General features: G+C 43.9%; 4 protein-coding genes, 1 long non-coding RNA gene, 1 other non-coding gene and 1 pseudogene across 8 annotated transcripts in view; 3 read left to right on the plus strand and 4 right to left on the minus strand.

Annotated features, from left to right (window-relative positions):
- The first annotated feature begins 6,697 nt into the window (after positions 1 to 6,697).
- On the plus strand, positions 6,698 to 64,610 carry Gsn (gelsolin). 3 transcript variants are annotated; one of them, XM_042678616.1, is made up of 19 exons: positions 6,698 to 6,780; positions 19,998 to 20,086; positions 39,020 to 39,089; positions 40,407 to 40,611; positions 41,156 to 41,310; positions 48,015 to 48,176; positions 50,308 to 50,457; positions 51,251 to 51,340; positions 51,925 to 52,057; positions 53,204 to 53,292; positions 53,433 to 53,648; positions 54,466 to 54,599; positions 57,193 to 57,283; positions 59,537 to 59,707; positions 60,215 to 60,389; positions 61,340 to 61,464; positions 61,639 to 61,716; positions 63,085 to 63,145; positions 64,208 to 64,610. In XM_042678616.1, exons 3-19 carry the CDS (start codon positions 39,066 to 39,068, stop codon positions 64,375 to 64,377), a joined length of 2,229 nt encoding a protein of 742 aa, XP_042534550.1. In that variant the 5' UTR covers positions 6,698 to 6,780; positions 19,998 to 20,086; positions 39,020 to 39,065; the 3' UTR covers positions 64,378 to 64,610. The 3 variants fall into 3 exon arrangements, with proteins under 3 accessions (XP_042534550.1, XP_042534552.1, XP_042534549.1); XM_042678618.1 differs by lacking the exon at positions 39,020 to 39,089; XM_042678615.1 differs by lacking the exons at positions 6,698 to 6,780; positions 19,998 to 20,086; positions 39,020 to 39,089 and adding an exon at positions 38,773 to 38,951.
- Positions 37,868 to 37,975, minus strand: LOC122107147. The gene has a single exon (XR_006147293.1). It is a non-coding gene; the product is annotated as a U6 spliceosomal RNA (small nuclear RNA).
- LOC122107153 lies at positions 48,863 to 48,974 on the plus strand (annotated as a pseudogene).
- A 5,127-nt stretch (positions 64,611 to 69,737) lies between the features above and the next one.
- Stom (stomatin) lies at positions 69,738 to 95,493 on the minus strand. Its single transcript, XM_042678671.1, has 7 exons — positions 95,335 to 95,493; positions 83,860 to 83,963; positions 82,797 to 82,869; positions 80,646 to 80,728; positions 77,066 to 77,269; positions 75,455 to 75,589; positions 69,738 to 71,799 (listed from the first exon to the last, which is right to left on the minus strand). The coding sequence occupies exons 1-7, from the start codon at positions 95,393 to 95,395 to the stop codon at positions 71,605 to 71,607; spliced, it is 855 nt and encodes a 284-aa protein (XP_042534605.1). The 5' UTR covers positions 95,396 to 95,493; the 3' UTR covers positions 69,738 to 71,604.
- A 2,214-nt stretch (positions 95,494 to 97,707) lies between these two features.
- Positions 97,708 to 101,914, plus strand: LOC122107045. Its single transcript, XR_006147288.1, has 3 exons — positions 97,708 to 97,805; positions 98,199 to 98,202; positions 101,901 to 101,914. It is a non-coding gene; the product is annotated as an uncharacterized LOC122107045 (long non-coding RNA).
- Positions 101,915 to 111,337: 9,423 nt separating this feature from the next.
- Positions 111,338 to 119,782, minus strand: LOC122107065 (N-acetyllactosaminide alpha-1,3-galactosyltransferase-like 1). The gene is made up of 5 exons (XM_042678652.1): positions 119,709 to 119,782; positions 118,456 to 118,491; positions 114,969 to 115,016; positions 112,381 to 112,518; positions 111,338 to 112,004 (listed from the first exon to the last, which is right to left on the minus strand). Exons 1-5 carry the CDS (start codon positions 119,780 to 119,782, stop codon positions 111,338 to 111,340), a joined length of 963 nt encoding a protein of 320 aa, XP_042534586.1.
- An 8,215-nt stretch (positions 119,783 to 127,997) lies between these two features.
- The window catches only part of LOC122107066 (N-acetyllactosaminide alpha-1,3-galactosyltransferase-like), a 16,925-nt gene continuing 2,165 nt past the window's right edge, over positions 127,998 to 142,757 (minus strand). The window contains exons 3-4 of the mRNA XM_042678653.1: positions 135,018 to 135,155; positions 127,998 to 128,691 (exon numbers count right to left, since the gene is read on the minus strand). Of these exons, the coding sequence (XP_042534587.1) occupies positions 127,998 to 128,691; positions 135,018 to 135,155 (832 nt within the window). The remainder of the gene's footprint in view (positions 128,692 to 135,017; positions 135,156 to 142,757) is intronic.

The following is a 142,757-nucleotide window of genomic DNA, read 5'->3' on the forward strand; positions in this document are numbered from 1 at the left end:
GCCAACGGGCCCTGGGAGAATGGGTGTGTGAGGAATCTAGCACAGGTGTGGGCTTAGCAGGGCAGGAGCTAAACCTTGCAGTCACTACCCCACCCTCCACCTGCTCAGCGATCTGCTGCAAAGCACCAGGCCGAAAGTAACAGTTCCGTTTGCCTGCTCGGCGGTGGCCGGCTCACCCCCTCGGTGCTGGAACTGCTTTAGCCTCAGAGTTTAGGTAAACACATGGAGAGGTGAGGCTCCCTCAGCTAAGTAGGACATGTCTTGTTAACTGGGTTTCTCCACTCAGTCCGTGGTTTTTCAGTTGAGAAGAAAATGAAGTGTGACTGCCTGCGTTGGAAGTTTTTGAAGACATGCTTACAAATTATACATGTAAAACAGGATAACCTAGATTGATGGACCCAAAGGGCTAAGGAGAGGAAGGACAATTTATTGGATCCTATGAGATAAACACCCTTTGGCCAGACTTGGGATTGGGCCAGTGCCGGGCCAGTACAGGCAATCAGGGGCTCAGGTACTCCTGGTCCTAGGAGTTAGGTCTGAGTTCTCTCCAGGCTAGTTACTTCTATTGTCCCTATTTGAAGATGAGAGCAGGGAGGCTTAGGAGAGGGAAGGACTTACCCAGGGTCATTTGCAAGTTAGAAGCTAGATGGTGGAGCTTGGCGAGATTGCTTGGATTTCAACAAAATGCTGCTTTGTGCTGAAGATAGGTGTGGCTAGGAGGAAAAAAAGGGAGGAAGGGGGGGGGGCAAATAGGAGAAAGAAATAGAGAAGCATGAAAGAAGAAAGGAGGAAGAAGTAATGGGGGAGCGAGGAAAGAAGAGGGAGAGAGGAAACGGACCAAACCCTCAATTATATCACTTCTCTTCCCTCTTTTGTTTTTCTTCCTCCTTCTTCTCTTTCTCCAGCTCCTCTTTCCTCTTCTTCTTCCTCTTCTCCAAATCCCGAGTGGGGTAAAGCATTGCTGTGGGGTTGTGGGTATTTCATTTCGAAGACACAGCATTGCCTTTGAAAAGCCCTTTGTTCCTGGTGCTGATAATATAACTCTGTAAATGGTGCAGTCCAGGGCACAAAGCTCCACTCCTCCCCCACCCACTGGTGACCTGTGGGGACAGCTGAATGCCTTCTGGTATGCTGTATCCAGAAGAGTAGGGCTGGTCTTTCAGAAACAGCTGGCCGGATTCATCTAGAACAAAAGCCAGCTCTTCCTGCTAAATCCCCAGCAGGCATGGGCTGTGAGGCCAGCGGGCCTCTGTGCCCCATCTGTGGGTGATGTCTCTCTCTCTCTCTCTCTCTCTCCATCTCCCTCTCCCTCTTTCTTCTTCCTTCTCTCTCTCTCTCTCGATCTCTTTCTCCCTTCTTTTCTCTCTCCCTCCCTCTCTCTCTTCCTCCCATTCTGAAATACTAGGAATCAAACCCAAGGCTTCATGAGGAAATCATGATCTGGGTCCATTGGTATCACTTTCCTGCTACCCACTTCCTGTTCCCTCAGACTGACATGCCCCTGGAGCCTCACAGAAGACAATGTCATAGAGGGATATTGGGTTCTAGTCCCAGCTCTGTCAGAGAAATGAGCGACTTTACCTCCTACAGCCTCAGTTGCTCCATCCATAAAGTGGGAGTGGGAGTAGCCGCAGTCTGAGACATTTGTGATTAGATGTGGAGGAGTTAAAGCCCAGAGCAGCACCCATAATAATGTTATCCTATTTTTCTTTTCTTTTCTTTTCTTTTTTATTTTTGGTCAGTCGTGGGGCCTGAACTCTGGGCCTGGGCGCTGTCCCTCAGCTCTTCAGCTCAAAGCTAGCACTCTACCACTTGAGCCACAGTGCCACTTCTGGCTTTTTCTGCTTATGTTGTTCTGAGGAATCAAACCCAGGGCCTCATGCATGCAAGGCAAGCACTCTACCACTGAGCCACCTTCCCAGCCCATGTTATTCTATTTCTTGTAAGCCCAACACAGCTCTCTGACTAAGTCCATAACTGAGTTCAAGTACCCTGCATGACACATACACTGGCACAAGTTCACTTGCCTTAAACACTTCCAGCCCTTTACCCAGAGCTTCCCATAATGATGCCAGCTGCTCTTTATAGACTCCTTCTATGCAGTAGGCCTTGGCATGGACAATTTCATTTCAGTTCCCTAAAAGTCTTGAAGTGAACACTATTATCAGATGAAGGAATCCAGGATGAGTGACTAGGCCAGTACAAAAATAGCACAGCCTCCAAGGTTTTGTGTGTGTGTGTGTGTGTGTGTGTGTATGTGTGTGTGTGTGTGTGTGTATGTGTGTGTGTGTGGGGGGGGGATCTTATGAACTACTAAAGCATGGTCTATAACCTCTCTTAAAAGGGCTTTACATTTTCTAAAATGATTCCAAATGCTTTCCATCTGAATAAACAGAATAGAGGTAAGATGAAGCTTAAGTTGCAAGAGTACAATGCTTAGCATACCTGACTTCCTGGGTATTCTCAATGGCCAGCACCACAAAAACTAACAAACAAAATTCAGGCCTGGCTCAGCAGTAGAGTACCAGCCTTGCAAGCATAAGGTCCTGAGTTCAAATACCACTACCTCCCCCAAAATTAAAAAACAAACAAACACAAAACAGGGAACAAGAACAGTATCTGAAGTGGCTATGGAGAGGGCCTAAAACTCTAGCTTTGATAAAACAAATTGTGTGTGTGTGTGTGTGTGTGTGTGTGTGTGTGTGTGTGTGTACTAGAGCTTGAACCCAGGGCCTCATGCTTTTGCACTCAAGACTAGTGTTCTACCACTTGAGCCACACCTCCCCTTCCAGTTTTTGCTAGTTAATTAGATATGTGTCTTTTGGATTTGTCTGCCTAGGCCTAGGCTGCCTTTGAATTGGGATCCTCAGATCTCAGCCTCAGCTAAGACTACAGGCATGAGCCACCAGAGCCCAGCAAGAATTGGGATCCTCAGATCTCAGCCTCAGCTAAGACTACAGGCATGAGCCACCAGAGCCCAGCAAAACAAGTAATTCTTGATCCTGTTTAGAAGGTGTAGGAGACCTCCTCTGGCTGGTAGCCTTCTTTCTCTTTGGCTATAGAAAGAATTTGTACTTTGGATAAAGACCTGGATTCAAATCCCATACTATAGGTCACCCAGCTGTGGAAGCTTAAACAGGTGACTTTTCTTTTTGGTCATTCTTTTTTTAATATATGTTTTTTATTGTAAAAATACTGTACAGAGGGTTATAGTTACATGAGTAAGGTAATGAGTACATTTCCTATAGAGCATTGTTACTCCCTCCTTTTTCCCCTACCATCCCTTCCCTCCCCATCTCCCCAACTCCCCCCCCCCCCACACCCACTAAATTGTAAAGTTCATTTTCAACATAGTACCTTGTACATCTCATTGTTCCAATCGGTCAACCTGTATCCTTATTTTGTGACTTATCTTTTCTGAACCTGCTTACTCCTTTAGCCCTTTCTGCTTTAGTTCCCCCCCTCCCCTGTCCAGATACCATCTTGCTTTTCTTGGCCAGACAAACCCTTTTTGTCACATCTAGCCTTTGTCATTGTTGAGATGGGTTCTTGCTAACTAGGGAAGCATACTTGACTTAGTTTTTCACCATATAAATAAATACCTAAAACAACCTAACAGCATAAATAAGTGGGGCAAACTGGTTCACGCCTGTAATCCCAAGGCAAGATCATGATTGGGATGCTAGCTCAGGCTTCATAGTTCCAGGTCAGACTGGGAAGCATCGAATAATGCTGCCTCAAAAAAAAAAAAAAAAAAAGGATGCTAGGAAAGTATAGTAAAATAATTAGAAAGTAATCTTTTGGGAATATATTGCCATGATAAGGTCATGGTAAATTTGTACAAGTTGCTCTTGGAGGCTGTTTTTAATAGCCAGCTATAAAACATTCCTAGAAATTTAATAACTAGCTCTTGGGAACGAATGTGAGCTGGGTCTGGCACCTCAGGGAAAGGGGCTGAGAGCACAGCAGAGGGCTGACTCCTTCCCTCCTACCAGCCTCTTTCTCCAGCCTCCACACCTGGGCTGGTTCGAGCTGCAGCAGACACGCCCACTTCCTCACCTTTCTCCTCCACCCCAGGCTTTCCACTTGGTGAAGCTGTTTTCTAGGCTCAGCATCCCTAACCACCTTGGGAGAAGTCGAGTTGGGGCAGTGTGACCCTTCTACTCTAGTTGGAATTTTTGAATAAAAGATAGGCATCTGCCCCACATTAGGGTAAAATTTCATAATTTTAAAATTATAATTAACTAGCCCATTTGTTAGTAAACTCTGCTTTGTGGAAAGCAGAGATGCTCTGTGAGAAGAGAGAGGAATGAAGCGTTGGGCAGAGAGGAGTCCAAGTAAATGTACCTTCTTGTCCTGCTTGCGACCCTGAGCCCCAGATGAACCCCTGCCTAGAAATTCCCATTGCAGGACTGGGAAGGTGGCTTAGTGATAGAGTGCTTGTCAAGCATACATGAAGCACTGGGTTTGATTCCTCAGCATCACATAAACAGAAAAAAAAACTGGAAGTGGTGCTGTGGTTCAGATAGTAGAATGCTAGCCTTGAGCTGAAGAGCTAAGGGACAGCACCCAGGCTCAGAGTTCAAGACTGGCTCAGAGTTGGTTTACTTTTTTTTAAAAGTAAACCAATTCAGCAGTGATACTCACTAGACACTATGTTGGAAATGAACTTGGGGGAGGGAAGATGTGAGGAGAAAAACGGAGAGAATGAGGGAGTGGGTGAGACTGTTCAAAAGGAAACATACTCATTTCCTGACTTATCTAACTGTAACCCCTCTGTACATCACCTTTACAAAAATGTTTAAAGATTAGTAAGATAAAATAGAATTGAAGGAGGAGACAGTCCAGATGTTGTCTAATAGTGTTTAATATTCCCTCTATCCTAATACAATAGTCTCCTATGGAGACCCAGGTTTAGAGATTTGCCTCCCCTTTGCGGGAGAAGTTGCTGAGAGGAGTTAGAAATGATATGTTGGGTAATTTCAAGGCATGTGAGTGTTGGGGTGTGTAATGAAAGAGCACTAAAGCCAACAACCTATGTTTTTGTTCTTCCCCCCCCCCCCCCACCATTGGGACACAAATAGACTCTGGAAAAATCAGAGCAACAGAGAGAGGCGATGAGCCTTCCCTCCCTCCTCCTCCAGGGAGGGTGTTGGGCACCCTGCTTCAGTTCTCAGATCAAATGGAACCTGGCAGCTTCCCAAACCAGGAAGGATGATGGAATGTGACACAGGACAGTAAGCAAAGGAGCAGGGAATGAGGACTCATAGAAGACCAGAGAGTTGTTGAACCCTTTCAAAAGTAGCTTGATCTCTAGTTCTAAAAAAATGCACATAATAACTAATGCCTACCACGGAAGCCCAGCGCATGTCAGGAGCCATTGAGAAATGGTTCCTATGGTCACTGGTGTGGCACCAAGAGAGGTGGGTGGGAGGAAGAGCCAGAATGGGATTCCCCAGGCCATGTGGCTTCCCCGGCTGTTTCTCAATGGAAAAAGCAGGAAGCAAGTTCTGTGTTCTTGCTTTTCTCTGCTACTGAAACATCGCTAGCCTTTCCTCCTCTGATCCTTAGCACCCAGCAATTTTATCTTGTCTTCCAGGGAGCTTCACTCTGGAAGAACACGGGGCTACTGCCAGCACCTAGCCTGAGAATGAGAGTCTCCGTCATCTGATCCAGTGCCCTCTCCAGGAGGGAGTTTCTTCCAGACTTGATTTGTAGAGTAACTGCTTGAGGCCAGGGGAGCCCTATTTCTACCATGACTGTTGGGAGACTGTCTTGTGCTCTGAGACACCATAAATGGTAACTTCTCTCACACATGTGTGAGGTACAGTTGAGATCACTAAAATCGTACAATTGTTTAAGAGCGATCTTGCAGTCACCTTTCTGATCAGTGTGGATTTTCTCTCTCCCCTGTGATAATACCTGTCCTTGGACTAATAACCACATGATACTATAACAAACTAATAATGTGGAGAAGCCACTGTCCTTGCCACTGATTTGTGAGGTTCCCTCCCGTCAGAGCTCCCCTACCATCCTGTGGAGAGGTGACTAATTGTGTCCATCTCACAAATTAGTCAACTGAGACTCAAATGCCCTGACTCAGTTACCCAGAATTTGCTGGACTGGCAGATGTGAAGAATTCCAACACAGGTCTTCGGACTCCAAGGCTGGGCTCACCTGTCTCGTGTCTCATGTCAGGGATGCTCTGCTTTCTTCATTCTGGCTGAGGTTGGGAATGAGTCTCCTTTGTTCTGTTTCCTCTCCTCTTTGAGCCCGTTTCACTATCGGAGGGCTTTGTCTTTTTAAGTTTGCCCTGGGCTGGACTCTGCTCTCCATTGCCCTGGCTGGGCACCGCAAGCTGCCCAGCTGCCTAGACCCACGGAGCTCGCCAGCCTGGCTACTACAGAGCCACCCCTGAGTGACCTTCCCCCATCCTAGGCCTCTTCAGACTCCCCCCTCCCCACTCAGGGCCTCAGTTTACTTCTGCGTCAGGCAGGGAGCTATCTGGCTGTCTTCTTGGGGGTGGGGAGGGGGACGCAGGGGTGAGGAATTTCCTAAAATGACTTAGGCTGCTCTGATGTTAGCTCAGAGCGGCCCCGCCCTGCCCAGGCCCCGCCCCACCGGGCAGGCCCCGCCCCCAGCCTCGCCCGCGCCCCGCCCACCAGCCCGCCGCTGGCTCTCGGTGCCCCGGCTGCGCGTCCCCGCCCCCGCCGCCCGGAACCAGCTGAGCACAGCTGGACCCAGCAGCCGCCGTCGCCAGCGCCAGCGCCGCAGCCGCAGGTAGGGCGGGGGGGAGGCCGGGGCATCTGCGGCTCCCGGGCCCGACTCCTCAGTCCCCTTTGCTTTCTCCTTCCCGGTCCCAGCCCTTCCTCTGGGCAGCTCCGCAGAAGGACTTCCAGGGTCTTCCAGGGGACGGAGGAGGGTGGGCCGGGGCTGGGGCAGGAGGGGGGAGAGGTCCCGGCCTCCGACTCACATCCTCCCCCGCCACGGCAAAGACCCGAGCTAACCCCGACCCGGGGGCTGGGTCCGGGTCTCCCGGGCACCTGGGGTGTCCGGGCGGGCATGCAGGTGGCCGTCCCGCCCCGGGCAGGGCGGTGGCTCTGCGGGGCGGCCGCGCCCCTGGGTGACAGCTTTGCCTGCCCTCCTCGGGCGGTGGGAGCCTGCTCCACCTCCTTCCTCTTTCTAGGCCCAGGACAGTTAGAAAGTTCTTCCCTGTATTGATTGGCCCGACACCTGCCTGCGTCTGTGACCTGGGTGTTACCGACTCCTCTCGCTCAACCAGCTATCTATCAGAGTTGAGACCACAACTTCTTCCAGCGTCGAGGCGGTGATCGGAACCCTCTTTTCCCGGGCTTCCATCACCTCTCGGGTCCACTCGCCCCCACCCCACCCCCCAATCCCAAACCTGAGTACAGCAGTTTCCCTGGATCTAGCAGTGGGGTGGGAGGTGGGGGGGGCAGGGAGAGCCCCAGTCTTGGGAAGTTGGGGGGCTGGGAGGTGGGGGTTAGGCAGGCAGGCAGAAGTTGGTTTTCTTTGGAGTTCCTCCCCTGCCCGCCCAGACATCCACCCTCCCCCCCCCTGCCCATTCTGTGGTCATACCCTGGCCAAAGCCAGAGAGGGATCTTGAACCTACCCAGGGCTCCTGCGTGGCTGTCCCAGGAAGAGAGCGGTTTATGTGGAAGGCTGGCCTATGGGGTGGTGCCTCTGGTTTTTGTTTGGCCTCAGGGAGTTTTCAAAGATTTCTTCCTGCTTGTCCTGTTCTCCTGGAGCCACATTTCTGACCAGGGCACCAGGACCACTCCCTGCTGGGCACTTTATAGTGAGCTGAATTCTCAACTCATCCTCCCCCCCCCCCCCCCACCCACCCAGGGTTGAGAGGTTTTGTGACCTGCTCTTAGCTACACAATGGGGTGGATGCAGTTCTAGTGTGCTTTATGCTGATTATGTACTTGGCCTGTAGTACTTTTTTTTTCTTCTTTCCAGTACTGGGGTTTGAACTCAGAACCTTGCACTTGTTAGCCAGGCACTTTACCTTGAGCCACAAGTCACTAGAGGACTCCCCCATACACTTGGGGGGGGGGTGCTGTTTAATATTTTAAGGAGTCATTAGAGGCAGAAGGTGGAGGGAGGGGAGGGGAAACAGTGGGCCTCTAACTCCTTTGAAACTTCCTTTTCCTTTCTTGGGTATCCTATTTATAAGTGCCCGAGAAATTGGAAACAGCCGGGGGAGCTTGGTTTGGCATTTGGATGAATTACACAGCAGCAAAGGTTTCTGTGTGAACCCCACAGAGAAGGGAACTTTACTTCAGAATTTTCCATAGTCTTTTTTTATTATTATGAATTAACATGAGCCTCAGGAAGCAGATCTGACTGGCATTTCCTTCCCTCCCTCCTTCCTTGATACAGCCCTCTTCTGCTTTGTGGCCTGAATTATGAGGGGCCCAGTAGCCCCAAAGATCCAAGGAGAGTAAAGCCCTCAGCTCTCAAAGTGCTTCTCATGGGAACAATGTGCACAACCACACCATATTGATAGTTACTCTCTAGGAGAGGGGTGGCTAATTCTGTCTAGGTGAGCAAAGTCTCAGAAATGAGTAATAATTTGTCAGGAGAGAAGAAATCAGTGAAAAAGCTATTCTGAGAAGCAGGGCCAGCTTGTGCAAAGGCACTGAGGTTTTTTGAGCAATCCATTTTAGCTCGAATAGAAGGTGGAGTCAGAGTAGGGTGATAGAGTTGGGTTTGTAGCTGGAACTGGACGGTAAACTTAGGGCTTGGACTTCATTCTGAAGAGAAGGAGCTGAGAAAGACTCATGACCAAAACTAATTCTCATTCATGGGGTGGTTGATGTAGAGGATGCATTAGGAGGGTTGAACTGGAGATGAAGAGGCCATGATGAGGCCATTGTGTGGTCAGAAGGCAAGTCCAACTAGAGCAGGGCTTACGGGGCTGGGATCAGAGTGAAGGTCTCTGAACCTGCCATAATTTTATATCAAAGCAGGCCTTGAATACAGATGCCGAGTTATGTTCAGTATTATTATTTCTTCTTTCTTGTTAGTTTTGAATTAGAGAAGAGTGTATAGGTATCTCTACCCCTCTAAATATTCTTTCGCCAGTGTGGCCACTCAGTTCTATGAGTCACTTCTAACTCCTTGGGGGCAGTATGACCTTGGGTGACATGTTGTCTGGTCACTGAGATGATTTCCATTTGGTCTGTAATACATTTTGTCCCTCTATGTTTGAACTCAGGGCCTTGGACTTGCTAGGTAGGCACTTTTCTACTTGAACCATAGCCTTAGCCCTTCCACTACCCCCTTTTTTCTTTTATCTTTTCTTTCTTGTTTCTTTTCTCTCTCTTTCTTTCTTTCTTGAGTCACAGCTCCACTTCCAACTTTTTGGTGGTTAGTTGAAGATAACAGTTTCATGGACTTTCCTGCTGGGTCTGGCTTGGAACCTTAATGCTCAGATTTCAGCTTCCTGAGTAGCTAGGAATTGTCAGTGAATCACCAGCACCTGGGCTTTGTTTTCATTAAAAAAAAAGATATATATCTTGTATTATGCCAGCCAAGATCTTGATCCCTTCTACTTGCACTTCCTGCTTTCCAATATTGCTAGGATGACAGGTAGGTTCCACTGAACCCAGTTTTTTTTTTTTAATTGGTTGAGATGGAATCTCATAAACTTTCTGTCCAGGCTTGCCTTGAGACTTATCTTCTCCATCTCTGCTTTCCAATTAACTAGGATTATAGGTATATGCTACAAAGGCTAGGTGGTCTGTAGTACTTGCAGATGTCCAGGTCTCAGCTTCTACCTATAGCCTCGATTTGCTTGCTAGCTAGAGACTAGAGACATGAGAGCAGTTAGAAGACCAGCCTAAGAGTGGAACTACAATCTCAGTTCTTGAAAAAAGTCCTTTCTCACTGAGTCTCCATTTCCTTTTTTTGTCAGAGGGAAGAACTTTGGTGCATGCAAATCACCAAAAAAGTCTACCTTTCAATATGGAAAGCACTGGAAGATGAATTATTTCATTGACTCCTTGTAACTGGTCCTGTGGAGCAGATAGGATTTTTTTTTTCTTACAGATGAGGAAATGGAGGCTCAGACAGGCTTTTGATTGAGTGCCTATAAATAATAGTGGGTCCCGGTGATCTGACCATCGAGCCATATCGCTTAATCACTGCACTCAATAGTCTCTCCAGACCTAACAGCAGAGGGACAGATGGGGGTGTGCCATGGCTGTCAGGAGGGCAGAGAGTTGTGTGCAAGCTCGGCTGCTTCAGTGAGGCCAGAAGGGGCCGCCCACAGTTATTTATAAATCATGCTTTTCTTTACCATCATTGGGCCCCAGTGTGGAGGGGGAGGGGCTGGGTAGGTTGGCCTCCCATCCTTTTCAGGAAATCAAGACTCCTGGATACAGGGTTTATGGGCAGAAATCATAGGCAGATGGGAACCTAGCCAGGGCTGGCTCCCCCTTTTCTACCATTTGAGTTTCTCCTCTGCAAATGTATCTGGAGAAGCCAGGAAAAGTACCCCCCACCACCACCACCACCCCTTCCTTGTTTATTCCCTGAGAAAATGCTGGCTGTTGTAGAGCAAAGCAGGTTCCAGGAGTTCTGCATTTTGGAGGGGAGGGAAAGAAAGAACCCAATGTTTAAGCAGCTGAGGGTTGTTAAGTAAAAATAGGGCCTCCCTTCAGTTGCATGCGAGTGTGTCATATTTCAGTCTGATGTGGTTTGTTAAGTTGGGGACCACAAGCAGACAGTTCCTCCTGCTCGCCAGCTTCCAGAGCTTCCCTTCCCCCAAACGCTGTATTGCCTGGACCACATCTGCAATTGAAGGGTAGAGCAGAGAAAAGTGGTGGGTGTGGGAGCAGGGCTGCCCAGCCGAAGGCCTGGCCTTGTCAGTGTTGCCACTGACAGAGAGCTGGCTGGCTTAAACCAATGCCTGCCTTTTTCTCTGGGCTCCAATGTTTGTGCTGCACCATAGGTAGATAGCATGATGCCAGGCTTTGCCAACGCTGCTGGCATCGGGGTCCGAAGGCTCTGTGCCCTGCGCCGGAGCCGGCTCCTGTGTGCCAGAGAGTGTAACGGGAACCCACAGCTGGCTGACACCGAGGTACAGCTGCCATTCTTGGATTTGGATGGAACTGATTGCTCTGTTGTGTAACCTAATAGTGATGATAATGGTGACCACTGTGTGTTTGCACTGATTTGTTTTATCTTTTAATGGTTCCAGGAAGAAAGAGGTGTTGACATGATTTTAGAGGCCTGGAGCATGGGCTGTCTTGTTCATTGGTCAGTAGGAGCCACCGGGCCAACCAGGTTCCTCCCAGATCCTCCTGCATCCTCCCTCTCCTCCCTGGTTCGCTCTTTCCCACAGGGTAGACATTGCATCTCCTGAATTCAAGGCATAAGGAATGAGATCTTTAACTATGTAATATTCCTGAAGTCCTTCTCCCGCCCCCACCCCCACCCCAAGGACCTAGAAAGGATTTGAGCCGTGAAATTGTGCTGAAGGTTAGTCACCTTATGGGAGTGGATTCCTTTCCTCTGCTGAGTTGGTTAGGCAAATAGTCTTGTTACTCTCCAACTTCAACAAACGTATCATCAGGGCCAGGCTTATTTGCCAAACAAGGGGTTTGTATTCCACATATGTGAGCTTTCAGGGCAGGGCTTGGACTGTGGCAGGGCTGGGCCCTTGGTGGGCACTCAGTAAATACTTGTTAAATTTGGGGGAGGGACCTGACAGAAGGGGTGGCATATATGCTTTTGTCTGCTCTCCTTTTACCCATTATAATATGTGCTTGTGATGGAGAATTTGGAAAATAAAACAAATCTAAGAGTATCTGTAATTCTGCTAACCTCAAACTATCATTGCCAACATTGGGGATGGGAATATTTTCCTTCTGGAAGTTTCAGTACATATGTGTAGGCCACATATTTGTGGTCACACTGTAGTTACAAATTTTTTTTTTTAGTAAAATATTAACATTTAAGTCCAGTGCCAGTGGCTCATGTCTGCAATCCTAACTACTCAGGAGCTGAGATCTAAAGATCGTGGTTCAAGGCCAGCCCAGGCAGGCGAGTCTGTCCTATTCTTAGCACCAATAAATTACCAAAACAGCCAGTAGAACTGTGGCTCAAGTGGTAGATTGTTAGCTTCGAGTGAAAGAAGCTCAGGGAAAGTGCTCAGGCCCTGAGTTCAAGCCCCAGGACCAGCAAAAAATAACTATTAATTTTATTTGTTTATTATTTTTAAGTAGTTGCACAGAAGGGTTTCAATTCAACATGCCAGTTTATAAGTGCAATGCATCATGGCCAATGTCACTCCATTCATCGTGTCCCCCATCTGCAGTTATTATTTTTTTATTCCAACTTTTTGATTCTTTTTAATATTATAGCCTGAATAGTTTCTCATTTCATTAAAAACCCCTTTTAGTTTTTGCAATTTTCATTTGTTTTTGTGCCAATACTGGAGCATGAACTTGGGGCATCCCATCCTTTCTTGCTTTTTTGTTTTTTGTTTTTTTTCCTGTTCAAAGCTGGTGCTCTACCACTTCTGGCTTTTTGGTGGTTAATTCAATAAGAATTTCATGCACTTTCTTGTCTGGGCTGGCTTCAAACAGTAATCCTCAAATCTGAGCCTCCTGAATAGCTACAATTAAAGTCATGAACCCAGCATACTTTATACCTTTAATAAGAAAGACCATGAACATCTCACCCCTCTGTCCATCAGTTTCCTCATCTGTAACATCAGCACTAACAAGATGCTTTACAAGTGACAGTCACTTCTCTTGTGTCATCTGCTTCAAAACTCCCCTGGGAAGTGAGTAGGCAGGGACAGATCGTTCCCTGTGTGTAGACTTAAGAGAAGGACTGGCTGGGAGTTCTTGGCATCCTGATTTAGGGTGAGGAATTGGTGGTACCCTTGAACAGTATCTCTGAGGAGGTTGGCTTTTGTGACTAGCCCAGGGCCCAGCCCCTGTGCACCTCTCTTCCCCGGGGTTTCTCTTGAACTCAGGGCCTCTAACTTGTTAGTTTCTAGTCCTTGTAATTTTTGCTTTTTCTTTTTTGGTATCTGGGCTTGAAACCCAGGGCCTTATGCTTGCTTATTGGCTATATATTCAGCTTGGTTACTCATGGCTGGATTGCTTAAGAAAAGTCATAGTTTGTTTTTCAAATACTTTCTCAGTTTTACCTGGAGGGTCTAGGATTGCAGTCCTCCCAGTAGCTGGAATTGCAGGTTTGTATTACCTTGTCCATTCTGAGAATCGCTCTTTCCCTCCCTCCCTCTTTCCTTCCTTTCCTTCCTGCCTCCCTCCCTTCTTCCTTTCCTTCCTTTCTCCCTCCCTCCCTTCCTCTCTTCCTTCCTCTCTCATGTGTGTGCCAGTATTGGCACTTGAACTCAGGGCACGGGCATTGTCTCTTAGCTTTTTCACTAAAGGCTTATTATGTTCTATCACTTGAGCCACAGCTCCACTTCTGGCTTTTTGGTGGTTAATTGGAGATAAGAGTCACATAGGTTTTCCTGGGAGGGTTGGCTTTGAACTATACTACTCAGATCTCAGCTTCCTGAGCAGCTAGGATTCCAGGTATAAGCCACCAGAGCTGGCTTATATTTCTTTCTCACACTTGTTTATTATAACATTCTAAGAAGGTGCCAGCTGCCTACCTAGTTTCTTTAGAAATCTTTTAAAAAAGAAAGCCCAGAATTTTATAGTTGCATAATACAACTCAGTTTTCATAAATTTAAATGCACAAGGGCTTCATCTAGGCACAGTTCTGGAATGTGAACTCTCAGGCTCTGCCCTTAGGGTTGCCATAGTTAGCAAATAAGAAAACAGGATACTGGTTAAATTAGAATTTCAGATTAAACAACAAGAGTAATTGTTTAGTATTACTATTGTCCTTGTAATAGTTAGGGCATACTTGTGCCCATGAAGTTTCATTGTGTCTGAAATTCAGATATCAATGGCAATCAGTATTTTAACTGGCAGCCCCACTTACCTGGGCCTACTAAATTGTGTGCTGCATTTTCATGGGATCCCCATGGGATTCTTATACGAATCCAGGCTGGAGGGACACTGCACTGGGGACCTTGCTCTCTCAGTCCAGGATAAATGCCTTCCCAAACGAATCCATGCATAAGAGAGAACGCATTGTGAGGAGACGGATCATTTTCATATTGATCATTTGCACATGTGCATATTCTTATGTCCACAAGCGCTGAGGTATGATCAGCTCCAGGGAGAAAGTCTTCATTTTGGTAAGGAGTCTCGGCCTGGCTTGCAGCCTCAGTTTTCTCACCTGTAAAATAGGCACACATTCTTTCAGTCCTCATGCCAAGACACCCTCTTCTTCCATTCTTGACTGGACTTGATGTGTCCAAGCCCCCAGAGACATGGGTCAGTCGGCTCTCCTGACTGCCCCTGAAATTTGCCTAGCCCTGCCTGCCTCCTCACTTCTCATACCCTGAGGGAGCTAATGCCTTTTCAGAAGCCATTGCCTGGCCTTCCCAAAGCTGTTCTACTGCTGTGAGAGTGCAAAAGATCTGATCTTTAAACCTGTTATTTCAGTTGTTACTAAACCTGTGGTTTGAGAAGAATGAGGAACTTGGCCTTGGGTCCACTCTTACTCCTGCCCTGGTGGTCATGGGTAGGTCATTTTTTTTTTTTTCAACTCTAAGTTGGTTCTTTGACCTGGTCTTCCCCACTCTGTGAACTAGGAATGCCACCTTCTGTTTACCCCCATTCTTTTTTCCCCTCGTCTAAGGTCAGATTTCAACACCTAGAGTGGAATGATTATGATGTCATTGGTGCAAGTATATGGGTGGTCAGATACTTAACCCTATGACATCATGAGAGAGATTGCTTCAGACATCTTCTCTCCTCTGGGGTTTTGTTAACAATGTAGCACTTGCAGGTAAAAGGAATGCCAGGAGCTGGGTGCAGGTGGTTCATACCTGTAAAGCTAAGATCTGAGGATCAAGGTTCAAATCCAGCCTGGGCAGGAAAGTCTGTAAGTGGAATTGGAATGGTGGCTCAAGTGATAGAGTGCTAGCCTTGAGCTAAAAATAGCCCAGGGGAAGCACCCAGGCCCCAAGTTCTAGCCCTAGAACCAGCACCAAACAAACAAAAAAGATATACTTGGGTATCTCCTCAAACTTACCATACACACAGGTCACCTGGCATTTGGCTAAAATGCAGGTGCTGGTCCCCTAGGGCTGGGGTAGTGCCTGTGATTCACATTTCTAATGAACTCCCAATGAGTGCTTGGAATCCTACTTGGAATTGCAAGATTCAAAACCAATTATCAACTTAAATCCAATTGTTAGCCAGGAGCTGGTAGTTGATGCCTATAATCCTAGCCAATCAGGAGGCTGAGATCCAGAGGACAACAGTTTGAAGCCAGCCTGGCTGAAAAATCCATGTGATTCCATCTCAAAAAGTTGGGCTGGAGAGGTGGTTCAAGTGGTACAGTGAGAGAACCACATAAATGTAAGGTCCTAAGGTCCTAAGTTCAAACCCTGGTACCAGCCGAATAAAACAAAACAAACCCCCTAGCACCAATACTTAAGAGGTAAGGAACTTAAGAGTTAGGTCCTTTATTCAAGGATAAAGAGCTCAGTTTTAATTTCTCTTTTCTTTGTGCTGTTCGAGATGTAGCCCAAGAATTTGAGCTAAGCTCACTTAGCTACACCCTCAGATATGAGTGACATCCCTAGAGCCCAGATCTCTTAATGGCTTACTCTTGTGTTTCTTTCTAAGAATCATATTTGGCCTCTGTCTATTTAGCCTACAATTATAAGTTTGTAGAATGTGAGAAATCCTTGGAATCATGTGCTGCCTGTTTGCTGAGTGATGTAGAGCCCTTGTCAGGAGAAAGCGATTGAGTAGGAAGCCATCTGAAGAAGGAGACAAGGGCTAAGGGGCCTTTTTTGTTGTTGTTGTTGGTTGTGGGGCTTGAACTCTGGACCTGGGAGCTGTCCCTCAGCTCTTCAACTCAAGGCGAGCACTCTACCACTTGAGCCACAGCGCCACTTCCAGTTTTCTGAGTGGTTTATTGGAGATAAGAGTCTCACATACTTTCCTGCCCAGGCTGGCTTTGAACCACATTCCTCAGATCTCAGCCTCCTGAGTAGCTAGGATTACAGGCTTGAGCCTCTGGAGTCTGGCTAAGAGGCCTGTTTTTGTGGTTTAGATAAACCTAAACCTTTCCATGAGGAGGTTTTACATTTAAGACCAAAAGCATTATCTATGGATGCAAACTACAAACTACAGTTTCTGTGGGGACCCAGGTTATTTGTGTGTGTGTGTGTGTGTGTGTGTGTGTGTGTGTGTGTGTGTGGTGTGTGCTGATCCTCCAGTTTTAATTCAGAGCCTGAGTGCTGTCCCTAAGCTTGTTGCTCAAGACTAGTGCTCTACCACTTGAACCACAGCTCCACTTTGAGCTTTTTGGTGATTCATTGGAGCTAAGACTTTCCTGCCTGGGGTGGCTTTGAACCGTGATCCTTAGCTTTCAGCCTCCTGAGTAGCTAGGATTACAGCATGAGCCACTGGCTCCCAGCCCTAATCTATTTTTTGTATTCTCTGAGCTAAGAATGTTTTTTTATTATTATTAAAGGGTTAACGAAGCAAAACAAAAAACAAACAAGGAAGACCAGAGAGAGGGCAGGCGGCACATGAAGCTTCAAACACATGATGCCCTTAACAGAACTTTGCTCATTTCTGAGTTAAAGCAGCCACAATGTCCTGAATTGTCTCTAGTGAGCAAGAAACTGCCCCTTCTGGCTTAGAATTTAGGGAGAGCAAGACTGAGTATGGGGTGGGGGTTGCCTGGCTGGGTAGAAACTGCCCTGATGTCTTAGCTGTGTGACCCTCCCCTGCTTCCTTTACCTCTCTGAGCCTCTTTCCTTGCTTGGTAAAATGAGAACAATGATGTTGGTCTGGCAGAGTTATTATGGACAGTAGACCAGATGCTTGCATAGAGTCTGCTACTTGGTCAACTGGTGGTGGTTGGGACATTTGAATAGTTATGACATCTACCAGACTCTTGGAAATGGTCTCATAAGGATGGAAAAAATAAAAAAAAAGACCCTGCTGCAACCTTTCCATCACCTGAAAGATAGAAGCTTCCCTTTGTCACCTAGATGGATGGGGTCCCAAGGGAGCCTACACACTTCCACTAGCAGCAAAGGGCTACCCAAAGGCTAGCCTTCTGAGGGTGGCCACCCCTGGCTCTTGGAAGGTACAAACAGGGATGGATGGTGATGGCTGAAACAAGACCCCTCCCTTCCTGGCTCCCTTGGGAGCATGTAGGTGGATTTAAGGCCCTGGTGTGCTGCTCTTGATTTTAAGTGGCCTTTTTACTGTGGCCTTGAAGTCCAAACTGGAAAGCCAACTTAACTTGGTTTTAGCCGGGGCTCATTGTAAACCAAGCCAATTTGGGATCCTGATGTCCCAGCCTTGCAAAGAGCACAATGCTTTTCTTGCCCATAGATGGCAGCATCTGTACTGTTAGTAGTCTCTGTGTGAATGTGTATGTGTGTGCACGTGCATGCGCATGTACATGGGTTATACATATGTGCAGGTCTGTGATTGACTCAGTTTTTCCCTTTAGTGAACTTGAACTCATGGCAGATCTGGCCCCAAGCCAGACTCCATCTAACGGGAGAAGCTGATGTGGAAATAGACCATGGCAGTGACCAAAAGACTGTAGGGATGCAGAGGGACACGGAATACAGTGACTATACACAAGACTCCAGGGTCCCAGTGTGGAGTACCTGGCTGGGGCTTGTGGGGTGTAGGTGGCAGAGGAACTGGTGGAAGCTGAAGTGGAGGGAGTTGGTGAAAAACGGTGGACATTGCACGTTGTCTGGGATCTATGGGGAGCCCGGACAGAGTCTGATCCTCAGTGATGTGGTCCAGACCTGCTCTGAGGAGTTGTATTGTGGAGGAGCTAGAAGGGGAGGGAGAGGGTCAAAGGTTGAAGTGGCAGGTTGGATATGAGAGCAAAACAGGTATAGGTATGTATGTATGTGTGTGTGGGGGGATTGAGGAAGTTGCATCTGGTACAGGTATAGGTATGTATGTATGTGTGTGGGGGGCATTGAGGAAGTTGCATCTGGTACAGGTATAGGTATGTATGTATGTGTGTGTGGGGGGGATTGAGGAAGTGGCACCTGGTACAGGTATAGGTATGTATGTATGAGTGTGGGGGGGGAATTGAGGACGTGGCACCTGGTGTCCGGCTTGATTCCTTGTGTGGATAGTAGGTGGTGTGGATAGTAGGAGGTTTGTTGCAAGCCCCTCAAGTGAGCAGAGAGTATGTGATTGAGCACCTGTGACTCACACCTGTAACCCTAGCTACTCAGGACGCTGAGATCTGGAGGATCGAGGGTCAAAGCCATCCAGGATAGGAATACCTGTGACACTCCACCTCCAATTCACCAGGAAAAAGCCGCCAGTAAAATTTTGGAGGGAGTGGCTCAAGTGGTAGAGCACCAGCTGTGAGCAAACAAGCCATCACAAGGCAGGCTGGATGTGAAATGTTCATCCTCATACAGAGTTATCAGAGGGTAAAAGGTCACTCATCAGTCACCGGGATGACAAAAATCAGCTCTGCTTTGATCTACTCCTGGGATCTGGGAAGGTTTTGAGAAAGTTTTGCAGAGTTGCCATTTAACACCAGAGCATGTGTAGAGCCCCGCCCCCACCCTCCCCAGCACCTAACCTTTGACCTCTCTGATTTTGCCCACTGCTTTCTACCTGTGTCACCCACAGTGCAGAAATTACCACCAACATCTGGGCCATCTACTGCCAGCCTGAGAACAGGGCTCATCTGTGTCTTAATGCCAGCAGCAGCTGGCAGGGCCTCTTTGCATTTGGGATGGTGGCCTCTCCCCTTGGCTTGGAGAAGCTGGTTTGGGCAAAGGAATCTTCCTCTATGGATAGGTGACTGGAACTCCAGGTGTTGACATGGGTGAAACTCTAGGTTGCGCTTGACAGGTGAGGGCTGAAAAGGGTGAGCTGTTCCATCCATGAGGGGGCCTTCTGTCTCCAATCTGTCAGGTACCCACTGGTCCTATGGCTTTCCAGGTCCTGTGTTACATCATAGGCTCAAAAGGGAAAGGAGCTAGAATCCTTGTTGGCAAAGAGCATGCCTCCTGGCAGAGGGAGAGCCCTACTTGCCTTGTGTGGCTGCCACTTGGCTCACTGACGGAGCAGCTGGATAATACAAGAACCGTGCTTAGGTATAGAAGTGGAATACACCACGACAATGCCCTGGGTACCCAAACTGCATTATACAAGATGACAACAAGTTTATAGGAAAAAAAGGACAAGTCATTAATAATCACAATCCACGTGCACTGTGCAAAACTCTCAACATTAAAAAAAAAAATCTCTATGACTCTTTGCAATGGCCTAGATTCTAGTGCAGTCTAAGATTATCTTCCTTGCACAGAGAAGGCCACCAAGTGAAGTAATTTGCTCAGGTTATCCAGGTAGGGCATTAAAGGCTACTGTGTAAAGCCCAAGTCCTGAACTCTGAGGCTGGCTGAATGCAGGCCTGCCCCAGGGCTGCTTCAATGTGCCCAGGAGATTCTAGGCTGGATGAACTGAGGCCTGGTAGCTTGAAGGAAGGTGAGAGTCCTGCTTGCCCTGCCCTGGAACTTGCCTGAATGGCCAATCCAGGGCCTTCTACTGATGGTAGAGACAGGGTTCATCCAGTGCATGCGAGAAGAGGGTGAGAGAAAATGGCACCTTTGGGTTAGGAAGAGCTGGAAGAAAGAGGGTGCACAGTTGTGAACACTTACAGCGTTCAAGGTCATGATCACTGCCTTCCAGGCTCTGAGGAGTCGTTAGGAAACAGGTGTGCGGACCCGCTCTAGGTCATCCCCACAGGGCTGGCAGCTGGTATGTAAGTAGAGACTGAAATACCAAATGGGGATTTGGCTAGCTGACCTTTAACCCTGACATGGAGATTCTTGGGTTCTTTTCTAGGTACTACTGATTTCTGTTGTGAAGTACTTCCATCACAGCTACAGCCCCTCCTCCACAGAGCACCTCTTCTCTTTGTCCAGCCCTGGGAGGTAGGTAGAACAAGGTAGACATCTGTTATCGTCATCTTATGCCCAGGTGAAGTCCACTGAGGACCACTGGAGTCCACTAGAAGGCCTTCAGGGTGGAAGCAGCTGCTGGTGGTCTCAGGGGACTCAAGAGGAGCTCCAACCTCCCCCCCCAACACAATTATGGCCTACCCTGTACCTGACCACATTTCCTCCTTACCACCCTCAAGAGGAATCCAGGCCAGGGTGGGCGGGCCATCCAGGCAGAGACAAGGACTGGGTTGGGTGGCCAGATGCCTGGCCCCACCCTGGCTGTGCTGCTTGCTTGCTTCCTGACTTCAGGAAAGTCACTTTCCCTCTCTAGGCTACTCTGTAAATACTTGGAGGGGGGGTGTGAGGGGGAGGGAAGGAAGGGCAGGAATGCTCAATGTAGGTTGTGGAAAGGTGAGAAAAGCTGGGAGTGGCCACCAGGTCCTTGGCTTGGGCTTGTTGACTGAAAAGTATGAGTCAGGGACTCTGGATGAGTCACCTCCACCTGGCTGGTGGCAGGGTGGGGTCAACCTGATTTCTTTTTTTTTTTGGGTCCGGTTGTGGGGCCTGAACTCTGGGCCTGGGCGCTGTCCCTCAGCTCTTCAGCTCAAGGCTAGCGCTTTACCACAGTGCCACTTCCAGCTTTTTTATTTTTGCTTATGTGGTGCTGAGGAATTGAACCCAGGGCCTCAGGCATGCAAGGCAAGCCCTCTACCACTGAGCCACCTTCCCAGCCTGGTCAACCTGATTTCCAAGTGAGAGCTGAAGTTGGCTGGGAAGTGGGGACCATTGCAGAATCTTGGGCTGAAAGCCAAGCAATTCTTTTTTCTCAGTCCAGCTGGCCCTCAGTTTCTCCACCTGAAAGATGGGTGCATTATTTTCCCCTTTTGGTCAAAGTTGAATTTCTAAGCATGGAGAGAGCCTGGAGAGCACCTATCACCAACTCTGTGGCTGGCTACCAACAAGGGAAGAGAATGACTTTATATAGAGCTTCCTGGTGGAGCACAAGCCAACCATGGCCCAGGCTGTTCCTCTTTCCCAAAGCTGACATGATAATCCATCTGAAGGTCTCTAGGGAACTTTGTCCTCAGAGCCAGGGATCCCTAGAAGGCCCAAGGAATTTTAGACACTGTTGGAGATGGTGCCTCTGTTCCAGGAGTCTTGAGTCCTTTTCTTTTCTCCACCACATAAAGAATTATGAGGCAGGAAAAGTGGGAACAGAGGCAAAGTGTACGTGAAAGTGAGAGAAGGTGCAGAGAGCCTCTTCACTGTCGGTCGGTTGGTTTGAGTCCAAACAGATTCTCGGCTGGGAGGGCCACGCATGCGGTGTAAGTCCTCTCCACCTGCTTCCCAGTCAAGGAGGGCGGGGGGAGGAAGAGAGTACAAACTAGATAGTCTGTTTGTTTCCTGGTGGTTAGGGGCATTGCTTCCCTTAGGGTTTATCTCAGCTTTCCAGGGTCCCCCAGGAAGAGGAAAGGATGTTCTTTTTTGGGGGGGGCATGGGGATCACCGTCTCTCCCTATCTGCCTAATCTTTCCCCTTTTTGCCTCGTTCCTGCCCTGCCTGTCAATGAGGAGTGCCTGGCAGCTCTGCTCCACGCTGCCAGTGCTTTTGCTGATGGTGGCACCTGGGACCGCATCTCTTGCCTGTCCCAGCTCTGCAGATCCTGAAGGGTTGTAGGCCAGCCTTAGGCCCCATTACCTGAGAGTTCTGTGTGTTTGGTCCTCTTCCCCCTTCCGTATCCCCATCTCACACCGACCTTCATGGGCTTGGGTTCAACCAAGCAGCCCCAGGACCAAACCCTCAGGTTTTCTTGGCCTCCATCTTAGGTGCATGGGAATCTAGACGCTCTTCATCTGCTTTGGAGAAGCTAGCATTGATTACCTTTTCTTCTACCTTTCTTTTTTTTTTTTTTAATATTATTTTTAAGTAGTTGCACAGAGGAATTACCTTTCAACAAAGCAGTTCATGAGTACAGTGTATCTTGATCATTGTCACCCCTTTCAACTTTCTCTCCCATCCCTCTCAACCCACCTCTTCCCTTCCTTTTCTTAATTTTGTAGGATATGCTTTGAACTTGATGATTGCATTCTCGTGCCTTCTCTTCATTTGTCCACTCCTCTCTCTTGATTCCACTCCACTCCTCTTTGAATACCCATTTCCTGATGTTTATTTTGTTGCAGTATGAGCCTTTATAAAGAATTACACCATTTGAATTCTCCCCTGAATCTACTTTTTTTTTTTTTTGCTAGTCCTGGGCTTGAACTCAGGACGTGGGTGTGTCCTTGAGCCTCTCTGTACTCAAGGCTAGCACTCTATCACTTGAGCCACAGCCTCACTTCCAGCTTTTTCTCAGTAGTTCACTGGAGATGAGCCTCACAGGCTTTCCTGCCTAGGCTGGCTTCAAACCACGATCCTCTGATTTCAGCCTCTTGAGTAGCTAGAATTATAGGCATGAACTGCCAGTGTCCAGCTGAATATGCCATATTTTAATTAATATATTTATGTATACTTGAATACCACCCCAAAGTATTTATTTATATATTTATAAATTAATTTCTAGCTTCCACGTATGAGAAAAAAATTATTCTTTGTCTCTCTGAGCCTGAGTTTACATGGCTCTTTCCAAGTGCTTCCATTTATTTTTTTGCAAACAATGTAATATCATTCTTTCTAATGCCACAATAAAATTCCACTGTGTATATACCACACTTTTTGATCCATTCTCCATTGAGGGCCATCTGAGCTGATTCCATACTTTGGTTATGGTGAATATTACTTCAGTGAGCATGGTTGTGCTGGTGGCTTTATTGTATTCTAGTTTGTAATTTTTTAGATACATATCCAAGAATGGGATTGCTGGGTCATTAGGTAGTTCTATGTTTAGTTTTTTTTTTTTGGGGGGGGGGGGGGGTCCGGTCGTGAGGCCTGCTCTGGGCCTGGGCGTTGTCCCTCAGCTCTTCAGCTCAAGGCTAGCGCTCTACCACTTGAGCCACAGCGCCACTTCTGGCTTTTTTCTTTTTGCTTATGTGGTGAGGAATTGAACCCAGGGCCTCAGGCATGCAAGGCAAGCGCTATACCACTGAGCCACCTTCCCAGCCCCTGTGTTTAGTTTTTGAGGACCCTTTTGAGGGCTGCTTTCTATAGTGGCTGAACATTTACATTCCTAAACAGTATATTAGAGTTCCCTTTTGGCTGTATCCCTGCCATAATCTGTTATTGTCTGTAGCCTTGATAATGGCTCTTCTACCTGGGGTAAAGTGAAATCTCAGTGTTGTTTTGATTTGTCTTTCCTTTATGGCCAGAGATATTGATCATCTTCTACCTTTCTGACCTTAGAGTCCTGTTTTTCTGCCTCAAATGTTCTCAGTATTCTGATCATTTTTTGTGTTGAGTTATAGAAATAGATTCATTCATTCACTCTTCTATTCATTCATGAATTAATTTGATAGGTATTTAGGCTAAATCTGGGTACTGGAGAATCAGCAAAGGATGGAACTTTTCTGTCTTACCTGAGTGGTACAGTAGAATTACTGGCATCATAGATTCATTCTGACTTAGGCTGTGAAGGAAATGATGGGCTATGGAAGCAGTTTGGGGTGGGTGTGTTGAAGGGGGGGTTGTCTTGTCTGGACAGACAGAGAAACCTCTCTCAAGACAGAGCCTTGAAGAGGGAGCAAGGGATGGCAGAATGAGCAGGGAAGGGAGGCTTGCTGCAGCACAGAGAACACAGGACTGGCCAGATCATGCTGCTCTTGAATTTACATTTTAGGCTGGCCACTGGGAACCATGGAGAGACTTAATTAGTAGAACCCTTAAAAGAGACAGGACCAGGGACCAGCCTGATGAACGCTGAGGATGTCATGTTGGGTTTTTCCAAACCCAGGTGTCCTGACACTGCCTGGTATGAGGCCTGGTGATGTTAGTCCTGGGAAATGTGAATCCCAGGATTCTTTCAGTTCTGGTGTGTGTGCGTGTGTGTGTGTGTGTGTGTGTGTGTGTGTGTGTGTGTGCTGGTCCTGGGGCTTGAACTCAGGACCGAGGCACTGTCCTTGAAGCTTCTTTTGCTCAAGGCTAGTGCTTTATCACCTGAGCCACAGCTCTACTTCTACCTTTTATGTATTTATCTTTTTTTTTAGTAGTTTATTAGAGATAAGAATTGACTGACTTTGAACCACAATTCTCAAATCTCAGCTTTCTGAGTAACTGGGATTACAGGTGTACACCATCTGTGCCGGCTGGGTTCTACACTTACCAGCCAAACCCTCTCTGACTTCTGCTCTGGAGAGGGAGGTAAACTGAGGCCCAGAGTACACAGTGATAAGTGCCAACGGGCCTAGAGAGCCATTGAGAGCTCTTCATCCTGGAGTGATACATACTGGCCTGAGGATGGGGACACAGGCACTTTGGGTTAGAGGGGAATATGCAAAGGCCTGGCTGCTCAGAGAAGCCCTCTGTACTTGGGAATTAGTGAATGAAGTGTGCATGGAGAAGTGACAGAGATAATGACAGGGAGAAAGAGGTTGGGAAAGGCCTTGAAAATCAGGCCTTCATCTTCTGGATGCCTTGGAGCCATGGTTGGGTCTTTTATTTTTGTTGGTTGTGGGGCTTGAACTCTGGGCCTGGGCACTGTCCCTCAGCAATTCAGCTCAAGACTAGTGCTCTACCACTTGAGCCACAGTGCCACTTCTGGTTTTCTGGTAGTTAACTGGAGATAAGAGTCTCATGGACTTTCCTACCCCGGCTGTCTTTGAACCACAATCCTCAGATCTCAGCCTCCTGAGTAGCTAGGATTACAGGTGTGAGCCACCAGTGCCTGGCATGAATGAGTCTTGAGCTGAGGAATGACTTGAATGATGGGATTTCAATCTGAAAGTGTGGAGCAGAAGTGCTCTGTGCTGGAAGCTGGCTGGAGACAATGAATGTCACAGGTAAAGCCTTTTCACTCTCGCTGACCCCACCAACCAACCCTCATTAACACTCACAGAGCAAAATCCTCATGTCTGGCCCTTGTTCCTTATCCTTGCTCCATTCTGCCCCTGCTGGCCAAAGGCCTGCATTGTCCACACTACAGCCTGGGTGTGGTTAGGACAGTAGGTCTGAGCCTGTAGCCAGCTCTGACCTGGATTCCTGTGTGCCGCTTAACAAGGTCTTCAATCCATCTCTGCCTCTGTTCCTTGCCATGAAGTGGGGGTGAGGGAGAAGACAGGGAAGTGAAGTCTGTCGCCTGTGCACAGTCACGGGACAGCCAGTTCATTTTGATATCTTTGTTGGCTGTTTACAGCTCAGTCTGTCATCAGCTGCTCCTCGGGGAGCTCTTCTTTTGGACCATAAATATGTGGACATCTTGAGCAGCCCTCACGAAGGCCTCTAGGGGACATGGATGGGGTGGAAATGTCTTTAGCATTGATATCTGGCTCAGGCCAAGCACAGGGGTCTGGACTGGCCTATTTGTACCTCTCTTGCCAGCACTAGCACAAGATGAGTGTATCATGCCAGCTTGCAGGTTTCTCAAAAACACTAAATGAGAAAGTGAATTTAAAGAATGAACATAGACCTGTGAGCATCATCCCACCAAACATCTTCATCTTATGGCGGAATCTAGGTCCCCTGTAGGGTCAGTGATTCACAAAACTGTGGACTCATTCATTTTTCTTTAGCCCATTGCAGTTCCAGTTTAAAAAACATGACCATGCTGGGTACCAGCGGCTCACGCCTGTAATCTTAGCTACTTAAGAGGCTGAGATTTGAGGATCATGGTTCAAAGCCAGCCTGGGCAGGAAAGTCTGTGAGACTCTTATCTCCAATAAACCACTCAGAAAAGTGGAAGTGGTGCTGTGGCTCAAGTGGTAAAGCGCTAGCCTTGAGCTAAGGAGCTGAGGAGCTGAGAGACAGTGCCCAGGCCCAAAATTCAAGCCCTATGACTGACCAAAGAAAAAAAAAAGACCAATTTTCATTGTCCAGAGTGGTCAGGTAACACCTGTAATCCCTGCATGTGGGAGACTGAAGAGGAGGATTGTGAGTTCAAAGCCAGCCTGGACTATTTAGTTGATTTTTGTCTCAAAAAGTCAAGGGCCAGGGATATATAGCTCAGAGGGAGAGTGCTTACACTCCATGCACAAGGATCTAGGTTTGATCACTAGTGTTATAAGATAGATTCATTAGTGAAATGAATTCTCAAGTTGAATAGGGAGAGAGGAACAGTAAAATGGTCCTCAAGTGGCAGAGGCTACCTTCAGACAACACTAGGGAACATTCTGCCTGAGGATATACATCTGACTTTTTAGTTCACATTTGAGGAAACTGAGGTCCAGAGAGAGAGAGAGAGGGAATGGCTGGCCCATGGTCCACAGAGGGTGAGGAGCAGAAAAGAGACCCAGGCCCAGCTTTGGTATCAGCAGTAGGCAGGTGGGACTTTTCCCCCTCAAACCCACCTCACCCTTCAGAAAATATAGTGGAGCATGACACTGGGTTCCTGAGGAAGTTTTGGTGTTTCATTGTGTTGGGGAGGAGGATCATTTCCAGAACTGTGTGTGCCCCTGGTGCCTGTGGTGTTGGACTTGGCACAGCTATTTTGGACAAAGCCACAGGCTCGTATTTATAGGCTGATGGAATTAGGTTGGCCTGTGTTAGGAGGTCACCGCCTTTCTTCCACTCAGCCCAGCCGTGGCAGAGGAAGAAGCCCTTGGGACCCACAGGTGAGCAAAAAGAGAATTGGGGTACCCCCTGAAGACTGCTAGGAAGAGGGACATGGAGGCATATAGAAGGAAAGCCCCACTCCTAACTTCCCAGTTCAGTCACCAGGCAGATCTAAAGAGATGAGTCCTGGTCCGGCCTTGTTCTCTTCCTGCATGTCCCCACTCCTCACAGTCTAGGACCGCAGCAATGGTAGCAGGGCCTCCTTCCCACCTGCCTGCCCTCTCATCCGGCCACACCTCTCCCTTGCACAGACCACACCTCCCAGCCACCCTCTACCTGCTTACCACTTCCTGTGCCTGCAAAGACAAAGCTGGGTTCATCCTTCAAGGCTCTGCTCTAATGCTCACCTTTTGTGGACTTCCCACTGCCCACAGCAGCTTGAGCCATGATGGTGTTCCTTGTGTGTGCGCCTCACTGGGCCAGGACATACCATGGTAGGGCTAGGAGGGAAGGGAGGGAGGGAGGGAAGCAGTAGCACCTGCCCTCGCTACTCACCTTGCATATCTAATATCCATCTGCACAACCCTCTGGGCTTTAGCTGCTTTTTTAAAGATGCCAGGGCTGGGTACCTGTCGCTCACACCTATAATCTTAACGACTCTGGAGGCCAAGATCTAAGAATACTGCTTTGAAGCCAGCCAGGACAAATTCAAAGACTCCTATCTCCAATTAACCAGTATGAAAAACAAAAAAACAAAAACTGGAGATAATGATTCAAGAGACTTAGCACCATCCTTGAGTGAGAAAAAACTAAGTCAGATCATGAAGCCTCGAGTTCAAACCTCCTACTACCACCACATACACACAAAAACAAAGATGCGAGAGGAGAATAATAGTCCTGAATGCAAACCTTGTTCTGCACTTCCTAACTATTTAGCCTCCTATTAAACAGCTCCAAACCTCAGTTTTCCTATTAATTAAATGGGATAATGCCAGTCATAGGTCTTGGGGAGAATTCAACCAGACAGTGCCTGTTATGGTGTCTGGTTCATCAGCAGGAGGAATTAGAGAAGTGCTAAATGGAAAAGCTTCTAATATAGGGCCTTGCACAAGTCGGTGGCCAAGAGGAGAGATGAGATCTGGAAAATCCTGGCATCCCGCTCCACCCTGTACCTCCCCCCCACCCCCAACCAGTCCCCTGGGCCTATCCTGTTCCCCAGATCAGGGGAGCTTTGTGTGGGGATTGTTTTTCTTAAGAAGTTTCCACTGGTGCCAGGCGATGACTCAGAGTCTGAGTCATGAAGATTGAGGGCCAGGGAGTTGTGGGAAGAAAGGAGGAGGAGGGAGAAGAGAAAAGGGAGAGGAAGGAAGCCCTAGTTCCAGTCTTGGCTCTCCCACTGTTTGATCCACCAGACTTGATAAGCTTCCGCTCTTTCCTGTTTGGCCTCAGTTTCCCTACGTATGAAAGGAAGGTGGTGGGCTTTGTTGAGTGGGTCTTACTGGTGGCTGAGCCTTAGAATCAAGCCTCATTCAGATGTTCAGATGCACAAGTTGGGTGCAGGGGGTGTGGCCTGGGAAACTGTCCTTTGCCTGAGCATGCTAGGGGAGTTTCTGCACACCTGAGCTCCAGAGGTGTTCCCCAGCTGCCTTCTGGGGTTAGTGGCTCCAAGCTGGGGCGGCTTGACAAGGGAAGGCTCTTGTGGAATGTTTTGGAGAGTGGTGTGTGGGAAGGGTGGGGCTTTTATTTAAAAACAACAATAATAAATTTTAAAACATCAACAGCATGAGCAAAAACAGACCAAGAAAAAAAAGGAGAATAATGCCAATGGATTTTTATTTGTTTGGGGAAAATTTTTTTATCTCATTACTTGTTACTATTAAAGTCGTTTAAACCCAAAACAAAACAAAACCCCAACAACAGCAGCCAGTAACTCCCATCTATAATTCTAGCTACTCAAAAGGCTGTCATCTGAGGATCCCTGTTCAAAGCCAGCCCAGGCAGGAAAGTTTGTGAGACTTGTATCTCCAGTTAACCACCAAAAAGCTCTAAGTGGAGCTGTGGCTCAAGTGGTAGAGTACACACCCTCAGCACACAAAGCTCAGGTACAGCCCCCAGGCCAGAAGTTCAAGCTCAGAAGTTCAAGCTCTCGTACCAACACACATAAAAAAGGAAAAATACAAGAAGGATAAGTTTACAAAATAGTAAAAAGTAAAGAAACCATATTCCAAAAATATAGTTTGCATAGTTCTTTGAAATAAAATCACATATATTTATGTAACATCTATTTTACTCATTTTCATTAATCCAATGATTGTGTGTGTGTGTGTGTGTGTGTGTGTGTGTGTGTGTGTGTGTGTGTGTGTGTATGTGTGTGTGTGTGTGTGTGTGCTGGTCTTGGGCTTGAGCTCAGAGCCTGGGCATTGTCCCTGAGCCTTATTAACTCAAGCCTAGTTCTCTATGTTCTTCACCACTTGAGCCATGCTCCACTTCTGGCTTTTTTTTTTTTATCTGTTGCAGGGCTTGAACTCAGGTCGCTGTCCCTGAGTTTTTTCACTCAAGGCTAGCACTCTGCCACTTTGAGCCACAGAGATATTTCTGATTTTCTGGTGGAGACAAGAGTCTCAGACTTGTCTGCCTGGGCTGGCTTTGAACTGTGATCAGCCTCCTGAATAGCTAGGATTACAGGTTTGAGCCACTAGCACCCAGCTGAATGTGGTGATTTTTAATAAACGTAATTATACAACTACCCGCTTTTGGTTTGTTTGTGTGTTATTGAGATAGGGTCTCACACAGTAGCCCAGGCTGGCGGTGGCCTCAATCTTCTTGCCTCAGATTCCTGAGTGCTGAGATTCCAGGCGTATATCACCATGTCTTGCTTATACACTCATCTTCAGAACCAATCTTGAGAACATTTTTATTACTTCATAAGGATCCCTTGTGCCTGCTTGCAGCCAGTGTCCTGTCCACCTCATGGCTAACCACTCATCTATTTTGCCTCTGAATGCCCAGATCCCTGTTCTTTTCCCAGCCTCATGCTCTGGCTTACAATCCTACTCAAAGTATTTCTGTATTCTGACCTTTGGATTTCTCCTCAGTACAAGAGGGAAGATTACTCCCCCTGCCCTTGCAGGGTGTTGTTTGAGTTTTCCCGATGTGTACAAAGTGTTCTATACACAAGAGGAGCTGGGGATGTGGGAGGGAGCCCGGCACATAGAACATTTCAACAGCCCTAGTTAACATTATTATTATTTATGATGATGATTATTTTATTACTATTATTTTATGTGTGTGTGTGTTTGTGTGTTTGCATATGTGCCAGTACTAGGGTTTAAACTAAGGGCCTCTGACTCTTTTTTTTTTTTTTTTTGGGTCCAGTCATGGGACCTGAACTCTGGGCCTGGGCACTGTCCCTCAACTCTTCAGCTCAAGGCTAGCGCTGTACCACTTGAGTCACAGCGCCACTTCCGGGTTTTTTTTCTCTTTTTGCTTACGTGGTGCTGAGGAATCGAACCCAGGGCCTCAGGCATGCAAGGCAAGCGCTCTACCACTGAGCCAACTTCCCAGCCCTATGGGCCTCTGAATCTTTGCTTGGCTTTTTCACTCAAGGTTGGTTCTTGACCACTTGAGCCACATCTCTACTTCTCTTGCTTTCTGATAATTAATTGGAAATAAGAGTCTTATGGACTTTCTTGCCCAGCTGGCTTTAATCCTCAATCCTAGATCTCAGCCTCTAGAGTAGCTAGGATTACAGACACAAGCCACCGGTACCTGGCCTTAGCATTGTAAAGCATTCATTCTACACTAGGCCCAGGGCTGAGCATCTCACCTGCATGATGGACTTTTGTAATCCAGGATGTCCCTGATGGGTTAATACCATTTCATTTTTGAGCTGAAGAATATCCCAGAGCCCATTCTTTTCAGCCATTGTATCAAACTACCTTGTACCCCCCTTGGGCTATGAATCCTGGAGCCAGAGACATAGTTGATGGACGGAAATGCAGGTTTAGGACACTTACTGCTAAGGGCTAGGACCAGGAATGTGCTGTGGACATTCATGAGACATGATCCAAGAGAAAAGTGACATGAGATGCAGCTATCAGGTAGATCCCCCCCCAGAGCAGGGCATGAGGAATCCAGGGGCCAGATGTGTGTGTCCTGGTGTCAAGAGCATGGTACAATGTATATACTTAGACACATGGTCCCAGCAGTGTGGGACCTGAGCTACGGTAGTGGGTGGGCTCCAAGGCTACACTGGGACTCTCTCTATGGTGGCAGTGCCTAGGGCTCCAGGAAGCAGCAGCAGGAGCCTTTTTTCTCCTCTTCACAAAGGGTTGCCTGTTTTTCCCTTCCTCCTGCCTGTCTCTGGATGCCAAAGAGTGGGAGTGTCCCAGAGGGGCAGTGGGATCTGGAGCATGCCCCAATACCCCATTAGCTTGGACAGGGGTCAAGTCCTAGGGCCAAGTGCGTGGCTCAAGAAGGGCCTGCCACACCCTTCAGATCCTCTTGCTTAGACCCAGCCCACCAGCGTGGACTGGGACCAACAGAGCCCAGTAGTTTTCCTCCACGTGGTACTTACTCCCTGCTCTCCCCTCCCTGGCTTTCACTGTGGACTGTGGACATGTTGGTGTTTCTGGGCCTTGGGGGACAGCGAGCCTGATTGTGGCTGGGGCTGTGGAAGCAGAGGTAGAAGTTGCTGAGAGCTGTTGAGGAGGCAGGTGGACGCTCAGGAGAGGCTGTGGACCGGAGGTGAAATTTCTTGAGCCCTCCTGGCACCCAGAACTCATGGTTTTGTTTTGTCTCATCCTACAAATGCTTGGCTTTTTCTGCTCAATACTGATGCTCTACCACTTGAGCCACATCTTCACTTCTGACTTTTTGCTGGCTAATTGGAGCTAAGAGTCTCAGATTTGTCTGTCTTGGCTCCTTTCAAACCTGGATCTTCAGATCTCAGCTTCTACCAGTTGAGTTACCGCTCTACTTCTGGCTTTTTCTGAGTAGTTTATTGGAGATAAAGTCTCACAGACTTTCCTGTCCAGGCTGCCTTTGAATTGTGATCATCAGATCTCAGCCTCGTGAGTAGCTAGGATTTCAGACGTGAGCCACTGGCGCCTGGATCTCTCGTTTGAGACAGTCTTGCTATGTACTTCAGGCTAGCCCAGAGCTCACTACATAGCCCAAGCTGGCTTCAAACTGGAAATCCTGGCTTTGCTTCCCTAGCCCTGGAATTATAAGCCTACATCACCACACCTGGCATCATACCTGCCTAAGAGCAACTTTACTAACACTTAATCTACATTAAACTCTGTGTTAAAACCCAAGTGTGTTTTACCTGGTTCAATTCTTAAAGCAACCATAGGAAGAAGGTTCTGTAATCCCCAATTTACAGATGAGGAAATGGTGACACAGAGATCCAAGATGACTTGCTTAACTCTACTAGCTAGTTCAGGGGTAGATTGCCCCCAGACTTTTCTGTGGGAGCTCTTCTCCAAAACACACCCATGGGTCCCTCCCTTTGTTTTTCTCCCTCTTGGAAAGTCCTCCCTCTGTGGAGCTCCCCCGTGGCTTCTCCTGCTCCATCTGGTCCTGGCTGGGGCATCACAAACCCTACCTTCCTTTGCCAGCAGACCTACCTACAGACGGTGTCCTCCGAGTCTTCTGTGGGTTCGAGTCACTGTGTCTGCAGCTGGTCCTCTGTCATGCTGTACATTTGTATTTTGCCTAGGTTCCCTTGGCAGGGTCCAGGATCCTGAGTGGGGAGGGAGGGCAGGGACAGGATAGAGAGGCTAGGACCCAATTCTTTGTATCCCCAAGTCTCCCAGGGTAAGCTCCTCCCCTAAGGCAGGGGAGAGCCTGCTGCTGCTATGGATCCTGGCACAAAGGGCCCCTGGGGCTCACACTATGGATGGCCAAACCTTGCAGCTTCCAGGGCATGGGGTCAGGAAATGGTGGGGCGGGGCCCCTCTGGATGTCCTGCCCTGGCTTGCTGCATAAGGTGGGGTTGGTTCTGGAAGATTGGAGAGGGCCAGTGGCTTCAGTCCTTGGGATGATTGGCCTCTTATAGGTGGCATCAGCCAAGACTCACTGGCTATCTGCCCAATTGCTGTCCACACCCAGGATGAACTTGGCCAAGGCAGAGGCCCAGCTGGCCTGTCAGGGAGCCCTGATCCATAGAAACCTAGACTTTGGCTCTGGCCTGGTTGTCCAGAGACCTGAGTTCTAGGTTTGTCATGCCAGGCACTGGCTTTGTGGTGGTGAGGCATCATCCTCTTTTTCTTGGTGTTGTCATAACAACAAGGAGAAACTGATGCTCATTATTGCTACCCAGCCCTGCTCTGGGTAATGTACTCAGCCCTCCTCACCCCACCCCCACCCCACATTCTGCAACTGGACATCACTGTCCGTATTTGTAGATGCATTACCTGAGACTCAGAGAGGGAAAGACCTTGCTCTAGGTCACACAGCTCAGTCTTGAACACAAGTTCCACTGCAAGATCCATAGACTTCCTCACCCCCCTCGTTCCATGCTGCTCTTCCTTGGTGGATGTGTCTTGCCTCTGTGCCAGCCAAGCAGACTGTTCAGGAAGACAGTGCTCACTTTTGGGGAGGTTCTCCTGAGTGTCAGGCCTTGGACCCCCTCATGGCTTCCTGGGCTCAGTCTCATCCTCCCCCATTTTATAGATGAGGAAACTGAGGCCTTCATCGCAGGCCACTCGATTCTAAAGCTGAGTTCTTTCCAGTCCACAGGGCTCGCCAGGAGCTGTCTAGGCCCTGTCCAGTTTCACTGGGTTTCATAACTGGCTTCTCTGTTTACTGACCATTGTCCCTGCTGGCAGAGCCCTAGGCCAGAGGGGCGGTGCTCCCAGGAGGACTAGAGAGAGAAACAGTGTTAGCAAAAGCAAACAAGCTGTATGAGAATGGCTGGCTGCCTGGGAAATCCAGAACAACAGTGTTTGAGATGAAGGAAAAGAACAGGGTGGTGTCTTCAGGCCCAGCCAAGGTCTTTTGTATATCATGGCTGGGGGGTGGAGGGGGTGGGGGGTGCGGATGAGGCTACGCCTAGTGGATGTTAACCATACTGAGAGACCCAGAGAAATACAGAGACTGGCCTGAGGTCAGTCACAGAGAGAATGAGGGTCTAGGGCCAGTTGTAGGTGGGGGGGGGGAGGGGGGGGCAGCTTGGGGCCAGCCACAGTCCCCCAGGGTCTGCAGAGGAGTGTGGGCTGTACCACTTCATCCTGTAGTGGACACTGGATAGCTGCTAAGTGTGTGGCACTGAGCAGGATGAAGATCAAGATGGAGGTGCAGCAGATAGACTGATGGAGGAAGTTGGTGGGGAGTCTGGCTGTCCCACGTCAAAGAACCCGTGCTGGATCTGAGTGCCATGTGTTGCAAGGAAAAGACTACAGTCTGTCCTCCACTTAGTGGCCAAACCTTTGTCCTGGACACTCATGGCTTTCTTGGTGCCTCCTCCTATTAGAGACTCCTGACTACCAGCTTGGCATGGGCTTGGGTGGTTTAGCAACCACAACTTGGAGACTCTGTAGGGTGGCCCTACTCCTGCCAGGCGGTGCCAGGGCTCCTGCCTGGTCCCACTGGCTTTGGAGTGGGTTGGATGTATGTTCAAATCTCAATAATGCCTCCTTCCAGCAGACTGACCCTGAGTAAGTGACTGCCCCTCTCCAAGCCTCAGTTTCCCTGGCTTGGCATCCTGCTCTTCCTGGCTTAAATCAGGGGTCCTGGGCTATCTGATTCAAAAGGACCCATAGGGGTGACCTGGTTCTCTCCTCTGACCTGCAGCTTAGGGACATGTGCATTCTGGGTATGATTGTACAGCCAGCATTGGGAGTGCTGTCCTGGAAATGAGGCTTAGAGTCAGACCGCAGCGGGGCCTCCCCTGTTTTTTGTACATGGGGACGCTGAGGCCAGCAGATGGACAATGAACTGCCCAAAGCTATCCAGGAAGTCGTTGATAAAGCCAGCCCTGGCATGGGGGAGGGGAGGTGCTTCAAGAGAACCTGAGTTCTCTTGAACCTACACATCATCTTCTAGGCAAGGAACCGAGTCAGCAAGTATTGATGTCCTCTTTGAGGGTTCCCCACCCTGGGGGTCCCAGAAAGCTAGGACCAGGAACCAAGTTCCAAACCTACAAGGCAGGCAAAGCTGCAGGACCTCTGTGATCATTAACCTGAAGCCAGGGACCCTGGACTGGTGGTCACTGACCTTGGGGTCTAAGCTGAGCCACCGTGGCCTGTTAATCACCAACTGGGCAAGTCCCAGCCACACTGTTCTGTAAGGGGGGCTGCTCAGCCAGGCAGGCGGGCTGTGGCCTCAGGTTCCCTTTGTGGGGCTGAGAGGATAAGGACGTTTCCTCTTGATGTTCACTTGCATTTTCTGAATTGTCTAAGAAGCAAGTATCCCTTTAAGTCTAAAAAGCATTGTTTCTATACTGGGTATCAGTGGGCCATACCTATAATCCTAGCTAATCAAGAAGATGACATCTGAGGATTGTAGTTCAAAGACAGGTAGGGCAGGAAAGGAAGGGAGACTCTTTATCTCTTAACTAACCAGCAAAAAAGCCAGAAATGGAGCTGTGGCTCCAGTGGTAGAGTACCAGCCTTGAGTTGTAATTGCTGAGGGACAGAGCCCAAGCCCCGAGTCCAAGCTGTAGTACTGGCATACACACACACACACACACACACACACACACACACACACACACAAGATTAGTGTCCTATAGGAAAAGAAATTTATATTGGATGTATGCTTTTAAAGTTTTAATACCTACAGCAATACTTTTTGAAAGTTTTTCAATGATCATCTTTAAGTAGTCGGATAAATGAGACTCAATTCAGCATGTCAACTTGAGTATAATGCATCTGAAAACTTTTTCCCCCGCAAGTGTCATGAGGTATACTTTGTATGTTATACATAATTCGTTCACTGTAAGTGTACAGTTCCATGATTTTACTAGATTCTATCGTTTGTGTCATTCTCACTGGAATCCATCACCCTGGAAAGAGTGCTGATAATTGCAGTGATCTGGGTATTTCCTTCAGCATCAGGCAAGCCTCTCCATGTCCTAGAGTGAAATCTTCTCTTTCATCCTTTCAAGCGGGCTGCCTGAACAGTTTAGTGTTTATTGACTTCTTGTGGGAGGTCTGTGAAAAGAGGAATAGGAGAGAAATTATTGTTCTACAGTTTGCTTTTTTTTTTGTGCACCTGGATGTTTCTCTGAGCTTATTGAGTGCCTACTGTGTGCCTGGCACCATCGAATCAAACTCATTCTCTCCCCCCCCCCCCCAGCTGCATAGTGGTTCATTGTATGGCAGCTCTATAATTTATTTAAGCCAGTATACTTGGATCTTTTCCAGTTTCCTCCAAACAATGCTTCAGTGAACATCCTTGCACGTATATGTTGGTGTTCATCTGTAAGTAATTCTGTAGGAAATGTATGTTTTGAATTTAAAAACCAACTTGCTCTCCAGAGAGGTGAAACTGGCTTATGCAGCCATCAAGAAGGCATGAGCAGTGGGCTTAAATCTTCCTGCGAGGAGGGGAGAGCACTCTGAGTCTAGCCCAGGTGGCTCCTCTGCAGGCTTCATGGGCCTGAGGGTGGGCATACCCAGGCCATGGAACACTTGAGAACTCAGCATCTCTCTAAGGCTCTCCACAGACGCCCAATGAAGTCGACTCTTCAGTGTGATTCATAGGTCTCTGGGGCACCTGCCTCCCTGGCCAGCCTCATCTCCTCGTATCCCCTACACATCAGCTGACCCTCATTATTCCCTGGACATGGCCTGTGTTTGCCTGCCCTTTGCCCAGTCTGTTCCCTCCACTTCAAGGCCCAGATTACAAGTTCCCTCCTCCACGAAGCTTCTTCCTGTGGTGGCAGTTGCCTTCTCTCCACTCTATTCTCTTAGCCTTTGATCTGAGCCCCACTTCCCTCTTAAGGAGGAGGAAGTTGTGGATGGGGAAGAGCAAATTTCAGCCACATTAGATAAGAAGCTTTCTAACCCGGGTTCCAGGAGGAGTTGGGATGGTTGACTGTTTGCCCAACTGCAGGCCAGGCTGTTTTTATAGGAATAATCTAACCCTAAGCAAGGGCAATGGCCTGCAGTAGATAGGGAACCAGAAGTATGGAAAAAAAGCAAGTAATGTGCAGAAATCCAGCCCAGGTCTTCAACTTCTTACTTCCCATAATGCGTGGGAGAAGATTGAGACTCTCCCTTGCCCAGGAGAGTGGGTACAGAGAAAACAGGCCACCAGCTCAAGAAGCATGGGCTTCTTATCTGCAAGACATGAATCTAAAGTGTTCCCCATGGGAAGATATAAAGAGTATCAAAAAAGAACAACTTTGTACATGGAAGTAACTTCAGGTTTTGTTAAAAATAAACCTTTTTAAAACAGATGCAACTACTCAGGAGGCTGAGATCTGAGGATCACAGTTTGAAGCCAGCCTGGGCAGGAAAAGCCCAAGAGACTCACCTCCAAGTTACCACAGAAAGCCAGAAGTGGAGCTGTGTGCTCAAGTGGTAGAGTGTTAGCACCTTAAGCAGAAAAAACTCAGGGACAATACCCAGGTACTGAGTTCAAGCCCAAGTACTGGCACCAAAAACACGAAACAAAACAACAACAAAAAGCAAAACAAATAAATGTCATTTAAAGGCTGGGCACTAGTATTTCATGGCTATAATTCTAGCGACTCAGGAAACTTGTAGTTCGAAGCTAGCCTGGGAAAGGAAAGGCCATGAAATTCTTTTTTTAAAAATTGTTATTGTAAAGGTGATGTACAGAGGGGTTACAGTTCCATAAATCAAGTAATAAGTACTTTTCAACAATGTCACCTCTTCCTTCCTTTTCTGTTTTTCCCTCCCAAACCCTCCCCCACTAGTTGTATAGTTCATTTCCAACATAGGGTCTAGAGAGTATCACTGCTACGTTTGTTCACCCCTTGTCCCTCCATTTCTGTGCCCCCCTTTTTCTCCCCCAAACAGATAAACTTACATAGACTCACAAGACAAAAGGTACAGAAGTCAAAAACGACAAAGGAGAAAAAAGAAGTAAACTAACAACAACAACAACAAAAAACCACTCTTGTTTCCATTTCTTGGAGTTCATTTTGATAAATATCATTTTATAAAAATATAGCATGCTTGAAATTTGCAAGTCATCCTTATGCAAGAGCCAGACTAATCATCTCTGTATTGTTCCAATTTTAGCAAGTATGTGTGCTGAAGGGAACACCATGAGATTTCTATCTCTTTAATTAACCATTAAAAAAATGCTGTGGTTCAAATAGTAGAATACCAGCGGAAAAAGCTAAGGGACAGTGCTCAGGTTCTGAGTTCAAGCCCCAGTATTGGCACAAAAAGAGAAAAGCCAAAGTCTGTTAGGGGCTGGAAAGCAGCCTTGGGCTGGTTTGGAACTCATCCCCAGATCTCAGCCTGCTAAGTAGCTAGGATTACAGACTTGAGCCATGTTGCAGGTCTCTGACCCACCCTGCCCCTCTCTGAGGTTTGCCTTCCCTTCCTGTAGTTGGTGGCTATGCCAGCTGCCTTGGGTGGGAGTTCTGCCAGAGCTACTGTGGATTCAAGCCATTTGAGTAACACCCGGCTCTTCCTAAGTACTCACTCTGAAAACTATGTTCTGACACACCATTATGCAGAGAGCTTCAGGAACATGCTAGGTACAGAACGCAGGGGAGGCTTGCGGGAGGTCACACGGAAGGAGACCGGAGATGGGCTCCCCATCCTTCTTTCTTGGATCCACTTAGCTAGCCCTGACCTAGCACCTGCTGTATGTCAGGCTCTGGGCTGGGTCTCTGCCCGGGGAGGTTCGAGACCGCGCCCAGGTCGGGTCGGTCCCAGTGGCAATCCAGCTGTCTCCAAGATCCAGGACTGATCCCCGCCTCCCCCCACCCCCTCCCCACTTCCCCCGCGGGGATCAGGGCACAGCGCCCTGCCCTGCGCCCTCCCTGCGGGGCGGTCCCGAGTTTGGGCGGACTGGGCGGGCAGCTACTTAAGGTCTGGGGACGGGAGGATGTGAGGCTGCGGACCGGCTCTGACATTGCACTGTGGCTGCCATGGCGCTGCACGGCTCCTCCGCGCGGCTGGGCGCGCTGGTCCTGGTTCTGTGCGCGCTGTCACCCGCCCTGGCGGCCACCACGTCTCGGGGTTCAGCCCCGGCGCCAGCACCCCAGGGGAGGGGGACCCAGACCCGGGTGAGTGCCCAGAGGGGGTTCCCTCTCCCCCCCACACGGGGGCTCCCGGAGTAACTCTCTATTGTAAGTTCTTGCAGATACAGCGCTAGGAAAAGGGAGTAATTCAGGTCTAGAATGGAAAAACTGTTTTGTTGCTTTGTAAGTATCTCTTGCTGCTTCTGGGCTCTGGCCAGGGGAGGGGAGCGGGGACCTCAGGGGACCAGGGCTGCTTCCCTCCCTTCAAGCTAACCTTACTCTAGAGGGACTTCTCCCTCACCCACTCATCCCTGCAGCCCTGTTTCTCCTTTCCTTGTCTGACTTCTGATGACCTCCACTGCTCTCCTCCCACCTTCTGATCTCTTCTCCCATGGATTCCCTCTCACTTACTACTTTCTCTCCTTTTCTCTCTCGCCTAGTCCCTCCCCTCTTTCCTATATCTCATCCCTGTCTGCTTAATTGTCATCCTATTATTTATTCTCCTCTCTGCTCTTTCACTCTGGTGATAACTACTCTTGGTCTTTCTGCCTTCCTGCCTATCCCATCTTTCTGATTTCTCCCATCTGATTTTTGCTCCCCTCAGATCTCCCTTCCAGCCTGTGTGACCTGAGCCTGCTGGTTTCTCCCCTCTGGTTCTAGCTTAACCATCCTGCCCGTCTACATGCACGTCTAACAAACAACAACCTTTCTCATCCTTGACCGCCCCTCCAACAGGCTCCTGCAGATGCAAGGCTGCGTCCTCTCCACCTTTCCCAAGAAATGGGACTGCGGGGTGGTGGGTGGGTGGAGGACTGGGTGGGGGGCAGGAGGGAGGAGGCAGACAGTGCAGGAGGCCACTTGGGCTTAACAGGCCAGTCCAGTCCCTTCTTGGCAAGTGATAGCACGAGTCATGTTCCTATCCTCAGAAGGCTGGGCCCTCACCTTTCTTTGGTCTTCGATTTCCCACAATGGGGCTGGATGATGAACTCTCTGAGGGCCCTTTAGCTCTAACAGCCATAAAGGCACTGAGAGGCATAAGATGAGTCCCGGGGGCTCCCTAGATTTGCCACTCTTGGGGGACAGGGGAGTGGGGAGGTTTACCTATAGTCCAGAAGTGCATGCTCCCTTTGGACAGTTTCCTCCCTGGCAGAGTTGGTCTACCTCTCTGTGTCTCAGTTGTTAGGATCAATTGATAATAAAAAGGGAAGGGAGGAGAGAGGCAGAGCCCCTGCCTACCTCTTCCCTATCGTCTACCCTCTGACCCAAAAAACCAGGTGAGGGAGTCTTGCATGAGGGACCCATGCTAGTCAAGGCTGAGGATTTAGAGGATAATCTCTCAGCTTTCTAACTCTCAGAAAAGGGTCCACTTGCCTTGGCCACGGGGACAGCTGGAGGCCCAAGTGAGAGGCTCTTGGTGCTGGAACTCAGCCTCCCTCATGCCCAGGGTCTCTCCCCGCAAGACTTCTGTGTCTGCTGAGCCTCTGCCCCCTCTCTCCCTAGCCTGGCAGCATGGTGGTGGAACACCCTGAGTTTCTCAAGGCGGGGAAGGAGCCCGGCCTGCAGATCTGGCGTGTGGAGAAGTTTGACCTGGTACCTGTGCCCCCCAACCTCTACGGAGACTTCTTCACAGGCGATGCCTATGTCATCCTGAAGACGGTGCAGCTGAGAAATGGAAATCTGCAGTACGACCTCCACTACTGGCTGGGTGAGGCTGACCCACCCAGCCCCTGCCCCAGTCCCAGGCTTCCCACCCCCATACAGCAAGAACCATTGAGGTACGGTCCCCCAGGGCATGGCAGCAATCCAAGTGATGACTGGGCCCTAACTATAGGCCAGGCCCTTGCTAGTAGTTGCTGCACCACAGACTCTAGAGCCTACTTGGCTCTAGAGTTCAGACCCCAGCTCTGCCCCTGACCTCTGCTCTGCCTTTGGCTAAGTTCACCATATCTCTGTGGATGAGACTCATCCATAGAGAAGAAAGGTGAAGGTGAACACCAGTTTTGAGGACCCTGGATCCCCTCCATAACTTCTATGGTCCAGCTCCAGTGATGCCCCTTCCCCCGCAGGTTTGGAACCTGTATAACACAGCTCTGTTCTGCAGTGCTAATTGTCCTGTGTTCCCTCACTAAGTTCACAGGAGGCAGCGGCTTGCTCAGCTTCCATGCCTGGACCCAGGCAGTGCTCCTCTTTTCCCTGGGACTTGAGATCATCTTCCAGAAGCCTGGCTCATGCTTTTCTAATGTCTCTAGGTGAAAAGTGTAGCCAGGATGAGAGTGGGGCAGCCGCCATCTTTACCGTGCAGTTGGATGACTATCTGAATGGTCGGGCCGTGCAGCATCGTGAGGTCCAGGGCTTTGAGTCGGCCACTTTCCTTGGCTACTTCAAGTCTGGTCTGAAGTACAAGGTGAGTTGGTCTCCATCTTCTTTGAGTGTCTAGGACATATATATTATATATGCCCCAGTGGCAGGATTCACCCAGGTCCATGTTCTTCTGGTCTCGTGGAATGATGGATGGACAGGCCAGAGGTTGAACTCTTCCTAACAGTGTGATCTTGGATAAATCAGCCTCCGTCTCTAAGCTTCTGGGGAAAAGAAAATTTCCAGTGATGTCATAGGGTTATATTCCTTAGATCCCCAGCAAGTTCTCAGCCATTAGTGGAAACCAACCATTTTACCTGGTACCCTGTAGTTCCTAGGGTTTTGCCAATAGAAGGTACTGGGTTAGGTGCTTGATAAGATATATTCTCTCTCTCTCTCTCTCTCTCTCTCTCTCTCTCTCTCTCTCTCGCCAGCCTTGGCACTTGAACTCTGGGCCTGGACACTGATCCTGAGTTTCTTTTGTTCAAGGCTAGCACTCTGTCACTTGAGCCACTCACAGACTTTCTTGTCAGAGCTGCCTTCAAACCACAATCCTTAGATCTCAGCCTCCTGAGTAGCTAGGATGACAGGCGTGAGTCACCAGCACCCTGCTGATAAGATATTCTTAGTCTCATTTCTCTTCTGCTCACTAGACTCCCCCTTGAACTTGAACTCTTAGGAGTTGGGCCAAGACAGACCTCTTTCCCTAGGTCCCAGCCAAGTGAGGCTGAGCAAAGCCATGCTAGGAGCCCCAGACAGCTGGGACTGTGTGACCCTCAGCCCCAAGAAGCTTGATATTCCTAAGAGCCTGCCTTTCCTCCCCCACCCCCTCCAAGTTCCCAGAGAGCCAGTTGTAGCCCTGCAGGGCTGGGGAGGATTTGTTGAAGAAAAAGCTGAGAAGTGCCTCATGTGGCACTTAGTTTCTTGAAGGGTTCAGGGATGGCTTGGATTTGCAAAGCTAGGTTCCTCTTTTTTTTTTTTTTTTCATTCTTCCCATGCAACCACCATTGCCCCTCCTGAAGAGTTCTAGAGTGAGATCAAAGCCTTGTGTATGTCACCCATGTACGCCATGCTCTCTCTCAGAGCTGCGTACTATGAGAGAGGTCTAAGATCTTCTGTGTCTACAGGGCAGTGACTTTATCTTTCTCAGGTGAAGCAGAGACTGAATGATGGGCGAGTATTCATGAGATGCAGATAGCAAACGCAGGGTGTGGCCTGGGTTTGGCCAGGCAACCTGGCCTGGCTTCCCTGGCATCTGCCCAGGGAATGTCCGCCAGCTTACCATGCAGAGCTCCTGCTACTGCGCAGCCATAGCCACTCCTGGGCCCTGAAGAAGGAGAGGTGGGAAGGTGGGGAGCCAGGCCCCTGGGCTGGAGAAGGACTGGGTCTTTTCCCAATCCCCGGGACAGGAAATGGGAGAGTGCTTGGAGAGGTTCCAGCCAGCCCAGGACACAGGTACTAAGGCCATTCCTGACCCCTGTGAGACTCTCGGCAAGGCCCACCCTCCTCTCCTCCACCTGTTATTCGTTCTACAGTTTCAACTCCCCATCTCAGCGATGCCTGCTTAGAGTCGCTGCAGCAAGGCTGGCTCTGCGCCGAGGACATGCGTTGTCTCATTTAGACCTTCTGGTTGCCCTCACATCATAGGCTAGTGGTGCCCATTTTACAGATAAGGAGACCTGAGACCAGTAACTGATGGAGATTGCTTCAAACCCAGGCTTGTGCGGCCCTCATTCTCTTAGGCTCTGAGCCAAGCACAGGGTGACCACCTAAAGCAAGGTGGGTGATAGGTGGCATCCCTTGCGTGTGGAGTGTGGCAGATCTCAGGGGTTCAGGTCTCTGGGGGGTTCAGAGACTAGGAGGAGTGTACTCATCTCTGTTCCTAGTCATCTGTGTCTTAGGGGCTAGCTCAGCACGAGTCTGATATGGTCACAAATATGAAAGTTCTCTAGGACAAAGGAGCATTTCCCCAGATCTGCCAGTGCTGAAGAGCAGGTGACAGGCTCGTCCCCCAGGTTTGTAAGAATAAAGATGATAAGAATCACAACCACACAGGAAGCCCTTGCTACTGTCTCGATTAATTCTCATTACAGGCTGAGGCTCAGTGGGGTGAATTCCTTTCTCTAAATCTAGCCAGCGGAAGGTTCTTAACACTGAACGCTTACATTGCTCTAACTGTGCCAGGGATTTTTTGGAGCATTGGTCCTGTGTGTGTCCAGTCCTGGAGCTTGAACTTAGGGCTTCGTGTTCTTGCTTGGCTTTTTCACTCAGTGCCAGCACTCTACCCATGGAGACATCCATTTCTGGCATTTGGATGGTTAGTCGGAGATAAGAGTCTCATGGCCTTTTTTTGTTCCTAGTCTGACTTTGAACTGTGATCCTCAGATCTCGGCCTCCTGAGTAACTAGGATGACAGCCAGTTCTTCCAAGTATTTTACTATCTAATTCATTTTACCCTATGTGATACCTACTAGTGTTTGTACCATTTTGTAAATAAGTACTGTAAGGTCCAGAGATGTTAAACAACTTGCTCAAGGCCACACAGCTAGCAAGTGACAGAACTGGGAATCAAACTCAAAGGTGAAGAGTCTAGCTCAGAGCTGGTTCAGAGTGGACATTTCAGGGTACCCTGAACTTCCCATCTTGGTTCAGATGGCATCTAGCATTTCCTCCCCTGCCCTGAGATGATTTTTCTTGACATTCTTAGGGATGATTGGGGAAGAGAGGAGGGCCCTAGAGAGTGGGATTTCTATCAGGCCCCAGATTTGGGACTTCAGTCCTGAAAGGAACTGGCATGGTGGAAAGGTGAAGTTCAAGGCCAGTCCTGTTTACCACCTTCTGCGAGTCCTCTGGCCGCCCCCGCACCTGGCAGGCCCAGCCCAAGGCTCTCAGCCCTGGTGTCCTCATCAATTATAGATCCGGAGGAGCAGGGCTTGTTATGCAAGACTTGTTCCTGTGAAAGCCTCTTCCTGGGAGCCCGGTCTGACCCTGGAGTGTGAGAAGGGGCAGGAAGGGGTCAGGAGTCTCTAGGAAGCCTCTGGTTTGGGGTCTGACCCTTCTTGTTCTGAGATTCCTTCCCCTACCCCACTTCTTAAGACACTGCCCTGAGATGGTTCAGAATCCCTTGATCTTCTCCCCATCCCTCTAGAAGCTCTTCCCCTCCATCTTCCCACAAACTCTGGGGTCCCCCTGGGGCTGGGTTACTTGAAACCCTTTGTTCAGGTAGAATCTGGGCCTGCCATAGTCCTAGGAGCCCCTGGCTTGAAGAACAATTGGAGATGCAGTCATGGGAACCTTTTCTCTCCCATTTCTCCCATTTTCTTTCTCTCTTGTATTTTTTCCTTTCTTTCTTTTTTCTCTCTTCCTTCTCCCTTCCTCCCCCTTCTCTCTCCTTTCCTTCCTTACTTCATTCCTTCTCCCTCTCCCTTCCTCCTTCCATTTCCCCCTTTCTTCCTTCCCTTCTTCCTTCCCTTCCTCCCTCCCTCCCTCCCTCCTCTCTCTCTTTCTGTCTCTCTTTCTTTCTTTCTGTCTCTCTCTCTTTCTTTCTCTCTTCCTTCCTTCCTTCCTTCCTTCCTTCCTTCCTTCCTTCCTTCCTTCCTTCCTTCCTTCCTTCCTCTCCTCTCCTTCCTTCCTTCCTTCCTTCCTTCCTCTCCTCTCCTCTCTTCTCCTTCCTTCCTTCCTTCCTTCTTTCCTTCCTTCCTTCCTTCCTTCCTTCCTTCCTTCCTTCCTTCCTTCCTTCCTTCCTTTCTTTCTATACTGGGACTTGAACTCAAGGTTTAAGTGGTGTCCCTTAGCCTTTTCACTCATTGCTAGTACTCTGTCACTTGAGCCATACCTCCACTTCCAGCATTTTGGTGGTTAATTGGAGATAAGAGTCTCGTGGACTTTCCTGCCCAGACTTGCTTCAAACTGTGATTCTCAGATCTCAGCCTCCTGAGTTGCTAGAATTACAGGCGTGAGCCATTTGGTGCCTGGCCTAAGTATTCTTTTATTTTATAGATACAGGAAGAAAATAAAGGATGAGAATAAAAAAGTTTGGGGGGGGATATGGGAAGGGATGATAAGGGGAAACAAAGGAGGAGGCAACAATGCTTCGTAAGAAATGTACTCATTACCTTGCCCATGTAATTGTAACCCTCTGTATAGTATTTTCACAAAATAAAATAAAATAAAAGTTCTAAGGGAAGAATTAATAGCAGAGCTAAATGACATATAAGCAACCATTTTTTTCTTTCATAAGTTTCCATTTCTAAATATTTGAACATGTCAGATATTTCAGGGGTATAGGAAAACAAGTGAATGAGCTTTGTTTCCGCCTAGTGCCTCATTCCTTGTCTCTAAAGAATTGGCAGAAATGATCTGTGGGTCCCTTAAGCACCCACTTTTAATTTTTGCCAGTCCTGGGGCTTGAACTGAGGGCCTGTGCACTGTCCCTGAGCTTCTTTTGTTCAAGGCTAGCACTCTACCACTTGAACCACAGCACCACTTCCAGCTTTTTCTATATGTGGTACTGAGAAATCGAACCTAGAGTTTCATGCATGCTAGGCATGAAAGCCACATTCCCAGCCCTGAGCACCCGCTCTTTAGGAAAGGTTTTTGAGACCCAGTGGAGTGGAATCTATCAGTGCTTAAGCTGATGGATGATAAAGCTGACCCAGAAGATAGAACTTGGGGTGAAACTCAGAGCTGTTGCAACTAGTGGGAAGCCTAAACATGCTTCACCTCTCTGAACCGCCATGCCTTGCCTAGAAGTGGGGCAGTGAGAGCTCTCCACCTCCCGGGTCAGCAGTGGGGACCGCATGGCACATGGACCTCAGTAGATGATGCTCAGATGATGCCCAGAGGATGCTCAGTCAGTAGTACCCCATAGTCCCACAAACGAGTGCTGGGTGGCTGATTTTCTGTGCAGGCTGCTGTACTTTACCCATTTCCCAGCAGTCTCTCTGAGCCTTCCTGCCTCTGTACTTGACCAGATCCCAGGCATCTGCTACACCCAGTCCCCTAGGCCCCTGGCCCTATACCCTAGTACTCAAACTCAATTCTTCCAGCGATGGGAAAGTTACTGGTGGCCTCTGAGGTGTGGGTGGGCAAGTCAAGAGTGGCAGTCACACGAGGTCCTTGATACTGAGTGACCCAAGGGCCTTGGACATAGCGTGCAACCACTCTGCTCAGCTATAGGAACTATTGAAAAGTTTTGTGGTCATACCAAGAAGGGACACCAGGGGGTGCTCAGCTTCTAACAACTTTTCCCAAAAGTGGGGTTTGCCAAACACTGGAGCTGTAAGCATAGGATGTGGTCTTGAAAGTGGTTCTTGATCGTAAGACTGGGTGATTCTGTATACAAGAAAAAGCAAGCTGCGGGGCACCAGTGGCTCACGCCTGTAATTCTAGCTACCCAGGAGGCTGAAAGCTGAGGATCCCAGTTCAAAGCTAGCTGAGGCAGGAAAGTCTGTAAGACTCTTAGCTCCAGTTAACCACCAAAAAGCCAGAAGCAGAGCTGTGGTTCAAGTGGTAGAGTGCTAGCCTCGAGACAAACAAACAAACAAATAAAACAGAAAACTCAGGGACAGCACCTAGCCCCTGAGTTCAAGTCCTAGTATTCCCTACACTTTGATCATGGAACCCTGAGGAATATATATATTTTTTATTGTAAAGGTGATGTACCAGTGGGGTTACAGTTACACAAGTCAGATAATAAGTACATTTATTTTATTTATTTTTTGGGGGGGTTATGGTCGTGGGCCTGAACTCTGGGCCTGGTGCTGTCCCTCAGCTCTTCAGCTCAAGGCTAGTGCTCTACCACTTGAGCCACAGCGCCACTTCTGGCTTTTTTTTTTCTGCTTCTGTGGTGCTGAGGAATCAAACCCAGGGCCTCAGGCATGCAAGGCAAGCGCTCTACCACTGAGCCACCTTCCCAGCCCCAGTACATTTATTTTTGAATAAATGTACTCCCTCTCTCTATTTTTCCCTCCCAACTCCCCTCCCCCATTAGTTGTATAGGTCGTGTTTAGCATAGTGTCTAGTGACATGTTCACCCTTTGTCCCACCATTTCTGAGCTCCCTTTATCCTCCCCAACTCACTTACATAGACTTATAAGACTAAAGGTACAGAGATAAAAAAAAAACCAGCAACAGAGGAGAGAGGGGAAAAAAAAGCAAAATACCAAAAATCCTCCTGTTTCCATTTCTTGGAGTTCACTTTGTGATGATACATACGCCCATAGCGATTGAGCCTTTGTGATCTGAGGAATATCTTGAAGAAAACAAAATTAAATAGGAGTGTAGACGAATGCTGATTGTGAAAGAGAAATATTTGCTGTTCTTTGATCCAGGAAAGTGGCTCCTGGGGTCACTTTTGAGTAGATTATGAGATTCAGTCTGTAGGGAATCTAATACTCTTAGCAGTATTCACTTGGGAAAAAAAAAATTGTTCCTTTTCTGATCCGTTTCCCTTCCTGTAATGGCCATAAGGCTGTTCCAGCCTTAAACTGGACAATTGGAATGGTCAGGTTTGTGACTGGCCATCTATCTGCTGTAGGCTTGTGACTGGCCATCTATCTGCTGTAGGTTTGTGACTGGCCATCTATCTGCTGTAGGCTTGTGACTGGCCATCTATCTGCTGTAGGCTTGTGACTGGCCATCTATCTGCTGTAGGTTTGTGACTGGCCATCTATCTGCTGTTGGAAGGCACTGCTCTGTCCTATGCCCTTTCTCCATCACTGGATTAATGCTGTTCTCTTGACCCAACAGGAAGGAGGCGTGGCCTCAGGGTTCAAGCACGTGGTACCCAATGAGGTGGTGGTGCAGAGACTCTTCCAGGTCAAAGGGCGGCGTGTGGTCCGTGCCACAGAAGTGCCTGTGTCCTGGGACAGCTTCAACAATGGCGATTGCTTCATTCTGGACATGGGCAATGTGAGTCCTGCCTGCCCTTTCCTGAAGGCTCCAGAGCTCAGGCCTGACACACTGGCGAACAGATGTGTAGACATGGGTGGGACAAAACACAGACCTGAAGTCCACCTCACTGCGAGGTGAACTGAGGCTTTGATGGACACATAACCTCTGCCCTGCCCTGTAGACTCTTGCTTGGCAGGCGCAGACATGAATACTGTGTACTATGATCAGTACCCCCCCCCCCCACACACAAGCGGAGACATGTGTGTATGTTGCACATGTATTATAATGTAGCTGGTACATGATAATACCCCAGGCCTGACTGATACTGATGCTTTGTAACAGACAAGCCTTACAGGTCCCTGTGAGCATGAACCTGCAAATGGCTATAGCCAGACATTGCACCCCAAACTCATGTGCATAGTTGAATAGTGTTCATATTGATTTAGTGTAAGCTCTCTCTCTCTCCCCTTTTCTTTTTTTTTTATGAGACAAGATCTCACATTGATGTAACCCAACCTAGCCTTGAAGTCACTATATAGCCCAAGCTGGCCCATAAACTCACCATCCTCCTGCTTCAGCCTCCCCAGTGCTAGATAACCAGTGTCTGTGACCAGGCTTGGCTTTAGAATAATCTTGAGTGTACACCTCTACTGATTTCACAAAGCAAACCCTGGCATGTAACACCAGATTAAGAAACATCGCTTACCCCTTCTCAGCCTTTTGGCTAAGATCAAGTTTAGTATCTATTCTTACCAGTTTAATATCTAAATGTGTCCTCCATCTGAGTACACATTAATATATAATTATATAATAATATATTATATATTTTAATTATACTTATATATTATATACAAATATATTTATATTAAATATATGACTACATAACACATTTAAATAAAGGTGTTTTATGTAGCTATATTTACATATTATGTATAAATTATCTCATATAGTCTTTATATTAAATAAAGATTTGAAATTAGGAGTTGGAATAGAAGCTGGCATTGGCACTTGTAGGAATGGTGGAACATCTCCTCCCCTTCCCCCAGGGGGAATCAAGGACAAAAAAAGGAAAAGAAGCAAACATCCACAGTCCTTATTACCCCCTTCCAGTCCCCGTGCTTCCCCAGGGAGGGCATTATCCAGAAAACTCTCAACAACATAGGTTTGTTTTGCCTGCTTCTGACCCTTCCACACACCCAAACACTCGCCATTTTGTGTGTGAATTCTTTCGCAGCGCCTTGCATGCCTGAGGTTCGTCTGTATCTCTGTCTTCACTTGTAGGTCACCTGTTCTCTCTGCTTCCTAACTTTCAACTGATTTACCTTTTTTTGCTGCTGATGGGCACTTGGGGTGGGCTCTGGTTTGGGCTCCTCAGGACAACCTTCCACCGGTCTCTAGGTAGACTGTGCTTCTGCTCTGTCAGATATGTCTCTCAGAGCAAGATTGCTGGCTCTGAGGGTATAGGAAGACTGAGCCTTAGTACCTACAGCCAAGTGGCTTTCCAAAGTGCTGGTACCAAGTTATCTTCCCACTGGCAGGTGTCTCCATCCAATCTCTGTTGCTATAGCAGAATACCTGGACAATTTATAAACCAAAGAAGTTCATTTAGCTTATAGTTCTGGAGTCTAGGAAATGCAAGGTCTGGCCACTGTGTCTGGTGAGAGCTCTGTACTGCTTCATCCCCCAGCAGAAGTAGAAAGGGTGAGCAGTGAAAAGTGTGTAAATGGCGCAAAACCCAGGGGGAGACCTTACATTGTAACAGCCTGCTTTGGACAGAACCAACCCCCTCCCTCAAGCACGGCCTCAGTATCTCTAGTGACCTGACCCTGTGAAATTTCCTCCCACCATGATCACAATGACCACCAAACTTGGAGGAGATACCTAGCAGTACTCTTTTTTGTGTGTATATGAGTGACACAACTAGATGAAGTTACAATGTGGGGGGCAAAATACTGCGTAGCCCTGTTCTCTGATGGGCGGGCCACACTCATTGTACTTGGTAACACCTGTGTGGCCCTGCCAGCCCTCTCCTGGGTGAGCACAGACCATAGTGTGTCCGTCCCTCCCCCCCCCCAGCATCCTCCTTGGCATGAGCTGGACAGGGCATGTCAGAGGGCCAGGGCATGACTTCCTCGTGTCTGTCTTCCAGAACATCTACCAGTGGTGCGGTTCCAACAGCAACCGATTTGAAAGACTGAAGGCCACACAGGTGTCCAAGGGTATTCGGGACAACGAGAGGAGTGGCCGGGCCCAGGTTCACGTGTCTGAGGAAGGTGCTGAGCCTCAGGAGATGCTGCAGGTACCCACCGACGGCCACAAGGGCAGGGGCAGAGGGCAGGCTGCTTCTGCCGTCTCATGTGATGAATGGGAGGAAATATTCCACAGGGCCTGGCATTGCCGGGAGATCACACTTCCCCAAGAGCCCAGTGAGAAGCCCAGGTGCATGCTGGGAGTGTGAGCTCTGAAGGAGAGCTGGGAGAGACCATCTCCCAGCAGCCCCTGGGGCTAGCCGAAGTCCAGCCCCTCTCTGATCATCTGTGGTAGATTTGTCAAGGACTCAATAGGGTGATGAGGTTGTCAGCCATTGTGCTCTGAGGCAGAGTCCATAGAGGCAAGCTGGGAAGCAGGGTCCACCGTCACTAGCCTCCCATTTGCCTGCAGGGGGTGGGGTGGGTGATACCGGAAAGAGCAGTGGGCTGGTTTTATGGAGAAGAGGAATGTGGACCCCAGCAGCTGGGCTGGTAAGGCCAGACAGGCCTAGCGTGGAGACGTGAATGTGCATTCAGTCATGGGTGCCAGGATGCAGTAGGACGGCATCTGGGCCACAGGAGAGCCAGTCAGCTGTGGTGCAAGCAGGGGTCCTTGTGAAGGGCAGTCCTGGGGATGGAAGGCAGGGAGCAGGAGTCTGACAGGCAGATCTGGTGAGTGCCACATGCAGGAGGCCTGGGAACGCACAGAACTGTCATGGAGGGACAGCCTGCCCCTTGAGGGCCCTGGGGAGTCTTTCCACATGGCTGTTGGCTGCCAGGGAGCTCCCAGAGAACTCTGCAGACCCATGACCCACTGCTCTCCCACCTCTCCACCTTCTGCAGGTGCTGGGCCCCAAGCCAGCTCTGCCTGAAGGCACAGAGGACACAGCCAAGGAGGACGCCGCCAACCGCAAGCTGGCCAAGCTGTACAAGGTGAGCCTCTGGGCGTGGGGTCAGGACAGGCCCCGCCTCCTCCCGCCCCGCAGTGCTGTGGGGCCTGGGAAGTGTATGGAGGGAGGGCTTCCAGTTCCCTCATCCTATGGGTGCCATGCATTCCCATTGCCTTCCTGCAGGAAGAATGTAGGCTGTGTTTACACATGGGAGCCACCAAGCTCTCCCTTCCCCTTCCCTCCCCTCCCCTCTCCTGCCCTTCCTTCCCCCCATCCTTTCCTTCCTCCTCCTCTTCTCCCCTCCCTTCCTCTCTTTACTCTCCCTCCTGTCCCTCCTTCTTCCTTCCTCCTCCTCCTCTCCCTCCCCTCCTTTCCTCTCTTCCCCCTTCTCTCCTTCCCTTCCTTCCCCTCCTTTCCTCCCCTTCCTTACCCTCCCCTCCTCTCTTCCTCTCCCTCCCCTCCTCTCTATCCCCTCCTCTCCCTCCCCTTTTCTACCCTCCCCTCCTCTCCCTTCTTCTCCCTCCCCTCCCCTCCCTCCCTCTCCCCTCCCCTCCCCTCCCCAGTCCCCTGGGTGTTCCTACAGTGCTCCAGACACTCACGTGCGCCTCCCTCTATCCACCCTCTTAGGTCTCCAATGGCGCAGGCACCATGTCTGTCTCCCTGGTGGCGGATGAGAACCCCTTTGCCCAGGGGGCCCTGAGGTCCGAGGACTGTTTCATCCTGGACCACGGCAGGGACGGGAAGATCTTCGTCTGGAAAGGTAGTGAGGATGGAGCAGAGGTCCCACCTGGGTGTGGAGAGCTTGGGTGGGAATCCCAATGGTTTGCACACTCGGTGCTGGAGAGGGAAGAGCGTGGCAAGCACCTGAGTGGGTACCATGGAAATCAGGGGTCTAGGGTCACACCCTAGCTGTTGCAGTCAACTTGCTGGGTGATCTTGGGCACTCAACGCACCCTCTCTGGGCCGAATTGGATAGGATAATGCTAGTAGTAGAACTTGCACCATGTAGCTGCCCACTAGAGCCATTCACGAAGGTGATGTGGTTTCTGTTGAGCAATCTCATGCTAGAGCTGGAATTTTTTTGCATATTAAAAAAACAAACACATCAGTATTGGGGATTTAACTCAGGGCCTCGTATTTGCTAGGTCAGTGCTATACCATTGAAGGAATGCCTTCAGCCCTTTTGCTTTTCAAAGTTTGTGTGTTCAGGTGGGGTTTCACACATTTGCCAGGCCAGCTTCCGACTACCATCCTCCTACTTTTGCCTCTCAAGTGGTTGGGACTACATGGTGTCTGCCACAGTGCCTGGTGCATGCAGAATATTTATGGGAGGCTCTTAGAGGTCGCTTAGAGTCGCAGAGGTGTTTTGAGAGGATCGTGAAGGTCCTCCCAAGGTGCTCTGAGACCAGTTCTGGAAAGAGGATGGAGGGGTGGTGGGGGTGGGGAGAACATTATCAAACATGTGCAGTACAGTGGTTACAATTTATATACTCTGGGCTCTTGAACCTGGGTCTTGAGACATCTGGGCGCTGACAGGTGACCCAGGAGCTCACCTGGCGCTGGGAGGTTCTTGGGGTTGGGACAAAGTTGCCTGTGCAGTGGGGAGGAGCCCTTGGTTTCTGCCATGTGCAGGATTCTCAGTCCATGGGGCAGAGTCTGAATCGTAGCTTTCCACCTGCCACGTGGCCTTGGGCAACCCCCAAAGCTCCCTGTGACCCCAGAAGCCCCACCTTTATCCCCTGAGACTGTTGTGTGGATGACATGAAATTGCATCAGTAAAGGAACCCAGTGGTTATGGTGATTGCGATCATCAGCCACGACCCCAGACAGGCACCTGGGAGTCCTCAGTTCAGCTCAGGCTCCTAATGCTCTCCTCCTCCCCCCATCGCTGTCTGGCGGCCCCCAGGTAAGCAGGCTAACACGGAGGAGAGGAAGGCTGCCCTCAAAACAGCGTCTGACTTCATCTCCAAGATGAACTACCCCCGGCAGACCCAGGTATGTCTTGGAGGCGAAGCGAGGGCAGGGGAGGGCTGGGTGGGAGGGAGATCTGCACGTGGACCGGACACTTGGGGTTTCCCTGATGCCCCTTTTTGGGTCATCTGGGTACATCGTGCCCCTCCCCGCTTCCTTCCCAGGTTTCAGTTCTGCCTGAGGGCGGGGAGACCCCGCTGTTCAAGCAGTTCTTTAAAAACTGGAGGGACCCGGACCAGACAGACGGCCCAGGCTTGGCCTATCTCTCCAGCCACATCGCCAACGTGGAGCGCGTGCCTTTTGATGCTGCCACCCTGCATACCTCCACCGCCATGGCCGCCCAGCACGGCATGGATGATGATGGCACAGGCCAGAAACAGGTAGCCCTGAGGGCCCGGGGAGGCCGGGCTGTGTCCTGGCCACTTTGTCCCTCGATCATCCCCAGACACCCCCTGGTCACTGCACCATCTCTACTGGAGACTGTTTCTCTGTCTTCCACTGCTGATTGATGAGATTCTGATGATTCCTTCATCTGGGGAGTCAGTGTCTCTACTTTGCCACCAGGTGGCGCAGCAGAGCCTCTTGACCACTTGGAACAAGTCATGTCTCCAGAGTTCTGCAGAGACTGCCAGCCAGCCTCAGGGATACTTAGTCCCTCTAAGCAGCTGGAGTTTGAGATTGACTGAGTCCAGTCCCTAGCCTGCACTGGGCTGGATTCATCAGGAGCTCCCCAGGGAGAGTGCAGAATGGGACAGGGGCATGTGTGATAAAGCCAGAGTAGGAACATTGAGAGTGGGTCCCAGCTTTGCCTCTGGGGGGCTCCACGATTGGGGAGGCTTTTTGTTTTTGTTTTTGTCAGTCATGGGGCTTGAACTCTGGGCCTGGGCACTGTCCCTCAGCTCTTCAGCTCAAGGCGAGCACTCTACCACTTGAGCCACAGCGCCACTTCCGGCTTTCTGGTGGTTAATTGAAGATAAGGGTTCAAAGCCCGTCTGGCTTTGAACCATGATCCTTAGATCTCCTGAGTAGCTAGGATTACAGGCGTGAGCCACTGGAGGTTTATCTTTAACTTCTGGCTGAGCCCAAATGGAATCACCTAGGCAAAGCTATCCTGTCACCCCGCTGTGGGCTCTGTCTGGCTGAGGTGGGGAGGGGGTGGGCACAGTGTCTGACCCCAGCTCTGCCCTGCCCTGACAGATCTGGAGAATCGAAGGTTCCGACAAAGTGGCTGTGGACCCTGCCACATACGGGCAGTTCTACGGTGGCGACAGCTACATCATTCTGTACAACTATCGCCACGGTGGCCGCCAGGGACAGATCATCTACAACTGGTGAGAACATGGGCCTTCAGTGTGTTGGGGGAACATAGGGATCCTTGCTGGGGAGGAGAGGGAGTGGGGTTGGTGGGGCATCAGGGGAGGGAGGACACCCAGGCTCTCCTGGGAATAGTTCTCATTCATAGGCAGGGCCTATGAGGTTTCTAAGTGACCTTCCCTTCCCCTTCCCCTTGCCTTTCCTTTCCCTCCCCTCCCTTCCCCTCCCTTCCCCTCCCTTCCCCTCCCTTCCCCTTTCTTTGCTTTCTTTCTTCTCCTCCTCTTCTTCTGGCAGCACTAGCATTTGAACTCAGGACTTGGTACTTTCTAGGCAGCTCCCTTGCTTTTAGTTCTTCCACTAACTTTGCTCTGGCCGACCCTGAGTGATCTTCCTATCTCTGACTGCTGAGTATTGGGAATTACAGCATACATGTACCACTACACCTAGCTTGTTCTTGAAATAGGGTGTCACTAACTTTTGCTGGGCCTGGCCTTGAACCTCAGTCCTCCATCCTCCTACTTTCACCTCCCACCTTCAGATAGTTTTGATCCTCCTCATATAGAAATGCACCATGTCCATTATGGGAGAGGTGGTCCGTTAGAAATAAGCAAACCAATACAACATCTCGCACAAAATCTATGTGCAACACTGTATAAGTTTATCCCTTTAATTGTCTTTTTTGTGTGCGCGAGTCCTGGGGTTTGGACTCAGGGCCTGGGTACTGTCCCTGAGCTTAGTTGTTGTTGTTCTTGTTTCTGAAGGCTAGTGCTCTACAAGCTAGTGCAGCCACAGCTCCACTTCCTATATAGGTTTAAAAAATTAAATTATTTTTCTCTACCCCACAATATGTACAATTGTTACATATATCAATAAAAATCTTTAATTCTTCTAAAGCAGGATATAATTCAAAAACAGTCTCAAATCACAACAGAATAAAAAGGTGCTACTGAAAACTCTTATTCTCCTTTCCTACATGGGTCAAAACTTTTCAGACTTCCTAGATGTCCTTCCAGCAATGCTGCATGCAAATGCAAGCAAATGTGGTTCATTGTTCCTAATTCTCTTCCTTGTTTGCACAAAAGATGGTTCACTATAGTCCCTCCCTCCCTCCCTCCCTTCCTCCTCCCTTCCTTCCTTCCTTCCTTCCTTCCCCTTTCCATCTCTCCCGTATATATGTATGTATGTATTTGTTTTATGCTGGTAATAGGGCTTGAACTAAAGGCTTCAAGCCTTGTGCTCAGCTGACACTCTACCGCTTGAGCCACATCTCTAGTCTGGCATTTTACTGATTAATTGGAGATAAAGTCTCATGGACTTTTTTGCCTGCACTGAGTAGCCAGGATTACAGGTGTGAGCCACCAGTGCCTTGTTGCTCCTTTATTTTTTGGCTAAGTTTTGGCTGGAGGCCAGTCGAGGTCATTATGTAGACAGCTTCCTTGTTTTAGTTGTTGTTAGCAGCTGTATAACATTCCTTTGTGTGCTTTATTTACCAAGTTTCCTGCTGGGACATACTTGGGTTGATGCTGCTGTACAGACTTGGGTTGAGCTGTTATAGGCATCACAGACTTTAATAACCTTAAGCAAACATGTGGAATGTTTAGGGAAAGTTCCTCCAGGCTTATGTCCCAGGGATTGCTGGGGTCAGAGTCCAGGAACTTGACATTTTGATAGATTGCACTGATTTCCCTTGATAGTTCTTGTGGCAGTTCACATCTCCACCCTCTCCTTGCGAGAGTCTCTCCTAAACCCACACCAGCGGACTGTGTTCTCAGGCTTTTGGATGTTCATCAACTTGATAGTTTATACAGTGCTGTCTTGTTATACTTTCAATCTGTGTTTGGGTACTGGGGCTGTAGCTCAATGGATGAGCATTTGTCTAGTTTATGTGAGACCTTGGATTCAAGCCCCAGCACTAAAAAATTTTTTATTTGTATTTTTCTTACTATACAGCTTCCCTGTCTGATTATTAACTATGGGATTTTTTTTCTTTTTTAAACTTTTGATTTGAAATAATAAGAATCCTTTCTTCCTTCTTGCTGTGTGTGTGTGTGTGTGTGTGTGTGTGCGTGCATGGGCGCGCACATGTGCCAGCTGGGGCTTGAACTCAAGGCCTAGGTGCTGTCCCTTATACCTTTTTTCACTGAAGGCTGGTACATTCACTCAAGTGAGCCACAGCTTCATTTCTGGATTTTTTTGGTGATTAATTGGAGATAAGAGTCTCATGGACTTTCCTGTCCTGGCTGGCTATGAACCACAATCCTCAGATCTCTGCCTCCTGAGTATCTAGGATTACAGACGTGAGCCACCGCCACTCAGCTTATTCTCTGTCTTTCTGTGCAGAGAAATGTCCTGGCTACTTTTGTACATCCCACAGTTGGGTGTCTGAGCACCTGTCATGGCTGGCAGACCCATGTGGCCCATTTAGGATGGGGAAATCTGCTGTACTGGGATCTAAGTGAGAAGACAGGAGGCCGAGCTGAGAGCGTTGGTTTGGCTCCTGGCTCTGGCTCTCCATCTCTATCTCCATCTCCATTGCACCATGCGGATGGTGTTTTCTCAGACTCTGGACTCTGTACAAACCTCAGTGCTTTGTCTCACTCCCTCTTTCAGGCAGGGCGCCCAGTCTACCCAGGATGAGGTTGCTGCGTCTGCCATCTTGAGTGCTCAGCTGGATCAGGAGCTGGGAGGTACCCCTGTCCAGGTGAGCCAGTCCACTGCCATTCTGAGATGTAGCCTGGGCCTTATCAATCCATCCATCCATCCATCCATCTACCGTCCACCCACCCATCCATCCATCTGTCCATCCATCTGTCCATCCATCCATTCATCCACCCATCCACCCACCCATCCATTCATCTGTCCATCCATCCATCCATTCATCCACCCATCCACCCACCTATCCATCCATTCATCCACCCACCCATCCATCCATTCATCCACCCACCCATCCATCCATCCACCCATCCATCCATCCATCCATCCATCCATCCATCCATCCATCCATCCATCCATCCATCCATCCATCCATCCAACCATCCATCCATCCATCCACATTGCAGGACTTCTATGTGCTAGACATCATGTCTGCAGCCATGATGATCCAGATGGGCTTTCCAATCAATGAAGAGACATTGAGTAAGAATGCATCATCACATACTGTGATGTGAGCAGCCTGCAGAATGATAATACACTTCAGGATCGGGTAGTAGGATAGGCAGCCTGGCCAAGCCATTAAGAGGATGGATGTGGAGACAGCAATCTTGGGTTTGAATCCTCCCTTCACCTCTGGATACTTCTGTGTCCTCCAAATAGGGGTAATATTCCCCCCACCCCCCCTACCCCACTTACAGGACTAAGCACTCGTTACATTCATATGTAAAGCATTTAGAGCCATCCCTGACACAGAAGGCTCCTTCTTTATATAATATATGTGAAGTAGAAAGTCATAAATCCCAGACCTCCCTTCTTCCCAGAGAGACACTGCAGGTAGGGCCTAACAGATGAGTAAGAGTTGGGCAGGTGTTGATTGAAGGAAAGCACAAACCAGGCAGAGGGAAGAGTTCTGTGCACCGAGCCTGAGGTGGGAGGGACATTGGATATCAGGATGGGGAAGGAAAAGAGAGAGAGAAGGGAGAGGGGAGGGAGAGGGGAGGGAGAGGGGAGGGAGAGGGGAGGGAGAGGGAAGGGAGAGGGGCCATGTTATGAGGTTCAGTAGGGACAGGTCCCTTGGGGGTGATGGTGAGGGTGTTGACTTTGGCCTGGGAAAGGATTGGAATTCGCTGATTGGTGAATCTGAGCTCAGCAAGGGCGTTTCAGGTTTCGAAGGTGGCTCTGGCTGCTGGGAGGAGCCCTGGTAATGGGTGTGGCCAGGCCTTCCAGGGTTGATGGGAAGCAGACCTGGGATCTGTTGCTCAATCTGTTGCCCTTGGCCTGGGCAGGACTCTGTTCTGGATCTGAGCTGGTGTACTGACAATCATGCTGGCCTGGGTGCCAGGTACTAAATGAGATACTCACTCATCTTGCTGCAGAGTTGGCAGGAACAATTTGGGCCCCATTTTGCAGGGGAAGGTCCTGAGAGATTGGGGTAGGGCGCAAGTTCTCACCAGTAGGGTAGGGTTAGGGTCTGACCTCTGACTCAGCCCTAGCTGGTCACTGCATTTGGCTGTCTGGGGCCAGGCCTCCGATGTGAATGAGGGAAACAGAGCCAGAAGCAGCTGGAGGTGACTGGCCTTGGCCAGCTCTCACCCCTCCCTTCCCTACTGTACCAGTGGCCAAGCAGGGGGGTCTCCAGACCTGGAAGGCTCTTGGTACCACTCCACCAGCCCTCACATCTGGACCTGGCATCACCATTATGGAAGAATGCCCACAGGCAGTCCTTGGGCTTCCATTGAAGGGAATCTATGCAGATGTGGGCTCTCTGAGTTCTTGGACCAGACTCAGGGGCAGCACTGGAAGGAAGTCTTCAGTGCGGGGGGGGGGGGGGGGGAGGAGATGGAAGAGCAGCCACGGACACCCAGGGGACCCCAGGCCCTGGCATCACCTCCAGCTTCCTGCAAGTCTGATTTCCCTGCTCGGCGCCTGCGTGCCGTGGGGTCCTGGTGCTGCATGCCAGGCTCAGTAATGGCCTTGTTTGGCAGCTGGGCCCAGTGCCATAAAGAAGGACTGATGAGCCGGTGGCTCATGCCTGTAATCCTAGCTACTCAGGAGGCTGAGATCTGAGGATCACCGTTCAAAGCCAGCCCAGGCAGGAAAATCCATGAGACTCTTATCTCCAATGAACCACCAGAAAACCAGAAGTGGTGCTGTGGTTCAAGTGGTAGAGTTCTAGTCTTGAGCTGAAGAGCTGAGAGATAGCACCTAGGCCCAGAGTTCAAGTCCCATGACTGACAAAACAAAAAAAAGGACTGATCCTCTGTCCACCCTCCCCTGACCAGCTCTCCTGTCTCTCCGCTAGAGTCGTGTGGTGCAGGGCAAGGAGCCCGCTCACCTCATGAGCCTGTTTGGCGGGAAGCCCATGATCATCTACAAGGGTGGCACTTCCCGAGATGGTGGGCAGACAGCCCCTGCCAGTACCCGCCTCTTCCAAGTCCGGGCCAGCAGCTCAGGAGCCACTAGAGCCGTGGAGGTAATTCCAGGTCCTGGACCATAAGGGGAATCACCAGCTCTGAAATCTGTCAGGCTCCATGGGCAGTGCTCCAGATCCTGGGCAAGATTGGTGGGGGGGAGGGGGGCGGGCTTTTCTTTTTCTTTTTTTTTTTCTGGGGCCTGGGTGCTGTCTCTGAGCCTCTCTGTGCTCAAAGCCAATGTTGTACCACTTGGAACCACAGCACCACTTCCAGCTTTTTTTTTTTCTGTTTACGTGGTACTGAGGAATCGAACCCAGGGCTAAGCCACATTCCCAGTCCTGCGATTGCATTTTTCTGGACAGCGTTCTCCAGAGTTCTCCTTAACCCTGGACACTCCAGCCCAGATTCCCACACCATTGTGGTTAGTCACGGTGGATTCTAGGCTCAATGGGGACCAGGCCAAAGTTGGTTGGCCCCAGGTCTGGGTCTCTGGGGCTGTGAGGAAGGGATTGGGGCTTTTTTTTTTGTATCTGGTTTCTAATAAATTGGGGACATTCCCTTCTCAGGTAATGCCTAAAGCTGGTGCCCTGAACTCCAATGATGCCTTTGTGCTGAAGACCCCCTCCGCTGCCTATCTCTGGGTGGGCACAGGCGCCAGCGATGCTGAGAAGGCAGGGGCCCAGGAGCTCCTGAGGGTGCTGCAGGCCCGGCCCACGCAGGTGGCAGAAGGAAGCGAGCCTGGTGGGTGCCGACAGGGAGCCTGCGGTTCCTCAGCCATGTCCTGGGTTAGCTAGGAGCCTCTGTGGGCAGTGAGGGGTGGGTCTCTAGAGTTAAAGGAAGGGGAGAGCTTGACGCTGGCTGGGTAGTCTAGGAAGGTTGGTTGGAAGAGGCAGTCATTTGCTAGAAAGCCTTGAGAGACTCGAGGCAGGGGTAATGACACCAGATCCGCAGCAATCTCTTCTTCCTCTTTTGAATCTGCTTTGTTTCCTGATCATCATTCAGGAAGTTCTTTGGGTCAGTCCTTAGTCTTTCCTGTGGGTTCTTCAGCTCTTTCTCCCTTATGGCGTGTTTGATGGAAGGAGGGAAGAGAGGCATTTATGTCTCCAGCAGATCTGTCCGATAGAAGCTTCCTGTCCAATAGAAGGGACATGTTCTGTTTCAACCAGCTCCACTTTGATGGCGACTGAACACTAGAAATGCGACTAGTAAAATGAGGAATCAGACTTCTAATTGTATTTAATTGTAAGGAATTTAAATGTAAATAGCCACGTGGGGCCCGGGCAGGCATAGACAGTGTGGATCAAGTAGAAAACACAGGGCAATTGAAGTTAGAAAAGATTCTGCATCCTGGCTTTTACCACGTATCAGCTGTGCGACCTTAGGTGAGTTGCTTAATGTCTCTGAGCTCCTCATTTGTTGAGAGCGGATAATTATCCCCATCCTGCAGTCCCGCTGTCCCTTGCTGTGTGTCTACTGCCAAGCCTACCCTCTCTGGGCCTTCCTTTCATCATCACCACAGTCCCTCAGGTCCCTTTTCTCTCTGTCCACTGGGAGTTTAAGATGAAGGCAGGGATGAGCATGGTTTCATCCACGTGGGCAGGGTTTGTCTCCAGGTCTGAAAAGGCCTGCTAGGGGGCAGTGGCATCCCACTGTAACTGCTGCGGTCCCCCTCCCTCCTCTCCCCCCCACAGACAGCTTCTGGGAGGCTCTGGGTGGGAGGGCAGCCTACCGCACATCCCCACGGCTGAAGGACAAGAAGATGGACGCCCATCCTCCTCGCCTCTTTGCCTGCTCCAACAAGATTGGACGTTTCGTGGTAAGTGTACAGATGTCTGGCCTCTCCTGTTCCCCAGCTAGGGAGCTGGCTTGCCCCAGGGGCGGAGGACAAAGGGGTGATACTGAACGGCAGGGGTAGCAGAGATGGTCTGAAGGACCAGTGTGGTAGAGCAGTTCTGCAGCTCCTGCCTTAACTTCCATTGGTTCTTCTCAGATCGAAGAGGTCCCTGGTGAGCTCATGCAGGAAGACCTGGCCACGGATGACGTGATGCTATTGGACACCTGGGACCAGGTGAGTGAAGGAGAGAAGGTGAGGGCCACAGGCCGTGGAGGAAGCTGAACTTCCAGCTGTGTGACCCGGTACCAGAAGGAGGTAAATTAAAGAGGCAGCGCTAGGTGTTGCCAGAAAAAACAAAAACAAAAACCTTGGCTTGGGACAAGTCACTTCTGCGTGCTCAGCTTCCGTTTCCTCAGTTGCAGCTCCAACCACACAAAAGGCCAGAGAAAGGCAGACGAGCAGTCAGGTGGCCTGTCTGTCCCCCTGGCCCTGGTGTCTGTCCCCGTGGCCTCTGGAGAGTGGTGCTCTGGCTTTAAACTGCTCATCACTCAAGTGTGAATTGTCCCGCATCACCTGGAGCTTTGGTAGTGCCTCTCCGGGCTGAGAAGGGCCTGGGCTCTCTTCTTCATCTCCTAGGGGGAGCCTGTTGAGGAGGACTCAGTGTAGGGGAATGGCATTCATTCATTTACTCATTCATTCACTCCTTCATCGAGGAGTAACAGAGCCCCTGGTTATGTCAGTGCTTTTTTTGTTTTGGATGAAGTGACAAAGCAGTAAAATGAAGCAGAGGCAGATACCAGGTCTGGTCCTCACAGGGTCTGTGTGTGTGTGTGTGTGTGTGTGAGTGTGTTTAAAGTAGCATATGATGTCAATAACTTTTCCTTTCATACTCTGTGTACTTTGATGAATGAACAAATGAATGAGAATGTGTTTACCATCCATGTGACAAACAAACATCTTTAAAGGGATGATTCGTGAACTTCTAGAAGATCTCCAACTCAGGGTCTTATGGCACCATGTTGACAATGGTAATGAGTAAAGCAGGCTGGGGTGGGGATGCATGAAGGAATGGTAGGGTCTGTGGTGAAGTGGGACTCTCCATCAGAGGGACCACCACTGCTCCATTTTATCCAAGTCAAGGCAAAAGCTCAGTATTGCCAGATTCTCCCATTTTTCAAGACAAATTGGAATTCAACATGTTGGTGAGCCAGACGTTGGTGGCTCACACCTATAATTCTAGCTACTCAGGAGGCTGAGATTTGAGGATCATGGTTTGAATCCAGTCCAGGAAGAAAAGTATGAGATTCTTATCTCCAATAAACTATTTAGAGAAAGCTGGAAGTGGTGCTGTGGTTTAAGTGGTAGAGTGCTAGCCTTGAGCAAAAGAAACTCAGGGACGGTGCCCAGGACCCGAGTTCAAATCCCAGGATCAGCAAAACAGAACATGTTAGTGGGTTATCACTTTGCAATCTCTGTTCCACATTCTTCCAGTCACTGTCTGTGGGCTTTGTAAAGGGAGTTTGGTACCCAAAACCTTCTCCCCCAGCTGTAAATTTGGTCAGTGGCCTTCATGAACTTAGTAATTTCCTATCTTCCCTCCAGGTGTTCGTTTGGGTTGGAAAAGATTCTCAGGAAGAAGAAAAGACAGAAGCTTTGACTTCTGGTGAGGACTGATGTCTCTGTGGGACTTTGGCTGTGGGTTGGTGGGAAAAGCTTCTGGTATCAGTCTGGAAGGGGACTTCTTCCTCCATGGTTAGACCTGCCTGTTAGTTAGTGTTAGTCAGCTTTCTATTAAGATAGCAAATACCTTGAGATGATCAGCTTATAAAGAAGGAAGGTTTAGCTAGGCACCAGTGTGTCACACCTGTAATCCTAGCCCCTTAGGAGGCTGAGATCTGAGGATTGAGGTTCGAAGCCAACCTGGGCAGGAAAAGTGAGTGAAACTCCTATCTCTACTAAACTACAAAAGAATCTGGAAGTGGAGCTGTGGTTCAAGTGGTAGAGTGCTAGCCTTGAGCATAAAAGCTCAGGGACAGTGTGCAGGCCCAGAGTTCAAGCCCTAAGCCTAAAAAAAAGAAAAAGAAAAAGAAAGTTTATTTTGGCTCACCATGTAAGAGGTTTCAGTCTATGGTCAATGGACCCTGTTGCTTTTGATGAGGCAAAATATCATGGTGGGTAATCATGTGGGGAGAAAAAATATCCATTTGCCTCATAGTCGGGACTTAGAAAAAGAGCAAGAAGAAGGGGTGGAGTCCCACTGTCTCCTTCAGTGACCAGAAGATTTCCGCAAGGGCCCACGTCCTTATCACTCCCCACAAAGTTCTCACTACTTTCCAAACCACAGCAGGTGGTGAAGAGCAGAAAACCTTGAGGGTGTCTCAGGGGAAGGAAAAACAAACAAAACCCAACAGGTTCCCAGGATGCACAGGGGCTGAACTTGCCAAGGGTTCCATGTTAGACAGAGCTAGGGGTCGAGGAATAGAGTTGACTTAGTGAAAACTCCAGTAAAGAGCTGAGAACTTAGACAAAACAGGAAGTTACGGCCTCAGCCCTGTCCCTTCCTGTCTTCCTGGCAGCGTGGTAGAGAAATCATGTGGGTGTCATTGCCTGGAAGGGATGCTGGTGTCCAAGGCAGGGGTAGGCCCCTCGTCCTGAGGCACCCTCTTCCTGATGAGAGACACAGTAAGACTCCCCGAATGTCCTTTTCCTCTGTGTGTGTCTGCAGCTAAGCGGTATATTGAGACGGACCCTGCGAATCGGGACCGGCGGACCCCCATCACTGTTGTGAAGCAGGGCTTCGAGCCTCCCTCCTTCGTGGGCTGGTTCCTGGGCTGGGATGACCAGTACTGGTCCACAGACCCCTTGGATAGAGCCTTGGCTGAGCTGGCTGCCTGAGGAGGGGCAGAAGCCCTCAATATCACCAGTCAGTGCCTTTTGGAACTGTTCATCTCCCAGAGACCTCATGGTGAGCAGGGCCCACGCTGGGATGTTTGTGTGTGTGTTCGGATTTGTTTTGTTTTGTTTTATAGTAGCCAAAAATAGCCCTGCAGTCATTCAGGGTTCTTGTAAAACCATCTGAACTTGCTGTGCTTTGGAAATGAAATCCAATAAAAGCCTTTTGAAGTGTGTTCTCCTAGTGTGGCTTGGATCCCTGGCCCTTCTCACCCGATGCACACATCAGTCTCAATCCTGTGGCTGACCCAGGAAATTCAGGAGCTACCGAGATGCCTCCCACAGGCCCATGGCTGAGCAACATCCACAGCCTGGGCACAAGTGTCCAGGAAAGACTGCCACAACTCTCAGGCCATCCCAAGCCAAACGCAAAATGTTCTCTTAAACTTTAATGCTGAGTCAGGCACTGGTACCTCACGCCTGTAATCCTAGCTACTCAGGAGGCTAAGATCTGAGGATCGTGGTTCAAAACCCAGGCAGGCGAGTCCATGAGATTCCAACCAACCACCAGGAAAAACGGGAGGGGTGCTGTGGCTCAAGTGGTAGAGAGCTAGCCTGAGTGAAAAAGCTCAGGCCCTGAGTTCAGGCCGCACACTGACAAAATTAATTAATTAAAATGGAATGGTATGATAGTGGTAGTGTTTTTGTGTCATCTGTTCCCCTCAGCACAGGGATTGAACCCAGGGCCTTAGTACATAGTAGACAAGCATTCTTCCACTGAGCTATAGAACTCAGTCCCTAACTCTCCATGTTTTGTGCCAGTACTGGACCTCGAACTCAAGACCTTAGATTCTTGTTTGGCTTTTTTGCTTGTGGTTGGTGATCTACCCCTTAAGCCATACCTCCACTATACTGCTAATCCTCACAAGTCCAATCTGCTGCCCACGATGTCTGGAGAAATCTGCTTTTTGTAGCTGTCATTGTAAGAACTACCTACCCTAGATGTGCCCAAGTGTGTAGTTTCTGGGTACTGGAACGGGCTCCTTGGTGTTCTACATGGTCCCCTACGCCTGAGTCATTGCTTATGCTTAGGGAATCCAAAGGACCTCTTGGGACCTTCCACTAACTGCTTCAAACTCTTTTGTCCATGGAGGCTGCACACCAGCCCAGGAGGCGGCTGGATGACAGAGCCATCCCCTTGCTTTCCGCTAGATCTCATCACATTCCCCCTTTTGCCCATGGTCTCCTGTGGATGGACAGAAGCTTCTGTGGACAGAACTACAGAAGAAGGCAGTGTGAGATTTATGTGGTGGGAAGTGTGTGTGTGTGTGTGTGTGTGTGTGTGTGTGTGTGTGTGTGTGTTTACACTGTCGTTTCCAAAGCTGGCTGAGCCCTGACATCCTCCAGGGAGCTTTTTAAAAGCATGATTCCCCAGAGGCCTTAACCTCTAGAGACTCTGCTTCATCGCAGAAATGACGAGGATAGGTGGATGGGGAAAGGAGTTTTCCAAGTGAAGTTTGGGGACAGGCTGAGTCATGTCAGGCAGAGGGTGTGCTGGGGAAGAATACTGGGCACCAGAACAGCCAGTGTGTGGCTGGAACAGAAGGTGAGGAGCGCTGGGCTGTGAAGCTGGACGACAGGCAGGCACCTTGAATGCCATGCCGAGGGCTCTGTTTAGATTTTACCCTACATGGCTTGCTCTTGCTTACCCACCAAAGGCGACTTTCATGAACGCATAATGTGCTGGAACAAAAGTAGCAGTTACCAATGGAGGCTTCTAGAACCTTCCTTCCTGGAGGCAGTTTCAGGGTTGTTGGAACAAAGTTTATTACTTCCTTGTGCTGGCATGTAGGGGTGCAATTGTGGCTACAGGAAAGTTTTGCAATGTTTTGAGAAGGGGAATTGCTTGGGCCAACGGAATTGCCCTGGCTTCCTTAGGGGAAGGTTTTAAAAAAATTATCTTAGGGGCAAAAGAGCAAATCAGGAGTAGTTTCAGTGCAACCACATTTTGTCTTCCTCATAGTTTCAGATTTCATGATGTTCCACAATGGAGAAGTCACTATGACACAGACTAAGAAGCCAGAATGACCTCTCTTGGAGACTGGCAAGCCTAGGTTCCCGCATGGTGGTGTCTTAAGCAATATAACAGGTGTACTTAATTTTGAGCAAACCATAAAATGTAATTTTTTTTTGTGAGTCGGGAATGTAGCTTAGTGGTAGAATACAAGCTTACCACGGATCAGTCCTCAGCACCAAAAATGTTTTTGTCAAGCACAGGTAGCTTATACTTGTAATCTTAGCTGCTCAGGAGGCTGGAATCTAGAGGATCAAAGTTTGAAGCCAACCTAGGCAGAAAAATCCATGACTGTCTCTAAAAATGCCACAAAAATCAAGGAATGGCTCACGTGGTAGAGTGCCAGTCCTGAGTTCAAACCCTAGTACCACCAAAATGTTTTTCTTCTTGAAAAGTAAGTTTTCTCTAAGCTCCCAATTCCCCCTTTGCAAATGGATAGTAGTATGTTTATTACCTAACCCAAGGTAGTATAAAAAGTGGCTGATGGCTTAAGCCATTTAAGTGATCTTAAGCTTTTTGTTTAAAAAAGGTTATTTAATCTTAGCCAAAAGGCTGAGAATCATTAAGAAGGTTTTTCTTAACTCAGCATATGCCCTATCTAGTAAGGGCTCAAGATTGGAAAAAGAAAATTCAAAGAGCCTAGTTTGTTGTATACACTCATGGTAAAGACACACTGTGCTGTGGGTCAGGTTGGATCTTTGACTGTAGGACATGGAGAACCAAACTGAAACTAAATAAAAGCAATGAGCACACTACTGCGAGTCCAGAGTTTAGGGGCCTTCATGGTTGACTCAATCCAATGGATTTGGGGTTCCTGTTGACTCTATGGGCTTTGCCCTCCTCAGTCTGGTAGCCAGAGATGTTAGCCAGGCATTCTGTCTTTCATCCATATTAGGGTAATGAATGCTTAGAAGAGAAAGGACTGTTCTAAAACATTTCCTAGACAAGGTTAGGAACAATTGCTTCCAAATTTTGAGATTTTCCTCAGATCTTAAGAGTTCATGAGCCAGAAGGGCACCACTACAATCCAATTAAATTTGCCCCTGCTTCTGGGAGCTCTTAAGAGGCCCCACTTGAACAATGTGTTTCTGGGAAGGAAGGATCACTTCTTTTTGCAAATCCTAGCCTGATATGAGCCAGGATCTGCTGTAAACCTGGTGTTACTGGCATTGGTAAATAATCTCAATAAATTCAGGGATTTCCCCTAGCCTGATCAACACAACCAAATAGGATTATGAATGGAAATGAAAGATAAGACAGACTATCTTGCATAATGCTTGGCTTACGCCTTCTCCCTGGTTTCCATGGGGAAAATATCATTGGAACTGCAAAACTTTTTGAGGTTAGGATCTTAAAGGTGATCTAGTCTAGTGATTCTGAAGTAGGTTCATGTGTGTAGGGGGGGGGGAATTGTCACTCAGTTAAGTATGCACATCTGTGCGGCATGCCTCTGTATTTATCAGCTTCCAATGCATTTGCAAAACAGCCACGGCCTGAACAGGTGAACTATAATTTCATTTGACTGGTGAGGAAAGAAGTTGAGGGGAAAGGGCTTATTCAAGGTCACATTATAAGCTGGAGTAGTAACCTAAGAGTCATAGAATTCTATAGAACTCTGTAGAATCTTGGAAGCACTTCACAGAATTTTACAAATAGATGGTTCAAATTTCATTTTTAAAGCAGTAATAAAAAATAGATACTTAAGAGCAAGAGAAATTGAGTGTAGAGCCTGATTTAAAATTATAACATTTCTATAACTGATTAATATATTTTTAAAGCCTCATTTCTCATTGGTTTACTTTATGGTATATTACAAATATATACTTAATAATTTGTTCTGGTGAAAGGCACTTCAAATATTTTACTAATGTATAGTTTCCTTTGTGGGGTTGGGTGATGGGGAAGTGGAACTTGGTACTATCAAAGTTCAAAACCCATAAGTAAAATGTTCTGGGTTCTGTATGGTTTAGTTAGCTGACTAACCTTGGGAAGATGTGCTATTGAGATCACAAGATAAATACGTAGTTCAAAAACTACCACCTCAGGGCTGGGAAGATGGCTCAGTGGTAGAGTGCTTGCCTTGCATGCATGAGGCCCTGGGTTCGATTCCCCAGCACCACATAAGCAAAAAGAAAAAAGCTGGAAGTGGAACTGTGGCTCAAGTGGTAGAGCGCTAGCCTTGAGCTGAAGAGCTGAGGGACAGCGCCCAGGCCCAGAGTTCAGACTCCACAACCGGACCCCCCCCCAAAAAAACTACCGCCTCAGCTGGGCACAGGTGGCTTATGCCTGTAATCCTGTCTACTCAGGAGGCTGAGATCTGAGGATCATGGTTCAAAGCCAGCTGGGGCAAGAATGTCCGTGAGACTCCTATCTCCAATAAACCATCTGGAAGTGGCACTGTGGCTCAAGTGGTAGAATGCTAACCTTGAGCTGAAGAGCTGAGGGACAGCACCCAGGTCCAGAGTTCAAGCGCCACGACTGACCAAAAAAAAAAAAAAAAAGCCAGAAGTGGCACTGTGGCTCAAATGGTAGAGTGCTAGACTTGAGCACAAAGAAGCTGAGGGACAGCACCCAGGCCCTGAGTTCAAGCCCCAGGACCAGAATAGAAAAAAAAAAGAAAAAAAACTATCACCTCTATAATAATAAATTAAAAAAAAAGAACCATGAAAATGGAAAGTACATAGAACTCTGGCTTCTTCCACTGAAGTGTTGTTATAACACATAGTTATGAGCACGCCAGCAACTCCTCTCATTTTTGGACTGAACTTTAGCTAAATCAGATGACCCCAAACTAAAGTGTAAAACTTTCTTAGGTATGGCTGCAAAGTCCAACGAGATTTAAGTCTTGGGAAATGTGTAATCTACATAGAAAATGTGACGGTGGCAGTGGTGTTCGTATAGGAAAGATGGAGACAAGTTGTGTCACATGAAGCTATACTGAGACACCTTAGAAGTCATCAGTATTAGATAGCTTTGGGTTTGAGGCTAACCAGCCTTGTGATAGGCTGCCATTACTTCAAGATGGTTCTTCAAAATTGGAGGTAAAAAGGTAAAATCCATTGATTTCATATTGTTCTTCTAAGCAGACATAGGTCTGTGTGAATAGCTAAGTGACAAGAAGTCGGTTCCTGTCTCACATGGAAGAACATGAAGGGCAATGAAGCCAGCCCAAGGCTTTGTGGGTCTGTGTCTCACCTACGCTGGGGAAAATTCTTGGGGCAAGGTGGCCATCCTGGTACTGGAGGATCTGTTGGGACCCTTCTGAAAAATGAAATGCAGAGAAAATCAATCCCAGTGCACATGCTTTATTCTGCATTGTTGGAAGGGGAGGCAGGTGCAAACCCCGGCACCAGCACTGCTCCGTCCTGGAGTTCCCTCTAGCTCCACTGAACTTCAACCTACTGGACTAGGAATTCACAGACGCAAAAAGGCGGATCACTCAATACCTGGAGAGCAAAACACAGGGAACCTGGTGCACTGCTATTCATCTGGACATGACGTTTCCCGATCCTTAGTCACTATGTGTGAGCCACTTCACAACACAAAAACCATGACTTGAAGAAAATTCAAAATGTAAGTGCAACTTGAGTCCCTAGTTGAAATGTGCCATAACTTCTAATCAGCTCCACTAGGAATCTGGGTGGAGGGTGGTTCAAAGTTTTCTAAAATGAGCTTGGAAATGGGATATACAAGACAGGAAGGACCAACAGGCTGGGACTGACAGTAATTCAGCTAAGGTGTAAAGGCAGATACAGAGAGTGCTACCGGGAATAGATGACTTATATTTAGACTTTGGGGGAACTGAGAGCCTCAAAGAGGAAGTGCTGCAAATGTCGGTAGCCGGCTTTCCAAATCAGGAAGGAAGAGGGTCAGGTGATTCAAAATGGAAGAGGCTTCCTCATATTACAGACTAAGAAACCCTGGTCTAAATACACTTGCCACATCCCTTTCTACATCAAAGTACATGCAAGAAAAAGCAGTTCTACATCTCTATAGATGACACCCTAAGTGCCAGTGTCTTCCCAAGATTGTCACATATTACATGTCCACTGTATTATGAGTTCCTTATGCTACTAATTAATGGAATTCATAACCAAGGTATCCCAGAGCCTGTAAGTTTGTAGCCTGCGGTTATTGAAATACAATGGTCCTCCGAAGATACTCTTTTTAAGTGTTTTAGTCCCTAAGCTATTAGAGGGGTATATAACAATTGTTTATAAAACTTGGACAATATTTTTTATAAAATAGCAAAACTATTCAAAACCTGATATATGAAAAAAAATCGGCAAGGTGAGAAAAGCACTTTTGTGAAAAGTATTTAAATTGGTTTGAAAGGCAGATCACAGAGCATTGTTTACTCATAAAAGGAGGCTCAGAGAAGTGGAAAAAAATGCACCTGTTATTTTCAAAAGGACCACCACAACAGTGAATTTAAGTCTTTGAAGGGTTTGGGGTAATCTTTATCTAATTTCCCCTAGTTCTGACAGGTTTCCATAAAAGAGGGCCTATTCACTGAGGATTCTCTGACACATGGTTTGTGTTTAGCAAGGAGATGGATATGAGGGAGACATTAAGATTCCCTGGAGGTAAGGCACAGATGGCCCCAAGAAGCTGCTGATAGCCCAAGTCATAACTTTCTGCAAAGCATTTATCTGGCTAAGGGGAGTCAGATGGCAGTCTACTCTATGTTCTTGCTCTTGGCCTGGCTGCTGATAGAAAATTCAGAAGAGAGGGTTAATCTTCTACAAAATGTTCTAAAAATACAAACTCCTAAAATATTTTGAAGACTTAGGAGATTATCATACATATATATATATAAATTATCAATCTTTCTCTTTCAGTATTTACAAACTAACAATTCTTTCTTTCCCACCTTGTCCCTTTCTAATGGTGCTACAGATCAGACTCAGGGCCTCAGGCATGTAATCCAAGTGCTCTAGCCCTGAGTAACACCCCCAGCCACAAAGCTAACAATTCTTTTATCTGTTTTTATGACCACTATACATTCTAAAAGTTTTACATTCAACATATGGAAAGGGAAAGGGAGGGAGGATATGCAATTTCCTGCCCTACTCTCTCTCCTTGTGAGCTGAAGGCTAAATTGGTCCCCTTATCCTTATAAGGGTACAGCCAATCTCTCCCCTAGCGCATCTGACTCATTGCTTTGCCCCCATGAGGCCTTGCAACATATCTATGGGCAAAGGGAAGACGATGGTGGAGTTCTTCTCAGCAGCAATGGTGGTCAGAGTCTGAAGGTACCGGAGCTGAAGGGCTGCGGGAGACTCGGTGATGACAATGGAGGCTTCTTTCAAAGCTCTGGATGCATTCATTTCTCCCTCAGCTGCAATCACCTGTGAGCAGGAAAGGACAGTAGGGGAGTCAGACCGGAGCAATCCATTAACATCAAGGCATAATCACCAAATGATTACAAATCCTTTTGCAATTCTTTGATTTCAAAAAAAGCAAAGAGAATCTTATTGAAGCAAAAACTGATAGAGCATTCGATGCATGTTTTGATAAGAGGCTGAAATAAGGACTTATAGTACCTTTAAAAAAAGTTCTGTTTACATATGTAAATTAGGCATCTTCATCCATCAAAATGAAAAATAAGAATAAAACTTATATGGAATCCTATCTCATTCTAGCAATAAATACATAGTTATAATTTAATTCATTTATGATACTGAGAAGCATATCTAGTAAAAAATATTTTGTGTGTGTGTGTGCTAGTCCTGGAGCCTGAATTCAGGGCCTGAACACTGTCTTTGATCTTGCCTTTTTAGTTCAAGGCTGGTGTTCTGCCACTTGGGTCACAGCCACTTCTGGCTTTTTGGTGGTTAATTGTAAGTAAGACTTTCATGAACTTTCCTGCCTGGGATGGCTATCCTCAGATCTCAGCTTCCTGAGTAGCGAGGATTACAGGCATGAGCACCAGCACCTGGTGTGGAAAAGCTTTAAAGGGGTTTAATTCATCTTCTGTCCTTCTTCCTTCTTGCTGCCTAATTTGAGAAAACACAGAGGGAGGTGCAGAGATTGGTGAGAAGAGACTGGGGGAGGGCCCCAGGGAGGCTAGAGGGTAAGATAGATTGAGGAGGCATTTGGGGAGAGAATCAGCAGTATTTGGAGATGGATTTGGTATGGGAAGGGGAGAGCAGAGGGCCTGATACTCAAGTTTCTGGGTTTTACTTATATAGATATTGACATTAACTGATATAGGATCTGGGACTTACTGAGAGAAAGAACAGAATTAAACCTTCAATTATCAAAGCAAACCACTATGTCCTGCCTTGGTGGGCAAGTGCCAGACATGGTCAAAGAGATGCATGTAATTGTACTCCAGGATAAGCACTAGTGAATGCAGAAAGAACCCTTACCATGGGACCAGCAGCCTCTGATATTTTTTTCCATGTCAGCTCATGTGTCCAATTAGGCACTATTTTTTTTTTTTTCTGAACATGGACCAACTGCTGAGCTATCTCATTTCCCACTGCCAATTAATACACAATCTCTTGGCAGCAAAGCCAGACCCATCAGGATGGGTACACATTTTGTTCGTAGAAAAGCTGCTTTGAGCAAGCTGCCAAATCTATGAACACAATACTACAGGCTTTGTCTAGAGGTAGGCTGAGTGCACTCTGCATAGCATCTTAGAGAACAAAGCAAGTTCTTTGGGGGAGGGGAGGGCTTTTTGCCAAATGTGCAGTAGCTCCAGGTCAGTCAACTCTGGCACATGCCAGGCATTTTTCTGATCTGAGGCCATTAAAAGCTGGTTTATAAACTTTGAACCTATTGTAAAATGTGTAGAAAAATCTGTCTTCTTTTGTGTCTCACAAATCTTCTACTTTGTGAACAGATATAGCTTCTTCCTCTTTGCTGCATCGTATTTATTCATAGAACATCTAGCAACAGACATGGGAGTTGCCATGTTGGGGGCAATTATGAAGTGCTGCCATGAACATCCCAGTCATGGCTTTTGGTACATTGCTGTAAGCCACTTACTTAGGAATGGAGCAATAGCTTCTACAGTGTAGCAAACATTCAGCTTTGGTAGATGCACTGCCACTTTACTGCAAAGTGGTTGTACCAGCGTACACTCCCACCAGAAGAATGCAAGCACTCCAGGTCCTCTCTCACCTGCCCACATTTGGTTCTTACCTTGTTTTTCAAGCCACTCTGCTGTTTATCAAGGGAAGCACCTCTTTTTAATCCCTATGGCTAATTAACTTGAAGGATTTTTTTTCTCCAGTGTCTCTTAAGCTATTGGTTCCCCTACCCTCTCTTTCTGTTTTCTGTGGCTGTTTTGTTAAAGTAGGCAGGGTTCCTTAGTTTTCATGGGGACATGAATATAAGGCTATGATTGCTGCAGAATTACTGCACTTCGCAGCAGGGTCAGGTTCATTGTGCAAACCCTAACCTTGAAGATAGTCAGCCCAGGTTTCCTGAGAACCTTGCAGACTAACCTTCCAGCCCCATCCCACTGAAAGCATACTAATTCAGAATTTCTTTTTTCTTCTGGCTATAAAGAGTGGACAGGCACTCTCCATGCTGTCAAGAATGGCATAGAAGGCAGGGGAGGCTGGGAGGAAAGCAGGGATTTCTAATTTGCAATGCCATGGGGTGACACTGAAGAACTCACTCACTTAGCTTTCCTGGGCTTCAATCTCTCATTGACAAGGACGGCATGTGACTTTCACTTTTCGGGGCAAACTCTGTTACCCGGAGTACTGCAGATGGCTTCTGGAGCCAAGTCTCAGCTCAGTGGAAAACAGTGCTGTGGTTAATTGATGACAAGGGAATAGGAGGTTGCAGTGCCTGAGCAAGCACTGGCACTTTTGGACGATGAACTCTGAGGAGTCTATGAAGTCCACATATGGGAAATTTTATTATTCAATATGGTTTAGAAGTGAGGTTTAAGATAATGACTAGCTAAGAGCAGTTTCTAATTTTCAAAATAATTAGCTGATATTAGGGAACATCACTAACACAATCATATATATGATCTGTATCATATATATGTATATAATACATATACATATATCATACATATACATATAATTTAGTTCCTAAGAAGTTATGGGTTTAAAAGAAGGCACATGAAGATTATGTAGTATCATTGGGTTATTATGCTGAGCATCAATGATCATATTAGGAAAACCTATCCCAAACACTTTATTCTTCTGCCTGTGGCTGGCTAGGAAATGATGGTGGTCAATTTGTGGCTTCAAGGGCATCCTAAGAGAACAAGGTTCCGTGGCCAGCCATCTTCACCAGCTACTACCATATTCTAATGACAATCTGATTCTTTTTTTTTTTTGCATTTAGTTGATTTGTCAAATTCATAGCAACACCTCTAAGAGAACTCCTTCTCTAGCTGCTCACAGGGTGAGGCTATTGGGCCGTGCCCTCGGGCCACAGTTGGATCAATGAGACGCTCTCTTCTGTGAATGTGGTCTGTCTCCTTTACTGCTCATTTGGGAATATACTTGAACTTGTGAGTCAGAAGTCCTCCAACCAGCACTATTTTACAGTGGTACATGGCCTAGGAAAGACTGACTAGCTCCCTTTATCCTTGACTGCTTTATGGTTCCCACATTTAATTCTGGTGAGGATTGTCTCTGCTTCCTGATCCTGGGTCTGGTGAGGCAGCCTGAATTTTCATATATTCTCATCTTAAATGATACTATGTTTCAGGTCAGCTCAACACATTTTTCCTCAGTGCTTCCCAAGGGGCCACATCACCCAATACAGAGTTAATACATAGGCAGGATTCTAATGGACTGAGAGCCCCATGAGACATTGTGCAGAATTTGCACATGTAACATTCTGTTTTGGCCAGCCCTGCAACAACCTAATTAAATAAAACCCAAGAACATAAAACTGTTAAAGAATTGGTGGCCTTCAGAACTGTCTCAGGTGTTTAAAGTGAGCATCTTATTTTGGGGGGAAAAAAGTTCAGCAAGAAAAACAACAACAACAAAAACCCTCCAAAGAAACAGAAAACATTACCTTGGCTCTTGCCTCGCGGGCTGCTTCTGCTTCTGCTGCCATAGCTCTCTGGAGCTGCACTGGCAGCTTTACATCCTTAATTTCCACACGCTCCACCTTGATTCCCCAGTCATCAGTGGCATCATCCAAGGTAGACTGTTGGGAAGAGAAGCCAATCGAGTCAACGTCCATCTCTGCTCAGATGGCCAGAGCAGCTGCTTTCACTGGGATGTGAAACAGATAAGGTGCTGGGAGAGTGGCACAAAAAATTATCCTTATGCCCAGTTAGGGGCTGGGTTGTTAGAGAACTGATCTCCATTCTGTTACTAATTGAGCTAGTACAGAGGTTGGCCAACCTCTTCTAAGAGGGCTGTGTAGGAAGTGTGTGTGTGTGTGTGTGTGTGTGTGTGTGTGTGTTTTGTGTGTACTGATCCTAGGGCTTTGAACTTAGGTCTTGGGTGCTGTCCCTGAGCTTTTAGCTTATTTTTGCTCAAGTTTAGTGCTCTACCACTTGAGCCGCAGTGCCACTTCTGGCCTTTTCTGAGTATTTTATTAAAGAGGAAAGTCTCACAGACTTTCCAGCCCAGGCTGATGTCAGACCACAATCCTCAGATCTTAGTCTCAGATTATAGGCATGAACCACCAGTACCTGGCTGTAAGAACTGTTTATTTTCAGTTCCTGTTGCAATGATTAAAAATGTAGGTCAAAAGCAACCATCATGAATGAATGCTATGGATGTATATAAATGAAACCTTACAAATACAGGTGGCTGACTCTGGGAACTATAGCTTGCTAACTCCTGAGCTAATGTGACTAAGTGCAAGTCATATTATTTCTTGGTGCATGTTTTCCTCCTTTATTTTTTTTGTTTTTGCCAGTCCTGGGGCTAGAACTCAGGGGCTGGGTGCTATCCTTGAGCTTTTGTGCTGAAGATTAGCATTCTAACACTTTAGCCCCAGCTCCACTTCTGAGTTGTTATGGTTAACTTGAGATAAGCATCTCAGGAACATTCCTGCCCAGACTGGCTTTGAACTGTAATCCTCAGAGCTCATTCTCCTGAGTAGCTAGGCTTAGAGGTATGAGCCACTGGCATCTGATTGTTTTCCTCCTTTAAAAGGGTAGGAATGAACTCATATTGGGTATTTCATAAAGTTGCAGAGGTGTGGAATATGATCACGATGAGATCTATACAAATTGAGTAGGAATTCAGATTTCCAGTCTATAAATCTGCCACCTATTTCTTCAATATATCTACTATCTTGTTGAACAAGCCAGGTTTAACTAGATATCTATCATACGGGTAAGACTGGGCACAACAGAAGGGAAGGTGCGGGACACACCCACAAAAGAGAGCTCTAACATGTCCAAGTTTACACTAAACCAAAAGTTCCACTACTTCTGGAAAAAGAAAGCACACACTGGAAGGAAGTAAAAATAACATTCACTGTCATGTTAGGAACCCAGAGGTTGTTCATATGGAAACCGTGTCCTTCCAAGTCTGGAAAACCCTACTAAATACAAAGAGACCAAGGATACCTCAACTTCAATTAGCAAAGGATTCTCAAACATCCACACGCTCCTTGCTTTCGTGGTCAGTTTCCAGGGGGCTGCCATGTCTGTATGTTCCTCACCTGCATGTTGTGGGCGATTTCTTCTCTGTCAGAGAGAATCTGAGAAAGGTTCTTGGTGCCTAGAACATTCCTGAGAGTAGTCTGAGCCAAAAGACGGGTGGCAGAGTCTGCATTGGTGATATTTGCCACAGCCAGGGTTGCGTTCTGAACACGGTAATAGACTACGCCATCCACACTAATGGTCACAGAATCCTTCGTGAGGATCTACAAGAGGAAGGAAGCAATCCTGTAGCACATTTCTTGACTATACAAACTACATTGTAATAAATTAACTTTGATAATGAAGTAGCCCGTTTTCTGTAAGAAGGCATCAGAAGGTTCACTCTATCTTTAGAAATCTAATAAAACACACTAATTTATCCAAGTCCCTGAACCCATTCAATCACTCAACAAATGATGAGAAGCTACTTGATAGAAAGTATTGTGCTAGGGATAAAAACATGACCAGTGTTGGGTCCTACTTTTGAGGAGGTGGGGGAATCAAAGGAGACTTTAAGGGACAGAAAGTAGGTAGCCATGGGTGGAAGGGGTGAGACCTGACTCTCAAAGAAAGTTAGAATATTTTTACACAGCAAAGTTATGGTATACTTTATAGTATGTGCTTAATGTAACATAATTTTGTTTTGACTAAAGGATAATCTGAGTGGCAGGCTCCAGGAAAACAAGTAACCCAAATTAGTAGTTAGCCTTTCTGGGACTCAGATTCCTCATTTGTGAAGTGGAGATTAATAACATTTCCTACTTCACAAGTCTGGCTGTTAGAATTACTGAGGTTTAAATGGTGAGAAAAAGTGCCTGGCATATGATAATGCTATCATTATCAGATAATGGTAAGAGCTTTATCGAGTAAAAAGTGACCTTGTTGAGTGGGGTAAGTTAATTTAGACAGTAAGAGAAAAGCCTTTTTGCCTTATTTCTAATCTGTGCTTCATACATGAGTACATGTGTTGTAAGGTGAGAAAAATGGAGAAGCCACATTTTGAGAGGATGAATCTTGGAGTCTTTATTGGAGCACTAGTGGTTTGCAGGCAGCCAATTGTTACAAAGGCCTGCAGCTTGCAAATACACCTAACACAGCTAGCAAACAGGCCAAAGAGGGAAGAAAGAACAAAAAACACCATTGTGATACTATGTTGGCTGGGGAACAAGCAGGAGATAGGAGACAGGACAGGAACACTGGCCCAGGCCTAAATAGGCTCAGGTCAGGGGGCAGGGTCACAGGAAACTCCCAGTTTCAGGCACTGGATGACAGGTTTAGTAACCTATCAGCCAAAAGCCCGTCCTTGCCTCCAACCATTCAGGCAAACCCCCTAACCTGGGAGGCCACTCCTTTTACCCCTAGGAGTCAGTGGCTTCATCTTCTACCAAAGTAAAGATGCCAGACCTTACCATCCAGCATGTGGCCAAGAAGGGGTTGGCCAGACCCAATGGTCCTATTTCACTCAGGGCCCTGCACTTGCTACACAGGCAATCTATCACTTGAGCTATTCCTTCATTCTCTTTTTGCCTTGCTTATTCTTGAAATAGTCTTGCTCTTATGCCTGGGCTGCAACCCTCCTATTTGTGCTTCCCTTTGTTGCTGGGGTTACAGAGGCATGCCACTGAGCCAAGCCTCTGTGCTTTCCGCCATAGCTTGGGACAACACAACTGTGCCCAGCCATTGGCTGAGATGGAGATTTGCAAACTTTGATGCCCAGGCTGGCCTTGAACCATAATCCCCTAAGGATTTAAGACTTGATCCACCATGCCCAGCCTAGCCTATGAATTTGCTAGGGGCAACTCTTTGTATCTCTAGCATTGGTAGAGTGCTTAATACATGGCAGGTGGTCACTGAGGAAGGGATGAATTGAACTGAATCACGGTGCTAGAAAGAATGAATGACAAAGAGCATGGAAGCAAACACAGTTCCAGCTCAGCATGTGCTCTTGGCACCCTCTATCTAGCAGGGCTTTAAACTATGTGTCCTGGTAAGCCTGTGCTGACAATACCTTCCAATTCTACCCAAATTTCTGTGAAGATCAAGGAAACTAGATTCATGTAAAAGATGTCCCTTGGAAAGTATAACATGCTACATAAATAGAAGGGAAAAACAACCATCTTGCTAAGTAGCTGTTTAGCTCTACCAGGCATCAAAGCAATCCTCCCCTCCTCTCGGTAAGTAATCCAAAAATACCTCTAACTTAGAAGCAAAGAGAAGGATCTGCAGATAGACGGAGTGTATTATCACTCTATGTGAAAACTGTTTTCCATAAAGTGATGGGAAAGCAAATGTCTTTTCTAACAGAATCTTGCCACTGACTCTGCTTCAGTTGCTTGCTAAGCTGCAGCTTCTCCGGCAAGTGTTTACTGTAGGCAGAGTGTTCACAGAGGGGTGAGGGTGGAGGGAAGAATTGCTTGCCAAGTCCAATCAGCTCTGCATTCATCCACTTGCAGGGAGGGGAGAGCAGCTGGAAGGCAGCGCAGCTCTCAGCAACCTCAACAGATGCCTGCAATGTTTACAGAGGAAGATGCCAGGAATCCAAGAAATCCTGAAAGGGGGTCTTCTGAGAGCCTATCTTCTCTGAAAGATAGACCATGCAAGAGATAGAGCAGAGCTCTGGGACTTTCACTTTTTGGTGCTGGTCCTGAGACTTGAACTCAGGGCCTGGGCATTGTTCCTTAGGCTTTTTTGCTCAAGGCTAGCACTCTACCACTTGGGCAGAGCTCCACTTCTGGCTTTTTCTGGGTAGTTTATTGGAGATAGGAGTCTCAAGGACTTTTCTGCCCTGGTTGGCTTTGAATCATAAAATCAGATCTCAGCCTCCTGAATAGCTAGGATTATAGGATTATAGGAGTGAGCCAACTGGCTCTGGATTTGTTTTTATGGATGAAATGGACGTTTTGATGATTTCTGGTACCACCAAGCTTGTATGCACTAAAAAGTCTGACCTCATCAACTATTTGGATCAGAACCAGCAAGGTCCTGTCTAAGCTGCTTTCTGGATTTTGTGATTAGAAAAGGCAACATGACCAGGTTCCAACACTGTGCCTAGTTCCATAGGCCAAAAAACAAGACAGGATTCCCCCATCTCCATCAGCCTGCCTGAAGGTTTTCTGTCTACCATGGCTTCTGTGATTCCTAAGACAAGGGTATAAAGGGCATGACAGAACTAACGAAGAATGCAACTAATACTGAGCTAAGGAAAGCACCAGACAGGGACCTCAAGGACTAAACTAGATTTAATCCTGGTTTTGCCACTGAAGTCTGAGGAATGAACCTTCGTCTGTATTCTTCTGGTATTTTGCTATTTCAATGGTGACAACTTTGTGACATAGTCTGAAAAAGTACAGTATGACCTCTAATACATTTAAACTTCCAAAGGAGCAATTCTAATCCTTTGGCTTCTAACCCATGTTTCGTGAATGAAATGGTCATAACAGGAAAGAATATTGGGCTACATAGGAGTTTCTCTCAGAAATTTATAATGATGATAGTAAACGTAATGACAATAATGACAGTAACTCGACACTCCCATTAGCATTAATTATGGTCCGTCATGACCATAATTCCTCAGTTAGCCAAGGTGAAGGAGGAGCTCACCTCCTGAGGAGGAATGTCAAATGAGATGGTCCTCATGTCCACCTTGATGAAGCTGTCAGTGCAGGGTAAGATAAAAAACAAACCTGTAACAAAGACACACATAGGATCAGAGTGACCAGAGTGATGTGACCAGCCCAATCCTACTCAATGCAAGTCACCAAGTTTTCTTTGTGAAAAACTTAGAAGCTCAGAATGTTGTCCTTGACTCCCTTTGCCCACTTCCCACCTTGAACTGTCCCCACGGAGGCCTGTGGAATTCATTTCCTTACTCCATGCTGTGGACATTTTTTCTTTCAATGAAAATCTTTTCTCAAGCCATCTTTTTGTTTCTGGTAGTTATTCTTCCACAGCTAAGATACCAACCCTGCCCTAGGCATGGACTTGCATGACCCATCATAGGCCACCTCTTCAGCCATATCTGCGTATCCTGTATGCATATCTGCATATCTGACCCCTGATGACTCTGGAGGGATTCCCTGATGACTCAACACACTGTCTCCCTTACACTGCTTTGTATGTGGTGCTGTGTCTGTTAGGAACACTTCTTGGTGGTCAACACCTTCCCCTGCCATAAGTCTCTGCTAGGATGTCTCCTTCAGGAAGCATGCTTAGCTGCATGCTGGTGGCTTATGCCTGTAATCCTAGCTACTCAGGACATTAAGATCTAAAGTTTGTGGTTTGAAGCCAGCCTAAGTAGGAAAAAGTCTGTGAGACTCTTATTTCCAGTTAAGCACCAAAAATCCAGAAGCAGAGCTGTGGCTCAAGTGGTTGAGCACCAGCCTTCAGGGTAAAAGCTAAGGGACAGTGCCCAGGCTATGAGTTCAAGCCCTAATATCAGCATGCGTGCCTGATGGACGCATGAAAGCATGCTCTCTCTCTCTCTCTCTCTCTCTCTCACACACACACACACACACACACACACACACACACACACACACACACACACAAAGCCTGTCTTTCTCACCTACTGCTATTTGAGGTTAGGTACCCTGCTCTGAGAGTCTCTTGTTCATAAGACCTATCCCATGGGATGTAGTTATCCATTTCCTTGTTAGTGTCCTGCTACTGGACAAAGCTTTGAGGGAAGGGACTGTGTTCTACTCTTGCTTCAATTCCCAGGCCTTGGGAACACAGTAGGAACTTCACTGAAGTGTGCCAGATGAGTAACTAAAGGCCTTTCCTTAGTAGGGATTCTCATGCTCTGACTTCTAAAGCTGTAACCATTCCTGTCTAAAGATAATCTTCTGGGCTCAAAGGGGAAGGGGAGGAGGAAGGGTGCACAGGGATGGAGAATACTGAGACTGGCTAGAACCACAGGTATTGTTACACAATGTCTGCTATCACAGGGAAATCTCATCAATTAGAATGCTCCTGTCTCAAGTGAGGAGGGTATGATGGTTTAAGTCTATAATCCCAGTATGTGGGAGGTCAAAGCATAATGGTTAAGAGTTCAATGTCCACTTAGGCCATATAACAAGTTCAAGGCCAGCCTATGCTATATTGAGGACCCTTTCTCAAAAAAAACTAAACAAGCATGAGTAATTTATGCCAGCTACTCAGGAGGCTGAGATCTAAGGATCACAGTTCAAAGCCATCCCAGGCAAAAAAAAAAAAACAACAAAAAAAACAACCCAAAAACAAAAACCAAAAAACTGTGAGATTCTTATCTCCAATTAGTTACCAAAAAGGCAAAAGTGGATCTGTGTCTCAAGCAGTAGGGTACCAACTCTGAGTGAAAAAGCCAAGTGAGAGTACAAGGTCCTAAGTTCCAGCCTTAGTACCAGCACAAAACCAAAATGAAACACCCTCTTCCTACAAATACAAAAGCAAAAAAAAAAAGCCCTGTAATGCCAGCTACTTGGAAAGCAAAGATCAGGAGGATCATGGTTCAAGATCAGCTTAGGCAAAAAAGTTTGCAAGATCCCATATTAATCAACAAGCAGGGTGTAGCGTCATGGGTGTAGCGTCATGGGTGTAGTGTCATGGGTGTAGTGTCATGAGTTGGTGGTCCCAGCTATCAGAGCAGTCACAAGTAGGAAGACTGTAGTATGAAGTTGGCCCTAGGCAAAAAGGCAAGATCTTTATTATTGTTATTATTAGTATTTTTAAAAGTTACTCTTCAGATAATCCTCCTTGCATCCCAGTACTGACCAGGTCCTTTGGCTCCTCCTTGTAAAATGCGACCCAATCTAAAGATGATGGCTCTTTCATATTCTTTTATAATCTAGAATTAAAAAAAATAAATAATAATTTAACATGAGGAGCATAGACACATACACAGTCTTAAATATGCACTTACATTCTAAACAGGTTTGCTATCTCCTACCTTTTCTCCGTACCCATACATTATCTATAAACAACATGTGCAATCTTTTACTCTTTATAAGCACGACATTTGCTATTTTCATACTGATTAGAAAATATTCGCTGTAGAAATTTACAAAGTATAGAACACAATACAGAAATACATCTATTACCTCATTCCTCAGCTGTGACCATTTATAATCAGTTGTTCATGTATTGTTTATTCAGGAAAAAAAAGCTTAAGGTTTTTCTTTTCTTTTTTTTTGTGCTGGTCCCAGGCTTGAAGTCAAGGCCTGGGTACTGTCCGTGAGCGTATTTGCTTAAGGTCACTTGAGCGACAGCTCTATTTCCAAAGGTTTTTGTTCTGATCTTTAAAATTAAAAGTATCTGAAAAAGCTTGGAGCAGATTTTATTTTTCTAAGAACATGTAAACGATAGTCACTTATCTAAACCTTGATAATTTTGTAGGCGAAAGAGCCTTTTCCCTTATGATATGGCAGAAATTGCAATAAGTACAGTCAGGCTCATCAATTCATTTTACCCTTATCATAGTTCCCTGAAGAAGGAGGTGTCGTGGTTCAATTCCACTTTATAAGTGAGGACCCATGAGTGAACCATGGAGTCAGCACTTGAACCTCGCCATTGCTAACTCTTGAGAACTTGCACTCCAAGAACATCTCATATCCCTGATCCAGAAAATATCTGATGGCAATTCTTATTTTAAAATTAGATGGCTGGGAATTTTTTTTAAAAAAAGCATTACGATTCCAGTATAATTGATGAGTAGAATCAGTTTTCCAAAAGAGGAAAACAAATTACAGGCTAGACCATCTACATCTCTTACACACATAAAAGTAGGTTGAGTAAGTAGGAACGGACTCCATCCTGATGTAAATGAAAAGGTCTTTACCTTTATGCACATCCATATCGATATTGGGAAAGTTATAAGTGTGAATAAGAATGAGGCAGCCACCAAAATCCATCCACAAGGTCCAAGGCCTTTATTTGGGCTATCTGTTGAAAACAAAACCACATAGCTTGAATCACTGGAATTAACATGGCTGCTGCCTGCATCATCCTCATCTTTATATCCCCACTAGCAATTCAGAGCTTTGTGCTGAGCATTACTTTTCACATTAATCCTCATACAACCCTAGAGTGGGGTTCTCTATTCCCCAATCTATGTAACACACTATTCTTTCTTTTATCGAGCAAGAAAAGTGTATCACTTAACTCTCACAACAGTCCTGGGAGGCTAAGTATTTTTTATTTGCTTTGTGAGACAGGGTCTTGGCATATAGCCCAGTAGCCTCAAATTCACTATGTAGCCAAATGCATGACTGTCCTGTCTCAAGAAAACGTTAGGATTATAAGTATGTGCCACCTTGCCTAGTGAAGCCAAGTACTATTTAAAAAGTAATTAATTAATTTTTATTGTTATTCTAAAGGTGATGTACAGAGAGGTTACAATTACATAAGTGAGGTAGTGAGTACGTTTCTTTTTGGATAATGTCACCCCTTCCCTCGCTCTCCCCCAGTTTTTCCCTCCTGCCCCCAGCCCCAAGTTCATTTTCAACATAGTGTCCATTGAGTACCCTGCTACATTTGTTTATCCTGTCCCTCCATTTCTCTGTGTCCCCTTATACTCCCAATGACATATAAACAAACAGAACAAAAAGGAAAGAGAACAAAAAAGTGAAAAAAACCCCTTATTTCCATTTCCTGGAGTTCATTTCAATAAATATTATTTTGTATGATGATCAGATGCAGACAAGCATTGTGTCTTTCTGTTCCTCTCCTAAGAGTATGCTCCTTTGGTCTTACTGTGTGTGAATGCCTAGAGACCTGTATAATTTACTATGTCCTAATGTATTTTAGATCTAAAAGCTAAGTATTTTTATCATGGTTTTTTGTTGTTGTTTTTGTCAGTTGTGGAGCCTGAACTTTGAGCCTGGGCCCTGTCCCTCAGCTCTTCAGCTCAAGGCTAGCACTCTACCACTTGAGCCACAGCACCACTTCTGGCTTTTTCTGCTTATGTGGTGCTGAGAAATCAAACCTCATGCATGCAAGACAAGCACTCTACTACTGAGCCACCTTCCCAGCCCCAGCATTTTTAATCCCATTTTAAGAATGAGGTAATTGAGGCAACATAATTTTCCCATGGTCACAATGTGATCCAAATACAAGTCAATTACTACAAAGCCCCCATTCTGTGTCTCTTTGACCCCTGAACTACTGAATTTAAAAAGTATTCCTTAATTTGTTTTCATGTTTGGGGTACTTTCTTGAGACAATATCTAAACTGGGTAAGTACAACACACAGGGATTTTGAAAATGAAATCTGATAGTCATACAGAGGAAGGAAGCCTTCTTAATTCCAGTGATGCCTATTTATAGCAAAAGACAGTTTTAGGGCTTTGTGCCAGGCTTAAAGGTCTAGATTTTGAGTCCCACAGATTCTAAGCAAGAACAGATGGACTACAGATACTTACACCTGACAGCATTTGGAGCTTTCTAAAATATTGTCCTATATTCTCATACTCCAAAACACACATCTCTGTGTCCTATGCTATAAACTCCCTAAGGGTTCGGAGGTATCTTTTTACCCTTCCCCCCTCTTTTGGTGGTGCTGGGATAAAACCCAGGGCCTCACATATGCTAGCCAAATACTATACCAATAAGCTATGCTTTTACTCAGTTTCATATTCCAATGTTTAACACAGCATCCATCATAGAAAGGATATTTGGGCCTTAGTTACTTCAACGGTAAAAAGTAAGGATTAGTGCTAATTCAGCTTATAAAGTTGAATCAATGTTCCATAAATATAGATGATACCTTTCTATAACCCTCTATTCTATTTGAGTATTCAAATTTGCATGATGAAAATGAGGGAAATCCACACATTTGCTCTTTTTGAGGAAAGTTTCTTAAAAGACTTAATTTGTGTCTTGATGTTACCTCCCTTCCTCTCCTCATACATAAAAACTGCCAGTCTAGGCTTGACTATTGAGATTCTTAGGAAATATAGTTTCAAAGAGAGGCACATGAAGACAAACCAGAAAGCACTGCCCAGATCATGTCTGCATTCACTTTCCATTGTCAAGCAGAGTGTCTTCAAACCCTTGTAAGTATATGGGATTGCAAATCAAGAGAACAGGAAGCTGAGTAGACTCTATGAAAATCGAGTTTACTCTTTCTTATGCTCAGCTAGAAACAATCAGGGTTGCATCCACACTTTAATAGTTTCCCCATTTCTTTGCAATTAAAAGATCCTATTCTCAACCCTCAAGCTTCACAGCTCGAAAAACTACAAAACCATATTCATCAAGGAAAAGAGGCCTAGATGCTTATAAATAAAACTTCAGGCTTATAAATAAAACTTCAGTCATCTACCACTTCTGGGAAAAAGAGCAGAAGCAATCTTAGCTACTCACTCACATTTCATAAAATTCGTGGGGCTTGAACTCTGGGCCCAGATGTTGTCCCTGAGCTTTTTACCTCAAGGCAAGCACTCTACCAACTTTAGCCACAGCGCCACTCCCAGTTTTCTGGTGGTTAATTAGAGATAAGAATCTCACGGACTTTCTGGCAGGGGCTGGCTTTGAACCAGGATCCTCAGATCTCAGCCTCTTAAGTAGCTAGGATTACAGGTGTACTCATGAGGCTGAGATCTGAAGATCATAGATCAAAGCCAGCCCAGGCAGGAAAGTCCAGGAGACCCTGATCTCCAATAAACCACTAGAAAACTGGAGTGGCTCTGTGACCCAAGTGGTAGAGTGCTAGCCTTGAGCTGAAGAGCTGAAGGACAGCACCCAAGCCCAAAGTTCAAGTCCCATGACCAACAAAAAAAACAAACAAAAAACAAGAAAACAGACAAGTTACCCAGCAATTTTTATTGGGTTAGTTTCAGGAAGAACAGTAACACATTCTTTCCCTGGCAACATTCACAACAGTGTATCTATCACAACATCTGGTTTACTTTAATATCTATTGAACTTGGCATGACTAGAAGTCATATGCAGTCATAAATCCATTAGTCCCTGAAATTTAATTACTCTAAAGTTCAAAAGATAATGGCTTTCCTCTGCTGACAAAAGCCAGAAACAAGTTTTCTATCATATCTAAAAAATAAGATTAGCCTGCACACACACGAGGTTAGCTAAAGAGTCACTGAAGTAAACAAAGTTGAACCATTTAAAGGCATCTTTTCCTTCCCCTTTAACAGAACCGGAGTGAAAAATTTGATAGCATGAACCACCAGGAATTCTGTTGTCTGGGTGGAGAAAGATAGGTTGGTGAGGAGTAATTTTATCTTAAGAATACACATGATTGGTTCTCATAGCATTTTTTTTTGCTGGACATGGGGTTGCTAGCACTCTACCACTTGAGTCACAGCCCCGCTTTTGGCTTTTATTGGGGATAAGAGTCTCACAGACTGTTCAAACTGGCTTTGAACAGGATCCTCAGCTTTCCTCAGCCTCCTGTGTGAACCACCAGCGCTGGCGAGATCCGTGTTTTTTTTTAAGCATTATTCTACACCAGATTTTGTCAGGATTTGACAAACTTCCCCTTTAAAGGGCCAGAAGGTAACTTTTCAGGCTTTGCAAGCCAAAAAGTCTGTGGCAAGTACAACTCTGCACTGCCATGCGATAAATACACAATATGAGCGGGCTGGGCTAATGTATGGACACAGAAGTCTGACTTTCATCTACTCTTCACATGTAAGGAAATATTCATCTTTTTTAACCACTTAAAAATAGACAAACTGAGCCTAGCACAGGTGGCTCATGCCTATAATTCTAGCTGATCAGGAGGCTGAGATCTAAGAACCATGGTTCGAAACTAGCCGGGACGGAAAGTCTGTGAGACTCTTATCTCCAATTAACCACCAAAAAGCCAGAAGCTATGAATACTAGGCCCAAGGAGCTGGTACAGATGAAGCATTATGTGTTGTGGATGACAGAGGTTAAAAATCTGTTCACCCCACAACCTTCAGGGAAGGAGAGGGACTGGTTCTATTAAAGACTATTCTAAAAGTTGAAACCAAGAGAATTCTTTGCTTAGCACCAAAAGAATAAGGCAATTAAATAGCTATAAATATTTTATTTCCCAAGCATTCTTTTATTCCCATGTTTCAAGCCATAAAATGAGTCGGGAGAGAAAACATGAGAGAGCAACATCAGTAAACTAAAATTTAAGAAAAACCAAACCAAACAGGAACTTAAGGAAATTCTGTCATTAGGCTCCCAATTCTATTTCGAGGCCAAATAGCTAATGTGTGACTAAAAGCCTAAGGATTTTGTGACTGATTTGAAATCTACCACTCCATTTTCATATCTATAAAATGGGAGAAACATTACTTATTTCACAGCATTAGAAAGATTAAATAAGAAAATACATAATGTGCTTGACACTTAGAAGTGTTCAAGAAGCAAATAGTTATTCTTATTTTTTATGCTCTCAACATTAAGGACCTTCTTGATAATTGTTTATAGGAATAAACCTTTTAGTAAGTGAATTGCCTTCTGGGACCTACGCACAATGGAGAAAAAAAAAGAAGACTAACAATCTGTTTAGGGACTCTGTCTCTAGAGGAGGAACTTCATGTCTGGAGCAGGGAGTGAGAGGGCTAAACTTTGTTAGGCCATTTGTCATACATCTTTCCAATTTACCCTTAAACTTGAATTTGCCAGAGAATGTCCAGGCTTTCTGAAGGTTTTTCTGGACATAGCACTGGAAATGTAGCCTTCCATGTTTAAAAGTTCTAGTCCCTGTTAATCTTTTTTTTTTCTCCTCCATTAAGTATCTTAATGTTTTCACTTAAAGTTTCAAGAGAAGATATGTGTATATACATTTCATACTTGAAATCTTGAACTAGAAGGCAGTAAGATTATGGCCACAGTATAGATGAGAAACTGACATTCTGGATGAGAAGATGACCAAATCGTAAGTTGAGAGTACTAAGATCTCAACCCAGATCTTCCGATTCTAATGTCTGTTTTCTTTTCCTACACTACTCTATCTTTCCCTAAGGGCTCACTCTAGTGGACCACAAATTTGTTATCATTTTTACTGTCTACTCCTTTAAGACAGGCATTTTCTTGGTTGCGTTTTCAAAGCTAATCTACTAATAGCAAGGTCAAAATCAAAGCCAAAGCTTGGGGTTTAAGTTTCTCTAGTGGTCCCAGAACTTGGATAAACATGGGAAAAAAAGGACTGAGGAATCAATTCTCTACTGATATACATTTCCTTCTTTCTTCTTTCTATAACAGGGTGCTTATCTAGTCTATTTGTAATTTTTCACAAATGAGGCTCCTTACTAGGACAGTATACTATGTTGGTAATCATAGTCCGTTTATAATATAAACCCAGATACGCAGCCTACATAGTAAGAACATGTGAGAAAGAACATCATGGGCTGGGAAGGTGGCTCGGTGGTAGAGTGCTTGCCTTGCATGCATGAGGCCCTGGGTTCGATTCCTCAGCACCACATAAGCAAAAAGAAAAAACCCAGAAGTGGCGCTGTGGCTCAAGTGGTAGAGCGCTAGCCTTGAGCTGAAGAGATGAGGGACAGCGCCCAGGCCCAGAGTTCAGGCCCCACGACGGGACCCAAAAAAAAAAAAAAAAAAAAAAAAGAACATCATGATCATACCCTAAAACAACACTTCGGGTTACAACAAACAATGAAGTGTAAGTGGTCAACAGGTAACTCCACTTCCTTTTTTTTCAACACATACTTTCTACATGTACTAAGTTCTTGGCACTAACTTATTACAATGAAGATCTCAGTCTAAAAGGGGAAATAGATGCTAATGGATAACTAATGATAATAATCACTGTGATACAAGTATATAAGTATGCTAGGCAGACTCAGAGCAGGGTGTTCACTTTTCTGTGATTATCATAGTTTTCAGGAAATTGCTTTTCCTTTCCTCCTTTTCCTCCTCCTCCTTTTTTTTTTGTCGGTCATGGGGCTTGAACTCTGGGCCCAGTTGCTGTCCCTGAGCTCTTCAGCTCAAGGCTAGCACTCTACCACTTGAGCCATAGCCACTTCCAGTTTTCTGAGTGGTTTATTGGAGATAAGACTCTCATCCTGCCCAGGCTAGCTTTGACCCATGATTCTCAGATCTCAGCCTCCTGAGTAGCTAGGATTACAGGCATGAGCCACTATGCCTGGCTCTCCTTTCTTTTTTTTTTTTTTTGGGTCCAGTTGTGGGGCCTGAACTCTGGGCTTGGGCGCTGTCCCTCAGCTCTTCAGCTCAAGGCTAGTGCTCTACCACTTGAGCCACAGCACCACTTCCGGCTTTTTTTTTTCTTTCTGCTTATGTGGTGCTGAGGAATTGAACCCAGGGCCTCAGGCATGCAAGGCAAGCACTCTACCACTGAGCCACCTTCCCAGCCCTCTCCTTTCTTTTTAAAAACTTTTTTTTTGCCCATCCTGGGGCTTGAACTCAGGACACTGTCCCTGAGCCTCTATGCAAAAAGCTAGTTCTCTACCACTTGAGCCATAGCACCACTTCTGGCTTTTTCTCAGCAGTCTATTGAAGGGAGATAAGAGTCTCATGGACTTTTCTGCCTGAATTGGCTTTGAACTATGATCCACAGGTCTCCGCCTCCTGAGTAGCTAAGACTACAGGCATGAGCTACCAGTATCCAGCTGATTTTGAATCTCAACTGTATCACTTTTTCAAGTTTGAACACAGGGCTTTGTGTTTGCTAGGCAGGTGCTCTTACTGCTGAAGCCATGCCTCCAGACTCTACTTGGCTCTTTTGCAAAGCTAACTCAGCAGTTTATGATGCTTTTACAGTGTAAAATTTACAATTAGGTGACACAAAAATTTATTTAATTACAAGTACATGACAGCTTCTGTAGTTTTAACCTGCAAATTAATTGAGTTAATTTATGACCATGAATGGTTTAACTCAGGTTGATTATTAAAGAAGTACAAAGTCTCCCTAATCTGACACTGTAACAACTGAAATAAACAAATCAGTCCCATGATTCTGCTTATTTTCTGAGACTCTCCCAGAGAGATTTATCCTGTTGACATGACTCTTAATTACAATGATACATTTCTTTGCAATCCATCTGCATTATTTCATTACAAAGCTAGAGCACTGGCTTTAGGACAAATTAGACATGTTTTGATTCTGGTCATATCTAACTATCTAGGATTAATTTTCAGCAGATACACAAAGAGGCAGAGTTGAGCTTTTGTAATTCTACTGCTTCCCTCAGAAGCAGTCCTCTAGAACTGTCTTATATACTAGGCCTTGACTGAAGGTGGGTTCCTTTGGGCTTTCCTTGTTTACTGTTTCTCAACTTCAGTGTGTACTAAAGTTGGCTAAGATCCTACACTCTGATATGCATTTTGGTGGTAGCTCTGGGACAGAGAAAATGGTTTGGAAAGTCAGATAGCCTAAGTTTGAAACCTGATTCTGAGTCTTATGAACTGTGTGATTTTTATCACTCTGGCTTGTTTTCTTACTATAAAACAGAATGGTACTTTACTTGTTGTAGACGTGCAATTAGACCTTTGTAAATACTTACGTTGCTTTTATCACATGACTAGCACCCAAGAGATAATGCTTGTGTAGCACTTAGGTGGTCTCTGGCACATGACAAGCATTTAAGAAATTCTATTTAAGGGCTGGGAAGGTGGCTCAGTGGTAGAGTGCTTGCCTTGCATGCATGAGGCCCTGGGTTTGATTCCTCAGCACCACATAAGCAAAAAGAAAAAAGCTGGAAGTGGCACTGTGGCTCAAGTGGTAGAGTGGTAGAGCGCTAGCCTTGAGCTGAAGAGCTGAGGGACAGCATCCAGGCCCAGAGTTCAGGCCCCCCCCCCAAAAAAAACAAATTCTATTTAAGACATTCCAGCAGTAAATTCCCCCTTCCCCCTAGTATCAAATCTCTATGGCTTACCATTAGAAAAAAAAAAAACATACAGAACAAGAAAAATTTGTATGTATCTGGGGAGCAGGTGCATTTATTTTCATTAGTTTCTTAAAAGAAAAAGGTTTAGTGTCAAACCAAGTAAACAAACTTAAAATAAATGGAGGAGATGGGGACAAACAAGTCGTTTAAGGATTCAGGTGGACCTGTTGCAACAATGAGAAGTACAAAATGTCATGTCAAAACCAGCTTTACAATGTCGGTGTGTGTGTGTGTGGGGGGTATGATTGGGTGGGGGGGAGGGGGGAGGCTGGGAAGGGAGGTGAAGGGTAAACAAAGGAGGAGGCTGCAATGCTTGGTAAGAAATGTATGCATTATCTTGCCCATGTAATTGTAACCCCTCTGTACAGTATGTTCTCAAATAAAATAAAAAAAAAAAAAAAAAAAAAAAAAGAGTCTCATGGGCTTTCCTGCCTGGGCTGGCTTTGAATTGTGATCCTCAGATCTCAGCCTCTTGGGTAGCCACCCGCGCCTGGCTAGCATACCTTGTTTTTAAGAGAAACATCTTAGAGAGTTTTCAAAGACTTTCTATGCTTTATTTTCAATAGGACATCAAATACTATAACATCTTCAATGATATATGATTCCAGGATTGTTGCCAAAGAAATTTAAAAAAAAAATAAAAAAAAAAAAACTTAAAAATAAAAATCTGATCTGTGGCCTATAATCCCAGCAATTAGGAAACAAAAGCAGAAGGAGTTTGAGGCCAGCTGAGGCTATACAGTGAGTTCCAAGCCAGTCTGACTGCTTACTTTATTGTTCGCTGTAACGCAAAGTGTTGATTTGAGGGTATGATCATCATGTTCTTCATCACATATTCTTCTATAGGTAGGCTGCTTATCTGGGTTTATATTATTAGTAAACAGACTATAATTACTAAGATAGTATATCTGTCCTAGTAAGAAGCTTCATTTGTGAAAAATTGAAAATAGAGAATCTAAGCATCCCTGTTATAGAAGAGGCTATACATAGTAATAGCTTTGTCTCAAACAAAACAAGAGAAACAGCTGGTCTTTGACTATTAACCTCAAAGATCATCTTTATTATCAAACAACTCTCCCAAACTCAATCCTCACTGTAGTTTTCTCCTAGAAGGTCAGAGTACAAGAGGAAAGTGGACTAAGGAAGTATAATAGAGGGGGTGAATTTACATTATATGCATATCTGGAAATACCACAATGATGTACGTTAGTACAATTAACACAAAAATAAGTAAATAGCTGGACGCTGGTGGCTCACACCTGTAAAGTAGGCTGAGACCTAAGGATTATAGTTTAAAGCCAGTCCATGAGACTCTTATCTCCAATGAACTACTAAGAAAAGGCTGGGAATAGTGCTGTACCTCAAGTGGTAGAGCACTAACCTTGAGCCCAAAGAGGCTCAGAGTCAGCATCCAGACTCTGTGTTCAAGCCACAGGACCAGCAAAATAAATAATGTACAAGGTAAAAACTGTACCAACAAAGGTCAAGGTACAAAGGAAAGGATTCAACCCACTGTTTTTGTCTAGGAAATGACAACTATTGAAGAGTTGGTAATGGACTTTTTTTTTCTTGTTCAAGTTCTAGAATTACTTACATGAAGGTATTAAATATGATTCCACTAAACCTGTGTAGCTTTAAGGAATTTAACCTCTGTATCAGTTTCTTAAAGTATAAAGCAGAGATAGCAACAGGACTACGCCTGTTGTGAGGATCCAGCAGATCCAGTGCGCGTATGTGGTGGTGGCAGGGATGGAACCCAGGCTCCCTTCCTTGCACACTACCACAAAGCTACAGCATCAGCACTCTATAACTCTTTTGGTGCAAGAAGGAATTCAAGACATGTATCTCTGGGCAAAGGAAATTATATTCAGATGGGTGAAAAAAAAGGCTGCTTCATACATGTTTAGAATTATTTATTGGTAATTCCGGTGGAGCTAGCCTATAATCTCAGGCAATTGGGAGGGAGAGGGGGTAGAATAAGTGAATTAGAGGCTCGCCTGGGCAAAAGCGAAAGTAAAGACTCTCAAAACCAAACCAAACCAAAATAATCAGAATAGATTATTCCAGATGTGTTTGTTGTGGGGTACTGGAAAAGCTCATCTTGCCTCTGTTTCACTGTTGTCCATTTTGAAGTTCCATCTTGAGAACTAATTCCTTAGAATGGGTAAGGGATCCTGAGAGGATCTCATTATTCCTGAATCATTTTGGGCCTAACTTTATGGGACATTCCTTCCCTCCCTCAAGGAGTTAGCCAATAAATGTTCAGGATGGCAGCTCTCTTGATGGCAGCAGTTTCTTCAAAAGTAGATATGGCCAGTTGCCGGTGGCTCACTGTCTCATGCCTGTAATCCTAGCTACTCAGGAGGCTGAGATCTGAAGATCATGGTCCAATGCCAGCCTGGGTAGCAAAGTTCCTGAGATTCTTATCTCCAATAAACCACCAGAAAACCAGAAGTGACATTGTGGCTCAGGTGGTAGAGTGCTAGCCTTGAGCTGAAGAGCTCAGGGACAGCACCCAGGCCCAGGGTTCAAGCCCCACGACAAAAAAAAAAAAAAAAATGGGTATGATGGAACCACTTACAGTTCCAGTCTCCAGCCTGGGAAGGCCCTCCTAAGGTGGTAATGATAGGGGAATGTAGAGTTCTCAACTGGAGCTGATGACTCCTAGCTACTCAGGAGGCTGAGATCTAAAGAAGATGGCTCAAAGTCAGCTGGAACAGTGAAGTCTGTGAGCCCCTTTCCAATGAACTCTAAAAAGCTGGAAATGGAGCTGTGGCTCAAAAGTGGTAGAGCACTAGCTTTGAGCACAAAAGCTCGGGGTCAGTGCCCAGGCACGGAGTTCAAGCCCTAGGACTAGCACAATCAAACAAAGCCCCAAAGGAGGGGAACTGACTGGGGCAGAAAGAAGGGAAGGAAGAGAGCCAGAGACTTGCTAAGGCTGTGGTTGTTGTTGATTGTTTTTCTCACACCTACCGCCTACTATGTGTCCAGGGTCAGAGCCTGACATCTTTCTGTGTGAAACTGATGAGGTTCTGACGTCGGAGACGGCGACTCCAGCACCACTGGGAGACCCACCGGTTACTTCGGCGATTCCGCGTCCTCGTGGGTGCCGCGAGCTAAGGACGCGCTGGCCCTGCAGGTCCGTGCGAACCGCGGACCACGCGAGCCCCGGCCGGGGTCCCGGGCATGGGACGCGCCTCTGCTAGTGGCGCCCACCACACCCCAGCACCCCAAAGTCGCAACCCTCAGCCTGAGAAGCACGGAGTACACGAGCAGACGCCCGACGACTCGGCGAAGCGGTCGCGGTCGCGCAGCACGAAGCCGCGAGGACGCCGTGCCCGGAACCCGCACACCTCGCGCCGCAGGCCGGGGCGCGGCCGGCCCCCGAGGGGAAGGCTACCGGGTGGGGCAGCCCGCCGTCGGGCGTTTACCCGGGGCTCACGGCTTACCTTTGAAGGAATCGGGGAGCCGTCGGGCTTGGGTGTCCTCGGCGTGCCGCTTCTCAGCCATGCTGTAGGAGTCGGAGCCGCACTCTGCAGCGCGCCACGAAAGCTCCAGTGTTTCCAATTGTGATCCCTCGAGCGGGTGCGAGACCCGGGAGGCCACAGCGCGGCTCTCCTGAGGCCCGCCTCCTCACGGCAAGACAGCCAATAGACGCCCAGCATCGAGGAGGACACGCCCCCATATTGCCCCACCCAGCCATCTGACCACGCCCCTGGCTTCCCGCTAGGTTCGCGCGCAGAGGGGCGTGGCCTGGCCTCTGAGGCGGCTGCGGGGAGAAGCACACCCCGGCCTCGGAACTCGGAGCTGCGGGGCGGGAGCCGGTTTTGACGTGGGGGTGGGGGGGGCGGCGAAGCAGACGGTGGAATGGTTGAAGGAGGCGTCCTACGGGGTGGCAGTGTTAATGCAAGGCCCCTTTCCGTTCTTCCTCAGGGCGGAGGAGTTAGCGGGGAGGAAATGGCGCCCTCTCGTGGCGGGGCGGCACCGAGCAGGCCTCCGAGAGGTGGGAAAGGGGCGGCGGCGACCGCCCGAGCAGCCCCAGTGTGCGAAGGGGAGTTGAGGAGGTGCTTTCGGTCCCAACAAAATCCCTTGGCCTGTGGCCGTCGGGGTGCGCTGGACGGAGACGGACATGGTGGCCGTAGGCGCAAGTGTTGAGGCAGCCACAAACACCCCAGGTGACGGGGGGGGGGGCAGGGAAGGGGGGAGCCGAGGGCCTGGCTCGTGAGGTCATTTGGTACCCGACAGGACAGACACCCGTGCATCTCCTTGGCCTTCCAGCTCCCTACCCGCACCTGTCTGCGTTGACAATTGTGTTTGGATGTTTTGAGCACCCAAAGAAAGGGCTTGGTAGACAAAAAGAAAAAGAAAAAAAAAAAGATTCCCATCTCTTGGGGGAGATAACAAAACGCATCTTCATTCAAGGAGATGACCTTGGGATGTCATTGGTGGTACTGGAGGGCAAAGGGAATCCGGGTCTAGGAAACGGTTCATGTCAGGGCATTCCCAGTCTCAAGCCTTCTCCCTTGGAGGTTTGTGGCTGGAAAAACTTCACCTGAAAACCAAGGGCGATGTTTGAATTCTCCCTGATTTGTCAGTGCCAACCGTCCCCACCATACTCAGGCACATAAGAAGGTGCCCTTTGTAAAAACTATTTTATTTCAAAGTAAATACAGTCGCAAGAAGTTGCAAAATTACAGACAAGTCACGTGTATCCTCTTATCTAGTTTCCTCCCATAGCTACATCTTATGGAACTATAATCTCAAACCCAGGAAATTGACAATGTACATTTTTATCACATATGAAGGAAATTCCCATGACCATGATGATGAAGACATGGAGCTATTTTACCAGGACAAACGCGTGAGAAACACCTTTGTCTCTTAGTATCAGAAGTTGGCTATATAATATCAGATACCTTGTACTTCTGGCACATGACATGGTAGACTTTATTTGATTTTATAGCTCTGGAACCTTGACTCATGCAGTCAACAGAGAGGTGCTACAGTGATCTTTGCTATAATGCAAAGGCTCTAGAATCTAATGGAAGCCTGATTCACATTTATCATGTTGATTTCCGGTCAAATACAAGCAAGGAACCCTATGCATCCCTGGGAATGGTTTTATAGTTTATGTGTGTACTTTACTAGACTTCTGGAGAAGATAAGAAAGTGAGCAGAGTTATTTAAGGATCCCGCCTCTTTAAATGATTCTCGAGGAAGTCCATAGCTTCATTTTTTCCATTCTACCATGAATAAGCTCCAGAGGCATGAACTTCCTGTTTATGCTGTGGTGCCTAGAAAAGAAAACCAGTAGCATAAGAAACTAAACTTTCCAGTAAATGAAGGAGAAAGACTTGATTATAGATCACATAGGGTGAAAGGGTATTGAGTCTAAACTTTCACTGGAAAGAAAAATATTACTTCAAAATGAATTTAATGTGTACTTTTCCCTGCTGTGATAGCTCCTGTGGCAATCCCAACAACGTCTGCTTCAGTGTCCCTTTTGGGACAGAGACTTCAGTAAACACTTGGCTCTAGTGTTAGATTGCATCAGTTCTAGAGATAATTCCTGGCCTGAAACTAAGAACAAGCTCTGACTTATTTTCAGATCACTTGCAGAACAACTGAGAGTTTCCAATATTGCTTTAAATATGTTGACTTTTACTTGCCGTTGAGACTAGTGTGTTGGTTTTCTTGCACATACTCTGTACAAATGTATAGATCAAATGTACTTTTAAATTAAATATTAACATACATCTCCCTTTGGAAGATATATAACTTTTTCCTAGAATTTCCTAAAAGAACTTCAGTGCTTTAAAAATGGAAACAAAATTGTGAATAAATTGGAGACGAAATTGCTAATAATCTTATCACCTCTAACAAAACAATGGCAATTTTGGTGAATTTTCTAGTTGTATTTGTATGTGCTTAAATTTAGAATATATATTCTCTTATTGTTTTCATGTTTTATTTTGCTATTATTTTCCAAATCAGATTAAGGATGACAGTGATGACATAGAAATGTAGAAAAGATGAACCATAAATCTGTAATTGAATAAATCAGAAGGAAATTTAATTAATCTTGTTTCTGTGCTCACAAGAAATGCTTGAATAAGAACAATAAGAAAGTCCTTATTTTCCTTTCCCTTAAACTTTTAATCTGGGCTGTTCTTGCTGCCTTTAATGAAGTCAGCTTTAATGAAGTGAGAACAGCAATAGCAAATTATATGTTCATCCCATTTTGTCCAAGAGAGAATTAACAAATCTGATGTCTTTTTTCTAGATGGATTACTTTGATTTGAATAAATTACAGTAAAGTTTTGTCTTATCTCTTCTTCAGAAAGTTATTCTCGGAGTTGAGTCATCACAAGAGTTTCATCAGAGCATTTAGTACATTTGGGGTGTGGCAGCAGACACTACCAGTAAGCCCCTAGAAATCCAGGTGCTCAGACCTTATGACAATAAAAATCACTACTGTAACATTAGGATATTGAATAGAAACCTTAGAGAAGATTCTTATTAATCTGCTTGATTTATATGTTCACTCACAGATATTTATTGAACATTTACTGTGTCCCAGAAATCAGTGTTTAAGATACATCAACAAACAACAACAAAGACAAAATTTCTTGTTCTCAGGTTTCAGGAAAGACAAATGGCAAGTTCTTGGTATTACTGATAAAAGGGGCCGACACGCAGAGAAATTTTTTGTTGTGGTTATTTGCAGTACTGAGATTTGAACTCAGGGCCTTATACTTACTTGCCAGGCACTCTACTACTTCAGTCATACTCCTAGGACCCTTTTGTTAGGGGTGTGTGTGTGTGTGTGTGTGTGTGTGTGAAATACAACTAACTGAAAGATATATTTCAGTTACATATATATATACATATGTATGTGTATACACACACAAACACTTTTACTTGAGCTGTTATTGGATCACTATTCTTCTACCTATGCCTCCTATAAAACTAGAATTACAGGTGTGTACTACCACACTATTTGTTGAGATGGAGGTCTCTCTAACTTTTTTGCCCAAGTTAGTCTCAAAGTTGGAGCCTTCCAATCAACCTACTGAGTATTTGGGATTGCAGGCATGTGCCACCAGGCTGTTTGTGAGATATGGTCTTGCTATGCTGTTTTTAAGAAAAGGCCTTGACTAGCCTCAAAGCACTATCCTCCTATCTCTGTTTCCTGGATAGCTAGTTTATAGACATGTGCTAATATGCCTAACACACAGGGTTTTGTATTTTTTTAATAGGGAAGATTTATTTAAGCATACATAAGCTTAATTTTATTGAAACATAAATGACAAAGTGATAGTACACCCCCAAAAATGTGTTATAACTGAGGGTAGGCAAGTTGATCAAGCAGTTAAGTACATTGATCTCTTAATTCTTAGGCACTGTTATGGGTAGGTTTTGACATGCTAAGGATATGTTCATAGTTGTAGAGTTTCCCAAGAAATGGGAGGGCCTTTCCAAGAACCAGGGAATAGGGAGCAGTTTAATAAGATATCCTTAGAAACAAGATGGTGATTTGCGGGTAGGTGCCTGCATGGAACTACAATTTGGAGATGTTATTGGGGACTACTGGCTTCTATACTGAGAGTAGTCAGATTTGTCCTACCAAATTGTTTAAGGCTTGAAGGAAATGAAGGATATACTTCAACTAGAATTACCAGTTTGTTGCCAAGGTCATCTGACTTGTCTTGAGAATGTGTCTCTAGTTTCCTGCTTGGGGATCTGGGAATAGGGCCTGGGACTCTTTGCTGTCTTTCTGTTTCTCTGTGCTTTTCACTTGTCCTGCCCCCTCTTTCATGATTCCTGATGCTCTTTCTCTCTCTCCAAAATGTAATGTCTTCTGTTACATGACTGCTATTCAAAACAGATAATCTTCTATTTTGCCTATAAATCTAAAACCTTTTTGTTTTGAAATAATTTTAAATGTATAAGAGTCTCAAAGATGGAAGAGAGTTCCCATATACTATCTACCAAGTCTTTCCTCATATTAATACCTCACACAATCACGATACATTTAGCAAAACTAAGAAATTAACACAAATATCATACTATTAATCAAATCACAGACTTCATTTGGATCTCATCAGGTTTCCACTGATATCTTTTTTTTTCTACTCTGGAAGTTCCCATTGCATTTGGTTATCACATCTTCTTAGTCTGTAAACTACGATGCCTTTTTGGTCTCTCCCCTTTTTTCTTTTCCTTACCAATTCTGCACAGTACTGGTCAGGTATTTTGTAGGATGTCCCTTAATTTAGTTTTCTCTAATATTTGAATTTGTTATTATTAAGTTCAGAATACGAGTTTGGGGAAAAATACCACAGTGGGAACTGTTATTTTTATTATAGCAGAGAGGTGTGATACCTACATGGGTATAACTGATGCTTTTGGATAAGGTAATTTCTGCAAGATTACTCTAGTTAACTACAATTTTCTTACTATTCTCTGTTCTTTAGAAGCACATTGTTAAGTTCAACACACATCCAAGGAGTGGATAAATTCCATTAATTATTTAATACCTTTCTTAAACCCTTTTACTTCTAAAAGTCCACTTGCTTCTCTGTCTTTACAAGATTCTGTGGTATATCTCAGTTTAGCCTTTTCTTTCCCTACTGTATCCTAAGTCATTTTTTTCTGCAGTCCCAATTATAAATTTTTGTTGTCCCTATTTATAGGGATATGGGTAAAAATAAAAAACCCCTTATTCTAGCTTTAGTGGATTTTCAGAGTGAATAAAATTATGCTATTATATTCAATCTGCCATTTTTATCTGGAAGCTTTGAGGAAAACATTTTTAATCATCCAGTTGATTTTTAATCTATGTTTTTTATTATATATATTTATTGTAAAGATACTGTGCAGAGAGGTTACAGTTAAATGAGCAAGGTAATGAGTCCATTTCCTATCAATAATCTATGTTTGAATTTGTCATTCATTCTGCATCTCACAATTCTGCCATGGATGTAATCCACAAATACTTAATGCTTTTGTTTTGTACCATTGTTATGTTTTATATACCATTGTGATCTGTCTGAAACCTCATTCACAGCTAAGAAAACAAGTCTTGTAGTGTTTCTTGATGTAATGGGCCCTGATTTTCTAAGATATTATGGTTATTGCTATGAAGTAGGGTTTGTGAGGAATCTGGGGTGTTGCTTGTAATTACCACAGTCAGTTATTGAAATTAAAAAAGAAGATAGGGGGGCTGGGAAGGTGGCTCAGTGGTAGAGCGCTTGCCTTGCATGCATGAGGCCCTGGGTTTGATTCCTCAGCACCACATAAGCAAAAAGAAAAAAAGCCGGAAGTGGCACTGTGGCTCAAGTGGTAGAGCGCTAGCCTTGAGCAGAAGAGCTGAGGGACAGTTCTCAGGGCCAGAGTTCAGGCCCCACAACTGGACCAAAAAAAAAAAAAAAAAAAGAAGCTAGGCTTGGATACCTCAAGAATCAGTGCTTAGATCAGCTCCAGGAAAGGAACCTTAGCCTACCGCTATGGTCTCCCTTCCTTCTCTTTCATTTTTGGGTTTCCTTTACTTTATGGTGTTTTGCTGTCATTTCTGTTTATCCTTTAATGACTAGATTACTAGATTTTTTTTCCCCTTCAATATGTTTTAATATCTTTTCAAGGTAATATGTCTGTGTGGTTCAAAACCAAACTAACACAAAAGGTATATATTGAGAATTCTCCCTCCCATTCTTTTGTGCCTCCTTCTCTCTTGTTCTTTCCTGCATGTATAACCATATTTATTGTTTTTGTGCTTATTTTTTGTATTTCTTTATGCAAATATAAACCTGTATTCTTATTTTCCCCTTCCTACCTGTTATCCATATTTATGTTTTCCTCATTGAAGAATAGTGTCTTTTTTTTACAGCTTTGTTATATATCAGTATTTATTTAACTAGTTCCCTATAGAAAATAGCATGTTTGCTTCTCATTTTTATTTATAAACCATATTGTAATGAACAACCTTGTAAAACTTCATTTTGTAACTATGTAGATATATTTGTATGTAAATTTCCAGAAATAGAAAAGTTGTAGAATATTGACTTAATATTGTAATATTTCTAGCGTGGTATTAGCTATCATCTGTTTTAACAGTCAGGAACATCCTGGTACTTTCTCAAGAAAAAATTTAGTGTTCTTATATTTTTTTCTTTTCAAAATACTATTTATTTTTAATATTTTTCAGCTCTGAGAATGGAAGTTAGGGCCTTCTGGATATTAGACAAGCACTCTTCCACTAAGCTATACCTCCAGCCCTTTGGATTACTTAATGTGTGTGTGTGTGTGTGTGTGTGTGTGTGTGTGCGCGCGCGCACTTGCGCACGTGTGCACATGCATGTACAGATACTGGGCTTGATTTCAGGGCCGCTAGCTGTCACTTGGCTTTTTTGCTCAAGGCTAGTACTTTGCCACTTGAGCCACACCTCCACCTTTTGCTGGTTAATTGATGATGAGTCCCATGGATTTTTTTCTGATCAAGCTGGCTTCAAATTGTGATTCTCAGATCTCAACCTCCTGAGCAGCTTGGATAACAGGCATGATCCACCTCTGATTGGATTATTATTATGGTTTTACCTGAAAAATTTAATTCAGGGGAGTGATGGAAAATGAAACAAATAAGATTAGGAGTAGATTAGTAGAGATAAAAAGAGGATACTCGCTGGGCGCTGGTGGCTCACGCCTATAATCCTAGCTATTCAGGAGGCTGAGATCTGAGGATCACGGTTCAAAGCCAGCCCAGGCAGGAGAGACCGTGAGACTCCTATCTCCAATAAACCACCAGAAAACCAGAAGTGGCCGCTGTAGCTCAAGTGGTAGAGTGCTCGCCTTGAGCTGAAGAGCTGAGGGACAGTGCCCAGGCCCAGAGTTCAAGCCCCATGACAGACAAAAAAAAAAAAGAGGATACTCTTAGAAGAGAATCACAGAGGTGCAATGCCTAAGTGCTTCTTCATATTTATATAAAATAATACACATACTGAAATGAACTTCATGATATTGGAAAAAAGATCTTTCTTCCTTTCTTTTTTTTAGTGTTTGATGATTCTCTCTTCCTTACCTTATAAATGATGTATTCGTATGTATATCTTTGGGAAGGTGGGGAGGGGGAGGGCACAGAACTTGGGGGAAAAATGATGAAAAAGCACAACAGTGGAGCTCACTGAACATTGATGAAAGTGAACTATACAACTTGTGGATGGAGTCGGGAGGCAGGATTGGGAGAGAATGAGGGAACAGGTGGTACTGTAAGAAAGGAAATTACTCATTACCTGACTCATGTAATTGTAATCCCTCTGTATATCACCTCTATAATAACAATAAATTTTTTAAAAAGATGATACAATAAAAAAGTTAATGGAAAAACTATGGAAGCAAAGAAACGGCCAATGATTATTCAGACCCTGCAGAAATGATAGATTGGGTAATATTCCTGGCAGACTAGCTGTCCTTGGATGACAGAGTATGTGGTAAGATTAGTGATTTTCATAGAGGGTAATTTTAGTCACACTTCTCTTGTGAGATATGTTCCTTGGTCCAAAGCTGTGTGAAGTATGATACCATGACAGTAAGCAAGGGATTATGCTGTACACAAACAAAACACAATAGACAGGAAAGGTGTTCCCATAACCAGAATATATGTCTATTCCAGTACAAACAAATAGCTTTTCTATCTATGATGGAAGTAGAATACCATGAACAACCTATCAACAGATGGTTTGCTTAGAAAATAGTGTTATATTGGGTATTCCATTTAGATTCTGCTCTTGGAGATTCCAATACTTGACAGTGCTAGTAGACAGATCAGCTCAGTAAGGGGCAGTATGTATTGTTAAGACTTTGGTTCCAACCCCACCACTAGAGTCAGTTTATACATAGGTCCTTTGTACACTAGGGTAAGGAAACATACTGACTTCTTAACACAGGATGTCATCTTTTCCCCCTTATTATTAAAGCCTCCTCTGTGGGTAGTGTTTTTTTCCCCCTAAATACTCATACTAATTCCTTTATACTTCTTGCTCATTTCTGAAAGATCTTGCCCTTTTCTTTGCTACCAGTCTTTCAGGTTTGTTATTTTCTATTACAGGCTACCTCTCCTTGCTGGCCAAGGCAACCACAAAATGTACTGCCAAAATGTCTTCCCTTTGAGAGGATTTCCTTCACTAGTCTCCTTCATGGTTTCCCTGAGTGAGTACACTGGTATTAGCGTTTTGTGGAGACCTTTTTGTAAATTTGGCCCCATTTTTTTCTTACTCCTTGAACTGTTTGTATTGAACTCCCACATGGAACCAAAAGTGTGGGCTGAGGAAAGGACTACAAGGCATAAGAAGTAGGTTTTCACCAGATGCTGGTGGCTCACGCCTGTATTCCTAGCTGCTCAGGTGGCTGAGATCTGAGGATCACAGTTCAAAGCCAGCTCAGGGCATGGAAGTCTGTGAAACTCTTATTTCCAGAAAAAAACTCAGAAAGAACTGGAAGTTGTGCTGTGGCTCAAGTAGTAGAGTGCTAGCCTTGAGCACAGAGTGGCTCAGGGACAGAGCCCAGGCCCTGAGTTCAAGCCCCATGACTGGCAAAAACAAAAACAAAAAAGAAGTAGGTTTTCTATGGGTCTGAACTAAATATTCATGCAACAACTTATGTCTTGTGTCTTACTGAAGACTTAGTTTGCGTTTGAACATCTGTATAAAATCTCCTCTTTATGATTATTGCTTCACATGTCCAGACTTGGTATAATATTTAATGTCTTGCCCAGACAACTCTTGTTCATAATGGGTGGTTTAGTCATATAATCATTTAGAATCCCATATTAACAAATTAGTTTCTTCACTAAAGAAGGAATAATTATCAGCAAGAGAGAGCATGATTCTGTTCCAAACCCTAGCTATCTCATCTAATCTCTTGTTGGGGCTTGCAAAAGGATCCACTGACACTTTGAACATTATTGGATAGTGTGACTCACACTACTGCCTGACCTGCTCCAGAGCCTTTTCCAGTCCTAGGCACTTCTCAGAAATAGCAGCCATATAATAAGATGTTCTGTGCAAATGAGTCAGTATATCCAAGAGTATTTTGTGTGTGTAGAACATCTAAAGAAGACCAGGACTGCCACCACACTATTGATCCTGAACTTGAAAAACAAGGTTTTCACAATATTACCTGTTGAGCTGGACAGTGCTAACTCATGCAGTGTTCCAATTTAGGTAGTGCTATTACTCACCCTCAGGTGAAAGTTAGAAGACAGTCTGGGCAGAAAAGTTAACTAGCAAAAAATTGGACAGAAGTTATGACTCAAGGAGTAGAGTGTCAGTTGTGAGCCAGAAAGCTGATTGAGAGTGTGAGACTCTGAGTTCAAGCCCCAGTATGGCACACATACAAAAAATATTGATATATGGGCTGGGAAGGTGGCTCAGTGGTAGAGCGCTTGCCTTGCATGCCAGAGGCCCTGGGTTTGATTCCTCAGCACCACATAAGCAAAACGAAAAAAGCTGGAAGTGGCGCTGTGGCTCAAATGGTAGAGCGCTAGCCTTGAGCTGAAGAGCTGAGGGACAGCGCCCAGGCCAAGAGTTCAGGCTCCACAACCGGACCCCCCAAAAAAAAAAAATATATATATATATATATTGATATAATGACAGGATATGACTAGCTGTTTTATTTTTCTATGAGGCTGTACTTGAAATAGCACATTTTGTTTGTTAGATAGGAACTTTTTTTACAATTTCTATTATGCCAGGAAGGTTATATGCCAGCAGTGGGTAGAGTTCAGTGAATCAGTCTTTTCTTCCTACCTGCCTTCCTTCATTCCTTCCTTCCAGCTACATAGCAGTCTTTGCTCTAAGGGAAACTTTACTTCCCAATTTAGGTAGTTCTGATGAGTAGAAGCTACTCATATAAAGTGAGTACCACAAAAGCAAGGACCCATAGACCCTAGGAGAAACAGTTTTTAAATATGAATAGGAAGCAGCACTTTGGGCAAAGAAGTTTAGAAAAGGTGAGAGACAAAACTGGAAAGATTGGATAGAGATATACTTATGAGATTTATGTACCATACTAAAATGTAGATAGTGTCCTGTGGGCTGAGCAAAGGTAGTAAAGGTTTACTACAATGTCATGGTACAATCCAGTTGGTTTGAAAAATATTCCATAACAATGAGAACAGAAGATTGGAGATGGGAGATGTAATTATTATTTGAGATTATTTATTAAAGCTAACATAAAATAATGAAGACTGAACAAAGACTGCAAGTATAGAGGTGAAAATATACATAAGAGATGAAATTAAGATGTAGTAAGTGATTATACACGGATTAAGAAGAGAAGACAGGCTAGGTGCTGGTGGCTCACACCTGTAATCCTGGCTACTCAGGGGCCAAAGCTATCTGGGCCAGGAAAGTCTGTGAGACTCTTATCTCCAATTAACCACTAAAGAACAGGAAGTGGTGTTGTGGCTCAATTGGTAGAGCCTTTTAGCTCAAGGACAGCACCTGATCCCAGAGTTCAAACCCCACAACCAACAAAAAAAAAAAAAAGAAAAGGAAAAAAAAGAGAGGACAAAACATACATACATAGTACATACATACATGCATACATATATATATATATATAATGTTTTTTAGGGTACTATGCTGGTTTTGGTTTGAATGAGGTTCAGGTAGATCTGGACCTGCTGGGCCTGATGAAGAGTCACCAAATGTTTTGGTTCACACCAAAGAGATTTCCTGAAATTTGAGATTCTTAGCACCAAAGATGAAACAAGATTGTCTCTCTATCCTAATATGACTGATGGGCAGGTTAATGGCAGGAGTTTATTGCCGTAAGCACTGAGAAACCTAGAGATAATTATGACCCAATAAGATAGGGTTTAGTGATACAAGGAAATAGTAGGATTTGTGTGTGTGTGTGTGTGTGTGTGTGTGTGAAGGGGATTGGGGTTTGAATTCAAGGTCTCATACTTGCTAAGCAAATGCTCTACCATTAAGCCATGCTCCCCAGCCCTTTTTTATTTAGGTTTTTGTTGTTGTTTCTTAAAGAGTCTTGCACTTTTGCTCAGCTGGCCTTGGACTGTAATTCTTCTATCTTTACCTTTTGAGTAGGAAATGATAGTTCTTAATGTTGCATGGTACTGTCATTCAGATCCTCCTCCCCTCCCACCATGGATCCAGTCTGAGGTTCCAGGAGATTAGAGAAGTAAAATACAAAAGAATATTGACATTAGCAGGCTTTCTTTGAAGCAATTCTTAAGAAACAATGTGATTACTTTTTATTATGTTGTACCATCTAGTGTAATTTTTCTTCCTTCCTTCCTTCCTTCCTTCCTTCCTTCCTTCCTTCCTTCCTTCCTTCCTTCCTTCCTTCCTTCCTTTCCTTCCTTCCTTCCTTCCGTTCCTTCCTTCCTTCCTACCCTCCCTCCCTCTCTCTTTCTCTCTCCCTTTCTCTTTCTCTCTCTCTCTCCTTTTTTTATTTTTATTTTTTAATTGTGAAAATACTGTACAGAGGGGTTACAATTACATGGGCAAGATAATGAGTACATTTCTTATCAAGCATTGTAGCCTCCTCCTTTGTTTCCCCTTCCCATCCTCCCCCCCCACCCCCCCATCCAATCCTCCCTGCTACCCCCCCCCCCACCAAAGTTGTAAAGTTCATTTTTTGACATAATGATTTGTACATTGTTGCAATGGGTCCACTTGTATCCCTATTTAAACTATTTGTTTTTCCCCTTCCCTTCCACAAATTATACTGACATCAAATACAGTGAAAGCAGGGGTTATATCTCTCTCTCCTTCTTTCTCTCCTCCTTTCTCTCTTTCTTTCTCTTTCTTTCTTTCTTGTTGGTTGTGGAACCTGAACTCTGGGCCTGGGTGCTGTCCCTCAGCTCTTCAGCTCAAGGCTAGCACTCTACCACTTGAGCTACAGTGCCACTTTGGCTTTTTCTGCTTATGTGGTGCTGAGGAATTGAACCCAGGGTCTCATGCATGCAAGGCAAGCACTCTAACACTGAGCTACCTTTTATACTTCCCCGGCCCTTTTATACTTTTCTTATGCCATGTTAGGATTAAACAAAGGTAGATGAAGCAAGAATCTGAGGACCATTTCCTAACTTGTCATTCATTTACGCATTCTTTCCTTTTTTTAGTTGTTAAAAAATGAATATGACAGCTTTCTTTTACACTAGTTGCTATCCCATGTTTTAGAACTCTAGCAGGGAATAAAATTTTAAAAACCCTTAAAGTCAATGAAGTATACACTGATGAGGAAAAGGGTACATTTTCCTTTTCCTGTATGTTTTTTCTATGTTTCCAGTACCATTTGCTAAAATTTATCTTTGTTTTCTTTAGGACTCAGCAGTGCCATTATTGTCATATATGATATATCCATTTGTATGTGGGTCATTGCATATGTTACGTTGATTTGCCAGCTTCTATGCTAATATGTTATTGTATTATCTTACCTTATGATCAGTCAATGTTTTGTAGAATAAGAACTCTTACCTTAGCTGAGCACTAGTAGTTAACTCCTATAATCTTAGCTCTTCAGGACTCTATGATCTAAAAAATGTTGTTCAAAGCCAGCCCAGGCAGACAAATCTGAGACTCTTATTTCCAATTAATTAGAAAAAAGCAAGGAGTGAAAGTATTTAAACACTAGTCCTGAGCAAAAAAAGCTAAGTAAGAGCTCCAGGTCGTGAATTCAAGCCCTAGAATTAGCATAGTTGTACACATGAGTCCCAGGGTGGGCATAAAATGTGCATAAAGATTAAAAACAATCTGTAAATATATATCTATACATTTAAACACTTCCTGTAAATTTTAACTGGGATAAAACTAAATCAGTCAATCATTTTGAATGAATTGACATTTCTATGTTTTTGAGTCTTCCAATTAACCATTTAGTCTAGTTTTCTTTAATACCTTTAAATAGACATTGAGGTTTTACAAATGTTTGTAGATTCATTAGTAGATACTTGATTTTTTACTATTGTATGGTAAAATGTCATCTTTAAAAATATTTGCCAATGATTTTTTGATAGTAGTTTAGAAATGCAGTTGATTTTTGTTATCAGAAAGTATGCACAAATCTATACATTGATCTTTTTGTTGGGTGAGAGAAGAGTTCAGGCAAGATGTATCATATAGTGAAAGTGATAGATAATTTGTTCGGAAAGCAATATGGCAGAGACAGAAGATTTTTTGTTTGTTTGTTTGGAAGGCTCTTTAGTACAAGAGTCTGATAATTATATTGTTGAATTGGATCCTCACTCTCGGGGGGGGTGGGGGGGGGAGGGTGAAGCACAGATGGCAACAGGGTACAAAAGAGAATTTACACTATTCCAGGCGTCTAACGAAGGATGACAGTTTTGGGCAACTCATTTGACAATTTTGCAATTCACAAAAGATTTTTTTGAAAGGAAATATACAGGCACAGAAAGCACATACACCCCCTATAATACTTTTTGTCTAACAAAATAAAAACAACAGAAGTGCCTTGCTTTTGCTTCTCTCTTGCTTTGCTTGTCTCTGAGATGGCTCTATTTTGTTCATATATGCAAATTAGGACTAACATATGTTCCAGATCTGTCCAGCACTGAAAATTTACTTCCTCCTCAGAAACTGACATTTGTAAAAAAAAAAAAAAAAGAAAGAAACTGACATTTGTACAGAGCATTGTTCTGCATTTTGATACTATACCATAAAATATTTGGTAAGGAATCTTAAGGGGGAAAAAAAAGAAAAAACATGGAAAGACAATTTACAAATAGAGCATTAGCTTTCTCTAGGCTATCAAATAAGCTGAAAGTGCTGCTAAGCATATTGAACATTAATTTTTATGTGGCCTAGTATGCACTTTTAACTGCTCATAATTGTTCAACTTTCTGATATTGTGGATGAGGTTTCTAATATGAAATGTTCATAGGGCTGGGAGGGTGGCTCAGTGGTAGAGCACTTGCCTTGCATGCATGAGGGCCTGGGTTCAATTCCTCAACACCCCATAAGCAAAAAGAAAAAAAAAGCCAGAAGTGGCACTGTGGCTCAAGTGGTAGAGCGCTAGCCTTGAGCTGAAGAGCTGAGGGACAACGCCCAGGCCCAGAGTTCAGGCCCCATGACGGGACCCCCCTCCCCAAAAAAAAAGATCTGCCTGCCATCGTCATCATCATTATTCCTTAAAAGTTTAGAGATAATTGCCAGTAATAGCATTTAAAGAGTACTTATTAAATCTCAGATTTTTCTCCCATAAAAGTAAGTAAAAACAATTGGCTTTGACTTTAGAAGCTTTGGTTTGTATAACTATGCTATAATGCCTCGTTAAATTTGTGAAATGACGACATAATTGAGAGGATTACACATTCTTACATGAGTGATTTCTCTCCTTTCTGAATCACGACAACATTTTAGCTATGTCTTTTCTCTGGTTAATCTGGGGACTTTAAAATTTGCCAGGTAAATATTTATACATGGTTTTCTCTTCCTTGATAGTCCTTGAGGAAAAATAGTCAGAGAACCCTTTTTCTTTCTTTCTTTTTTTTTTGGTGGTCATAGGGCTTGAACTCTGGGCCTGGGCGCTGTTCCTCAGCTCTTCAGCTCAAGGCGAGCACTCTACCACCTGAGCCACAGCACCACTGAGGAAAAATAGTGTTGTAACACTTCCCTACCTGGGATTGTACCCAGAAGAGCCTAGAGCGCCTCCAAGAGTTCAATAAATATTTGTTTGAAAAATATGAATCCTATGTACCATTTAAAAATATGAACTTCACACCTCTCTTTGTGACCATAAAAAATGCATAGTTGGTAGAATGTCTTAATTCATCTAAGTTCAATCACATACGAGATGGATTAAATATTGAATGAGATTAATCACAAGCTATATATATCCCAACGCTATAAATCGTGGTAAATATCTAACGAACAAGTTGCTGAATATTATTTTCTTTACACATATCCCTTTCACATGATATATGTGTACTAATATTACATGTATATATATATATGTGTGTGTGTGTGCACATGTGTTTCCTGAACTGTGTGTGCACATATTTTTCATAAAAATCATTTTTATGAAGTACTGCCACATTATTTAAAATACACATGACATTACATTATACAAGTAATGACATCACATTAAACTATTATCCATTTAGTTATTTATTAAAGTTTTAGCAAGGATTTGTTTTAATATAACAGGATTAAAGTTAGAAGGAATAAAAAAAATAAGAGAAACAGCTCCTGCTTCCCATGCAAGAAATGGAAGTTAAAGACGTCTCATTCATTCATTATTTTATTCAAACTAGGTAAGATTAAATGGTCCCAAATTACAATAAAAACAATTTATTTTAGAAGATTATACATTTTTGAAAGTTTCTAAAAACTGAAAAGTTTCCCAAATTTTGCATTCAAGAAAATATTGTAATTTACTTGTTAGTCCATAAGCCTAATGGTATAATCATCAAATTATTTCTGACTGCCATGCTATATTAACATGTTTAATTTGTGGAGGAGTTTTAAATTTAGGGTCCCAATTATATTCTGGTGATAACAGCTTAGTGGGTTTGTTGACAAAAAAATATTTGTTTAGATGGCTTTCATACAGGCTGTTAATTTTTCTTCTGGTGTCACTTTTAATTCCTTTTATACACTGTGTAAAGAAGACTAAAATTTCCTGGGGTGTGCCACCAAAAATGGCTTTATGGTAATAGAAATCTCCCTGTTCAAAGGGGATGAAAGCTGCTGATTTATGTCTTCTCTCATAAGGAAATTCATTAATAGTTTTAAAATACCACCATGCATGGAGTTGAGCTACAGACTTTCCCAGGGCTTCTACCCCGAAATCATTCTTGAAGATCTGGTTTACAGCCATAATGAAGAGAAAATCAACTTCATACTGAATTTTGTCCACGAGGTGTGTGTTGAAGTTCTTCATGGTTCTGATACTAATGTCTTGATCTATGCTTTCATTGACTAGAGGAAATAGCTTGAATGTTCGAAGAAGACTCATCTCTATGTAAGGAAGCTTGGTTTTGCCATCAAAAAAGATGTAAAAGATAACATTAAATCCAACCATAAAGTGCTTATCAGCAGATTGTAGAAACTTTTTCATGTAGTGATCTACAAATCTGAAATATGAAAAAACAGAAAAAATACTTTGATGAAATTAATCAGTAGAGAATATGTCATTAACATGCCGATTAACATACATGTTAATGATAGTAAAGAAGGTGAGGGCAGAAAATCTGGCTCTATAAATAACTATTTTGGTTAGTATAGGAGAAGATCGTATGTTTGAGGACCTGAGAAGTGCCATAGCATTTGTTGTGAAGCAAGAAAGCTAAATGTAAAAGTAGTGTTCAGGACTGAGCTAAGGCAGAAGAAAATAACCACTCCATGATAGCCAGAACTCATTACTAGGGTTAATTGTGAATTATTCTTTTGACATAAAAAGTCCATAAATTCTCACTAAAATAAAAAAAGACAAATATTAGGAGCACCTACTGTTCCGGAGCAAATACAACCAAGCCTATTGTAATATTCAGCTTCTTGTAATAGTTTTCTAGGACTTGTCTATTGTAAGTTCCTTCCCATATGACTGGAGCAAACCAGTCAGTTCTTGTTATAACATCAGGACGCATTCTATTGAGCAAAGAAGAAACAAATTGAGCAGGTATTTTATTATGGCAGTAGAAATTATGCAAGTGATATAATGATTATAGAGAACTTACTATGTGTCGGGTTCAGTGTTGGTTTACATAACTCATTTAATCCTTGCAGTGACTTATAAGGAAAGCCTTACTATTATCTTGCTTCTCATATAAAGAAGCAAAGAGACAGATTGATGATTATCTAATTCGGTATACCCAAAGTCCATCAAAAACATAAATATAGCCAAGAAACAGTGGGTCATGCCTATAATCCTGCCTACTTGGGAGGTTGAGAACTGGAGGATTGTGGTTTGACATCAAGCTTGGACAGAAAAGTTCTTATGACCCTTCCCAACCTGTAGTTGGGTATACTGGGTGTATGCTTGTCATTCTAAACTATGTAGAAAACAGAACAGAGGACTGGTTTGAAGCCAGTTCAAGCAGAAAAATCTACAAGACTGCGTTCAATGGAAAGAAGCTGGGTGTGGTGTCAAATGCCTGTTATTCCAGCTATGGAAGCCTAAAATAGGCAGATGATAGTCCAAACACATGCCTGGGCAGGAAGCAAGTTATCTTAAAAATAACAGTGCAGGAAGTAGCGCTGTGGCTCAAGTGGTAGAGTGCTAGCCTTGAGCTGAAGAGCTGAGGGACAGCACCCAGGCCCAGAGTTCAAGCCCCACGACCAACAAAACAAAACAAAACAAAACACCCAAAAATCAGTGCACAAAAAAGCTGAAGGTGGGCTGGGAAGGTGGCTCAGTGGTAGAGCGCTTGCCTTGCATGCATGAGGCCCTGGGTTTGATTCCTCAGCACCACATAAGCAAAAAGAAAAAAGCCGGAAGTGGCGCTGTGGCTCAAGTGGTAGAGTGCTAGCCTTGAGCTGAAGAGCTGAGGGACAGTGCCCAGGCCCAGAGTTCAGGCCCCATGACCGGACTCCCCCGCCCCCCCAAAAAAGCTGAAGGTGTGGCTCACCTGCCTAGCAAATGTGAAATCCTGAATTCAAACCCTAGTACCACCAAACAACCTCCCCACAAATGGGAAATAACATCCAAAGATGATTACATATAAGTGAATAACAAATACAAAATGATGTTCAAACTCAGTTCGGGAAATGAAAAGATAATTGAACTATTTTAATCAATAGTTTTTCCAATTATACATTTTGAAACTACTGGACTAATAATAACAAGTAAGTAAGTAAAATAACAAAATAATAAGATAAAATAAAAAATAACAAAGTATAATATTGCTAACATTTTCCCACAATAAATTAGAAAATAAGTAGTATAAATAAGGGCAAGTTAACAATCTGAATCAAAATTAAAATCCTTTTAAAATGTTCTTTCCCTCTCTCTTTTCCTCCCTCCCTCCCTTCCTCCCTTCCTTCCATCCTTCCCTCCTTCCTCTATTTTTCAGTACTAGAGGTTGAACTCAGAGCTTTATGATTACTACGAGGTGCTCTATACCTCTTTACTTGTCACAGTTTTTCCTTTGTATCTTCCATTTTATGCACAGGTGGACTTAGACCATAATCATTCTACTTATGCCTCCCACATAGGTGGATTGGTCGGCCTGTGCTACCATACCTGGCTAACTGATTAAGATGGAAATTTCACTGTGTGCTCAGGCTGGCCTCCAACTGTCATCTTCCCTATCCCTGCCTCTCAAGAAGCCAGGATTACAAGTATGAGCCATCATACTTTTTTAACTGATGACTCCATCCTAGGAATTTATCCTATAAATAATTCTGCACACTTATGTAAAAACTACATACAGAGATATTTGTTGTAGAACTGCTTATAATAGTCCCCAATTGTAAATGAAAAAAAATAAAACCAATTAAGAAATAAATAAAGATATAAAGCATAACACGGCATATATAACACTGAAAATAACAAACCTCCCCTGAATGTCACTGTTAACTGAGGATATTAAGGCTATATGCATGTATGAAGTGTCACAGTGAAACTCATGTATTTGTATGATCAATATATTCATTATAACAATTTTTTTAAAAATCAGGAGTCAATGGCATCTTCAAGTTATTGCTAGTGACATTTTTTCTGATTAATGTTGCCAAGAATATGAAATAAGATAAGAGTGTGACATATTTCATATTGGAAGTCTTAACTAAGTTTTAATGAGCAGACTCTAAGTCTATAATGTGGCTCATGGTAGAGTGCTTGCCTAGCATGCATGAAGCCCTGGGTTCAATTCCTCAGTACCATATAAACAGAAAAAGCTGGAAGTGGTGCTGTGTCTCAAGTGGTAGAGTGCTAGCCTTGAGCTGAAGAGCTCAGGGACAGACCCAGCCCCAGAGTTCAAATGCCATGACTGGGAAAAAAAACAAACACCTTAACAGTAAAAACTATTGGTCCTAGAAAAAAATAATCTTCTTCAAATAGAGTTGTATTACTCGTGAACAGAATTTTTTGTTCTTACTTAGAATTAAACCAGGCTGAGAGCTGGGGTTCTTCCACTTGATCATTCCTAGGTCCAAAGAGAAAAATCACATTAAGAGCAATCCACTCACTCAAATAAATATCTGTTGAACTTCTATAGTACCGCAGGGACAGTTAAGAGCTGTTTTTATGACTATGAACAAGAAGCTTATAGAATAGCAGGAAAAACAATTAAAAGAGATAATTACAGTATGGAGTGAAAGTGCTACACAGAATAGAGTTCTGCGGGAACACATAAATGAGTTACCCAACAGAAATCTGAGGTTCAGGGAAACCCCTTAGAGAAGAAATATTTAAATTGGATTTGAGAGGATAAAGACTACTCCAGAAAGGACAATATGATAAAGAGGTCATGCCCAAAGGCCAGAAGATAGAGAAGAATTGGTGATGGTGGGGCAGATATAATTTTAAAGTAACAGATCATACAGAAAGATCTGTATTCACTGGGCTGGGAAGGTAGCTCAGTGGTCGAGTGCTTGCCTTGCGTGCATGAGTACCACATAAGCAGAAAATGCCAGTGTGCTGTGACTCAAGAGGTAGAGCGCTCGTCTTGAGCTGAAGAGCTGAGGGATGGTGCCCAGGCCCTGAGTTCAGGCCTCACAACTAAATAAAAAAATTTTAGACAATGTGAAGATTTCATTAACTTCTACCAGTCATCAGTGGCTTGCTATGTGATAGGTACTCAGTTACGCATTGAATTAATAAGTTGGGAATAAAGGTCCATGTATCTTTGATTTTCATTTTAAGATAGAATCTACCTAGGATTTTTTTTCTTTTCTTTCTCTTTTTTTCAATTTCTTCGTCTTTTTTAATTGTAAAGGTGATGTACAGAGGGTTTCTTTCTTCCTTTCTTTCTTTTTCTTCCTTTCTTTTCTTTCTGTCCTTTTTTTCTCTTTCTCTTCTCCTCTTCCTCTTTCCCTTTCTCCCTTCCTCCTTCCCTTCCTTTCTTCTCTCCTTTATCTCTTTCCTTTCTTTCTTTCCCTTATTTCTTCCTTCCTTCCTTCCTTCTCTCTCTCTCTCTTGTTTTCTTTCTTTTCATAAAAACCTCATTATGTCATCTAGACAGGACTCCAATTTGTGATCATCTTGTCTCAGGTTTCTGAATGCTGGGATTAATAGGTGTGTGCCACCCTCCACAGCCTACCAGAAGTTTTGCTGTACATTCTGGTAACAATATTATTAGTCAATTTTCCTTTTATAAACCTGGAATGTTTTGCAAAGTAAGAATGACTTTACCTGGGCACCAGTGGCTCATGATCTAAGGATCACAGTTCAAAGCCAGGCTGGGCAGGAAAGTCTGTGAGACACTTATCTCCAATTAACTACCAAAGAGCTGGAAGTGAAGCTGTGGGTTCAAGTGATAGAGTACTAGCTTTGAGGAGAAAAGCTCAGGGAGAGCACCCAGACCTTGAGTGCAAGCTCTAGGACCAGCAAAACAACAACAAAAAAGAATACCTTTAAACAAACTTGCATTTCTGGAAAGATGAGATAGCCCTAGTTTTTCTTATTCTTCATTCCTTTATGATGTACTCTGATGAGTATAGTCAAAAATCCCGACATTTAGCCAGGCGCTGGTGGCTCATGCCTGTAATCCTAGCTACTCAGGAGGCTGAGATCTGAGTATCGCGGTTCAAAGCCAGCCCGGGCAAGAGAGACCGTGAGACTCCTATCTCCAATAAACCACCAGAAAACCAGAAGTGGCGCTGTAGCTCAAGTGGTAGAGCGCTTGCCTTGAGCTGAAGAGCTGAGGGACAGCGCCCAGGCCCAGAGTTCAAGCCCCATGACTGACAAAAAAAAAAAAAAATCCCGACATTGTATATAAAGCAATGTTCTGAATGGTTGAGAGAAGACAAATTGGTTAGAAGCTCCAGGACTTAAGAGATTGATATAGCACTGGATTCACATAACCCAAAATGATTACTGGAAAAGCCAGGAACCAGAAATGCTGATTAACACAGACACTGAAAGAGCCTCAAGAAAAAGCTACTCTTTGCAGTTAAAGGCAGGAAAGGGGCAACACAGCAAAACAGAAGACTTTTAGACCCTAACCATACCACTGCAGCCTAATACTACAAAAAAACTGGCCTTCACTCTACTCATCTAGAGGAAGGCAGAACTTTAATCAGTACTCAGCAATTCAGGCCAATTTTCTGTGGCAACACAGAAGTCAATTCTGACTTTTCATCTCCACTCTTCAGTAACAAAGTAACCAAGTATCCGCCCCCCTACTCCATTCCTGATTTTGATGGAGTTAGAATAGAGACCTCATGTTTCACCATTAACTGACAGTGATGAGATGACACCAGCCCCCTTTTTTTTGTGGCAGTGTCAGAGAGTACTGAGAAAACACAGGACTTAAACAAAATCTAGAATGGCACAACCTCACACCCCAAATGTGCAGGAGGATCTCAATGTAGATGTAGAAAGGTAAATTATGCACATGTTCTTACAACGTGTATTAGAATGATCTCACTTTACTAGTACTTTAAAGAAATCATTGTAAAAAAATTTTTTCAGTGAGCAACTATAAACACACTTGGAACATATGAAACAAATAGAAAACCTTAGCAAAGAAACAAAAAAAAAAAACTGACCAAAGTTTTAGAAGATACGAAGTAGTAGCAAATACAAATTTTAGAAGATAAAATTTGAAAGAATAACTCTGTGAAAAGACTCAACAGCAAAATGGAGAGGACAGAGGAAAGATCAATGAAACTGGAAATAGGATAGTAGAAATCATTTTGAAAAAAGAGAAAACAAATGGTCAAAGCCAGCTTCAAGGACAAGTGAGACTATTTTAAAAAGAACATTCATTCTCAAGAGAAGAATACAACTGAAAAAATACTTAGTTTTTATTTTTATTTTTGGCCGTTCTGCAGATTTGGCTCAGGGCCTTAACACTTTCTAGGCCAGGACTCAACTGAGGGTAAAAGATCTTGACTTAATGTCAGTTTCCTGATTTTGATTATCATTATTATAATCATGTAAGATTATTGGAGACAAAATAGGCAAAAGTTGGTTAAAAAGGATGCATGATCTCTTTTCAGCTTCCTCTGATCTATAATTTTATTTTGAAATAACATGAAAAAAATAATAAGTTCATTCTTTTCTATTTTCAGAAGTGTCTTCACCAAAGATATTTCATTATGAGATTCCCCAGGAAAGCACTGGGGAATTAGAACTTCCTGTGCCTACCTTCACTTAAAAAATGACAAATGCTGATATTGTAAAAAAAAAAAAATTATTCTTTTGAGGGTTACTTTCACTAATCTTGAGATCCTACACACGATGAGTAAGTTGGCTACTGGGCGCTATTAAAATCAAAAGAAAAATATTATCTTATACAGGAATACTTAAATTATAGCAAATTCCGGAACAATGTTTTACATCAATACAATGAGAACCCAGTTGGCTCCAGCCAATTTCTCCTAATAGTTTTTTACAGTATTTATAGAACAGACTCTTACCAGCAGGCATACATCTTCCGTAGGTGATTCTTTATACTTTGGATAAATGAAAAAAGTTATTTTAGTTTTAAATTTGGAAAATATGTCTAGAGTTTAAATTCAATTTGTTAACCATATCAAACTATTTTGCCAGGAATAATGCTATAGTTACTGAATATATGACAAAATCCATGCCTGTTACCAGTTTATGGTCTATTACTTTTTCCAAATGAGGTAGACCTTTATTACCTTCAAAAATATGACTTCAATACTATTATAATTAATATACAATACCCCTGAAGGACAAAAACCATACAGACTATATTAAAGCAATAAGGTTAATTTGAAAAGATATTAGCTCCCACAATATAGCTGCTTCTCAACTAACATTCATAACATTGTGTTCCTTACAAAGACCAAGAGAAGCTGGGCATGGTGGCTCACGCCTGTAATTCCAACATGTAAAAGGCTGAGATAGAGATTGAGGCCAGCCTGAGCTTCACGGTGAGAGCTTGTCTCAGAAGAAAGGAAGGAAAGGAAGAAAGGAAAGAAGCAAGCAAGCAAGGAAGGGAAGAAGGGAGGAAGGGAGGAAGGGAGGGAGGATGGGAAGGAAAAATGACCACAAAAATAAGGCACTAGAGTAGGTAAGAATTTGAATTTTCATTATCTTTAAGTAGTTGTACAAAGGGGTTTCAATTCAGCATAACTATTTTTTAGTACAATGCATCTCAATCAATGCCACCCTTTTCATTGTTCACACACACACACACACACACATTGAATCTTTAGTGTGAGGAAATTTTATCAGGTATAACAAATTTTTATTCCAGCCATATCTGCCTAGCAGGTGCTTTCATTCTTATTCACACTAGATCAAATTTTGATGTAAGTTAAAATTTTATCTTAAATAGGCCAAAACTATTCTCTTGTTTTATTTCTTCCTTCACAATATTAAAACAACTGACATCCCTAACATTATAAGATACACTTCATGTTATGTTCATTGACCTCCACCTAAATGTAAAGCTCCAAGAGAAAGGTAACTAAGAGTTATTACTGCTTTCTACTGCCTAGAACAGGGCCTACACTAAGAATACGACAGGTAGATACTTCCTGAATGTTGAAAAGAAAGAATTAATATTTATATTCACCAAAGAAGACATGATTTCTGGTTAATTTAGGAACTATTTTAATTTTTTTTGGATAAAATTCAGCCATTTTGATCAACTCTGCCAATCATTCAAGACAATGATTCATCAGGACTGTATATTTACCTGAAATGATGCTCAGTCAATATCAGCAATAAAGAAAGTAAAATCAACAATCGCATTTTTCTTTTAGAATTCATTTCCTCCTAGAAAAGGAGGAGAAAAAAAGGTAGTTTTTTTAATAGCTGCTTCTTTACCATCTTCTAACAACAAATGAACTTATGTACATTTAGCTATCAGCTTCAGTATCTGATTCTGGATTACTCAGCCTTAGGATGAAGGTTTATTTGAGTTAGGGAAGCCATCTTTCTGTTTGAAGTGACCAAAAATCTCCTTTGGGATACCAACTGACTCTTTTTTGATTAGGTGCTAAGTATCTATCATGTTCTTTTTTCATTCTATAATTATACCAAATTATCAAATTATACACTATTGCATAGAAGATATTTAATAGGACCCTCCTATTTTACTAGAGCTTTTGTGAAAATAAAACTAGGTTATCTATGAAGATGTTAGTAGGTGCTTGGACTTATTCTATCCTAATATTGATATTTTTAAAACAAAGACAATAATACATATAATTTAAGCAAAGATAGCAGAACTAAAAACTTCAAACATATGAGCTTTCTCAAAGGTACATACTTATGACTTAAAAGCTAAAGATATTAAACACTATAGTGAAATATTTGGCTCCAGCCAAAGCTTGGGCATAGGTTGGACATATTCTCTATCTACAAGTACAAACTGGTTTTGGTAAGCATCATTCAAGAGCAAGTATTGCTTTGGGGTTATGCATTGGAGTAAAACAAAGGTTTCCAATACTTAACTTTTGAGCACTCATTTAAGGAGCAAGGTGTTTTAGATCTGTACCTTATTATATAATGGACATTAGCCATTATATTATAATTTAGTTAGAGAGCATGTGAAACATTTCTAGTCCATCAGACCTGAAGACTTAGTATGAAAAAATAAGTTTAAGATACCTAGTAATTTTTCTATATTGAAGACTTGTTGAAATGACATTTTGACATAGTAAGTTACATGAAATAGTTTATAAAATTTTTAAATGTTTCTTTTTGTTGATGTTGTTGGTTGTGGGGCCTGAATTCTGAGCCTGGGCACTGTCTCTCAGCTCTTCAGCTTAAGGCTAGCGCTCTACCACTTGAGCCACAGCATGACCTCCAGCTTTTTTCTTTTTTTTTTTTTTGGGGGGAGGGGGTCCGGTCGTGGGGCCTGAACTCTGGGCCTGAGCGCTGTCCCTCAACTCTTCAGCTCAAGGCTAGCGCTCTACCACTTGAGCCACAGCGCCACTTCCGGCTTTTTTCTTTTTGCTTATGTGGTGCTGAGGAATCGAACCCAGGGCCTCATGCATGCAAGGCAAGCACTCTACCACTGAGCTACCTTCCCAGTCTCTAAATGTTTCTTCTTACTTCTTGGTAATGTTGGTTCCTGTAATATTTAAAGTGAAAAAGTGTGGCTCAAATTTCTTGCTGGAAAGTTCTCCTGTAGATAATGTCATCCTGTGAGTCAGTGTGGTACAATTTAACTGTCCCAGCAATGTGCATGAGCACCTTTTAAGTTCAGATAATTTGTAATACTGCATGAATGAGATAAGACTGATCCATTTAACCAGATTATTTTCTGGCAATATGCTTTCAATGACATTATTCTTAAAAGTCAGTAATATAAAAATAAGTTGAAATGTCACCTTTTTTTTTTTTTTTTTGTCAGTCATGCGGCTTGAACTCTGGGCCTGGTGCTGTCCCTCAACTCTTCAGCACAAGGCTAGTGCTCTACCACTTGAGCCACAGCATCACTTCTGGTTTTCTGTGATTTATTGGAGATGAAATCTTACAGACTTTTTGCCCAGGCTGGCTTTGAACCACAATCCTCAGATCTCAGCCTCCTGAGTATCGAGGGTTACAGGCATGAGCCACTAGTGCCTGGCATTCACCAAATATTTTATATGATGAACTTTTAGGTAAAAAATTTGAATCCCTACTTAGGATTTTTGCTAACATCATCTAAACTTTATGTAGTACCTTTGTAAGAGTAACTTTACCTTGTTTTGGTGATTCAGTAGAGTGCTAGAACATATGACTTCCCAGCATTATATTTGTAAGTCTGCAAACAACAAACAAGGTCAAATGAAATATTTTGTACTATCTTGCTGTCATGTGAATATTCTATTTCTGGTGATGTCACCAGACTCTTTTGATGATGAAAACCAGTGTCATAATGATGCAGTGATGCCAAGTTCTCATGGCTACCAAACAGTAGAACTTCATCCTGTTTGAAAAATTAAAGGATTTAAACATTTTAGTTTCCTTTCTTACACTTTTTTTTTTTTTTGGCTCCCGTTGTGGGCCTGAACTCTGGGCCTGGATGCTGTCCCTCAGCAGTTCAGGTCAAGGCTAGTGCTCTACCACTTGAGCCACAGCACCACTTCTGGCTTTTTTTTTTCTGCTTATGTGGTGCTGAGGAATTGAACCCAGGGCCTCATGCATGCAAGGCAAGCACTCTACTACTGAGCCACCTTCCCAGCCCTACTTTTATTTATAACTTATCTTTACTTAAAATAAATTTTGAATGATATGTGTACATTTGCATGTGTATTATGACAGAGAAAAATTAACCACTTTTTTTCAACCTCTTTAGACATTGCTTAATTATCCTAGACAGAGATAAATAAGCCCTTAGAATGTTTTTAAAACATGTACTTTTATGATAATAAAAATAACATGTTTTCATGTTATCAAACTTGTCAAATGCATAAAAGCACAAGAAAAAAATAAGCAAATATGCAATATCTAAAGGTAACTACTCTTACTTTGAAATTATATGTACCTTGGGGCTGGGAAGGTGGCTCAGTGGTAGAGCACTTGCCTTGCATGCATGAGGCCCTGGGTTCAATTCCTCAGCACCCCATAAGCAAAAAGAAAAAAGCCAGAAGTGGTGCTGTGGCTCAAGTGGTAGAGTGCTAGCCTTGAGCTAAAGAGCTGAGGGACAGCGCCCAGGCCCAGAGTTCAGGCCCCACAACCGGACCCAAAAGAAAAGAAAAAAAGAAATTATATGTACCTTTGTTTTCCCCTCCCCTCTAAAATGAATTGTTTTTTATTTAAAAGGTATGTGCATTAATGCGTGTGCACATGTAGAAAAATTTTAACAGAAAATAAGGTGACTTGATACACATTGAGGCTTATTCTCCAGCCTGATTCTTCTAGTTACTCCATTTCCAATAGCTACTGTTAACTGTTTCCTGGGCTTGATCTTCAATTTTTCTGAGCTGATACGTGCACACGCGCACGTGTGTGTGTGTGTGTGTGTGTGTGTGTGTGTATGTGTGTGTGTGAGAGACATGCTCTTAGTAATTCTACTTTCTTTCTTACCAATATATTTTGAAGACAATTCCATTATAATTCATCTTTTTCCCTGGTAAATTGTATTTTATTACAAAATATGTCATACTTTAAGTAGTTTTCTATTACTAGACATTTTGGTTGTTAAAAAAGAAAACATGGAGCTGGTTATAGTGGCTCACACCTGTAATCCTGGCTAGCTACTCAGGAGGCTGAGATCTGAGGATTGTGGTTCAAAGACAGCCCTGGCAGGAAAATAAGAGAGGCTCTTATCTCCAATAAACTACCCAGAAAAAGCTGGAAGTTGTGCTGTGGCTCAAGTGGTAGAGTGCTAGCTTTATCACAAAGAGGCTCAGGGACAGCACCCAGGCCTTTTGTTCAAGCCCCAGGACTGGCCAAAAAAAAAAAGATGAATCAAAGATTTGAGGAACAACTACAACAAAAAAAGTTAAACAACACAAACACACACAAAAGGCAAATAAGTGTAATTACTGCATGGTATTCATGAGGATTGTGTTCAGGACCCTCCATTTTATATAAGCAACTTTAGTATCCACATGATTTGATGATTTGACATACGTTGCATCTGGGACACCATTTTTAGTTCAAGTATAGCTTCCCAGTGTTTTTGGGGGGAGGGGGTTGTTTTTGGCCATGGGGCTTGAACTTTGGGCTTGAGCACTGTTCCTCAGCTCTTCAGCTCAAGGTGAGCACTCTACCACTTGAGCCACAGTGCCACTTCCAGTTTTCTAGTCATTTATTGAAGATAAGAGTCTCATCGACTTTTCTGCCTGGGTTGGCTTTGAACCATGATCCTCAGATCTCAGCCTCCTGAGTAGCTAGGATTACAGGCGTGAGCCACCAGCGCCTGGCAGCTTCCCAATATTGAATTTGCAAATCAATGTCCAGATATGAAACACCTTTATAAATACAAATGAGAATAATAAAAATTAACAAATTTAGGAAAAAGAAGCTTTGCTTTTCATAAATAAAAACCGTTTACACTGAGCAATTCACTTAAAAATTATTTTGGCTACCCCAAATTGAATCCCTTTCATGGAAGGGGAGCTCTAAATTTGAGAAGGAGCAATATTCTTCTGTATGGTAGTTGAAATTGTCAACAATTTTTTTTCTTCCTCGGCTAAAAACTGGTGTATGACAAACTACCTGGCAAGCTAATAAAATCCTCCTTCTTGGATCTCTGAACCAGCCATAAGGGGGTTCAGTTAAAGTTTTCATAGTGATTCAAGGATTAACATTGTGGCAGATGTTTCCAGAGGTGTAGATGGAGTCAGTAATTAGCAACTGAGTGTAGGGGAAATGGGGTCAAAACCCACATCCAAACAGATTATTCTTCTTGCAAGATCTTGTCTGTGTCTTTCCTCAGTTCTTTTCTGTGACTTTTTTTGTTAGGTACTTTGAGTACTAGATATTACTAAATTACTATATTATTACTATATTTCTATATTACTGTAGTATATTTTCTAGGCTAGATATTACTAATATTAACCAGTATTTCTTCCTAGAAAATGGTATAGTCCATTTTCTAGTTCTCTTGCACTTATGTAGGGGCATATGGTAAATTCAGATTGAGTCAAGGCTTTTAGCCTTTTCTTGTCCTTCTATCCTGGAAGATGGTTCTATTTCACTCCCTAACAGTTCCAAGTTCCTTAGCAAACCCATCACTGATTGATTGTTCGATCAATTGATCACATTGATTGATACAGTTGCTAATATTAGAGTATGGTCCAGTGTCAGCTTTTGCTGCATAACAAACCACTCAAAAGCTTAAAGGGTTGAAGTAATGCTTTATTTTTGTTCATGACTCTAGGGTTCATTTGTGTTGATCTGCTCCAGGCTAATTTAGTCTTAGATGGACAGCAATAATAAACCTGGTGCATTGATTGGGAGCTTCTTGGTTCAAATCTACTTATTTGGTTATTAGATAGCTATCTTCTGGAGGCAATGCAGAAGGTTGTAGATTCAGAGAATGACTAATAATCAATCATGCAATTATTTACCAAAGACTCTGAGAAATAGACTGTCATACTGGGATTCTTGAATTAGGTTACATACCTGTTTGAGAATCTTCTCCTTACCATTAGAAGAGTTGCAGCCAGATGTCTTGGCTCACAACTGTCATCCTAGCTTCTCAGGAGGATGAGATCTGAGGATTGCATTTCAAAGCCAGGTGTGGCAGGAAAGTCTATGAGATTCTTACTCCAATTAACCACCAGAAAGATCAGAAATAGTGACTCTAAGGGATAGAGGTCCTGAGATTAAGCCCCAGTACAAGTAAAGGAAGGGAGGGAGGAAGAAAAGGAGGGAGGAACGGGGTGGGGGGGGGAGAGAGAGACAGAGAGAGAGAGAGAGCCTTTGGCTGTAGTGGACCACAATTATTTAGATTATCAAGATGACTCTGCATTATGCATGCAACAAAGGGAAACCAGGAGGAGGAACAGAATAAGTGGGAACAGCCTACACTAAGCAAAAAGAAAGAAATGTAAACATCACCTGATGTGGAAAAAATAACTTGTATTGTCAAAGCTCATAGAATTCACAAACTGTATAGACCATGATAATGACAATTTACCTTGTAAAAGTTAAAATATGTTTGAGACTCTAACAATACTGTGAAATATGTAAAATTTATGTAATCACCTAATCTCAATTAAAGAAAAAAAGCGAGAGAAAGGATGGGTTAAAAGAGATGGGTGACAATGTTGTCAGACACTTTGTACTCATATACTGTTTTGTAGAATGGGAACTTCTTTGTACAGCTACATAAAGATAATAAAAAATAAATAACGTGTTAAACAAAGAAGATTCTGGGACATAAAGTTGCTGCATACCCACTCGGGGTTATAATAAGATCTGTGAATACTTATGCTTATTCTAGAAAGTTTACAATGTCATAACTCCCCTGGCATAACATAAAATAAATCCAAAGGTTGAAGGAAACATGAATTTTGGAGTTAATTATATTCAGTCTCTTCCTGTACCCTTTTGTTCCCTGATGGGACTTCAAAGATAATTTCCTTCAGCAAGTCACTGAAAAATGGGTCAATGTGGAAAGATAGTGAAATGAACTCTCTGACTTCAGTAAGAATTATGGATTCTGTGATGCTAGAAGAACTTTGAGACCTCATAAGTCAAAATGTGAGTTGAATTGCTACAATAAGAAATGATGGTGTCTTGCTGTGTTTCTACATCTGCCAGTTTACAGACAATAGGCTCCTTGAACAAAGAGGAGCCTATATCACCTTGAGGAAAGACCTTTACTGGGATGACCATATCCCTGACGGAAAGTATAAAATGGATACTAGTTATGAGTACATAATAATTTATAGAGGTTAGAAATGTCATGTGATCTACTGAGCAGAGTGAAGACTCAGGGAGTATAGAAGATAAATTATTATATTTCCTGCCATCTTCATCTGTACACAAACACTGAAGTATGGTCTACAAAAGGGAGGATTTCAATGGTGTAACTCCTTTGAAATACTAAGTTACCATCTAACAAAATGAATCCCAGGAAAGGAAACTTGAGGTGTTGGGGGATGGATGAGTTCAAGGGAAGAGGCATAGACAAATGAAGAGAGGAAGGCTAAGAGAATGCAGCCATAATATGTATGAAAATGGAATTGGGAAAACTGAGGGGATTGATGGGGTTGGGAGAGATGGAAAAGAATAATGGAAGGTGTGACACTGGTCAAGATGCATTGTACTTTGAATAAACCCTTTGAACAATCCTTTTTAAAAATTAAAAAAATGAACTGAAATAAAATCTGCCCTGGATAGGTAGCAAAAATAGTGAACTGAGATAGCCATTTGCCTGTTCACTCTCAAGTCTATCTTTCCAGTTTTTTCCAATAGTATGCCCAGCATTTCAAGGTCAGCATTACATAGAATGGATTTGAGTATATAAATACATGAAAAATAATATGGAGTCTTTCTTTTCTTTTTTCTTGTTTGTTCATTTATCTGCCTTTGGAGAGTTAAGGGGGACCAGAAATAGAGGGCCAAAAGGAGAACAAATGCAGGCACTATGTTGAAAATGTGCTACTCAATTGTGGGTGGGGACAGGAAAGAAAAAATGGGAGAGAGCAAGAGGGAAGGGGTGACATTGTTCAAAAAGAAATGTACTCTTTACCTGAAGCCAGCCCAGGCAAGAAAGCCAGTGAGACTTTTATCTCCAATTAACCACCAAAAATTAACAGGAATTGAGCTTTGGTTTAAGTAATAGACTGCTGATCACAAGCAAAAGAGCTCAGGGACAGCCTCCAGTCCCTGAGTTCAAGCTCCAGTACATTCTCATTCTCTCTCTCTCTCTCTCTCTCTCTCTCTCTCTCTCTCTCTCTCTCTCTCTCTCTCTCACACACACACACACACACACACAAACACACACAAGAATATGGAAAGTCTTTTCAAGGAAGATTATTGAACAGTTTTCAACTTATTCTTCATATGTTTATTAGTTTTTATAAGAAACAGCTTTGTAGTCTTAAAAGCATATAGTTGTGCATGAAGGACTAAACATTTTATAAGTAACTGTGTGCCCATCTGGTGGCAGCTTTCATGTTTTCCAAGTTGTACCCATACTTCTAGAAAATTTTTTCTTTCAGTAACACAAGAAGCATATCTACTTGGGTAAATTAAAATATTTCAAATTTCATTTTCTTGTCCCATAATCCATTCTATTCCAATAAATAACAATAATATTATTATATAATAATAATATAATAATATTTCCTCAACATTCATCTAAGATGTGAAATTACTGCTACTCCATCTGGTTTCAGTAAACAAATTCTGCAGTTACCATATCCTACATAATATGGTTCAAAATGAATATAAGGAAAAGTATGAATCAGGTTGGCAAGCTTACCATTTGGTAGTGATATTTTAGTGCTAAAATATATTGGGTACTAATTTTCTAAGGAAAATAGCAACATGATGCTCTCAAATTGAGAAACATAAAAGAAGGGCTATAAAATTACACAATCACCCTAACCCATTTGTAATTCTTAATATCCCAATAGAGTTTGACAACCTTAATATCAGAAGAGCGTCTAGCACGGTAATCCCAACAGTATTCTGGTGATAAGATTTTACTGGGTTTATGGAGAAAGAAATACTTGTTTAAGTGGCTTTCATCATGCCACACTGCTTCAATGTTATTTTTTTTGTCATTCATGATTCCTTTGGCACACTCCCTGACAATATCAAGAACTTGAATGGTTGTGCCTCCAAAGACAGCAGCATGGTAATAAAAATCTCCCTTACCCTTAGGTATATAAGCTTCAGATAAATTGCTTCTTTCATATGGTAACCTTGAAGGATGTTTCTTGTACCAGTATGCATGTAACTGAGCTACTGAGTTCCCCAGAGTCTCCAAACCATAACTGTTTACAAAAATTTGATCTACATCCATGCAAAACAGGTAATCAACCTCATACTGGATGTGATCCACAATGTGTTCACCAATTATCTTCATGCGCATCATACTGTTGTCTTGCCATCTCTTCTCTTTTTTAACTTCAAAAACTTTAAACATTCGAAGGCGGTGCAAAGATATCCAGGATAGATCAGTAAAGTTTTCTACCATGATATAAATGATGACTTTCTGACCAATCATAAAAAATCTATCAGCAGATTTCAAAAAGATAGGCAAATGGTAATGAAGATATCTGTGAAGTAAACCAAAAGTGATTCAGTTGCTCTTCTTTTAAAAAGAAGTTTTATTGTTATTATAAAGGTGGTTTACAGAGGGGGAGGGGCTTACTGTTACATGTCAGGTAAAGGGTACATTTCTTTTAGGACAATGTCACCCCTTTCCTTGCTTTCTCCCACTTTTTCCCTCCCATTCCCACCCATAAGTTGTATAGTTCAATTTCAATATAGTGGCCAGTGAGTACTATTTCCGCATTTTTCACACTTTGTCCCTCCATTTCTGTACCTCACTTAACATTCCCCAAAACGTATAAACAAACAAACAGAAGAGAACAAAAACAGCAGAAGACAAAACTCTTGTTTTCATTTTCTGGAGTTCATTTTGACAATTATTACTTTGGATGACCAGATGCACATAGGCATTGTGCCTTTCTGTTCTCCTAAGAGTATCTTCCTTTGGTCTCACTGTGAATGCATAGAGACCTGTATAATTTATTATGTCCTGGTATTTTAGATCTAGCTCCCAGATATGAGAGAAAGCACGTGCCATTTGCCTAAGATTACCTCACTTAACAGGATTTGTCTATTTCCCTGCAAATGACATAATGTTATTCTTTCTAATAGCGGTGTATACAATTCTGTTATATATAGTTCCCACATTTTTTAAATGAATTTGGTCTTCTTGTATTTTACTGGAACACTTACTATCTAAATTCCATGGACATAACATATCCAAAAATACTACTAAGCAACTAAGTATTAGATATTCTATTATTATCAGTATCATTATTGATCATACAAAATACTGCATTTCATTATGACATCTTCATAGTTTCATGCTATGTAATTTTATAATAATTAGCCCTTTCTTGTCCCCTTCCTTTCTGCCTTGATTCTTTGCTGTAATATTATTCCTTTATTTTCATGATGAGTTCTATAAGTCATAGAATAGGAGTTCCCCAAGAGAGGGACTAAAATGGTGCAAGCAGATGAAAGCCAGAGATTTCAAGGCTATCATAGAAATGAACTTGCTTTGAGGGGGCCAGGCTACAAGCAGGAAAGGTCTTGAATCTCTACAGGAGGAAATACTGCTGTCAGTATCTGGCTTTAGGAATGGTCTGCTATGCTTACAAAGTCAAGGGGGGAATAGTACATACCCTACCATCGGCGTAATTTTTAAAATTTTGTACTGTGGCCTTTGCTGTGTCTTAGGATACAGTAAAAGATTCTCAGGGTAATAAAAGCCCTTAGAGATATTCAAAAAAGGGAAGGTAATCATCTATGACTCAGCTTCAATGATGTTTATTTAATCTTAAGAAATAAGCTCTGGGGACTGAAAGTGGCTCAGTGGTAGAGTGCTTGCCTTGCATGCATGAGGCCCTGGGTTTGATTCCTCAGCACCACATAAGCGGAAAAAGCCAGAAGTGGTGCTGTGGCGCAAGTGGTAGAGCACTAGCCTTGAGCTGAAGAGCTGAGGGACAGCGCCCAGGCCCAGAGTTCAGGCCCCATGACCGACAAAAAAAAAAAAGAAGCTCTGGATATTGATCTGAAATATAGCTGATTACAGGTTAAAATGAAGCTTTCTAGTTTGGCATATGTAAAATTATACGTAAATTATAAAAAAAATAGAACTGAAAATATTCTTCTGAAAATATAGTTGACAGGCATTCAAATTAAAATAAGTCCAAATGGGCTGGGAAGATGGCTCAGTGGTAGAACGCTTGCCTTGCATGCTTGAGGCCCTGGGTTCGATTCCTCAGCACCACATTAGCAAAAAAGAAAAAAGCCGGAAGTGGCGCTGTGACTCAAGTGGTAGAGCACTAGCCTTGAGCTGAAGAGCTGAGGGACAGCACCCAGGCCCAGAGATCAGGCCCCACGACCAGACCCCCCCCCAATAAATAAATAAATAAATAAATAAAATAAGTCCAAATAATGAATATTTGTGTCAGTTTCTAAGCTTTGTTATTATGACACTGACAGCTTTGAAGATGGAATGTCTCTTGTTTTTTGTTTGTTTGGCTTGCCAGTCCTGCTGCTTGAATTCAGGGCCTGCGTACTGTCCCTGAGCCTGTCTATGCTCAAGGCTAGCACTCTACCACTTGAGCCACAGCACCCCTTCTGAATTTTTCTGTTTATATGGTACTGAGGAATTGAATTCAGGGCTTCATGCATGCTAGGCAAGCACTCTGCCACTAACCACATTCCTAGTCCCTATCTCTTGTTTTTTTTCCAAAGGTTTGTAAATTTTGCTGATCTTTTTTATAAAGGACCAGTTTTTTACTTTGAATTCTACATTTCATTTATCTCAACTCTAAAATTATGGATTCATGTTTTTTCCTTGGTTTAAGCTTATTTTGCTCTTCTTTACGTAGTTCCTTAAAGTAAATGCTTACATTATTAAGATAGGTGTGTGTGTGTGTGTGTGTGTGTGTGTGTGTCTGTCTGTCTGTCTGTCTGTGTCTGTGTCTGTGTCTGTGCATGCACGTGCTGGTCCTAGGGCTTGAACTTTGGGCCTGGGCACTGTCCCTGAGCTTTTTTGCTCAAGGCTAGTACTCTATTACTTGAACACAGTACTGCTTCTAGATTTTTGGTGCTTAATTGGAGATTAGAATCTCACAGATGGGCTTGGAAGGTGGCTCAGTGGTAGAGTGCTTGCCTTGCATGCCTGAGGCCCTGGGTTCGATTCCTCAGCACCACATAAGCAGAAAAAATTAAAAAAGCCGGAAGTGGCGCTGTGGCTCAAGTGGTAGAGTGCTAGCCTTGAGCTGAAGAGCTGAGGGACAGCACTCATGCCCCGAGTTCAGGCCCCATGACCGGACCCCACCCCCACCCCCCCCCCAAAAAACGAATCTCACAGACTTTCCTACCCAGGCTGTCTATTAACCATGATCTTAAGATCTCAGCCTCCTGAGTAGCTAGGATTACAAGCTTGAGCCATTGGTGCCTGGCTGATTTTTTGTTTATTTTTGTTTCCTACCACTTTGTTGAAAATATTTATTAAATCTAAGTGGTTTCTCTTTCTGTTTTAGAGAATCCTTAGGGTCTTTTAAATATAGGATCATATCATTTACAAATAGGAATGATTTGACTTCTTCCTTTCTTATTTGTATGCCTTTTATTTATCTATTTTGAGTTATTACTCTAAGAAGTCAAGTACTATATTGAATAAGAGTGCACACCCATTTCGTTCTTTACTTCAAAGGAAATATTTTCGTTTTTCCCAATTAGCACTATGTTGGCTATAGGTTGGAATTATGTAGCCTTTATTGTGTTGAGGTACATTCTCAGTATTCCTAATTTCTTCAGGGCTTTAATCATGAAGGGAGATTGAATTCTGTCAAAGGTTTTCTGCATCTATTGAGATGAGAGTGTGATTTTTGACCTTCATTCTTTTTAGTGCTGTATTACATCTGTTGATTTGCATATGTTGAACCTCCTTGGATCCCTAGAATGAAACCATTCAACTATAGTGTATGATATTTTTTCACATATTGTGGAATTTATAATTTGTTTGAATTTGAATTGGTTTGTAATTATTTTATTGGGAATTTTTGTGTCTATGGGTATTAAGGAAATTGATCTATAATTTTTTTTGTTATTGTTGTGTCATCTGGTTTTGGTGTTATTAGTATTCTTTTTCTCTTGTGTAATAGTTTTGGAGTTTTACTTTAATAGTATAATTGAATTTAATAATGAATCTCTCTGGCCCTAGGCTTTTCTTCATTGAGAGACTATTACTGCTTGAAGTCATTTCTTATTACAGTATAGACCTGTCTAATTGGAGGGTCAAATGTATCTAGAAAGGTACCCACTTCTTCTGGATTTTCTAATTTTATTAGAATATGACATTTTTAAACACTAACAATCCTATCAATATAAACTTTGGAAATCAAGAAAGCGTAGAATCGCATATCCCAAGACCTGTAATATGTAAGTGCTGGCCTTCTTGAATGTCAAAGTTTATATTAAGAAATGTAGCTTTACTCTGATGGGATTACATTTATATGTAATTTGGCAATTCTCTTTGCAGCTTTTCAACATTTTTTAGTATAATATGGAAGTTTTTCTGGTCTTCTCTATTTAGTGTTACAAAACATCCTTTATTTAGCAACCAACTCTTTCTTAAAATTTTGGAAATTTTTTCAGTTATTTGATGTTTTTATGCCTTTATCTTGTGCTTCTTTTATGCCTATGATTCATAGGTTGGGTATTTTAATAGTGTCCCATAGGTCTTACACCATACTTCTTATCATCTTTCCTTTAAATATTCCAATTTATGCACATGTTATATTATCAGTCCTGTCCTTTCTAGAATACAAGGTTATTACAGGAAACATCATTCAAGTAAAGATGACAGATATAAAATGGTAGAGATGCCAAGCTTTTATTTTTTAATCTTGCTTTTAGTTACCCTTAGATAATTGTAGGCCCAAGTAATAAGTCAGTGCTTTTCAACAAAAGCAATTTCTAAACACTCATGGGTTACACTCTCCAAGTAAACTTGGAATACCCATAACTCTGTTGTTCACTAGCAATCTTGGGAGAGAAGAGGTTTGTGAAACAGCCATGCAGCCACCACAAGCTTCAATGTGTTTTGATATCCTTCTAAAAACAATGCTTAGAGTTATGCTGATAACACAAATTGACAGTAAATGTTCAGCAAGACAATTGAGGAGCCGCTGTGAAGGCAATTGTCCATCTCACATATCTGTTCATTCAGATATGTCCTGCCTACACACAGATGTGAAAATGACTCCTCAGCTTTCCTGACACATGGGGCCTGCCAGGCTCCTGTTTCTGCAGATAATACTGCCACACATAACCCCACCTCTTGGCAATCTCTCTCTTCCACACTTGTTAGTGCTGCTGGTCTGGAAGGTCATGGTTTACTTGCCTTGCTCCACATGGTGTCAACAGTGCCCCCTGGCTTTGATGGCTGTTGTCTAAACATCTGGAGTATGTGTCATCTGGCTCCCTGTCTCTGGGGGCTCTATGTGAGTGGAATCCCACAGGACTATTTTTTCTCAGCTGTATCCTTACACTCAAAAATCCTGTCTTCAAGTCTCATTTTGTCAGAGTGGAGCATGTGTCATAGAGGAATGTTTTTCAGAAGTTCTTTCTCTTCAAAGGCTGGTAGTCTGGGATCTATTTCTACCGCATTCTCCCTGGATCATCTTTGCATCTGGCAGACACACCAGGTATAGCTGGCTATACACAGGCTCTGTTTCCTCCATTCTACCCTCTGCAGTCTAGTGTACTTCTCAGAGGCTCTGGGGCCTATGACATCAGCGTGGAATTCACTCTCCCAGGCAGCAAACAGGGAAGACAGGGACATAGCACAGAACAGCAAGTTATCTTCATTGGCCACTTATTAAAGCGATTCTGAAAATTGTGAAGTGGCAACCATTTACCCTCCAGAGCAAGGTCTTTGGCTCTGCAGGTATGGATAGTGATCATGCCTTCTCTCCTCCCTTTTATTCAGGTCCATCCCCAGTCATATCAGGATCCTGTTAATGGCCTCTCTCAGGCCCTGATTTTTGGCTGTAGGCATTCCAAGTGAGCCATCTTCACAGCTCATTCATCCATCTGAAAACCCATTTGCTTCTCATTCTCCCCCTCTTTAATGCCTATGTTCAACAGTGCCTATGTTCAACTGTCTTAAAACACTCCTATCCTTTTACCTATATTTGTTGTTTTCATAGGGTGTTAGAAGAGATCATTGTGATGACTATTCTTCTATCTTTTAGTGAAAATGCTTCATTGCATTTGTTTTTCTATTTTAGGAATCTACATTCATGATTTTCATTTCTATTAGATTAACAATACAACAGACATTGGCTTTTGTTTAAAAATTCCTGAATTATTTTAGGGATCCTTTCTATACTTTTACCTTATGATTGTAAGAAATTATAGAATGTAAAATTTCTACTGCTGATAATTGCAATTATCCTGATTTATTGTGTATTCAACTACTATTCCTGTGAAGAATGAGTAACCATAGTTAAGTAGGTTTACCTGGAAGTAGTTTGTAACTTGGGGAATGCAAAGAAGAATAAAAATTGTTGGGTTTATCTAGTGTAGTGTGGGGACAATGAAGGATGGTAATAACAAAAGTACAGACATTAAAATAATTGGCAGATGATTGTAAAATCAAATTACAAGAAAATGAACACATTAAGATTTTTTTTTGGCATGGACCAAATGGGCAATATTTAGAATTATGTCAGGAATTGGCCTAAAGAGAGTAATTACTAAGTGAAATTATAAAGTGCTCCAGTCAATTACCTACTGTTTTCTACAACAAAAAGTCTGAATATGAAGGACATTTGGAATCAATACCTACCTTCCCACAGCAAATACAATCAATCCCACAGCAACTTTATGACGTGCATAGTAGTTTTTCAAGAACGATTCGTCGTAAGTGTCTTGCCACACAATTGGAGCAGACCATTCAGTAATAGTACTTACATTATCTCTATATCTGTAAGAAAGATATGAGGTTTTGAAATTAGCATATATTGTATCAAGTAAGAAGCTGAACTGTAATGATTCCATACACATACAATGTCCTTTGATCATATTTGCCCCCCTCTATTACTTGTAAAAACAAAATAATAAAATACTTTTTAACAAAACAACAAGAAAAATTGCTAATGCCTAAAACCTTGAATCTCAATGGAACATCTTTATTCATCTCAAAGCCTTGTCAATTATCATAAACTGGAGAAGCAGCATATCAGAAATTACCAAATCATTTCAACAGTACACTTGCGGCTTAGTTACGTTGTAATCTCAAGATCTTTAAAGATATATAGTTGAAAAGTCTCTCCAAATCTAAAGTTATCATTTCCTTTATATTCATCGCTAATATCTGGTCTAAAGTGTTTCCTTTACATGGTTATGCTTAATGCATACTTAAAAAAATGAATGTGATAGTGTTTGAAAAAAACTGCCAGTGCTGCTACTTGTGTACTGCCTATATCAGCTTCATTAGATTTAGAGCACCCAAGCCAAAGTTAGGTAGGAATACTTAGGAACACTTAGTGGTCTTTCAGTTTATTTTCACTCCCAACTCTTTCCACAGTATGGTAGTAATACTGAAGTCATCAAACTGGATGACTAAATCTGCAGTGAGGAGAGTGAGCCTCATTCCCAAGGAATTATGACTGTTCTGACCTGAGGGTTCCCTGAGAGAATGATACAAAGCATTGTTTCACCTCGCTGAGATCTCTCCCAAAGTGATAAAGTAGCTATAAGGTAAGTAAGGGGAGGGTGTTCTTGAATGAATTTTAGAAAAGTGTCTGATGCCCTGCAAAAAAATTATAGTTGGAACAAACACTAGAGATGCTGCAAGGCTGTGAAGCACATATAGGAGATGAGTTATTTTGGAAAATAAGGGATTAGATAGCTTTTTTGGTGTATAATAGGAAATTTATGAATGTATGCACATGCCCAGGGTAGGATATATGCTCAGAAAAGACCTGCATTTTCATCCCTGGCTGAGATTTAGGCTCAGTATAAGCAGAAAATTTAGGCTAAGACACAATTGTAAACCTTGGAGAAGGGCTTCAAAACCAATATGAAGAATGAAGGTCCACTTCTTTTCAATTTTCTTTTTTTCCTTCTTTCTTTCATTGTTTCTCTTTTTCTTTTCTTTTTTGTTGCTTTTTTATTTCATTCTTTCCATTTGGGGTCTTTCTTTTTTCTGTTCTTTTTTTTCTCCCTTTTTCTTCCTTTTTTTGTTCCTTGCTTTCTTCCTTCTTTTTCTTTTGTTCCCTTCTATTATTTTCCTCTTATTCCTTCCTCCTCTTTTTTCTTTCTTCCTTTCTCACTTCACTATTAACCACTAACTAAACATAAGTAAAAGGAACAGAGACCCCAGAGACCAACACAGGGAAAAAACTTAAAAATTGGTTTAGAAAAGTACTAAACAAACAAAACTATAAGCCACATAACTTTTATTTTACCAGTCCTAGAGTTTGAACTCTGGACCTGCGCACTTTTCCTGAGCTTTTGTTCTCAAGGCTAGTGTTCAAATATTTGAGCCACAGCTCTACTTCTGGCTTTTTGTGGTTAATTGTAGATAAGAGAATAGTAGACTTTCCTGCCTGGGCTGGCAGGATTACAGGCATGAGCTACTGGCACCCAGCCAAGCCACATAACTAAGGAAGGTAAAATATAAAATTTCCATAAAGAACATAATATCATCATCAAAATGCCCATTTTAAGCAAAAAGTATGAGACATAAAAAGGAACAAGAAATATGGCTCTTTCACAAGAACAAAAAGATCTTTCCAAGGAATCCTAGACATTATATTGGAGAGGCAATGACTTTAACTCCTTTAAATATGCTCAAAGAACTAAAGGGAACTAGAGGTAAAGAACTAAGAGAATCTAGGGAAACAAGGGGTCAGTACTGATACAGCATATGGGTAAAGTGATAGAAATAATTTAAAGGAGTCAAATGGAAATTCCAGAGTTGAGAAGTGTAATGGAAAACAGTGTATGGTTTTAACAGAAGATTTGGGTAGGCAGAGAAGAGAATTAGACATAGACAGAACACTTACCCAACAATAGAATGCACAAGTATACATGGAACAGCCTATAGACTACACCATATAAACACCTATAAACTTCAAAAGACTGAAAACATACAAAATATATTCTCCATATACAAGGAAATGAATTTAGAACAGAAAATCTGGAAAGCCCACAACATGTAGAAATTAAACAAGATACTTTTTTAAAGTTCTAGCAAGGATTTATTTTAGTATAATAGTGTCAAAGGAGAAAGAAGTGGAAAAGAGACAAAAACAATTCTTCCTTTCTATGCAGAACATAGGAATTAAAGAATCCAATAATACACTCTAAAATAACTTAAGGGGCAAGGAAGGAATGGCAAGACAAATGAGAAAATAAGAGACAAATGAGGATATTACATATTAATAAATATCCATCAGGAAGACAAAATATCTATGCACAGAATGCTAATGTGCCCAACTGCATCAAACAAATACCGATTGATCTAAAAACACTCATACTCGAAACATGCAAAAACTCAGTAAAGAAACCCCAGAGCTGCATTGATGAGCTGGACCTAACATACATCTATGAAATATTCTACACAGCAGTGACACAAGATACATTCTTAGAAATCCATGGAACATTCTCCAAAATAGACTAGAGTCTAGGTCACAAAGCAAATCTCTGCAAATTCAAGAAAATCAAAATTACTCTCTGTATCTGATCAGACCACAATGGAATAAAATCGGAGTTCACCAAAGCAAAAACCATTACAGAAAATACTTAAAATTCATGGAAACTGAACAATATATTGCTGAGTGATGAGTGCTCATTGAAGAGATAAGAAGGGAAATTCAAACGTTTCTGGAATTCAATATAAATGAATACACAAAATGCCAGCTCTTCTGGTGTACATCAAAGGAAGTACTTAGAGGAAAGTTATGACTACCAAGAAATTAGAGAAATCTTAAGTCAATACTCCAATGATGCACCTCAAGCCTCTAGAAAAACAGGAAAAGCCAAACCCAAAACCAGTATATGGAAAGAAATAATAAAAATTAGATCACAAATGAATGGATTAGGGACTAAATAATATATAAGGAATCAACAAAACAAAATGTTGACTCTTAATTCTTTTTTAATTGACAGTCCCTTAGCAAACCTAAGAGAATTGAAATCACCCAAATAAGTAAAATTAGACATGAGAAAGAAAGCATCACAATAGAAACAAGCAAAATTCAGAATATTATAAGGGAATATTTTGCAAATCTTCACACCAATAAATTGGAAAATCTGGCAGAAATGGATATATTTCTAGAGAATGTTATAATATCTAAACAAAACCAAGAAGATATAAACCGATTAAATTGACGTATAATAAGCACTGAAATTAAAATGACAGTGAAAGACCTTCCATCCAAGAAAAGCCCAGGACCTGATGGATTTACAGCCAATTCTATAAGCTTTTCAAAGGAGTACTAACACCAATACTCAAACTTTTCTATGAAATAGAAAGTGAAGGATCAGAAAACAAAGGATGCATGTTTTTCCTTACATGTGGAAGCTAGGATTTGTTTATAACCTAATAAGAAAATACTTTGGGTAGTATGCAAGTATATACAAATGCATTAACTGAAATATGGTAGATTCAAGGGAGAACTCCTTAGAAAGTGTAATTCCTTAGAAAGGCAAAGTCAAAGCTCAACATAATAAACACCAGGCAGCAGGTACTGGAAAGGGGTGGAATGGGACCAATGGAAAAAGGGTAGACAAATGAAGAGGAGGGGGAGAAGGCAGTCAGGAATTCACTGTATAGCCTACAAAATTAAGAAGAGTAAGGGAAGGGGTGTGTTGGGGAGGGATGGGTGAGAATGTTGAAAGAGGTGACATTGATCAAGATGTATTATATTCATAAACTGCTTTGTTAAATGGCAAGTCCTTTGTACAAATACCTAAAGATAATAAAAAAAATTAAAAATTTGATTTTGGATAGGGGAAGCATCCTCATTTCTTTAAAATAGCAAGTATCAAAATATCTAGAAAAAATACATTGAGATTACTGTAAGTGGAAATACATTTTGAATTTGGCAATGGTTTTCTAGATATAATACCAAAAACATAGGTGAAAACAATAACAAAATAATAAATTAGACTCATCAGAGCATAAAACTTCTTTCATCAAAGGATACTATTTAAAAAAACAATGGAAAAAAAGACCCAAAGCACAGGAGAAAAAAATGTACAAATCACTTATCTGTTAGGAGTCTAGTATCCAAAATGAATGAAGAAACCATACAGCTCAACTTTAGTGTCTTTTTACAATAAATAAAAACAATCAAGAGCTGGTTGTTGGTGGCTCACACCTATAATGCTAGCTAGCCAAGAGGCTGAGATCTAAGAATGGCAGTTCACAGCTAGCATAGCTGGACACTTTTATCTACAGTTAATAGAAGTGGAGGTGTGGCTCAAGTCTTAAAGCACCAGTCATGAGCAAAAAATTTGAGCAAAGCCGGGCGCTGGTGGCTCACGCCTGTAATCCTAGCTACTCAGGAGGCTGAGAGCTGAGAATCACGGTTCAAAGCCAGCCTGGGCAGGAGAGACCGTGAGACTCCTATCTCCAAAAAACCACCAGAAAACCGGAAGTGGCGCTGTAGCTCAGGTGGTAGAGCGCTCGCCTTGAGCTGAAGAGCTGAGGGACAGCACTCAGGCCCAGAGTTCAAGCCCCACGACCGACCAGAAAAAAAAAAAAATTTGAGCAAGAGCTTGTCTAGCTCCAGCACTGGTGGAGACACACACACACATACACACACACACACACCACCACCACCACCACCAACAACAACAGCAACAACTCAATTTTTAAAATGGCAAAGACATTTCTGTCTATACATAAAAGGCCAATAAGCATATACAAGGTCATTAGAAACTGGACATTAGTGGTTCACATCTGTATTCCTAGCTACTCAGGAAACTGAGATCTGAGGACCATGGTTCAAAGCTAGCTTGGGCAGACAAATCTGTAAGACTCCTCAACAAACCACCAAAAAGCTGGAAGTGAAACTGGTTCAAGTGGTAGACCATGAGCCTTGAGCAAGAAAACTAAGGGACAACACCCAGACCCTGAGTAACATCATATGTGCACATGCACACACACACATACACACACACACACACATACACACATACACTCATACATACACACACACATGTCACTAGAAAAATACAAATCAAAAGTACATTGAGATATTATTTCATACACATAGTCATGATACAATAAAAAGGCAAGTACTAGAGTACAGTGCCCGTAGCCCAACTACTCTGGAGGATAAGGCCAGAGGATCACTAAGCCCAGGAATTTGAGACTATCCTGGGCAACATATAAAACCCTGTCTTGAAAACAATAACAACAGAAACAACAAAAACCTATCAAAACAAAGCACAAACACTAGAAAATTGGCAAGGATGTAGAGAAGTTAGAACTCTCTACATTATGGTAGGAATACAAAATGGTGCAGCTACTATGGAAAACAAGTTCATGGTTCCTCAAAAATTTTGGTATGTGTTGGGTGCTAGTGGCTTACACCTGTAATCCCACCTACTTAGGAAGTGGAGATCTGAGGATGGAGTTCAAAGTGGGCCCAGGCAGGAAAAGTCTGTGAGACTCTTATCTCCAATAAACCACTCAGAAAACTGGAAGTGGTGCTGTGGCTCAAGTGGTAGAGTGCTAGCCTTGAGCTGAAGTGCTGAGGGACAGCATCCAGGCACAGAGTTCAAGCCCCATGACTAACATAAATAAATAAATAATTTGACATATAAATACCACCTGACTCAATAAAATTCCATTTGTAGTAATTCCACTTATATATCCAAGAAAATGTAAATATATATCAGAAAACCCATACATGAATATTTACAGCAGAATTATTCATCATAGCTAAAATACGGGAATAAGTTAATGTCCATATCTTATAAATTGATATGTTTTATGTTCATATGGAATAATATTCAGCTAGAAATACATGCAATAATGGAGACATGCTAACTGAAAGGGACCAGACATAAAATGCAACATATTGAATTTCATTCTTATGGACTATTCCAAATGAGCAAACTTATGAAGACAGTGAATTAGTGTTTTCCAACAGGTGGGGCAATTGGAGAATGGAGGGATTTTTTTTTTCTGTTGTGACAAAGATGTCCTGCAATTAATAGACACACAACATTCAGAACATACTAAAATTCAGTAAATTCAGTTTTCAAATTTGAATACAGAGAGCTAGCATATTACATATAGCTAACAATAAGACAGTAATCAAAAATATAGAGAGAAAGCCTTCAAATCTACAAGACAAAGGGATAGGGAGAGAGAGAGAGATTGAGATTGCATTTGGGATAACATTGTTTTAGGAAAGTCAACATTAAAGAGCCCAGTATTCATATGTGAAATTTTGCATCATTAATGGTGATAATCAAGAAAATAAGACAATGGGAATTATCTGGAGCCTATTTAGAATCTATGTCATTGATTACAATTTTCTCTTTTGTCCAAGAGTCATAAATCATCATTAATTGCTAGGACATACTTTGCTGTTGTGTCAGTGGGATGATATACCAGTTATGAAGCTATTGTCTTTCATGACTAAGCCTAAAATACTATTTACTCTGTTTCATTTTACTTGAGCTGGAATTCTGCTAACTCTGTTTCTCTTAGCCAGTTGGTACCCTGCTAGAATTTGATAATAGTGAGCACAGAGGGAAAAATCTCAAGGCTGAAAAAAACTCTCTTTTCTGTGTTCTGCCGCTTCTTGTTGCTTCTTATTCCTGCAGATCCCCTACCAGCAATGTTTCTTCATCCCAACAACAGCAGTCCCTTTTCAGAGTAGCATTTGAATCTGGTATTCAGACTTCACATCATTTACAGTAACAGTGTGAATCCCAGCCCCCAGGGGATTCTGTTGTGCTCAGACACTAGCACCAATTAAGCAGCATCAGAGTTGAAGTTCCCTGAACCACCACTTTGTCTAAGGTCTGATGATTCAACCCTTTTTGTTTCTTTAGCTCAAAGTGGAAATAACTCTTGTGATTGCTACCTCCATGATACCTTTCAATTAGCTTTTTTTGTCATTTCATTACCTACTTAACAATTTCCTATTAGTTAATTCATTATATTGAATTCTCTGCCTAAATAATTGGTGTGCTTTCTAAGTCCTAATTAGCTTCTGACAATGGTTATGTTATAGAGAAGGAGCCATGGACCATGATCCAGTCATGATTTGCACCCTTTTGAAGTATTAATTAGGTAATTTCCTTAAGGCCTATAGCTTTGGGGTAAGAGACAAGTGGGCAAAGTAAGAAAAATTAGAAAAGCCACAGGGAAGCTCGGTACTGAAGCACGGTAAATCCAGAGTCCATCTGTCCCACTTGGGCCCATTGGTAAAATGAGCATTAACCAAATGACTGCAACTATACTACCTCAACACTCATGATCTGTCCCTGTCTTAACACCTTGAATTTGTACAATTAAAAGTCTCAATAAGGATAGGAGAAAAAAAAATGGAAA

Source organism: Dipodomys spectabilis, unplaced genomic scaffold (genome assembly GCF_019054845.1).
Source record: "Dipodomys spectabilis isolate Male_0828 unplaced genomic scaffold, ASM1905484v1 ptg000046l, whole genome shotgun sequence".
NCBI lineage: Eukaryota > Metazoa > Chordata > Mammalia > Rodentia > Heteromyidae > Dipodomys > Dipodomys spectabilis.

Coding starts and splice junctions, on each gene's coding strand:
- LOC122107065 (XM_042678652.1), bottom strand. CDS start 119,782: ATGAATTCTAAAAGAAAAATGCGATTGTTGATTTTACTTTCTTTATTG. Junction 118,492..119,708: donor TTGACTGAGCATCATTTCAG/GTAAATATACAG, acceptor ATTTATCCAAAG/TATAAAGAATCACCTACGGA. Junction 112,005..112,380: donor GTTGTATTTGCTCCGGAACA/GTAGGTGCTCCT, acceptor TTCATATTTCAG/ATTTGTAGATCACTACATGA.
- Gsn (XM_042678615.1), top strand. CDS start 38,814: ATGGCGCTGCACGGCTCCTCCGCGCGGCTGGGCGCGCTGGTCCTGGTT. Junction 40,612..41,155: donor CGACCTCCACTACTGGCTGG/GTGAGGCTGACC, acceptor TAATGTCTCTAG/GTGAAAAGTGTAGCCAGGAT. Junction 50,458..51,250: donor AGCCTCAGGAGATGCTGCAG/GTACCCACCGAC, acceptor CACCTTCTGCAG/GTGCTGGGCCCCAAGCCAGC.
- Stom (XM_042678671.1), bottom strand. CDS start 95,395: ATGGCTGAGAAGCGGCACGCCGAGGACACCCAAGCCCGACGGCTCCCC. Junction 82,870..83,859: donor CGATATGGATGTGCATAAAG/GTAAAGACCTTT, acceptor TTTTAATTCTAG/ATTATAAAAGAATATGAAAG. Junction 77,270..80,645: donor TTGACATTCCTCCTCAGGAG/GTGAGCTCCTCC, acceptor TTCCTCTTGTAG/ATCCTCACGAAGGATTCTGT.